The sequence below is a fragment of the Chrysemys picta genome, chromosome 20 (assembly GCF_011386835.1).
Source record: "Chrysemys picta bellii isolate R12L10 chromosome 20, ASM1138683v2, whole genome shotgun sequence".
Taxonomy (NCBI): Eukaryota; Metazoa; Chordata; order Testudines; family Emydidae; genus Chrysemys; species Chrysemys picta.
In genome coordinates, this window is record NC_088810.1 from 8,724,963 (window position 1) to 8,842,835 (window position 117,873).

At 56.8% G+C, this 117,873-nt stretch overlaps 5 protein-coding genes and 1 long non-coding RNA gene across 6 annotated transcripts; 2 read left to right on the plus strand and 4 right to left on the minus strand.

Moving 5' to 3' along the window:
- Positions 1–5,887: 5,887 nt before the first annotated feature.
- Positions 5,888–14,304, minus strand: FXYD1 (FXYD domain containing ion transport regulator 1). The gene is made up of 9 exons (XM_065574540.1): positions 14,278–14,304; positions 13,695–13,716; positions 12,396–12,460; positions 10,447–10,479; positions 10,076–10,150; positions 9,508–9,544; positions 9,275–9,324; positions 7,374–7,412; positions 5,888–6,838 (listed from the first exon to the last, which is right to left on the minus strand). The coding sequence occupies exons 3-8, from the start codon at positions 12,451–12,453 to the stop codon at positions 7,390–7,392; spliced, it is 276 nt and encodes a 91-aa protein (XP_065430612.1). The 5' UTR covers positions 12,454–12,460; positions 13,695–13,716; positions 14,278–14,304; the 3' UTR covers positions 5,888–6,838; positions 7,374–7,389.
- A 9,590-nt stretch (positions 14,305–23,894) lies between these two features.
- On the plus strand, positions 23,895–33,455 carry LOC101939846 (leucine-rich glioma-inactivated protein 1). The gene is made up of 9 exons (XM_024109483.3): positions 23,895–24,749; positions 27,022–27,093; positions 27,726–27,797; positions 27,920–27,991; positions 28,591–28,662; positions 28,890–29,059; positions 29,574–29,738; positions 30,786–31,297; positions 31,853–33,455. The coding sequence occupies exons 1-9, from the start codon at positions 24,562–24,564 to the stop codon at positions 32,156–32,158; spliced, it is 1,629 nt and encodes a 542-aa protein (XP_023965251.2). The 5' UTR covers positions 23,895–24,561; the 3' UTR covers positions 32,159–33,455.
- Positions 33,456–36,246: 2,791 nt separating this feature from the next.
- FXYD3 (FXYD domain containing ion transport regulator 3) lies at positions 36,247–43,073 on the minus strand. The gene is made up of 8 exons (XM_005279498.4): positions 42,482–43,073; positions 38,535–38,602; positions 38,361–38,396; positions 38,009–38,032; positions 37,474–37,548; positions 37,021–37,057; positions 36,710–36,747; positions 36,247–36,421 (listed from the first exon to the last, which is right to left on the minus strand). The coding sequence occupies exons 2-8, from the start codon at positions 38,572–38,574 to the stop codon at positions 36,402–36,404; spliced, it is 270 nt and encodes an 89-aa protein (XP_005279555.2). The 5' UTR covers positions 38,575–38,602; positions 42,482–43,073; the 3' UTR covers positions 36,247–36,401.
- Positions 43,074–48,853: 5,780 nt separating this feature from the next.
- Positions 48,854–68,956, minus strand: LOC101950624 (alpha-tectorin-like). Its single transcript, XM_065573636.1, has 13 exons — positions 68,159–68,956; positions 65,593–66,157; positions 64,360–64,559; positions 62,703–63,095; positions 60,283–60,569; positions 59,132–59,397; positions 58,315–58,434; positions 57,409–57,593; positions 56,222–56,385; positions 54,693–54,941; positions 53,298–53,460; positions 52,584–52,683; positions 48,854–51,428 (listed from the first exon to the last, which is right to left on the minus strand). Exons 1-13 carry the CDS (start codon positions 68,954–68,956, stop codon positions 51,328–51,330), a joined length of 3,591 nt encoding a protein of 1,196 aa, XP_065429708.1. The 3' UTR covers positions 48,854–51,327.
- On the plus strand, positions 62,730–65,599 carry LOC135976676 (uncharacterized). Its single transcript, XR_010593983.1, has 3 exons — positions 62,730–62,856; positions 64,312–64,638; positions 65,247–65,599. It is a non-coding gene; the product is annotated as an uncharacterized LOC135976676 (long non-coding RNA).
- Positions 68,957–96,145, minus strand: LOC122174037 (IgGFc-binding protein-like). The gene is made up of 9 exons (XM_042853939.2): positions 95,587–96,145; positions 84,641–85,239; positions 81,221–81,785; positions 77,916–78,115; positions 76,955–77,347; positions 75,370–75,656; positions 72,350–72,615; positions 70,304–70,902; positions 68,957–69,529 (listed from the first exon to the last, which is right to left on the minus strand). Exons 1-9 carry the CDS (start codon positions 96,122–96,124, stop codon positions 68,957–68,959), a joined length of 4,020 nt encoding a protein of 1,339 aa, XP_042709873.2. The 5' UTR covers positions 96,125–96,145.
- Positions 96,146–117,873: the final 21,728 nt, after the last annotated feature.

Here is a 117,873-nt window from a genome sequence, read left to right on the forward strand (position 1 = left end):
CAGGGCCTGGGGCACATGGACCCCTCTGCTGGGTCAAGGACTAGCAACATGGGAGCTGAGACCTAACAAAGTTTGTGTGTGTGTGTGTGTGTGCCATGTGTCCTGCTGCCCCCTGCTGGAGGGGCTCAAACCTGCTTTGTGTCTGCTCATGCACCTCCCAGGGATCAGGGTCCCACCCCCACCACACACACACACAAGCACACACACACACACACACACACACAGCATCAGCTCAGCCACAGTCCGGGATCCCACCAAAACCCGAGCCAGTTATTGGGACAGGACCCGCCCCCAGCGCACGATTCTTGGGGCAGCTTCTCTAGCTGGCCCAGCCCCTGCCCCACGGCGCCTTGGAATGGCCTGTCCACGACCACAGACCATGCACCGGTAACCTGGAGCCAGGGAGGGGACAGGGGGGGGCTGCAGGTCAGGTCAGGAGTGAGGGGTACCAGCAGAGCTGGGGGGAGCCCAGGGCTGGGATGGCAGCAGGCTGCGGGTGAGGGGTACCGGCAGAACGGGGGGGGGGGGGAGACCAGGGCTGGGATGGCAGCAGGCTGCGGATGAGGGGTACCGGCAGAGCTGGGGGGAGCCCAGGGCTGGGATGGCAGCAGGCTGTGGGTGAGGGGTACCGGCAGAGCTGGGGGGCAGCAGGGCTGGGCTGGCAGCAGGCTGCGGGTGAGGGGGTACCGGCAGAGCTGGGGGGAGACCAAGGCTGGGATGGCAGCAGGCTGCAGGTGAGGGGTACCGGCAGAGATGGGGGGGAGCCCCAGGGCTGGGATGGCAGCAGGCTGCGGGTGAGGGGTACCGGCAGAACGGGGGGGGGGGGGGAGCCCAGGGCTGGGATGGCAGCAGGCTGTGGGTGAGGGGGTACCGGCAGAGCTGGGGGGAGCCCAGGGCTGGGATGGCAGCAGGCTGCGGGTGAGGGGTACCGGCAGAGCTGGGGGGAGCCCAGGGCTGGGATGGCAGCAGGCTGCGGGTGAGGGGTACTGGCAGAGCTGGGGGGCAGCAGGGCTGGGATGGCAGCAGGCTGCGGGTGAGGGGTACCGGCAGTGCTGGGGGGATCCCAGAGCTGGGCTGGCAGCAGGCTGCGGGTGAGGGGTACCGGCAGAGCTGGGGGGGAGCCCAGGGCTGGAATGGCAGCAGGCTGCGGGTGAGGGGTACCGGCAGACCTGGGGGGGGAGCCCAGGGCTGGGATGGCAGCAGGCTGCAGGTGAGGGGTACCGGCAGAGCTGGGGGGCAGCAGGGCTGGGATGGCAGCAGGCTGTAGGTGAGGGGGTACCGGCAGAGCTGGGGGGACCCCAGGGCTGGGATGGCAGCAGGCTGTGGGTGAGGGGTACCGGCAGAGCTGGGGGGATCCCAGGGCTGGGCTGGCAGCAGGCTGCGGGTGAGGGGTACCGGCAGAGCTGAGGGGAGCCCAGGGCTGGGATGGCAGCAGGCTGCGGGTGAGGGGTACCGGCAGAGCTGGGGGGAGCCCAGGGCTGGGATGGCAGCAGGCTGCGGGTGAGGGGTACCGGCAGAGCTGGGGGGACCCCAGGGCTGGGGCTGGCAGCAGGCTGTGGGTGAGGGGCACCGGCAGAGCTGGGGGGACCCCAGGGTTGGGATGGCAGCAGGCTGCGGGTGAGGGGTACCGGCAGAGCTGGGGGGGGCAGCAGGGCTGGGATGGCAGCAGGCTGCGGGTGAGGGGTACCGGCAGAGCTGGGGGGATCCCAGAGCTGGGCTGGCAGCAGGCTGCGGGTGAGGGGGTACCAGCAGAGCTGGGGGGCAGCAGGGCTGGGATGGCAGTAGGCTGCGGGTGAGGGGTACCGGCAGAGCTGGGGGGACCCCAGGGCTGGGATGGCAGCAGGCTTGCGGGTGAGGGGTACCGGCAGAGATGCGGGGGGAGACCAGGGCTGGGATGGCAGCAGGCTGCGGATGAGGGGTACCGGCAGAGCTGGGGGGAGCCCAGGGCTGGGATGGCAGCAGGCTGCAGGTGAGGGGTACCGGCAGAGCTGGGGGGGCAGCAGGGCTGGGATGGCAGCAGGCTGCGGGTGAGGGGTACCGGCAGAGCTGGGGGGAGCCCAGGGCTGGGATGGCAGCAGGCTGCGGGTGAGGGGTACAGGCAGAGCTGGGGGGGCAGCAGGGCTGGGATGGCAGCAGGCTGCGGGTGTGAGGGGTACCGGCAGAGCTGGGGGGAGCCCAGGGCTGGGCTGGCAGCAGGCTGTGGGTGAGGGGGTACCGGCAGAGCTGGGGGGGCAGCAGGGCTGGGATGGCAACAGGCTGCGGGTGAGAGGTACCGGCAGTGCTGTGGGGATCCCAGAGCTGGGCTGGCAGCAGGCTGCGGGTGAGGGGTACCGGCAGAGATGGGGGGACCCCAGGGCTGGAATGGCAGCAGGCTGCGGGTGAGGGGTACCGGCAGACCTGGGGGGGGAGCCCAGGGCTGGGATGGCAGCAGGCTGCGGGTGAGGGGTACCGGCAGAGCTGGGGGGCAGCAGGGCTGGGATGGCAGCAGGCTGTGGGTGAGGGGTACCGGCAGAGCTGGGGGGACCCCAGGGCTGGGATGGCAGCAGGCTGCGGGTGAGGGGTACCGGCAGACCTGGGGGATTCCCAGGGCTGGGCTGGCAGCAGGCTGCGGGTGAGGGGTACCGGCAGAGCTGGGGGGCAGCAGGGCTGGGATGGCAGCAGGCTGTGGGTGACGGGTACCGGCAGAGATGGGGGGACCCCAGGGCTGGGACGGCAGCAGGCTGCGGGTGAGGGGTACCGGCAGAGCTGGGGGGAGCCCAGGGCTGGGATGGCAGCAGGCTGCGGGTGAGGGGTACCGGCAGAGCTGGGGGGACCCCAGGGCTGGGCTGGCAGCAGGCTGCGGGTGAGGGGTACCGGCAGAGCTGGGGGGACCCCAGGGTTGGGATGGCAGCAGGCTGCGGGTGAGGGGTACCGGCAGAGCTGGGAGGCAGCAGGGCTGGGATGGCAGCAGGCTGCGGGTGAGGGGTACCGGCAGAGCTGGGGGGAGCCCAGGGCTGGGATGGCAGCAGGCTGCGGGTGAGGGGTACCGGCAGAGCTGGGGGGAGCCCAGGGCTGGGATGGCAGCAGGCTGCGGGTGAGGGGTACCGGCAGAGCTGGGGGGGCAGCAGGGCTGGGATGGCAGCAGGCTGCGGGTGAGGGGTACCGGCAGAGCTGGGGGGGCAGCAGGGCTGGGATGGCTGCAGGCTGCGGGTGAGGGGTACCGGCAGAGCTGGGGGGCAGCAGGGCTGGGCTGGCAGCAGGCTGCGGGTGAGGGGTACCGGCAGAGCTGGGGGGAGCCCAGGGTTGGGATGGCAGCAGGCTGCGGGTGAGGGGTACCGGCAGAGATGGGGGGAGCCCAGGGCTGGGATGGCAGCAGGCTGCGGGTGAGGGGTACCGGCAGAGATGGGGGGACCCCAGGGCTGGAATGGCAGCAGGCTGTGGGTGAGGGGTACCGGCAGACCTGGGAGGGGGACCCCAGGGCTGGGATGGCAGCAGGCTGCGGGTGAGGGGTACCGGCAGAGCTGGGGGGCAGCAGGGCTGGGATGGCAACAGGCTGCGGGTGAGGGGTACCGGCAGTGCTGGGGGGATCCCAGGGCTGGGCTGGCAGCAGGCTGCGGGTGAGGGGTACCGGCAGAGCTGGGGGGAGCCCAGGGGTGGGATGGCAGCAGGCTGCGGGTGAGGGGTACCGGCAGAGCTGGGGGGACCCCAGGGCTGGGATGGCAGCAGGCTGCGGGTGAGGGGTACCGGCAGAGCTGGGGGGCAGCAGGGCTGGGCTGGCAGCAGGCTGCGGGTGAGGGGTACCGGCAGAGCTGGGGGGACCCCAGGGCTGGGATGGCAGCAGGCTGCGGGTGAGGGGTACCGGCAGAGCTGGGGGGAGCCCAGGGCTGGGATGGCAGCAGGCTGCGGGTGAGGGGTACCGGCAGAGCTGGGGGGCAGCAGGGCTGGGCTGGCAGCAGGCTGCGGGTGAGGGGTACCGGCAGAGCTGGGGGGCAGCAGGGCTGGGCTGGCAGCAGGCTGCGGGTGAGGGGGTACCGGCAGTGCTGGGGGGAGCCCAGGGCTGGGCTGGCAGCAGGCTGCGGGTGAGGGGTACCGGCAGAGCTGGGGGGAGCCCAGGGCTGGGCTGGCAGCAGGCTGCGGGTGAGGGGTATCGGCAGAGCTGGGGGGAGCCCAGGGCTGGGATGGCAGCAGGCTGCGGGTGAGGGGTACCGGCAGAGCTGGGGGGATTCCAGGGCTGGGCTGGCAGCAGGCTGCGGGTGAGGGGTACCGGCAGAGCTGGGGGGATCCCAGGGCTGGGCTGGCAGCAGGCTGCGGGTGAGGGGTACCGGCAGAGATGGGGGGACCCCAGGGCTGGGATGGCAGCAGGCTGCGGGTGAGGGGTACCGGCAGAGCTGGGGGGCAGCAGGGCTGGGATGGCAACAGGCTGCGGGTGAGGGGTACCGGCAGTGCTGGGGGGATCCCAGGGCTGGGCTGGCAGCAGGCTGCGGGTGAGGGGTACCGGCAGAGCTGGGGGAGCCCAGGGTTGGGATGGCAGCAGGCTGCGGGTGAGGGGTACCGGCAGAGCTGGGGGGAGCCCAGGGCTGGGATGGCAGCAGGCTGCGGGTGAGGGGTACCGGCAGAGCTGGGGGGACCCCAGGGCTGGGCTGGCAGCAGGCTGCGGGTGAGGGGTACCGGCAGAGCTGGGGGGAGCCCAGGGCTGGGATGGCAGCAGGCTGCGGGTGAGGGGTACCGGCAGAGCTGGGGGGCAGCAGGGCTGGGCTGGCAGCAGGCTGCGGGTGAGGGGTACCGGCAGAGCTGGGGGGCAGCAGGGTTGGGCTGGCAGCAGGCTGCGGGTGAGGGGTACCGGCAGAGCTGGGGGGAGCCCAGGGCTGGGATGGCAGCAGGCTGCAGGTGAGGGGTACCGGCAGAGCTGGGGAGGGAGACCAGGGCTGGGCTGGCAGCAGGCTGCGGGTGAGGGGTACCGGCAGAGCTGGGGGGGGGGAGACCAAGGCTGGGATGGCAGCAGGCTGCGGGTGAGGGGTACCAGCAGAGCTGGGGGGAGCCCAGGGCTGGGATGGCAGCAGGCTGCGGGTGAGGGGTACCGGCAGAGATGGGGGGCAGCAGGGCTGGAATGGCAGCAGGCTGCGGGTGAGAGGTACCGGCAGAGCTGGGGGGAGCCCAGTGCTGGGATGGCCGCAGGCTGCGGGTGAGGGGTACCGGCAGAGCTGGGGGGCAGCAGGGCTGGGATGGCAGCAGGCTGCGGGTGAGGGGTACCGGCAGAGCTGGGGGGACCCCAGCGCTGGGATGGCAGCAGGCTGCGGGTGAGGGGTACCGGCAGAGCTGGGGGGGAGCCCAGGGCTGGGATGGCAGCAGGCTGTGGGTGAGGGGTACCGGCAGAGCTGGGGGGAGCCCAGGGCTGGGCTGGCAGCAGGCTGTGGGTGAGGGGTACCAGCAGAGCTGGGGGGAGCCCAGGGCTGGGATGGCAGCAGGCTGTGGGTGAGGGGACCGGCAGAGCTGGGGGGACCCCAGGGCTGGGATGGCAGCAGGCTGCGGGTGAGGGGACCGGCAGAGCTGGGGGGCAGCAGGGCTGGGCTGGCAGCAGGCTGCGGGTGAGGGGTACCGGCAGAGCTGGGGGGACCCCAGGGCTGGGATGGCAGCAGGCTGCGGGTGAGGGGACCGGCAGAGCTGGGGGGCAGCAGGGCTGGGCTGGCAGCAGGCTGCGGGTGAGGGGTACCGGCAGAGCTGGGGGGCAGCAGGGCTGGGCTGGCAGCAGGCTGCGGGTGAGGGGTACCGGCAGAGCTGGGGGGAGCCCAGGCCTGGGGAACAAGCTTGGCAGCAGGGGTGGGGGTGGTGAGTGCAGGCCAGGGGTGGGGAGGGGTTCAGTGCCTGACGCAGTGACTCCCGCCCCAGGCAGTAATTGCCAGGAGGCAGATGGGGGGCAGGTAGCGTTTATTGGGAAGCCGTCTCCGGCCAGCGACTACAGACAGCGCCCCCGGCTGGACACAGGGACACTTGCAGAGGCTGGGGGGGGTTCTGCTGACCCCTGCTGGAGGGGATCAGCCCTGACCCAGGGGTGGGAGCCAGCTGTTCCCACCACAGCCCCATGATGGACACTTCAACAGGGACCCCGACTGCCACCCCTAGGGCGACCAGACAGCAAATGTGAAAAATCGGGACGGGGCTGCGGGGTAATAGGAGCCTATATAAGAAAAAGACCCAAAAATCGGGACTGTCCCTATAAAATCGGGACATCTGGTCACCCTAGCCGCCCCCCACAGTCACCCCTCCCTGCACTCCTCACACACAGGGCTCTTGGCACCGCTGCCCAGAGCCCACAAAGGCAGCACCCCTAGAGTGTGTGGGGGGTCCCCCTGCTGCTGGGGACAGGCCTTGCTCTGTGTGTCCCTGCTGGAGGAGATCAGACCTGCCAAGTGTGTGTGTCTGTCCGTCCATCCCTGCCACCCCCTGCTGGAGGGGACAAGCCCTGCGCTCTGTGTGTGTGTGTGTGTGTGTGTGTGTGTCTCAGCGGCCCCCTGTTGGAGGGGATGAGACCTGCCGTGTGTGTTTGGGTGTATGTGTCCCTACTGCCCCCTGTTGGAGGGGATCAGACCTTCTGTGCGTGTGTGTATGTCCCTGTGTGTGTGTGTGTGTGTGTGTGTGTGTGTGTGTGTGTGTGTGTCCCCCTACTGCCCCCTGTTGGAGGAGATCAGACCTGTTGGGTGTGTGTGTCCCTACTGCCCCCTGCTGGCTGGATCAGATTCTGCAGGCTGCGATCAGAGCGTGGGGGCCTGGTCTAGGCTAAGTGCTACGGCTATGCAGCATGGGACGGGGGAAGAGGGGGTCACTCTTCATATCCAGGGAGGGGTCTGCGCCTTGGGGAGACCTGCACAGAGAGCAAACGGGAAGGGATTATGTATGGACAATGAGCAACACTGCCCCACCCAAGGGAGAATCCAGGAGTCCTGGCTCCCAGCCCCCCTGCTCTAACCCCCTCGACCTCACTCTCCCCCCAGAGCAGGGGATAGAACCCAGGTGTCCTGGCTCCCAACCTTGGTCTCTATGTAATGTGGATGACTGCCAGTGGGAATTCGGACCCACAGAACTCATAGGAGATGGCACCCCCTAGAGGGGAAAACCCCATGCCCCATTCCCCACCTCCCTAAGCCAGCCAGTCCCATCCCCCTCCCCCAGGGCCCGATGAGAGCCAGCGCCCAGTCTTTAATCTGGAGTGAAAGAGGTGCCGGGGCTCAAGCCATTTTTTAACACTCATAACTAATGCAGCCAGCCTGGAGGTGCCGGGGCTCTCAACGGCCCAGCCCGGAGGTGCCGGGGCTCAGCCCTGGCACAAATTGAGCACTGCTAGGGCTCCCTTGGGGGAAAGGGCCCCATGTCCCATCCATTCCCCCTGCCCCACTCACCAGCCTCTGGGCCCGCCTATCTCATCCGGGTGGACAAACCTGTAGAGAAGAGTCAAGGAGTCAGGTGCCTGGGGGGGATCTGGGGTCAGATCCTAGACAGACCAGCCCTGCTGGGGGGAAGATCCCAGCATCCTGGCCACCCCCTCCCCCAGTGGGTGTCACACAGGGGCGGCAGAGGTGAATTAAGATTTATTGGGGCCCTTGGCACAAAGAACTTTTGGGTCCCCCACACTGCCTCCCCATCACCCTGGGGCCCCACCCCCTGCTTCTCCTCTCCCCCACCCTTGCCCCTTCCCCCCCACCAGGCCAAGCCAGGCCAGAAGCTGGAGCCAGGCCCTGGTAAGAGCTGCCCAGGGCTGACCTTAGGGGAAATGGTGCCCCTGGCCCCTGTGGGCATGTTGCCCCCCACATTGCCCCTGGCCCCACAGGTTCCCCACCCCCCATCATCCCTGGCCCCCATGGTCTCCCCACTCCCCAGGGCCCCGCTGTCTCCCCCCAGAACAAAGTTAAGCACTGGCCTGGCACAACGGCTGCTGGCTCTATCCAAGGGTTCTCAAACTGGGGGTCGGGACCCCTCAGGGGGTCGCGAGGTCATTACATGGGGGGGTCGCGAGCTGTCAGCCTCCACCCCAAACCGAGCTTTGCCGCCAGCATTTAGAATGGTGTTCAATATATAAAAAAGTGTTTTTAATGTATAAGGGGGGGTCGCACTCAGAGGTTTGCTGTGTGACAGGGGTCACCAGTATGAACGTTTGAGAACCACTCTCTAAAGACAACACCGCCGCCAGCCGCGGAGAAGTAAGGATGGCTGGTATATGGTATATTGCCACCCTTACTTTGTGCTGCCCTGTGCCCCCCTGCGCCCCCAACCCCCGCCCTAGCCCTAGCCCTGTGCCCCCCGTGCCCCTAACCACTGCACTCCCCTCCTGCACCCCCAATCTCGGCCCTGTGCCCCCGCACCCCTGCCCTGTGCCCCCCCATGCCCTCACCTCTGCCCTGTGCCCCCAACCCCTGCACTCCCCTCCGCCCCCCGAACCCCTGCCCTGTGCCGCCCCCGTGTCCCCAACCCCCGCACTCCCTTCTGCGCCCACATGGGGAAACTGAGCTGGTTGCACCGAGCGTCTGGCACTGCTGCTCCCTCCCTCCTCCAACGTTGCTCCTCGGGGCCCCTAGAGGGCTGTGAAGGGGGGAACGGGAAGCAACATCAGGCTTCCCACAGCCAGGTCACTTTCCCCACCTGGGCTGCAGAGAGCAGCAGGTCCTGATGCCTCGCAGCACAGCCCAGGTGGGGAAAGTGACCTGGACACGGAGCGCTTGTGTTGCTCCTCCCCGCCCCAACCCCCTAGGGGGCCTGGAGGGCGGTTGTGGGGAGTGAGTGGTATCTGGGCATCACCACTCCCCTCCCACCCCAGAGCAGGGAGAAATCTGGGTGCCCGCCCCATCGCCTCTGCCAGCCAGCAGTATGCACCTCTGCACAGCTGCAGGGCACCCCCTGGGTGGCCCACCCCTAAGGCTGGCCCTGGAGCCGCCGAGGGAGCCCAAGCCACTGTGGGAAGCCCCAGACCCTCCACCTGCCCTGGGTGGTGCTCCCCAGGAGGGCAGGCCGGTGGCTGTTCTCGGGTCCCCCCACCCAGGGCAGGTGGAGGGTCCAGGACTCCCCACAAGCGACCCAGGGTCTCCGGGCAGCTCCAGTTTATGGCCTGGCCAGGGGGCGGGCCCCAGGCAGAAGAGGAGGAGCAGGGGGCAGGGCCACACTTCAGGCACTGGTGGGCCCCCCCTTCTACACAGGTTCCGGCGCTCCTGCAGGAGCCCCCAAATTGACCAGGGCCTCTGGGCACAGGCCCCGTGGGCCCATGTGTTAATCCGACACTGGGGGAGACTGCGGGGTGCCTGGTACTTACGGCGAATGGAGCTTCGGAGAGGCCCTTCCTCCTCGTCTGGCTCACCAGTCCTGGGGGGACAGCAGCATTACATGGGTCCCTGTGCTCTCAGCCCCCACAGCCCGTGCCTCTCACTCCCAACCCAGCAATGGGCTCCCCTCCCCCACCGCTCTGCCGGAGCCCCTCACTCTTGATCTGCAGCCCCCTGTTGTCCCTAGGGTACGTTGCTGGCCGGGGGGGGGGGCGTAATTTACCTTTGTTGCTGGTTAAATTTGCAACGGCAGCGTCGACCTAGAAAAGATAAAACAGTAAATACCCCCTGGCAGCGAGATGGCGGGGCAGGGGGCGGCGAGATGGGAGGCCAGGACTCCTGGGTTCTATCCCGGCTCCAGGAGGGGAGAGGGGTCTGGTGGGTTAGAGCAGGGGGCTGGGAGCCAGGACTCCTGGGTTCTATCCCGGCTCCAGGAGGGGAGAGGGGTCTGGTGGGTTGGGGCTGGGAGCCAGGACTCCTAGGTTCTATCCTGGCTCCAGAAGGGGAGTAGGGTCTGGCAGGTTGGAGGTGCTGAGTAGTAGTTAATGAAACGGGGCTGGGGGAACAGTGGGGGTTAGCCATCCCCCTCCCCCCCCGGCAGATACAGATACAGATGGAGCCAAAGCTCTGGATTTATGGGGCTGAAGGGACCTGGTGTCCAATCAGCCCCAGGGGCAGCACCTAGAGGAACCAGCCCCCCAAAACTCCCCCTCCTCTCTGGCTGAGCAACTGGCTGGCTCAGGGGGATGGGACATGGGGCCTTTTCCCTCCAGGGGGCGCTGGATACTCACTGAGGATGATGAGGATTCCCAGCAGAAAGAGGATGACGGCGAATATGAGGCCTCCAATTCTCAGGGATTGATAGTCTGGGGGGAGAGACGGGCTCAGGGGGAGAAGGGACCTGCCTCCCCCCAAAAGAGACACACTGATACACAACCACTGTACATGTGTGTGTCCCTGCCGCCCCCTGCTGGAGGGGCTGGGCCCTGCTCTGTGTGTGTCAGTGCAGACATGCACTGCTCCCTGCTGTCAGACCTGAGATGCTGCAGCTGGCCCCGAAGAGAGACCTAATCTCAGTGCACCAGACAGACGCCTCCCTCCCAGCAGGTGCCAGCACCTGGCCTAGCTCAGCAGCCGCCCGCCCTGGGACCCTCCAACTCACCGTAGATAAAGGGGTCGTGCTCCTTGGGAGGCTCTGAGAGAGAGAGAGAGAGAGAGAGACAGGCATTAAGGATCTCTCTGTCCTGGGATTCAGAGATGCTAGAGACACAGAGTGCACTCTAACCTCTCTGCCCCCCCTGCTCTAACCCCTATGGCCCCAATCCCCTCCTAGTGCCAAAGAAAGAACCCAGGAGTCCTGATCCCACACACCCCCTCCCAGAGCTGGGGACAGAACACAGGATTCCTGGCGCCCAGCAATCCCCTCCCCCTCCTCTAACCACTAGACCCCACTCCCAAGCCATGGACAGAGAGTCCTGCCCCTAGGGCTGGTCTAACGTGAACACTTCCCTGGGAGTAGCTACATTTCTGAGGGGTGTAAAAGACACCCCCCTCCCAAAAGCCGCAGTGAAGCCAACCCCAGCCTGGTGCAGCCAGCACTAGGCAGACGGGCCAACTCTTCCCTTGCCCCGCGACTGCTTGTTGGCGGGGTCCCCCCCATGCTGACCAGGGAGCCCCGTGGGCACCGCAGTGAGCATCTGCCCTGACACACTGAGCCTACTCCCCTCACCTCCTGGGGCCCTTCAGGGGGTGCTGGCTCCCATCCAGCCCCAGGGTGGGGGACTGGCTGGCCCAGGGAATGGGTGCCAGGGTCCCACAGGGTGTCTGGGGCAGAGCTGGGATTAGAACCCAGGGGTCCTGAATCCTAGTTCACTGCTGTAACCATTAGACCTCCCCAGGCCACACACATACAGCCCCCCACCACTGCTGGGATTAGATCTCCCCCTCCCCCTGCTGCCGGGATTCCTCCCCCCTTCCCCCCGCTGCCCTTCCCCCGCTGCTGGGATTCTTCCCCCCTCCCCCCTGCTTGCCCCTCCCCCGCTGCTGGGATTCCTCCCCCTTCCTCCCCCTACCTCCCCCCACCCCCGCTTGCCCCACTGTCCCCTCCCCCGCTGCAGGGATTCCTCCCCCCACACACTCCATTGCCACTCCCCCGCTGCTGGGATTCCTCCCCCCCCCCCCCCGCTTGCCCCACTGTCCCCTCCCCCGCTGCAGGGATTCCTCCCCCCCCCCCACACACACTCCATTGTCCCTTCCCTGCTTCTGGGACTTCCCCACTTCTTTGACTCCTCCCCTCCCCACGGGCCCTGCTGCCCCCTCCCCCACTGCTGGGATTTCCCCCCATGTCCCCTCCCGCACTGCTGGGATTCCTACCCCCCCTCCCCGCTCGCCCCACTGCCCCCTCCCACACTGCTGGGATTCCACACTTCCTCCCACCCCCGCGCTGCTGGCTCTCCCAGGCTGTGCTCCCCACACTGGCGGCTTCCCATGTCCCCCCCCACCCCCCGCTGAGTGGGTGGATGGAGCTTTTTGAATCTCTGTAATTTGGGCTCCCTCCAAGCTGCGAGCTGGTTGGTGCACAAAAGCCCCAGCCCCTCCCAGTGACCCAGAGCCTGGGAGAAGGGGGCGAGGCGGGCACAGCCTGTGGGGGGAGGGGGCAGCAGTGATGTCCGAGCACTGAGGGCCCAGGGAGCAGCTGGAGCCCAGCAGCGCTGGATGGGGCGGGGACGGGGGGGGGCCTGAACCAAACTGCAAATCCTGTGCATGAGGGAAACCACTGCAAGTCAGGGTGTGGCCACACCCCTGCACCTCGAGTTCCTGATCCACCGGGGCTGGAGCTATCCTGGGTGCTGTCCTCAAGGGGAGAGGGGTCTAGTGGTTAGAGCAGGGGGCTGGGAGCCAGGACTCCTGGGTTCTCTCCCATACGGTTGCCAACTCTGGTTGGATGAATTCCTGGAAGTTTCATCACATGACATTATCTTTAATGCCTGGCAACTCCAGAACAATCCTGGAGGGTTGGCAGCCTGATGTCCCCAATGACATGCCATTGGCCCTGGGGCTGGGGTCCGGGTTCTGGGAGCTCCGCTGCGTTCTCGTGCCCCCGGCACTCACCAGCGCTGGCTGCTCCCAGCAGGGCCCAGCAGAACAGCAGCAGGATCCGTGTCCCCATGGCTGTCCTGCTGAGACACCAAGGGACAGAGGGTCAGGAGAAGGGAGGGGAACACAGGAACAGGAACAGCCAGGGAGGGACGAGAGGGGAGGGTGAGGCCCTGGCAGGGCACAGGAGGGGGGAAGCAAAGGGAGGGACTGTGGATCATGGGGGCGGAGGGGGTACAGTGAGGCCATGGCGCGTGGGGAGGGACCCGGGTGGGGATTTACTGGGGGGCAGGGCCGGGATGGGAGGTACTGGGGGGTGGGGCTGTGGCAGGGGTGGGGGTGTATTGAGGGGCAGGGACAGAGTGGGGCCGGGCCAGGCCAGGCCAGGGTGGGAGGTAGTGGGGGTGCGGTTTTGGGGGGCAGGGCTGCGGTGGGGGGACACTGGGGGTGGGATGGGGCCATGGAAGGGGTGGGGAGGTACAGGGGGCAGGGGCTGGGGTGAGAGGTAGTGCGGGGGGAGAAACAGGGCTGGTGGGTGGGGCCGTGGCAGGGCCAGGGTGGGAGGTAGTGGGAGTGGGGTACTGGGGGGCAGGGCTGGGGTGGGGGACACAGGGGGTAGGGTGGGGCCATGAAAGGGGTGGGGGGAGAGGTACTGGGGGGGAGAAACAGGGCTGGTGGGTGAGGCAGTGGGGGGCAGGGTGGAGCTGTGGCAGGGATGGGGGGAGTCTGGAGGGATGGGATGGAAGGTACTGGGGGTGGGGCTATGGCAGGGGTACAATCCATGGCAGGGTTGGGGGCAGGGCCAGGGTCATTCACACCCAGCCCCGGCCTGGTGGGTCTGCTGGGGGCCAAAGGTCTGTTACCATAGAGATGTGGCCTTGTGCCCCCCCCCCCCAGCCTGCCAGGCAGTGTTTGCAGATGATAACCCTGCCCCCCACCCCAAGCCAGGAGACCCCAGGGTGGGAGGAGGGGGCAGGAGAGAGGACCCTGGCCCTAGCCTGAGTCCGACCAGCCTTGCCCGGGGTTCTGCTCCCTCTGCGCTTGGGGGGGTGGGGGTGGCTTCCCCTCATCTCCCCGCCCAGCACTACTCAGCCTGCAGCTACACATCTGTGCCCCCCCACTCCAACCATTGCACCCCACTCCCCTGCCAGAGCCGGGAGAGAACCCAGGAGTCCTGGCTCCCAGCCCCCTGCTCTAACCTGCCAGCAGTGACATATGGTGGGAAGGGGAGTGGGGATCTCTGTGGTCTCTACCACCGCCCCCCAGATAGAGGACCCCCTTCTGAGATATGGGGGAGGGGGTGTAATTACCCACCTCCCCTCTGTCCCTGCTTTGGCTGCAGTCAATAAAGGGTTAACTCAGGGGATTTGCAGTTGCCAGCCTAATCCCTGGCACTGGGCACCCGTAACCCCGAGTTACGCCTTGGCCCCCCCAATGCTGCACGCCACCCTCCTCCCCCCCGCCACTCCCCACAGAGCAGAGAACATTCCAGCCTGCATGCCCCACAGCCACTACATGTCAGCACCCCTGGGGCCTGCCTCTGCCTGGACCCCGCAGCACCCCCATTCTGCCGGCACCCCTCACTTCCGACCCGCAGCCCCTGTTACCCTAGCCCTGCCCCCCCCAAGCTTACTGGTGCCTCTCACTCCCAACCTGCACCCCCGTTATCCGAGCCCTCCTCCTGCAAGCTCTACCTGTGCCCCTCACTCCCAACACGCAGCCCCCTGCTACCCCAGCCCTGGGCTCCCCCAACCCCCAGCTCTGCCGGTGCCCCTCAGTCCCGACCCACAGCCCCTGCTAGCCCAGCCCTGGGTTCCCCCCACCCCCAGCTCTGCCGGTGCCCCTCAGTCCCGACCCACAGCCCCTGCCAGCCCAGCCCTGGGCTGCCCCCACCCACAGCTCTGCCGGTGCCCCTCAGTCCCGACCCACAGCGCCTGCTATCCCAGCCCTGGGCTGTCCTCACCCACAGCTCTGCGGTGCCCCTCAGTCCTGACCTACAGCCCCTGCTATCCCAGCCCTGGGGTCCGCCCAGCCCACAGCTCTGCCGGTGCCCCTCAGTCCCGACCCACAGCCCCTGCTAGCCCAGCCCTGGGCTGTCCTCACCCACAGCTCTGCCGGTGCCCCTCAGTCCCGACCCACAGCCCCTGCTATCCCAGCCCTGGGCTGCCCCCACCCACAGCTCTGCCGGTGCCCCTCAGTCCCGACCTACAGCCCCTGCTATCCCAGCCCTGGGCTGCCCCCACCCACAGCTCTGCCGGTGCCCCTCAGTCCCGACCCACAGCCCCTGCTATCCCAGCCCTGGGCTGTCCTCACCCACAGCTCTGCCGGTGCCCCTCAGTCCCGACCCACAGCCCCTGCAATCCCAGCCCTGGGGTCCGCCCAGCCCACAGCTCTGCCGGTGCCCCTCAGTCCCGACCCACAGCCCCTGCTATCCCAGCCCTGGGCTGCCCCCACCCACAGCTCTGCCGGTGCCCCTCAGTCCCGACCCACAGCTCCCTGCACCTACCCCTGCGCTCGGGCCTGGGCCTCTCGCTGGCGGCTGGGCAGGACAGGGCGTTATCGTGGGCCACGGGGACTGGCTCAGGGGCAGAGATTAAAGCAGCTAAATTCGGCTGGGTTGGCTGCCTGACAAGCCCCGGACAGGATGGGAGCTCTCGATAAGGGACCTGCGTGGTGTGACTAGCAGGGGAGGGCTGGGATCCAGGGAGCCTGGGTTCTCTCCCGGCTCTGGGAGCGAAGGGGGTTTAGTGGTTAAAGTAGGGCCCCCTACTCACCTTCTGTCTGTGCCCCCTCTCTGAGGAGAGCTGCCAGACACCCCCTGTAGCCCTGGCTGGGATTGGTGGGTCTCTGCGCTCCCCAGCAGCCTGTCTAAATATACCCAGGCCCCACGGTGCTGGAGTATAAATACCCCTGACTCAGCTGGCCTGGCATGCAGCACCCACGGCTCGGCTCACATCTCAGCTGAGCCCAGGCCGCTACCAGCCCCAGGGGGCACCCGGCCTGGGCTGAGACCCCGGCCCTAGAGTCCTGCCACATGTGACTGTCCCGAGGCAGGCCTGGGGCAGGGGTTCGGGGGCTGGTGGGACACCAGGGCGGCTGGATCTCACCTCCAACTCCCCCACCAGCTGTACGGCAGCTCTGTGCCAGGCTGGGACATGGGCCCCCGCACAGCTCAGGAGGGAAGGAGGGTCCCCCGACCCAGCATTGGGACCCCTGACCCTGGTGCCACATACCTGCCCCTTCTCATCCCTACCCCATTACTGCACCCACAACCCCCTTCACCCCATCCCTCTCCCTGAATCCTTCCCCCGCCACTGCCCCCTTGTCCACACAGATGTCACCAGGTGTTGGTTGCTACCTGGAAAGAAGCCCCAAGGGAGGCACTGGGGGAGTGGGGCCATGTCAGTGGGACAGGCCAGGCCATGGGGTCTCCCCACCAGTCTCTTGGCCCAAGGACATGGGGCCATTTGTCCCACCACTGGCCTGTGGAACTCACTGCCACTGGGCACCACAGGCCCGGTGGGGAGGGAGCTGGTGTCATGGCTGGACTTGGCCATGGGGAGACCCCAAGATCCAGGAGGGGGAGCTGCCTCCCACTGCAGGGGGGGATGGACCCTCCCACAGGCACAACTGCCTCTGGACCAGGCCTGTCAGATGAGCCCCTGCGGCAGAGTCAGGGGCCACCTGAGCACCCCAAACATTCCCCTGAGGTGCTGGTACATCCCTAACCTCTCCCCCTGCAAAATATCCCCTCCTCCCCGCCCCCCTCAGGCATCACACCAACCCTCCCCTGGGTTAGACATCCCCCCATTAGAACCTCCTGTGGTTAAACCCCCCCTCTCTGGGGGACAGAGCCTCCCGTTAGACCTCCCCAGGGTTAGACCCACCTCCCTGGGGGCAGATCCCCCAGGCAGTGCCCTCCCCCCGTTAGAACCCCCTGGTTAAAACCCCCTCTCTGGGGGGCAGTGCCCCCCTGTTAGACCTCCCCAGGGTTAGACCTCCCTCCCTGGGGGGAAGAGCCTCCCCATTAGACCTCCCTGTGATTAGACCCCTGTCCCTGGGGGGCAGAGCCCCCCAGTTAGACCCCTCCATGATTAGTCTTCCCTCCTTAGGGTCAGAGCCCACCTTTTAAGCCCCCTCCCTCTGAGGTTAAAACCCCTCCCTGGGGAGCAGAGACCCCCTGTTAGACCCCCCCATGGTTAGGTTCCCCTCTCTTGGGGACAGAGCCCCCCATTAGACCCCCCGTGGTTAGAGGCTCCACCCTGGGGGCAGAGCCCCCTGCTAGACACACCTCCTGGTTAAACCCGCTCCCCGGGGTTAGACCCCCCTGTTAGACCCCTCAGAAGTTAGACCCACCTCCCTGGGGGCAGATCCCCGAGGCAGTGCCCCCCCCCCGTTAGAACCCCCCTGGTTAAACCCCCCCTGCGGGGCAGTGCCCCCACCCCATTAGACCTCCCCGGGGTTAAACCCTAGACCCCTCTGGTTAGACCCCCATCCCTGGGGGGCAGAGCCCCCCCGGTTAGACCCCCCAGTGGTTAGACCCCCCCCTCCCTGGGGGGCACTGCCTCCCCGTTATACCCCCCATAGTTAGACCCCACTCCCTGGGGGCAGAGCCCCCTGCTAGACACACCTCCTGGTTAAACCCCCTCCCCGGGGTTAGACCCCCCCGTTAGACCCCTCCAGGGTTAGACCCACCTCCCTGGGAGCAGATCCCCGAGGCAGTGCCCCCCCCGTTAGAACCCCCCTGGTTAAACCCCCCCTGCGGGGCAGTGCCCCCACCCCATTAGACCTCCCCGGGGTTAAACCCTAGACCCCTCTGGTTAGATCCCCATCCCTGGGGGGCAGAGCCCCCCCGGTTAGACCCCCCCGTGGTTAGACCCCCCTCCCTGGGGGCGGTGCCTCCCCGTTAGACCCCCCCGTAGTTAGACCCCCCTCCCTGGGGGGCAGAGCCCCCTCTCCCGTTGCCCAGATCCCAGCCGATCCGCCCCTTTCCCCGCACGGGACTTTCCCCCTCCCCCTGCCGCGTCTCCCCCAAGCCCCCTGGCCGCCCCTTACCCCGCTCCCCTCGCAGCTGTCAGCCCGGCCGAACGCAGAGTGCGGGACCGGACAGCGGGGAGCGCCCGGCCCGGAGCGGGGCGGGGGTGGGGTGGGACTGAGGGAATGGGGGAGGGGACCAGGCAGTGGGTGGGGGCAGTGGGGGTGGGTCTGGAGGAAGGGGGCGGGGGGTGTCAATTCAGGCAGAATTTCGTAACTGTCCCCCATGGCGAGATCTGGGTGGGGTGGGACGAAGCAGCCCGTGGAGGGTGGGTGTGGTTCTGTCAGTGTGTTGGTGCCCCTGTGTCAGTGTGTCCATGTGGCTGTGTGGCGTGTGATGGTGTGTGGGTGGGGCTGTGTGGGACTTGATTTGGCTTGGTGTATTGGAGTATCCGTGGGGCTGTCAGGGTGACAGTGTCAGTGTGTTGGGGTACCAGTGTGGCTGTGTGTTGAGGTGACTGTGTTGGTGTGGCTATTGGGTGACTGTGTATGAGGGTATCAGTGTGGCTGTCGGGATGACAGTGTGTCAGGGTATCAGTTTGGCTGACAGGGTGTGACAGTTTGTCAGTGTGTCGGGGTATTGCTATGGCTGTTGGGGTATCAGTGTGGCTGTCAGGTGCCAGTGTGTGTTGGGATATTGGTGTGGCTGTCAGAATATCAGTGTGGCTGTCAGGGTGACAGCATGTCAGTGTGTAGGGATATTGGTGTGGCTGTTGGGGTGACATGTCATTGTGTCAGAGTATTGGTGTGGCTTTCAGGGTGACAGCATTTTAGTGGGTTGGGGTATTGGTGGTTGTAAGGGTGACAGCCTATCGGTGTGTTGGGGTATTGCTATGGCTGTCGGGGTATCAGTGTGGCTGTCAGGGTGAGAGTGTGTCTGTTTGTCGGGGTATCGGTGTGGTGGTTTGGGTGACAGTGTGTCAGGGTGTGACTGGGGTGGTGATGTGTCCCTGTGCACAGCCTGGCCAGGTGGATTCTGTTTCCTGGTTGCGGGCTGGCCAGGGAGGAGCTGGGGGTCATTAAACCGGGGCGGAGGGCTGGGGGCTGGGGCAGGCCCTGGGGGGGAGAAGGCACTGCTGCGGGACAGCTCCCTCCCTCTGAGTCCCACTGCTGCCCCCATGTGGAATTGAATGCAGGTGGCCACTGGCCAGGATCGTCCCTCCTATTCCATGAACCCCCCTCCAGGGCTGGGACAGATGCTGAATGCTGCCCCTTCATGGCCAGTAAAGATCCCAAGGCATGACGGCAGTTTGATAGGCCAAGCTGCAGTGTGAACCCCAGCGTCCAGGTCAGAGCCCAGTTCACTCTGCCTCTGTTCTAGCTCCTGGTTGACACAGCTTGGTTACAGAGTAGCAGCCGTGTTAGTCTGTATCCGCAAAAAGAAGAACAGGAGGACTTGTGGCACCTTAGAGACTAACAAATTTATTAGAGCATAAGCTTTCGTGGACTATAGCCCACTTCTTCGGATGCATATAGAATGGAACATATATTGAGGAGATATATATACACACATACAGAGAGCATAAACAGGTGGGAGTTGTCTTACCACCTCTGAGAGGCCAATTAATTAAGAGAAAAAAACTTTTGAAGTGATAATCAAGCTAGCCCAGCACAGACAGACAGTTAGATAACAAGTGTGAGAATACTTACAAGGGGAGATAGATTTCAATGTTTGTAATGGCCCAACCATTCCCAGTCCTTATTTAAACCGGAGTTGATTGTGTCTAGTTTGCATATCAATTCTAGCTCAGCAGTTTCTCGTTGGAGTCTGTTTTTGAAGTTTTTCTGTTGTAATATAGCCACCCGCAGGTCTGTCACTGAATGACCAGACAGGTTAAAGTGTTCTCCCACTGGTTTTTGAGTATTTTGATTCCTGATGTCAGATTTGTGTCCATTAATTCTTTTGCGTAGAGACTGTCCGGTTTGGCCAATGTACATGGCAGAGGGGCATTGCTGGCACATGATGGCATATATCACATTGGTAGATGTGCAGGTGAACGAGCCCCTGATGGTATGGCTGATGTGATTAGGTCCTATGATGATGTCACTGGAATAGATATGTGGACAGAGTTGACATCGGGGTTTGTTACAAGGATAGGTTCCTGGGTTAGTGGTTTTGTTCAGTGATGTGTGGTTGCTGGTGAGTATTTGCTTTAGGTTGGGGGGTTGTCTGTAAGCGAGGACAGGTCTGTCTCCCAAGATCTGTGAGAGTAAAGGATCATCTTTCAGGATAGGTTGTAGATCTCTGATGATGCGCTGGAGAGGTTTTAGTTGGGGGCTGAAGGTGACAGCTAGTGGTGTTCTGTTATTTTCTTTGTTGGGCCTGTCTTGTAGGAGGTGACTTCTGGGTACTCGTCTGGCTCTGTCAATCTGTTTTTTCACTTCAGCAGGTGGGTATTGTAGTTTTAAGAATGCTTGATAGAGATCTTGTAGGTGCTTGTCTCTATCCAAGGGATTGGAGCAAATGCGGTTATATCTTAGAGCTTGGCTGTAGACAATGGATCGTGTGGTGTGTCCTGGATGGAAGCTGGAGGCATGTAGGTAAGTGTAGCGGTCAGTAGGTTTCCGGTATAGGGTGGTATTTATGTGACCATTTATGGTCACATAAATACCACCCTATACCGGAAACCTACTGACCGCTACACTTACCTACATGCCTCCAGCTTCCATCCAGGACACACCACACGATCCATTGTCTACAGCCAAGCTCTAAGATATAACCGCATTTGCTCCAATCCCTTGGATAGAGACAAGCACCTACAAGATCTCTATCAAGCATTCTTAAAACTACAATACCCACCTGCTGAAGTGAAAAAACAGATTGACAGAGCCAGACGAGTACCCAGAAGTCACCTCCTACAAGACAGGCCCAACAAAGAAAATAACAGAACACCACTAGCTGTCACCTTCAGCCCCCAACTAAAACCTCTCCAGCGCATCATCAGAGATCTACAACCTATCCTGAAAGATGATCCTTTACTCTCACAGATCTTGGGAGACAGACCTGTCCTCGCTTACAGACAACCCCCCAACCTAAAGCAAATACTCACCAGCAACCACACATCACTGAACAAAACCACTAACCCAGGAACCTATCCTTGTAACAAACCCCGATGTCAACTCTGTCCACATATCTATTCCAGTGACATCATCATAGGACCTAATCACATCAGCCATACCATCAGGGGCTCGTTCACCTGCACATCTACCAATGTGATATATGCCATCATGTGCCAGCAATGCCCCTCTGCCATGTACATTGGCCAAACCGGACAGTCTCTACGCAAAAGAATTAATGGACACAAATCTGACATCAGGAATCAAAATACTCAAAAACCAGTGGGAGAACACTTTAACCTGTCTGGTCATTCAGTGACAGACCTGCGGGTGGCTATATTACAACAGAAAAACTTCAAAAACAGACTCCAACGAGAAACTGCTGAGCTAGAATTGATATGCAAACTAGACACAATCAACTCCGGTTTAAATAAGGACTGGGAATGGTTGGGCCATTACAAACATTGAAATCTATCTCCCCTTGTAAGTATTCTCACACTTGTTATCTAACTGTCTGTCTGTGCTGGGCTAGCTTGATTATCACTTCAAAAGTTTTTTTCTCTTAATTAATTGGCCTCTCAGAGGTGGTAAGACAACTCCCACCTGTTTATGCTCTCTGTATGTGTGTATATATATCTCCTCAATATATGTTCCATTCTATATGCATCCGAAGAAGTGGGCTATAGTCCACGAAAGCTTATGCTCTAATAAATTTGTTAGTCTCTAAGGTGCCACAAGTCCTCCTGTTCTTCTTTTTACAGCTTGGTTAGGACTTCCTGTCCTAAATGGCTGTTCCCCAGTGTCCCGACTCAGCGGTGGCTGCATCTCAGGGCGGATGAACCATCCCCATGCAGCGTTATGTGTGTCTTTTCCCCAGCTGCCCTGCTCCAGAGGTGGCTGCGTATGTGGAATCATAAATCCATTCAAAGCACAAAATCCAGCAGTTTCCAAGGAGGGGAGAGGTCGTGTTTCTGGGGCGGGGGGACAGACGATGTTATAATGTGAATGTCCTGGAGCTCTGGGATCCTGATCAGGAAGGAGAGGAGTCAGGTGGTCATTAAACCTAACAAGATTCCTGCTATTCCTACACACACACACACACACACACACACACACACACAGTCACTGGCTAGCTTAGCACAGCCAAGTTACATGTGAGCTCAGACTCTGGGAGGGACGTGGGGTCTAGTGGTTACAGCAGGGGGGGCTGGGAGTCAGGACTCTTGGTTACTGATCACAACCCCACTCAGGAAGAAAGCACAGGGTGCCACCTCCCCCATCCCCGCCCAGCAGGGCTTGTCCCCTCCAGCAGGGGGCAGCAGGGACACACACACACACACACACACACACACACTGTTCCAGCCTCACTCCAGCCTGCCCCGCCCATCCAGCTGTGGGTCCCATTGTCAGGGCCCATCCCCCCAACCATGCTCACACCTCCAATCCCCCTGCCCAGCTGCAGCCTCCTTCCCCCTCACCCCCCAGTGCCCCCGGCATCTCCCTGCAGGGAGTGTTTCCACCCCCCAGATCCCCCCCTCACACACACACACATCACAGGACAAAGGCCCCTGTGTGAGGGGAAATGCCAGCTCCGGGCTGGGATCCCACTCCCAGGGACTGGCGGGCAGCCAGACAGCTGGGCCCATTGTCCCCTGGCTCCCCCCAATCCACCCCTGGCGCTGAGCATCTGAGCAGGCATTTCTGGGTGAGGGGGCACAGCTGTAATACCAGGAAGATTAGGAACCAGCCTGGGAGGGGGAAGGCAGAGTTGGGGAAAGAACCCAGGAGTCCTGACTCCCAGCCCCACACCAAACACTAGACCCCACTCTCCTCCCAGAGCCAGGGATAGAACCTAGGAGTCCTGGCTCCCAGTGCCCCTCCCCTTTCTAACAACAAGCCCCAACTGCCCTCCCAGAGCTGGTGCCCCCTAGAGGGGAAAGGCCCATGTCCTATTCCCTGCCTGGAGCAGAGGATGGGATGTGGGCAGGGGACATTAACCAGCCATGAGCCCTGCCCTCTCTGGGCAGACAGACAATCCTGCAACCCCCAGGTTCCGCCATCTATGAGGCTTTCTTTGTGTCTGGTGCAACTCCAGGGATCAAAGCAGGGGAGGCTGGGAGTCAGGATTCCTGGGTTCTTTCCCCGGCTCTGGGAGGGGAGTGGGGTCCTATGGTCCCAAGGGTACAGGGTAACTCTGGTAACTGGTGGCAATGGCAGATCATTATTCTGCTTTGCAGCCAGCAGAGGGTTAACAGCAGGTGTAGGATGGGGCCATGCAGTCCCAGCCCTGACAGGGGCCTGGTCATCAAGCACATGGATGTTCACTCTGAACCCTACTGACACCACCTGTTAGCTCTTTGTAATGGCAGTGACCTGGGGTTGTGGGTGGAGCCTGTATCTGTGAGTGTAGCTTGATGGTGCTGGGTGGGGTATGTGGTTAGTTGGTGGGGGGGAGTGACTCTCTTTGAGGGGTACTGCAGGTCATGTTGCCTCACCAGCTAACTCCCCCCCACCCCCAAGGGCGGTGAGTTATATGGCCCCACGGTGCCTGGGCCCGGGGGCCTGGCTCCACCAATGTTTGGGGCCGGATCTCTCTCCCGGCCCTGCCTGCCACCCTGGGCGATTTTAAAAGGCCCGGGGGTCCCTGCTGCCACCACCAGCAGCGCAGCAGGGTTAAAGCGACTTCCTGCCCATCCTCGCTCCATGCGGTGCGCCACTCAGAGCCCGCCCCCCCCGCACTCCCTCCTACACCCCAACCCCTGGCCCATAGCCCGCACCCAAATTCCCTCCCAGAGCCCACACCCCCTCCTGCACCCCAAACCCCTGCCCTAGCCCAGAGCCTGCACCCAGCACCCAAACTCCCTCCCAGAGCCCACACCCCTCCTGCACCCCAACTCCCTCCCAGAGCCTTAGGCAGGTGTGTCTGTGTGTGGGGCGGGGGGGACGACGACAGGACTTTGACCCGTTCTGGACACCACCAAAAGTTATACAAATCTGCCCCCACCATCACCCCAGGGTGACCCCCACCTCCTCACTCCAGTCCCATGGCTTGTTTCCATGACACGCAGTACTTCACTTTTTGGCACAAACAGGGAATGGCCCAGTCGGCAGCTGCTGAGCCCTCCCATGGCCAGACTAGAACCCAGGAGTCCTGGTGCCCAGCCCTGATCTAACTCGCTAGACCCTCTCCCACTCCCAGAGCTGGGATAAAACCCAGGAGTCCTGGCTCTTAGCTTCCCCCCCTTCAGCCACTAGACCCCACTGCCCTCCCAGAGCTGAGATAGAACCCAGGAGTCCTAGTGCCCGGCCCCTCCTCCCAGCCCCTGGGCTGAGCTGCCCCCCGCCTTTTCTTTACTTATGGCCCCGCCCCGGTCAACACCCCCCTCCCCAGTGTTCCTCATCTCCGGCTAGCTATTGGCTGGTAGCACTGCCACTCACAGAGGAAGGGACGGCCACAGGAACAGCGGGACGGGGGAGCACGGACAGGCGGACTGACCCAGATCGCAGGGGGACAGCGGGACAGAACCAGGGACGGATGGAGAGATAGAGGGGTAGATACAGGGTTAGACAGAAAAATAAAAGGGCAGATACAGGGATAGCTAGAGGGGTAGATACAGGATAGATACAGGGGTAGATGGATAGATACAGGGGTGGATAGAGGGGTAGATACGGGGGTTGCTGGATAGATACAGGGGTAGATAGAGGGATAGATACAGGGGTAGATGGATAGATACAGGGGTGGATAGAGGGGTAGATACGGGGGTTGCTGGATAGATACAGGGGTAGATAGAGGGATAGATACAGGGGTAGATGGATAGATACAGGGGTGGATAGAGGGGTAGATACGGGGGTTGCTGGATAGATACAGGGGTAGATAGAGGGATAGATACAGGGGTAGATGGATAGATACAGGGGTGGATAGAGGGGTAGCTAGAGGGAGAGATACGGGGTGGATAGAGGGATAGATACAGGGGTGGCACAGAGCTGCATAGCAAGAATCAAGAATTCAGGGATAGGTAGAAGGATCCCAGTGTGGAGAGGGTCCCAGGGCTGTATAGGGGGGAGCAGCCCACGACCCCTGGGCCAGACAATGGGCTGGGGGGGACCATGGGCCTGTGCCCCCCTGTTTGTGCTGCTGCTGCTGGCAGCTGCGGGGGGTGAGCGGCACCGGGCCCCCAGGCGGAAATGCCCCATCGTCTGCAGCTGCACCCAGGACAATGCACTATGTGACAGGACAGACGGGGTCCCCCGAGGACTGCCCCCCGACATCACCTCCCTGTAAGATCCCCCAGTAGCCCTCTGCCACCCCTGCACCCTCCTCCTCACCGCCCTGCCCTGTCACACCATCCCTTGTTACTTGCAGCTGGGGTTGTGATTCGATTCTGGTTCTGATTCAATGGCGCTGGGTTTGTTGGTCATTGGTGCCAGTGCTGTTGCTGTGGCTAGTTCTGGTCTATTTACCTGCTTGGCAGCTGCTGAGGCTGGGGTGGGTGACTGCACTGTGTCGGGTGGGACACTGGTGTCAGCCCTGGTACGGGGCCTGGCGAGAAGCCGATTCTGCCATTGGTTCTGGTACTGGTTCAATGTCACTGCTGGTATTTCTGCCACTTGGATGTTGGTGCTGGTTCTGGTTTGACATTAATGCTGATTCTGGTATTGGTTCCGGTTCTCATAGTGATTCTGGTTTGACACTGGTGCTGGTTCTGTTATTGTTTCTCATTTGATATTGGTTTTGGTTCTAGTTCTGGTTCTGGGAGCAGTTCTGATTTGATGTTGGTGCTGATTCTGGTATTGGTTCTGGTTCTCATAGTGATTCTGGTTTGACACTGGTGCTGGTTCTGGTTCTGTTATTGATTCTCATTTGATATTGGTTCTGGTTCTGGGAGCAGTTCTGATTTGATGTCGGTGCTGGTTCAGGTATTGATTCTGGTTTGAGGTTGCTGGCTGTTCTGGTTAAGGTGTTGGGCCATTCACTAGCTCCACTACAACTCTGCACCTGGGGTGGGCATTTGGGCTGTGGCTGGTTTGGGTTGGATGGTGCTGGTGGCCTTGCTCATGATGTCCCCTTGGGAAGGCTCTGGTGCTGGTTCTGGCACTGGTACTGGTACTAGTCATGCTTTGATAGTGGTGCTGGCTCAGTGCCGGGAGGCTCCTGGTTCTGGCTTGTACAATTTACACCTTGTTTCTAGTCTGAAATTGTCTAAATTCGACTCCCAGCCCTTGGACCGTGTTAGATTTTCCTCGGCTGGACTGAGGAGCCCGTTACTAACTCTCTATTCTAGCCGGGGATCACGTCACCCCTGGACCTGCTCTGTGCTGAGCTACAGCGATGGAGCTCCTGGACTTTTCTGATCTTTTAATCATCCTCCTGGCTCTTCTCTGACCCCTCTGCAATTTATCAACCTCCTTCTTGAACTGGATACAGGAGTCCAGCCGTGTTCACACCAGGGTCCTCTCTGGCCCTACTCGAGATTCCTCTGTTTATGTGTCCCAGGAGCCCCAAGGCAATGGAGAAAGATAAATGATGCTCTTCAACATTATCACCAACAACGTGGAGGGAAACATAAAACCACCCCCGATTGATACTCATCAATCCCCGTCCTTCCGTCCAGTCGCTATATAGGTTATAGACCCGCCTTCACGGCCCCTCTAAAGCGGGTTGGTTTTGTCACCAGCGCAGCCTTCCTCCACCCCGTGACATGCCGGCACCTCAGGGTCTGTCCGGGGCTCTGAAATGAGTCCAATTATCAGCCACCTTTTTCTGATTAACGTCGTCCTCCCAGCTGGTTTTAGCTCGGGCCTCCAGGCTCCGCCTCTCAGTGGTGCTGTTGAACCTGGGTCTTGGCAGGAGGCTGGTGCTGGTTCTGGTTCTGTGTTGGCTCTGGATCAGCTTTGGATTTGCTGTTGGGACTGGTTTGAAGTCGGTTCTGGTCTCCTGTTAGTGCTGGTTCTGTTCCTGATGGCGGTGCTGGTTGTGGTCAAAAGTTGGTGCTGGTTCTGGACTGGTGGTGCTGGTGCTGGTCTGATGGTGCTGGTTCTGGACAGATGGTGCTGTTCTGATGGTGCTGGTGCTGGTCTGATGGTGCTGGTTCTGGACTGGTGGTGCTGGTTCTGGACTGGTGGTGCTGGTCTGATGGTGCTGGTGCTGGTCTGATGGTGCTGGTTCTGGACTGGTGGTGCTGGTGCTGGTCTGATGCTGGTGCTGGTCTGATGGAGCTGGTTCTGGACTGGTGGTGCTGGTCTGATGGAGCTGGTTCTGGACTGGTGGTGCTGGTCTGATCTTGGTGCTGGTGCTGGTCTGATGGAGCTAGTTTTGGACTGGTGGTGCTGGTCTGATGGTGCTGGTGCTGGTCTGATGGAGCTGGTTCTGGACTGGTGGTGCTGGTGCTGGTCTGATGCTGGTGCTGGTTCTGGACTTGGTTCCTCTCCTGGCTCTGGAGCTGCCCATGGTGCTGTGCTCTCTCTGTGGGAGTCCTGGTGATGGGCACAGCACCAGTGCTGGTGCCGGTTCTGACCCATAGGCCCCTCACGCCCCGTCTCCCCTCCCCAGGTCCCTGGTGCGATCCGGATTCACTGAGCTCCGAGAGGGAAGTTTCCTGCAGACGCCGTCCCTGCAGCTGCTGTAAGGAGACCAACACCCCCAACTCACTAGTGTGCAAGAGAGAGCCACATCTGTGCATGGCAGCCCATGGGTGCGGGGAGAGTATACGCATGAAAATGGGTGTGTGCTGGTCAGTGTGCACGGGGAGGTGAGTGTGCAAAGGGGTATGTGTCAGCCAGTGCACATTGGAAGGTGAGTGTGCACATGGATGTGCTCTAGCCAGTGCACATGGGAAGGTGAGTGTGCAAATGGCTGTGTGCTGCTCAGAGGGGGCAGTCTGGGGGTGGGGGGGGCAGGCACTCACCATTATCCCAGGAATGCTCACAGTCCCCAGCTGGCATTGGGACCTTGTTGGCCAGATGCCGCCCAGACACAGCGAGAGACGGGCCCTGCCCCACAGAGCTCACCATCTACAAAGACACAGGGGGCAAGGGGAAACTGAGGCACGGAGCAGGGAAATGACTTGCCCAAATTCACCCAGCAGGTCTGTGGTGGAGCGAGCAAGAGAACCCAGGAGTCCTGGCTCCCAGTTCCTGCCCGCTCTAAGGCTCCACTCCGCTTCTGGAGCCATGACAAGGCTGTCTGTGGGGTGGGACTGAGGGGGGTCAATAGTTTGGGCTCTCGGCGGGCGCTGACTCCCCCTCTCTCCCCAGCTTGTTCACGTCCAGCACCCTTGGGCTGATCAGGGACGATGCCTTCGTGGGACTCCTGCACCTGGAGTATCTGTGAGTGTGTGAGAGGTGGGGGTGCAAGAGGGAGTCTGCACAGGGGACTTTGTGGGGGGAGGGGAGCAGCGGGCACACAAGGGGTGACCCACTGACAGAGTCTCCCCTCCTGCCCCCTACAGGTTCATCGAGAACAACAAAGTCGGCTCCATTTCCAAGAACGCACTGCGGGGCCTCAAGGGACTTGTGCATCTGTGAGTGACCCCCCCCCATGGCCACTGGCCCCCCAGCATCAACAGACCACAGTGACCCCCCTAGTCTCTGGAAACCAATGGACCCTGGGGACCTCACCAGCCCCCCAGCACCGACAGACAACAGTGACCCCCCCAGCACCCCAACACCAGACCCCAGGGACCCCTGTGACTCTGACCCCCTCGGCCCCACAACACTCCCACCCCAACACTGACAGACCCCCCCCCAGGAACCCCCTGACATCCAGCCCTGATATCCCCCTGCGATCCCTGAAACCAGAGGTCACAATCCCTTGGCACTAACACCCCCCTCCGAGACCCCAACATCAGCCTGATGTGACCCCCCCAAGGGGACCCCTCCCCCTGACACTCCTGTCACCTCTAAAATGAGTCCCCCCAATGGGACAACCCCCAAGGGAACCCATCCCCACACTCCTCCCCCACCCATTGACAGCCCCCCTCCAGTGGAACCCCCCAGCCCTTCCCCACACACACTGGGACCCCCCCTGTCCCCATGGGATCCTGCCCCCTGCCCTGTGGCCAGATGGGAGCGAGCGCTCCCCAGGGGCCCTCCCCATCTCTGACATCTCCCCCCCCTCCAGGAGCCTGGCACACAACCAGCTGGAGACGCTGCCGCGCCACCTGTTCCGGGGCCTGGACGCCCTCACCCATGTGTGAGTGGGGGGGCAGAGGTGGGACTGGGGGTCAGGAGTGGGGGAGGTGATGGGGAGGAGGGGTGGGGGGTAGAGATGGGCAGAAACGAGGAGAAGGAAGAAATGAGGTGTGAGGAGGGGGCAACAGCAGGGGAGGGGCAGAGGAGGGCCTTGCTGTCTGGCTCCGGCCCCCCTGCCCCATGTGCCCCGGCCCCACACGGCCCCACGCGGGGCGATTCTCCCACCAGGGACCTGCGGGGGAACCCCTTCCACTGCGACTGCCGGATCAAGTGGCTGGTGGAGTGGCTGAGCAGCACCAATGCCAGCGCAGAGCTGGGCGAGTGCCAGGGCCCAGCCGAGCTCAACGGCACCCGGCTGAGCCAGCTGCAGTTCCAGGACTTTGACTGCATTACCACCGGTACGGGACCCCTGAGCCAGCCGCACCCAGCCCCGGGTAGCCAGCCCCGTGCGGTGTTATATGCGGCTATTCCCCAGCTGCCCCACCCCAGAAGTGGCTGCATCTCAGCGCCGGGTGAGCCGTCCCTGTGTGACATTATGTGCGGCTGTTCCCCAGCTGCCCTGCCCCAGAGGTGGCTGCATCTCAGCACCGGGTGAATCCATTGGAAGGGAAAATGCTTCTTAGCTCATGGCCCTCATTACATCTCAACCCAATTCCTGGTGAGACACAAACTGCTCCATACACAGCCCCCGGAGCTGGCTGTGTGAGAAGCCTCAGGACTCCTGGGTTCTATCCCCAGACCCAGGAAGGGAAGGAGGTCTAGTGGTTAGAACAGGCGGGGGGCTGGGAGCCAGGACTCCTGGGTTCTATTGTCTCAAGGCTGGCATAGGAAGCAGAGGTGAGGGCACAGCTGGGGATGAATCCAAGCACCCAGCTGTCTCCCAGCCCCGGTCTAACCTTCACCCCCCGCCAGCGCTGGCGCTGTTCCAGTCGCTGCCCTTCCAGGCGCTGTCGGTGGAGCCGTTCTGGTACCAGGGGGAGCAGCACGTGGCCATCACCCAGCCCTTCGCCGGGCGCTGCAGCCTGCTTGAGTGGGACCACCTGGACGGGGCCTTCCGGGCCTACGCCTCCATCAACGGTGAGCGAGGGCCCTGGCCTCCCTGCGTGCCCCCGGGGATACCCCAGAGCCCCCCTGTGCTCCGCCTCCCCCACCATGTGCTCCGCCCCCCCAGCGCCCCCTGCATCCCACCTGTGGGGATACCCTCACAGCCCCCCTGAGCCCTGCCCCCAGGGATACCCCCCTGTGCTCCACCTCCCACCATGCCCCCCAGCGCCCCCTGCACACCACCCACAGGGATATCCTCACAGCCCCCCTACTCTGCTCCCCACCATCCTCCTCACAGTGCCCCCTGCACCCCACCTGCGGGGATACTCTCACAGCCTCCGTGAGCCCTGCCCCCGGGGATACCCCAGAGCCCCCCTGTGCTCCTCCCCCCCCACCATGTGCTCTGCCCCCCCAGCACCTCACCTGCGGGGATACCCTCAAAGCCCCCTGAGCCCTACCCCCAGGAATACCCGAGCCCCCCTACTCTGCTCCCCACCATCCCCCTCACAGTGCCCCCTGCACCCCACCTACGGGGATATCCTCACAGCCCCCCTGAGCCCTGCCCCCGGTGATACCCGCACAGCCCCCTGCTCTGCCCCCCACCATGCCCCCACAGTGCCTCCTGCACCCCACCCACGGGGATACCTCCAGTGCCCCCCTGTGACCACACTGACACCTCCATCAGCGGTGATTGACAGATGTCCCCCCCCTACACACTGCCAGATACCCTGCCCCCGACAGCCCAGAGACCAGACACCCTGGAGACCACATCCCCAGACAACCCCCTCCCCCCACCGAGATCACCCACCCCAGGCACCCCTATCTTCAGACCAGCCCCTAGCTGCCCCTTTTCTCCCCGCTGGGCAGATCCCCTGACACTCCTTAACCCATCTCCCCACCCCAGGGACAGCCTCCCCCCAAAAACCCTCCCCCTGTGCAGCCTCCCTGAACCCCTCTCCTTCCCTACACCTTTCTTTCTAACCTCTGACCCCCTTGGGAAGCCCTCTGATCCCTGCCCCCTTGGGCAGCCCCCCAATCCCTGCCCCCCTTGGGCAGCCCCCCTCACCCCTGCCCCCACAGGCTCGTCGCCTGTGGCCTGCAAGCCGCTGGTGGTGGAGGGGCGGCTGCTGGTGGTGCTGGCGCAGCTGGCCGGGGGTTCCCATGTGTGGCGCCGGGAGGAGGCCTCGGGGCGCTTCGTGCGGCTGCAGGAGCTGGGCCCGCAGCGCATCCGCAAGCCCAACGCCCTGGCCAGCTTCCGGGTGGACGGCGACTGGTTCCTGGCCGTGGCCGACAGCTCCAAGGCGGGCGCCACCACACTCTTCCGCTGGGGCGGGCGCGGCTTCTACGCTCACCAGGCCCTGCACGCCTGGCACCGCGACACCCACGTGGAGTTCCTGGAGCTCGCCGGCCGGCCCAGCCTCATCCTGGCCAGCAGCTCCCAGCGCCCTGTTGTCTACCAGTGGAGCCGGCCCGGCCGTGCCTTCCTACGCCACACAGATATCCCTGACATGGACGACGTCTACGCCGTTAAGCACTTCCGCCTGCGCGGGGACGTCTACGTCTGTCTGACCCGCTTCATTGGTGACTCCAAGGTCAGCACCCGGTGTGCCCCAGCGTGCCCTGCGCCCAGCATGTACCTCCTGTTCCCAGCCTGCCCTACGCCCAGCGTGCCCCCAGTGCCAGCATGCCCTACACCCAGCATGCACCCCGTTCCCAGCATGCCCCCAAAATGCCCCTAGTGTACCCTGCTAACAGTGCTCCCAGAATGCCCTGTTCCCAGCACGCTCCAAGTGGTCCAAGCATGCTCTGCTCCCACAATGCTCTCTGTCTCTGCTCAGTTGCTCCCAGCATACTCTTGACTTTGCCTCTGCCCCCAATATGCTCCCATCATGCGCTGCTCCCACTCAGCCACCCCCATCATGCTCTTCTCTTGGCATGCTCTCTGTTCCCCATGATGTCCCCTGCCTCCAGTCCGGCATTACCCATAGAATCTCAGGGTTGGAAGGGACCTCAGGAGGTATCTAGTCCAACCCTCTGCTCAACCCCAACTAAATCATCCCAGCCAGGCTTCTCATCCACTGTAATCCCCAGCTTCTCTGCCCTGCTGGCAGTTCTGGCATAACCCACAATCCTCTCTGCCTCCTCAGGTGATGCGCTGGGAGGGCTCCATGTTCCGGGACGTCCAGCACATGCCATCACGCGGCTCCATGGTCTTCCAGCCACTGGGCATTGGGAGCCACCGCTATGCAGTGCTGGGCAACGACTACTCCTTCAGCCAGGTGTACCGCTACGATGCCCGCTCGGGCCTCTTCGTCCGCTTCCAGGAGCTGAACACCAAGGCGCCCCGCTCTTTTGCCCACCTGGCCGTCCACCAGCGAGACTTTGTCTTCGCTGCCAGCTTCAAGGGAGACACGCAGATCTACCGGCACATCACCATCGACCTGAGTGCCTGAGCCCCGCGCCGGGGCAGAGGGGGGCGCAGAATGGGACGCAGACAATGCGGGGTGCAGCACCAGCCACCGGGGGCGCAGAACGGGACACAGACAATGTGGGGTGCAGCACCAGCCACCGGGGGTGCAGAACGGGACGCAGACAATGTGGGGTGCAGCACCAGCCACCGGGGGCGCAGAATGGGACGCAGACAATGTGGGGTGCAGCACCAGCCACCGGGGGCGCAGAACGGGATGCAGACAATGTGGGGTGCAGCACCAGCCACCGGGGGTGCAGAATGGGACGCAAACAATGCGGGGTGCAGCACCGGCCACCGGGGGCGCAGAACAGGACGCAGACAATGCAGGGTGCAGCACCAGGCAGGGCCACTGGGGGGGGGGGCACAGAGTGGGACACAGACATTGGGGGTGCAGTACCGGGCATGGCCATTGGGGGGGGCACAGAATGGAACACAGACAATGGGGGGTGCAGCTCCGGGCACGGCCACCGGGGGGGGGGCACAGAATGGGACGCAGACAATGGCGGGGGCAGCTCCGGGCACGGCCACCGGGGCGGGGCACAGAATGGGACGCAGACAATAGGGGTGCAGTACCGGCCAGAGCCACTGGGGGCACAGACCAGGACGCAGATAGTGGGGGGGTGCAACACCAGGCCACAGCCACCGGGGCGCAGAACTGGCTTCAGACAAAGGGGCTGCAGCACCAGCCAGGGTCACTAGGGGTGCAGAACAGGACGCAGACAATGGGGGTGCAGCACCAGCCATGGCCACCAGGGATGCCGACAGTGGGGGTGCAGAACAGGATGCAGACAAGGGGGAAGGGAGCAGGAGGGCGCTATGCCAGCAATGCCCACCGGGGGGGGGGGGGACAGCACCAGGGACCGACTTTTCAATCCTATTTTGATGCCAACCCCACCACCACCTTTTAAAATCGTTTCTGGCGTTGGTTAAGAGCCATTTTCCCCTGCTACATTTTTAAAAATGGATTTAAGAGACTTGTTTTTTCCCCACCCCTTGACAAAGGGTTCTGGTTAAGAGCCAGAGGCCTGTGGCTTTTTCAGCATTGGAGTTTCCGCTTCAATTGTGTCTTTTTCAAATTTTTATTCATTTACAATCCTCCTTAACTAAAAAAAAATTCAATTTTCAGTCAGGTCCTGCTTTTAAACCCATGAGTCATTCACAGAGTCGTTAAAGAAAAAACATTTGCTGCCTTTTTTATTCATTTCACGTTTTTTATTTCATTTCATTTTTAGCCTTTAAACCTTTGTTCCCATCGCCCATAAATTAAATGTTTGGGTTCAGTTACCGAGTCATTTGGTCTCATTTTTAAAATTCAAGTTAGTTTTATTTACTCTTTTGACCCCCCCCCGATAATGCCCTGTTGCTTTGATTCTGTCACTTTTCTCTGTACCAACATTTGCTAAGTTTCATTCCACTGTTTCTTTCCTTTTTAAAAAACAGTAAATGGAAAATTCAGGCACTCCCGCCCCACTTGCCCTTTGTTTTAGTTCCCGTTTAAGGGGGTCAGTTCAAACGGGGGCCTAGCCTGGCCCGTCATTCACACGGAGGTTTGGTTTTGTTTGCCTTTTTCCCCATTAAGTTGGAATTTTATTTACTTTTTTTTCAAATTAATTTGTCCTCGGTTTTTAATTTTGTTTTTAAAATAAAACTGTGATCAAGGCCCCCCCCAAGGTGGCGCATGGACTGGATTCTTAGCTGCTGGCCCCGGGGGCTGAACCAGGGCAACAGGATGCCAGGCTAGATAGGCCCATGGGGCAGATGGGAGGGGACAAGCTGCCGGGCTGCGGAGGCTGCTCCGGAGGAAGGGAGGCTACGGGACTAGCTAGGCCCACTCTGGGGTAACTCAAGACTTGACAGTCCAACAGGCCTCAACCTCAATGGGCTGGTGAATTTTAACCCTTGCCTCCCCTGCTGGTCAATAACCAGCAGTTTCAGTGACAGGCACCCCATCCCCCCTACCTGGGGCAGTAGGGACCTCGGGGGTGCCTGCGGAGCTAGTGCCCATGGTGGGATGGGGGGGGGCACACAGGTTGGAGGCAGCTGCTGAAAAATCAGCATTCCTCTGTCCCCCTCCCCCAGACCCGCCCAATACCCCCTGCCCCATTACCCCAGCCAGAGCTCTGTAAATAACACCGTATATTGTCCCTGTGCTGCTGTGATTGAGGGGGGGGGGGCAGGGGGGGTAGAGTAAAGACAAGAAAAGGGGAGACAGCCAGGCCTCCTAGGTTCTACCTCCAGCTCAGGGACGGGGTGGGGTCTAGAGGTTAGAGCAAGGCAGGGCTGGGAGCCAGGACTTCTGGGATCTATCCCTGGCAGGGGAACAGCATCTAGTGGTTAGAGCAGGGGGGAGCCAGGACTCCTGGGCCTAAGGGATTTAGCTATTACAATGCTGAGTACGGCAGCACCGACCTTGCCAGGGCCCCCTGCCCCCACTGCCTGTGACCGCACGTTTGGCACCTCAGGCACTGGCTGAGGCCCGCAAGAGCCAGCAGGCTGAGTGGAGAGGAGCCTAAAGTAGCCAATAGGAAGTGCTGAGGAGAGGGGTGCGGCTGGCAGGGAGAGCAGTGCCCAGGGGCTGTTGGCTGATGCCATCTGGCTGAGTCCCCTGTGCCCCTTCCTAGGGCAGCCCTTAGTCCCGCCCCCTTTGTTCGCCAGCACTGCTCCCCTTGCTGAGAGGTGGGGGACAAAATCACTTTCCCCTGTGTGTGTGGGGTGCTTGATGGCACCCTCAGACTCCCATGGGCCTTCTGACTCTGCCCTTGAGGGGCCTGGTTTCAGCCAGTCCCCTTCAGGTCCCTGCCCCCCAGCTTTGGGGGACAGACCGCAGGTTCCTGGCTTCTGGCACAGCGTTAACCGTTTCGCACCACTGAGGTAACAATGCAAAGTAGAGAGAGAGAGAAAAACTGGCACACAGGCTCCCTACAGTTCCAGAACATTCCCCTTGGCCCAGCGGCTCTGCCAGCAGTCCCCCTACCAGGCCAGGGCCTGTCTTACCCCCCGCCCCCCACCTTCAGCCCTGTGGCTCCAGCAGGCAGCTAGGCCAGGGTAGAGCAGGTTCCCTGCGGCCTGCAGCCAGGGAGAAAGGATGTGCAGAGATGTTGCCCAGCTACCCGCTGGGTACCCATCCGTGGGCAGGTGCCGTGACCATCTGGGGCAGCTGTAAGGGAAGCTATGATGGCAGGGCAAGGGCAGTTTAACCCAGGCAGCCCCAGAGACAAGGCAGCCACCGTTTAGCCCGGGCTGCTGTGTGGCATAGGGAGCTAGGCTCCCAAGAGCGCTGGTGGCCAGCCCCTGGCGCCCCATCTAGTGGGACCTAGGCGAGCTTGCCAGGGCTGCGAGAAAAGGATGCTAGAGGGCACTAAGGAGAGCCTCCAAGAGCTGGAAACCCCTCTCCCAACCCCGTCTTCCCCTGCGGCACGGGGGGATTGGACCCAGGCTCCCCAGGGCCAGTGGAGTGCCCCGCCCACAGGGTTACATGGAGGGCAGGAGGGCTGGCTGCTTGGCTCGGGGAGCGCTTGCTGGAGCAGTGCTGCCTGTGCGAGCAGCAGGCAAGGGCCCACCTTGAGGCAGGAGTTGGCACAGATCAGCTGAGTGGGGGGCAGGATGCCCGTGGTTCATCCCATGCCCAGCCCCCAAACCAGGGGCCCCTTGGGCCTTGCTTGGCCAGTGGTTAGGTGCTCGCTGAGTGCAGGGCCTGGCCCCCAGGCTTCTGGCCAGCCCAGCCAGGGCTTCACCAAGAGTTCGGCCAACTCATCGTGTTTTCATGGGACACTGCAGGTTCCTCGCACTCTGCTGAAACCAGGACATTTCCAGGGGTTCTCCTGCTGGTTATCTGCTCCTCAGCCACTGTGGCCTTCCCTACACCAGAGCCAGCGCCCCCTAGAGGGGGAGAGGCCACTTAGCTCCCATCCAGGCCCAGGGCAGGGAGGTAGACGGCACCCCCTAGAGGGGAAAGGCCCCTTGTCCCATTCCCTGCTCGCCCTCAAGTCAATCAGTCCTGTCCCGCCCGGCCAGGGCCAGATGGGAGCTGGCGCCCCCTAGAGGGGAAAGGCACCCATGACTCACTCAGAGTTTCAAGGTCAGGAGGCTTTTATTCCACAGAGTGGAAAGTTCAGTTAAAAAAACTTCTCCCCCTCCTGCTTCCCCAGATCGGGGGATGGGGGGATGGGACGTCCCAGCAAGGAGCCAACGCCCTGGGCGAGACCTGGCACTGGGACCATCGTGGTTCAGCAGTTACTGGCGGTGCCTGCGGTGAGATAAGAGGGGAAGGGAACAGACCCGCTTACAGAGAAGCCATGGGAGCCATCTGTGGAGCTGGAGGGGTGGGGAGGAAACAACGCACTAGCCCCACATAGGGTCCCCTCCCCTCTGCAGCGCTGAGAGGTCTCTCCCACCAGCAGCCACTAGGGGGCGACACAGGGAAGGGAGAAGGGCCCCACAAGGATCAGGGTGACAAGTTTAGAGACCCCCTCCCCTCCCCGCAGACTCCAAAGCATCCCCCCAGTCCGACCAGGAAAGGGGTTGGGGAACTTACCGGGGGTGACGAGGTGAAGGGGCTCATTCGGCCGCCGGCTGAGGAGGGAGAGGGAGGGTTATGAGCATGGGGAACGTGACCCCCCCCCTTCCAACACCACGACCTCCCACCACGCCAGCCTTACGCCTCCATTCCCCCTCCAGCATGACCCTCCCCCCCCCACACACACCCCATGCCCCCTCCTCACTGCCCCACCCCCACTGTTTCCCCAATTCACACCACATGCCCCCAGCATCCACAACATGACCCCCCCACCTCTTCCAAAGTGTAGCATGACCCCTCCCTTGCACTCCCTAGACCCCACCCCCTACCTGGCTTTGCGGTTAAATTTGCATTTGCATTTTCCACCTGGGTGGGGGGGGGGAAATAAATAAATAAAAAAAGGGGGGGGGGATTAGACAAACTTGGGGGAAGAGCAGCAATCCCCCCCACCCAGAAGCTGCCAGCCCCCCCATGGGATCAGGGCCTGGGAACAGTCCCCCCTTCCCCATCACTGCCCCCCCCCCACAGCTAGTGACAGATGCTCAGTGCAGACACCCCCAATCTCTTCAGGTGCCAGGACATCCCCACCCCACCTCCACCCTTCAGCTGCCGAGACACCTCCAGGGCACAGGGACACCCCCCTCCCCCTCACCTCACGGACACCGGCACACCCTCCCAGTTCTGAGGCCCCTACCTTCCTAGGGCCCTGGGACACCCCCATCCAACCCTCACCTGCTGGGTGCTGAGACCCCCTCCCCAGTTCCTGGCCCCACCCCACTCACTGAGCAGCACAATGATCCCCAGGGCACAGAGAATGCCAGCGGCGATCAGCCCTCCGAGTCGCAGGCGGTGCCAGTCTGGGGGGGGGGGGGAGGGAGAAGAGGAGCCGTAAGAGCCTGGCCTAAGGGGACCTCTAAAGCAGCTCCCTCTGCTGCAGAGGGGCTATGCCCCCACCCCCATGCTCCCAGATTCACCCCCCGACCCCCCACCCAACACCACATCCCCCAAATCCCCCCCACCCAATACCATGTCCCCTGAATCCCTCCCATCCCAGACTCCCCCATCCTCCCACACCCAGAACCCCCAGCCAGATCCCCAAATCCCTCTACCCCCATCCTCCTCCCACAGCCCAATCCATCCTCCCTCCCTCCCCCCTTGGTCCAGTGCGGGTTCTCCACAGCCCAGCCTAGGCTCCCCATGAGAGGGCAGGAGACTGGCTTGGCCAGTCCAGCCCCTCCCTGTCTGTGCCAGGCTCTGCCAGCAGGGTCCTGGCCCGGGGAGATGCCAGCGGAGGGAGATGGCAGGAGTGGCACTTACCATAATAGAAGGGGCTTGCTGGATCTGGCGTGGGGCAGAAAAGAAAGAGTTAGGGTCGTGAGGCCAGGACTCCTGTGTTCTACCCCCAGCTCTGGCAGGGGAGTGGGGTCTCCAGTGGGTTAGAGCAGGAGTGGGGGCTGGGTGTCAGGACTCCTGGGTTCCTTGGACCACTCCAGGCCGATATCCTTCCCCCAGCTGCTCCATTCCCCCTAGGCCTCTACTCTTCCCACCCCAACAGAGGCGTGACAGCCAGGCTGAAGTGCCCCCCCGCGAGTCCCCTCTGCTCCCTCCCGCCTCCCAGGGCAGCTCGGGACCATGCTGGCAGCAGTAGAGCGGAGGAGGGTGAACTCACCCATGGGGTGTTCAGCTTTCAGGACAGGAAACGCCGCTGAAAGAGAAAATAGCATTGGACTCCCAGCAGGGGGTGCTGTGGGGGGGCAGGGCAGGAGAGCTGGCAGAGGGGGCAGCTCCTGACTACTCCAGCCCCAGCCTCTTCCAGCAGGGGGCACTGTGGGGAGCGTCTCACCTGCCAAGAGCAGCAGGAGGCCGGTGGTGATTGGCTGCATCCTGGAACCGAAACTGGGTGGTGGGTCCCTACACGGAGAGACAGGGCAGTGAGAGCTGAGAAGTGGCCAGCACCAGAACTCCTGGGTCCCCCCTAGACCTCACTCCTGCCTGGGCCCCCATGTCACATTTCCCACCCCCCGCCAACCAGCAGCCAGCCCCCACCCTGGGGCCAGATCAGAACCAGTGCCCCCAAGAGGTAAAAGGCCCCATTCCCCCCTGCCCCCCCCAGCCAGCCCCCGCCCTGGGGCCGGATCAGAGCTGGTGCCCCCTAGGCAGATTTTGCTGTCAGTTGAGGGCGCTCGCTCTCTCCCCCGTCAGCTCTGGCTGTTCCCAGCTGGGGCCGTGGGTTTGTAACCTGCCGAGGTCAGTCAGCCAAGCGCACAGGGGCTCTGCCTGGGACCCCCCTGTGTAGCTGGGATACCCAGAGAACGGCCTGGAGATGGGGTATCCTAGCAACCAGTGACCAGGTGGCGCAGCCCAGTCAGCTGGTTCCGGCCCATGGGAGGACAATGGGCTGCGGAGAGAGGACCCCGGTGACCTGACCAGCTGGTTCCAGCCAGAGGGGAACAAAGGACAGAAGAGAGAGGGACCCAGTGACCTGTTCACCTGGGACGGAGGACAAAGGACAGGGGAGGAGCTGTTGGGGGAGAGGATATCGGATGCCCAGCTGGGAAGCAGGGGGCGCTGGGCTGGAGAGGGGGAGCAGGCAGAGCCCACCTGGATGCAGGGGAGACTGGGATGTGCTGTGCTGAGGGAGGCCAGGCCGGAGGCCCAGAGAACTGCCTGTGCTGGGTTCAGACACTCAATAAACCCTCCTGTGTTACCCTGGCTGAGTCACTGCAGGCTAGAGACCGGGGTTGCTTTGCTCCCTCTGGGCGTGGAGGCCCCGGGGGCCCAGAGCAAGTGGACTTCCTGAGGGGCCAATGCAACTGGCCAGAGACTGTCCACAAAGCCTGTGGGGAGGTGAGGAGCGTAGCCAGGGCTGGATCAGGACTCCTGGGTTCTGTCCCTGGCTCTGAGAGGGGAGTGGGGTCCAGTGGTTAGAGTGGAGGGTGGGAGGGGAGCTAGGACACCTGGGTTCCAGCCTGGCTGTGCCACTGTCTTGCTGCATGTCCCTGGTCAGCATCCTCCCCTTCTGCTCTGGGTGGCCCTTGGGCTGATGTCCCCAGTGCTCAGATGGGGGGGGGGGGGGGGCGCCAAGCCTGAGCAGGGCCAGGGCACACATGCCCCCATCATAGCAGGGCAGGAGGTCCAAGGGGGTGGCAGCCCCAACCCTGGCTGCTTAGTGCCTGCACCACATGGTGGAAAATAGGCTAATACTGGCAATGGGACAGGGAGCTCCTCCTCCAGCTCAGCATACCCCTCCCCCAAACCAGACACCCAGGGCCCCTTAGCCCTGCTGCCCCAGAGACTAGGCCGCCCACCCAGCCCCCTCCAGGCCAAGAGAGATGCTTGGCTGAGGGATGTCCTTAACCTACCCCCTTCTCTCAAGGATGTCATAGCAGCTGGCAGAGCTGGAATGTCCTTAAGTCCACCCCCCCACATCCTTAACCTCACCCCCTCTCCTAGGGGTGCTACACCTGCTGGCAGAGCTGCAGCCAGGCTCGGGTCCGTACCATTGGGATAGGGTGCAGAGGGAAGGACCGGGGGTCACCCCAACAGAGGACACAGTCCAACACCCCTGAACTGGGCCGGGATTGAGCCCTGCCCCACCAGCGTTGCATGGCCAGGGTTTGGCTCTGCCCCCGGATGGAGGGTGCCGCCCCCCCCCCCCCCCAAGGGCAGGGCTGGGACAGCTGGAGCCATTAAACTGCCCTGGTCAAGTCACCCCAGTAGGACGTCCCAGGGACTCAAGCCCCAGCTGCCCAGCCTGGGTGTCAGGATGGCCCCCAGCCACCACCTAGCGCGTCTCATCAGTAGGGCTCTGAGCAGGCCGATATCACGATCTCCCAGTAGAACTGGGGAAACTGAGGCACAGAGAAGGGCCAGGACTCACTCCAAGCTACCCACGAGGCAGCCCTGTCTCCAAGCGAGGGAGAACCCGCCCCGCCCCTGGGGCCGTTGTGCCAAAGGTGAATTCCTCTCCCGGATCCTCTGGCTAATCTGGATTTGTCTGGTTTCATCCACCAGCTGTCAGCTCCCGCTCAGCCTCTGTCTGCTGGGCAAGGGGGCCTGCTGCGCTCAGCTATCTCCTACCCTCCCTCCCAGAGCCAGGGATAGAACCCAGGAGTCCTGGCTCCCAGCCCCCCCCAATCACTCAGCCCCACTGCCCTCCCAGAGCCAGGGATAGAACCCAGGAGTCCTGGCTCCCAGCCCCCCCACAACCACTCACTCCCACTCCCCTCCCCACCCCAAGCCAGGGATAGAACCCAGGAGTCCTGGCTCCCAGCACCTCCCTCTTCTAACCAGTTGACCCCACTCACTTCTGGCTCCCAGCCCCCTCTCCCCCCACCACATGCCCACTAAACCCTCCCCCCAGAACGCTCCCAGCTGGGGCTGTGGGAGGGAGCCCAGGCCTGTGCTGGCAGGATTCCCCGGGGCGGATTCCAGGGTTCAGGCGCCTCCCCAGCCTGGGGCCTCAGCAGAGCTGGCGGAGCCCGCTGCACAGGGAGCCAGGCCAGGGTGCGGCCCATAGAAACCGACCTCCCAGGGTCCCCTCTTTCTGCCCTGCCCCAGAGATGCCTGGGGCAGCAAAGGGTCCCGCCCACCACAGCTCTGCCCTGAGGAGGGGAGGGGAGGAGGCTGGCTGGGTGCCAGGACGCCTGGGTTCTCTCCCCATTGCTGGCAAGAGCTGGGAGGCTGAGGGCTAATCGTGTTCCTAGGTGAGCCCCTAGAGCACCGACCGGTTACCCCCAGCTGCGGGGGGGGTATTACTCCAGTAACAATCCCAGTGAACCAGGCCTGGCTGGGGTCATTTTCATGCTGCGGTGCGACCCCCTCAGCCGGTACCAGGCATTGTTACCCCAGTGCCAGGCGCCTGCCCACTGGGACCCCAGAGCTGCCCAGAACAGCCACTGACTTGGGGGAGGGGCAGCCCCAGCCCCCAGGATCTTCTGAGGACATAATGGGAAATACTGCACCCTCTCTGGCCCCCACCAGGCACTACACAGACCCCTCCCCCCCAGATCAGGGCCCCCCTTCCCGCCAGGCCCCGCACAGACCCCTCCCCCTCCACACAGATCAGGGCCCCCCTCCAGGCCCCACATAGACCCCTCCCCCTCCCCCCAGATCAGGGCCCCCTCCTCCCCGCCAGGCCCCGCACAGACCCCTCCCCCTCCGCCCAGATCAGGGCCCCCCTCCTCCCCGCCAGGCCCCGCACAGACCCCTCCCCCTCCGCCCAGATCAGGGCCCCCCTCCTCCCCACCAGGCCCCACACAGACCCCTCCCGCTCCACCCACTTCAGGCCTCCCCTCCAGGCCCCGCACAGATCCCTCCCCCTCCCCCCATTTCAGGCCTCCCCTCCTCCCCGCCAGACCCCGCACAGACCCCTCCCCCCATTTCAGGCCTCCCCTCCCACCAGGCACAGCACAGACCCCTCCTCCCAGATCAGGGCCCCCCTCCCTGCCAGACACCATACAGACCCATCCCCCCAGGCACCACACAGACTTCCTCCCCCAGATCAGCAGCCCTCCTGTAGCATTGTCACTTGCTAGAGGGCAGATTATCCTCCCCACTTGACAGATGGGGAAACTGAGGCACAGAGCAAGGCCAGCCTGGGGTGCCAGCAGCCAAGCCAGGAATAGAAGCCAGGCATTCAGGCACTCAGCACATTCACCCTAACGCCCACTCCCACGGCAGCCTGTCCCACACCCAGACAATCTGCCCCCGGCAGCACAGCTACAGGTGGCAACTCCACACCAGGGCCAGGATCCCCCAGCCCAGTGAGGGCAGCACCAGGCGACTTACCCAGGGCAGAACAGCTAGGCACAGGCAGCACAGTTCAGCCCTCCCCTGGCTCAGCTGGTTAAGTAGGGCAGGGCCCAGACCACACCCAGGCAGGTGGGGACAGGTCTGGCTGCCTGGGCTGGGGGCGGGAGGAAGGGTTGAGCCTAGATTCTCAGCCTCAGCCAGCAAGGAGCCAATCTGGGCACCGCAGCAGGGATCGGGCAGCTCCTCGGGGGCTAGGCACCAGGGAGACGAGTGTGGAGGTCTCTGCGTGGTCCCCTCTCGTGTGTCAGTGCTGCAAAGCGTCAGAGTGGGAGCCAGGACTCCTGGGTTCTCTCCCCAGCTCTGTGAGGGGAGTGGGGTCTGGTGGGTTAGAGCAGGGGCAGCTGGGACTCCTGGGTTCTTGCCCTGGCTCTGTGAGGGGAGTGGGGTCGGGGGGCCCTGAGTTCCTGGCTGGTTGTGGGTAACAGAATTGCAGGATTATGCAGCGTGCTAGAAGTCAACATTCAATGAGGGATTCCTGGGCGAGCAATGGCTGCAGGTTGGGAGTGAGGAGCGCTGGCAGGGCAGGGCAGGGCAGGGCTGGGCTGGCAGGGGCTGAGGGGTGGGAGTGAGGGACACCAGCAGGGCTGGGCCGGTGGGCTGCTGGTCGGGAGTGAGGGACACCAGCAGGGCTGGGCTGGCAGAGGCTGTGGAGTGGGAGCGAGGGGGGCCGGCAGGTCTGGGCTGGTGGGGCTGCAAGGTGGGAGTGAGGGACACCAGCAGGGCTGGGCTGACAGGGGCTGTGGGGCGGGAGCGAGGGGGGCCGGCAGGGCTGGGCCGGTGGAGCTGTGGGGCAGGAGTGAGGGGGGCCGGCAGGGCTGGGCCGGCAGGGGCTGCAGGGTAGGAGTGAGGGGGGCTGGCGGGACTGGGCCGGTGGGGCGGGAGTGAGGGGGGCCAGCAGAGGCTCCAGGATGGGAGTGAGGGGGGCCGGCGGGGGCTGCGGGTCAGGAGTGAGGGGCACCAGCAGGGAGCCCAAGGCTGGGAGCAGGTCCCACTTGTCTGTATGTTCAGGACATTCCCTCCCAGCTCCGTATTTGCCGTTCCCGGACGCTGACGTTGCCCAGCAGCGAAAGCCCTGGCACAGCCTGGCCCCCGGAGATAAAGGGGGGGAGCGGTGCTGCAGCTGATGCTGGGAAAGGTTAAAGAGCTGGTGATGGGCACCTCCAGCCCTGCCATGGGGGCGCCAGCAGCAGGACTGGGGACCTCCATTCACTTTAACAGCGGGACCTGGTGTGGGCAGGATGGATCATCAGCTGGGAGCCAAGTATCAGGGGGTAGCCGTGTTAGTCTGTATCTACAAAAACAACAAGGAGTCTGGTGGCACCTTAAAGACTAACAGATTTATTTGGGCATAAGCTTTCGTGAGTAAAAACCTCACTTCTTCGGATGCAGACTCCTGGGTTCTCTCCCCAGCTCAGAGTGGGGAGTCAGGGTCTAGGCATAGGTGCTGGAACTTGGGGTGCAGGGGATGCTCCAGCACCCCTGGCTTGAAGTGGTTTCCATGTTATTCAGGGTTTACAGTTTGGTTCAATGGCTCTCAGCTCCCCCACTATACACATTGTTCCAGCGCCCTGGGGCCTAGTAGTTAGAGCAGGGACAGCTGGAGTCCTGGCTCTAAACACTAGAGCCCAACTCCCCTTCCACAGCTGGCAGGAGAACCCAGGCTCAGCAGGGGCGCTGTGCTGCAGGGAGCGGGGTGGGGGCTCAGCAGGGGGCACTGTGCTGCAGGGAGTGGGGCGGGGGCTCAGCAGGGGCGCTGTGCTGCAGGGAGCGGGGTGGGGGCTCAGCAGGGGGCACTGTGCTGCAGGGAGTGGGGCAGGGGGTTAGCAGGGGCCGCTGTGCTGCGGGGAGTGGAGCAGCGGGTTAGCAGGGGGCGCTGTGCTGCAGGGAGCGGGGTGGAGGGCTCAGCAGGGGGCGCTGTGCTGCGGGGAGTGGGGCAGGGGGTTAGCAGGGGGCGCTGTGCTGCGGGGAGTGGGGCAGGGGGCGCTGGGCTGCCGGGCGTGGGGCAGGGGGTCAGCAGGGGGGGCTGGGCTGAGGGGAGTGGGGCAGGGGTTAACAGGGGGCGCTGAGCTGCGGGGAGTGGGGCAGGGGGTCAGCAGGGGGCACTGGGCTGTGGGGAGCAGGGTGGGGGCTCAGCAGGGGGCGCTGTGCTGTGGGGAGCGGGGCGGGCGCTCAGCAGAGGACACTGGGCTGCGGGGAGCGGGGCGGGGGCTCAGCAGAGGACACTGGGCTGCGGGGAGCGGGGCAGGGGGTCAGCAGGGGGCACTGGGCTGCGGGGAGCAGGGTGGGGGCTCAGCAGGGGGCGCTGTGCTGTGGGGAGCGGGGCGGGCGCTCAGCAGAGGACACTGGGCTGCGGGGAGCGGGGCGGGGGCTCAGCAGAGGACACTGGGCTGCGGGGAGCGGGGCAGGGTGTTAGCAGAGGACACTGGGCTGCGGGGAGCGGGGCAGGGGGTTAGCAGAGGACACTGGGCTGCGGGGAGTGGGCCGGGGGCTCAGCAGAGGACACTGGGCTGCGGGGAGTGGGGCAGGGAGTTAACAGAGGACACTGGGCTGCGGGAGTGGGGCAGGGGGTTAGCAGAGGACACTGGGCTGCGGGGAGTGGGGCAGGGAGTTAACAGAGGACACTGGGCTGTGGGGAGTGGGGCGGGGGCTCAGCAGAGGACACTGGGCTGCGGGGAGCAGGGTGGGGGCTCAGCAGGGGGCGCTGTGCTGTGGGGAGAGGGGCGGGCGCTCAGCAGAGGACACTGGGCTGCAGGGAGCGGGGCGGGGGCTCAGCAGAGGACACTGGGCTGCGGGGAGTGGAGCGGGGGCTCAGCAGAGGACACTGGGCTGCGGGGAGCGGGGCAGGGAGTTAGCAGAGGACACTGGGCTGTGGGGAGTGGGGCGGGGGCTCGGCAGAGGACACTGGGCTGCGGGGAGTGGGGCAGGGGGTTAGCAGAGGACACTGGGCTGCGGGGAGTGGGGCAGGGGGTTAGCACAGGACACTGGGCTGTGGGGAGTGGGGCAGGGGGTTAGTAGAGGACACTGGGCTGTGGGGAGTGGGGCAGGGAGTTAGCAGAGGACACTGGGCTGCGGGGAGTGGGGCAGGGAGTTAACAGAGGACACTGGGCTGCGGGGAGTGGGGCAGGGGGTCAGCAGAGGACACTGGGCTGCGGGGAGTGGGGCGGGGGCTCAGCAGAGGACACTGGGCTGCGGGGAGCGGGGCAGGGTGTTAGCAGAGGACACTGGGCTGCGGGGAGTGGGGCAGGGGGTCAGCAGAGGACACTGGGCTGCGGGGAGCGGGGCGGGGGCTCAGCAGAGGACACTGGGCTGTGGGGAGTGGGGCAGGGGGTTAGCAGAGGACACTGGGCTGCGGGGAGCGGGGCGGGGAGTTAGCAGAGGACACTGGGCTGCGGGGAGTGGGGCAGGGGGTCAGCAGAGGACACTGGGCTGCGGGGAGTGGGGCGGGGGCTCAGCAGAGGACACTGGGCTGCGGGGAGTGGGGCAGGGGGTCAGCAGAGGACACTGGGCTGCGGGGAGTGGGGCGGGGGCTCAGCAGAGGACACTGGGCTGCGGGGAGTGGGGCAGGGGGTTAGCAGAGGACACTGGGCTGCGGGGAGTGGGGCAGGGGGTTAGCAGAGGACACTGGGCTGCGGGGAGCGGGGCAGGGTGTTAGCAGAGGACACTGGGCTGCGGGGAGTGGGGCAGGGGGTTCAGTAAGGGGCGCTGTGCTGTGGGGACACTGAAGACGGATTGCCCCAGGCAGTGTATCTGTGTCACGTCTAAACTGCAGCTTGTGCAAATCCCCATCAGCTGCAGCTGGATTCCTCACTTCCTGGCCTGAACTTTTGCGGCATTATGTGCAGCTGTTTCCCAGCTGCTCCACCAGAGGTTGCTGCATCCCAGCGCCGGGCACGCCATCCCTGCCCATGCAGCCATTCAATGGAAGCCGCTGGCCAGTCTTTGCCCCTCCTCAGTGGCTCTTGGCTGCCTGCTTGAGGCCCCTTTGCTGCAGGGGGAGTGGGGCTGGTGCCAGTCCCTTGGGGAAGCACAATGGGACTCGCGTGATGCCCGGGCAGGAATCTGGGGCCCAGTGCCAGCCCTGGCTGCCCTGCCTGGCTCTGCACTGTGGGAACAGCTCAACATTTAGAGGCAGAGCCCGGAACAGGTCCTGCCCTGACAGCTCCCACGCAGCCCCCTGCAGGGAGATCAGAGGAGACCCCCCCCGCCCAGGCGCTGCCACCCCCTGCTGGTGGGGGCAGGAGCTGTGCTGGGCCTTCGGCCTCCCCCACACTTAGGGCCTGGATGCCCCAAAATTGACTTTCACCCCTCAGTTGCTTCCTTTCACCAACTTACTGTAAAACCAGGAGCAGCACAGAGCCTCAGACCCCCTTTGGCCATCTGCCTGTCCGGCTGCACTCCTCTGAGGCACGGGGCACAGCTTGGGGGAGGGGGGAAGCCCAGGGCTGGGGGCTGCAGGTCAGCAGTGGGGGCACCAGGCAGAGCTGGGGGGAGGGGGGCAGGGCAGAGCTGGCCTAGCAGGGGGCTGTGGGTCAGCAGTGGGGGCACCAGGCAGAGCTGCGGGGGGCAGGGCTGGGCTAGCAGGGGGCTGCAGGTCAGCAGTGGGGGCACCAGGCAGAGCTGGGGGTGGGCAGGGCAGGGCTGGGCTAGCAGGGGGCTGTGGGTCAGCAGTGGGGGCACCAGGCAGAGTGGGGGGGGGGCAGGGCAGGGCTAGCAGGGGGCTGCGGGTCAGCAGTGGGGGCACCAGGCAGAGTGGGGGTGGGCAGGGCAGGGCAGGGCTGGGCTAGCAGAGGGGCTGCGGGTTGGCAGAGCCCTGCGCGGATATGAAAATATGTATCCGCACCCGATCTGCAAAAATTGTCTGCAGATATCAGCATCTGGGGGGCTGGGCTAGGGGGGAAGGGGGCAGGGGCCCTGCAGGGTGGCTGGGCTGGGGGGCAGTGGGGAATCCTGGCGCTCATGGCTGCTGCCCTGTCCCCATCCCGGGCACAGGCTGGTTTCCGCTGACCCCAGCCCCGTGGGGCTCCCCCGGCCCAGCCGCGCACAGAGGCCCATTGTCCAGCGCTGGCGGCCGCACAAGGCTCCATTGAAAGCCAGGCTGGCGTGGGGGGAGGGGAGGCTCCGGCCCAGCCTTTGTTCTGCCTCCACAGGAAATTCTGGGAGCCGATGATAAAACCTGGCAACAATGTGGGGCCCCTCCCTGCCCCGGGACCCGCCTGCCCCACACAGAGCCACCAGCCCCGAGGAGAACAGGCCAGGGCGGGGCCTGGCGGGCTCGGGGGTGGGGCACGGGGCCTTTCCCCTCTAGGGGGTGCCGGATCTGATCCAGCTCCTGGCTGGGCCCATGATTTTGCTCTGAGCTCAGTGGGTCCCATGTTAACAGTGACTGGGCTGGTTCATGGGGGGCGGCTCCCCCTTCCCCTCCCCCCCCCAGCGGGGGCCCTCCAGGGCAGAGCCGGGGCAGATTGTGTGGGAGGAGCTCACCCACTTCTTGGGCTCTGCTCTCTGAACCCCAGCACCTCCCTGGCAACAGGACATGGCAGCCACTTAGGTGTCTAGAGGGTGGACAACACATTGAGGGGAGTGGGCTCTAGTGGTTAGAGTGAGGGGGGGGTCAGGACTCCTGGGTTCTGTCCTTTCAGTTCTGTGTGACCTGGGTCAGAACCCTCCTGTCTCATGCCTCAGTTCCCCCAGTTCTTTGGGGTCCCGTGACTCCCCCCGTCTCTTGGTCACGCTGGGGGCACGCTGTGCTGGCTGCTCTGAGCACAGGACGTGGTTGTGCGGCTTCCCGGCCTAGTTCTCCCCGCCCCCATGCAGAGGGGAGGCGCCCAGCCCTGAGCCTGGAGTGCCGCCATTCAGGTCCTCCCCCCCGCCCCCGCCCCGTGGACCCAGCTGGGAGGCCAGGGCACCCGGAGTTCAATGGCCGGGTACTGCGCTGCCCCCGCCCTTTGCCCCCCCGTGCCCGCTCTGCCATGTGGGTACTGCACAGGAAAGCGGGGGGAGCTGGTGGGGGTTGGGAGCCAGCAGGGCCGGCGTTTCCATTTAGGCGACCTAGGCGGTTGCTTAGGGCGCCAGGATTTGGGGGGGAGGGGGTGGCATTTTGCCGCTGTCGGTGGCAATTCGGCGGCGGGGGGTCCTTCCGCGCTCTGGGTCTTCGGCGGCAATTCTGTGGCGGGTCCTTCACTTTGCTCTGGGACCTGCCGCCGAAGTGCCCCGAAGACCGGGAGCGCGGAAGGACCCCCGCCTAGGGCGCCAAAAGACCTGGCGCCGCTCCTGGGAGCCAGGATTCCTGGGTTCTAGCCCCGGCTGAGAGAGGAGAGTCGGGGGAGGGGTGTCTAGTCTAGTGGCTTAGAGATGGGGAGGGATAGCTTAGTGGTTTGAGCATTGGCCTGCTAAACCCAGGGTTGTGAGCTCAATCCTTGAGGGGGCCACTTAGGGATCTGGGGCAAAAATCTGTCTGCGGATTGGTCCCCCTTTGAGCAGGGGGATGGACTAGATGACCTCCTCAGGTCTCTTCCAACCCTGATCTTCTATGATTCTTCCCACCACAGACATTGACCCAATGCCATATTGGGCAAATCTTAGCCCCTTTGTGCCTCAGTTTCCCTCGGTGGGGTGAAAAGAACAGGAGTACTTGTGGCACCTTAGAGACTAACAAATTTATTAGAGCATAAGCTTTCGTGGACTACAGCCCACTTCTTCGGATGCATAGTTGTGGGGTGAGTGATTCCCCCTCCTAGCTGACTTGAATTAGCATCTATCAAATGTATTCAGCTCCTACCCTGTCCTGGGGCATGGGCCGGGCACTGGGTGTGGGTATGGGGGAAGCCCATGGCTGGGAGAGCAGGATTTGTGGGGCATTGATAGAGCTGGTGGGTGAGGGTGGGCTGCGGGTTGGGAGTGTGGAGCACCAGCACAGCTGTGCTTTCCCAGCACTCTCCCATAGTTTCCAGCTGGCCAGGTTGCTGTGTGGGGGCGGGGAAGGTGGAGCCGGATCCGTGGGGAGGAGCTGGGAGCTTGGCCAGGGCTCCGCTCCCCTGGTGGGCGGGGCCCACACGCTGTCTTGGGGTCTGGGCATCAAGCCCTTTCCGGAGGGCACTGGGACAGCAGAGGTGCAGGTGCCACCAGAGCCTGGACCTGGGGTCTGCACCAGAAAGTCGACTCCCCCCCATCCCGGGGAACAAACAACCTGGCTACCCCCACCCTGCTCAGCTCCCACAGCCGCTGCAGGGCGGGGGATTCCCTGGTCCTGATGCAGCCCCCGCCCCCCCCCGCTCTTGCTCAAGGCCCCAGCACAAGCTGTGTCCCTCTTTGCCTGTCCCCGGCCTGAACTCTGGGCTGGGCTCTGGGCCCAGCTCACACATACAGGCCTTGGACCGAATGACCCCCCCATCCCCCACCCTGGTGTATTTCCCAGCTCGAGCAGGGGGCCAGGCCTGCTGCCGTGTTCCTGGGGCTGGGGGCTCCTGAACACATGGGTTGTTGATGCAGGCGGCTCGACACAGATCCTGCACGCACCAGTGTGTTGTAGGGTCATTTGGGTGCATGGGGGTATGGGCACTGGCTTGTTATTGTAGGGCCAGTCACACATGGTGAGGCTGCACTTGGTCATTGTAGGGCTGTGCATGCGGGTTTGTTATTGTAGGGTTGCTGGCAGGTGGTCTGCTATTATATGGTTGCCAAAGTGGGTCGATTTGTTAGTGGGGGACTGCTGAGGCAGGTGAGTTTGTTATTGTAGGGCTGCTGGGAGGCAGGTTTGTTGTTGCTGGGGGAGGGGTTTGTTATTGTAGGGTGCTGGCAGGGGGTGGATTTGTGGCTGGGGACAGGTTTGTTATTGTAGGGTGCCGTCAGAGGGCAGGTTTGTTGTTTCTGGGTAATGGGTTTATTATTGTAGGGCTGCTGGGAGGCGGGTTTGTTGTTGTATGGCTATTGGCAGGCAGATTTGTTGTTGCTGGGGGACGGGTTTGTTACTGTAGAGCAGCTGGCAGGTGGGTTTGTTGTGGAGCGCCTGGTGGCTAAGCACTGAGGCCAGGGCACACAGTGCAGGGACGTTCAGTCGTGGAGCCCCTGACCACCCCTGCTCACAAGGGTGATGGTGCGTGACTGACAGGCCGAGCCCTGCTCCCAGGGCAGGCGAGGGGGCCCACGGCCAGTCCCAGGCCGGGATTAATTCAGCAGCAGCAGAGCGCCCCCCCCCCCGCCCATAAAAATGGGTCAGTTCCATCATTCTCATTTTACAGAGGAGCAGTGTGGCACCGAGGGGAAAGGACATGACCAAGGTCACAGCCAGAGCTGGGATCAGAACCCAGGAATCCTAGGTCCTAGCGCCCCCCTGCTCTGACCGTCAGACCCGCTCCCCTCCCAGAGCTGGAAATCGAACCCAGGAGTCCTGGCTCCCAGCCCCCCAGGCCAGACCCCTGCCCTGTTGTGGCGACGGCAGGCTTCAGTCACAGCCCAGGGATTCTCCGCACTCACTTTATTTGCCTGGTGCCGTAGCGGGAGCGGGAAGGTTGGGGGCAGTGGGATTCCCTTGGTTCTCCCAGGCTCCCCCTTCACCTGCTAGGAGTTTATGCCCCGCCCACTAGGGGTGTGGCCTCGCTGTGTCCCCGGGAGGGTGCTGGGGGGCAGGGGAGCAGCAGAGGAGGGGGAATCCACAATCGCAGGCTCCGGCCACCCAGCTCAGCCCCTCTTCCCAGAGCGCTGACTGGCTGATTGCCTCCCTGGCCACCCCCCTCCCCAGTGCTCGCTGAGGCCTTGTACCCAGCAGCCTGTTCTGCAGCAGGTGGGGTGCGGGATCCCCAAGGAAGCCCCTGCCCAGGCCTGGCTCAGGGGGCTCCGGCAAGGAGCAGGCAGGAGGTGCTAAGCAGCAGCAGCAGCAGTGGGGAGCAGGTGGGTGAGCGAGGGCTCCCGCTGGCCAGCTGCAGACCTGCAGAGAGAGAGGCAGAGATGTCATTTCACCTCAGCAGGTGGAGGCGCTGTGAGGGGCAGAGTTCCCCCAGGGCTGGGGTCCCAGCAAGGGCCTTGCCCACTGGGGCGGAGGCATGGATCAGAGAGAGGGGAAAAAGCCAGGCCCATAAGGCGCTCGGCCCGAGGGTAGGGAGGTAACGAGACCCACCGTGGCTGGTACACCTCATTCCCGACCCACAGCCCCTGCTACCCAGCCCTGGGTTCCCCACAACCGCTCGGCTTGTGCCCCTCTCTCCCGACCCACAGCCCCGAGGTTTCCCCCAGCAACTCGGACGGTGCCCCTCACTCCCAACCCACAGCCCCCTGCTAGCCCAGCCCTGGGTTCCCCACAACCGCTCGGCTTGTGCCCCTCTCTCCCGACCCACAGCCCCGAGGTTTCCCCCAGCAGCTCGGATGGTGCCCCTCACTCCCGACCTGCAGCCCCCTGCTAGCCCAGCCCTGGGTTCCCCACAACAGCTTGGCCGGTGCCCCTCACTCCCGACCCACAGCCCCTGCTACCCAGCCCTGGGTTCCCCACAACCGCTCGGCTTGTGCCCCTCTCTCCCAACCCGCAGTCCCGAGGTTTCCCTTAGCAGCTCGGACGGTGCCCCTCACTCCCGACCCACGGCCCTTGCTATCCCAGCCCTAGGGTTCCCCATAACAACTTGGCTCGTGCCCCTCCCTTCTGACCTACAGCCCCCTGCTATCCCAGCCCCAGACTGCCCCCCTCCCCCCCACAGCTCCGCTGGTGCTCCTCAATCCCCAGACTGATCACTCCCATCATTCCGTGTCTGGGGTCCCCCCAGCGCGGCCAGTGCCATTCAGCAAGGCTCTGTGGTGCCAGCACTTGGGTCTCTCCGGACCAGAGACCAGCCAATTGGCCGGTCCGACACATGGACAAATGGGGGCTCCTGGCCCTGGGGCAGACCCCAAGGCTCCTGCTCTGATCGGGGCCGAAAAGCTGGCACAGCGATGCCCAAAGCGTGTGTCCCCTGCCCTCTACTGGTGCTTCCTGGGACTGCAGGTAAACTCACTGAGCAGCTGGCCTTTGCCCACTTAGCTGGATGCTACCAGCCCCAGGGAGACCCTGAGCGTCCCACCCAGATGGCATCCAGCAGCACCAGCTGCAAATCACCTTGGTCGGCAGCTTCGTCGTACTTCAGGAAAGGGCCAGCAGACACGACCCCCGACGGAGGCTTCCTGCCCTGCACAGCAGGGCCCGGCCTGGCGCAGTGCTGCAGGGGGAGGACAGAGCCTTGTCAGCGCTCAGCACTAGGGGGCACTCTGGAGTCATCCAGCACGGAGGTAGCAAGAGGCTGCTTGGCACAGCGTATGATCCGCCCAGTGGCTCAGACAGCACTGCAAAGCACATTGCAGCCTGTTTTTGTGGGAATGCAGCCACCTCTGGGGAGGGGCAGCTAGGTCACAGCCACATGGCAACGCTGCTGGGGACAGTTTGCCCGGCACTGAAATGCAGCCAGCCCTGGGGTGGCACAGCTGAAGCACAGTGCATGCTAGTGCTGCACAGGGATGGCTCCCAAGGCACGGGGATGCACTGCAGGCCCCATGCTACCAGACAAGGAGGACCTGGCAGGAGCTGCTCCCCCCTACACTGAGGGGGTTTCCACTGTCACACTCAGCCCCACAGCTGGACAGGGCCCTGGCCTGGGTCCGTCCCTTGGTGCTTCATGTAGGCCTGGCTGAGAGCACGGCCTCTTGCCCATCCAGGAAGGGAGGCTGCTGCCAGTCAACCCCTGAGCGCCACTGGGGAGGTTTCCCAAGGAGTCTCAGAGCAGATCCCCTCCCTGGTGTGGAGGGGGAGGGTCCCAACTCCCACGTGCTCACTCACCATGGTGCACATGGCCGCGTGGGGGCTGCAGAGCCGGACGCGACAATGCAGATACACCAGCTCCAAGTCTGGGATGAACAGGAAGACATTGAAGGAGAAGCGGCTGATGGAGGAGACGCCGTCCTCGTCGATCGTCACTGTGCCATCTCGCACGCTGGGGCACCTGGGTGAGGGACAGGGCACAGGGGGTCAGCCAGACATGGCACTAAGCATCAGGTTAGCCACTTAGCCAGCTCTACCTGGCTACTGCAGCTGCCTCCCTGTCCAGCATCGTGTTAGGACCCAGGAGTCTGGACTTCCAGCCCCCCCACCCTAACCCACCATGCCCCACTCCCCACCCAGAGCCAGGGATAGAACCCAGGCGTCCGGTCTCCCAGCTCCCCCACCCTAACCCACCATGCCCCACTCCCCACCCAGAGCCAGGGATAGAACCCAGGCGTCCGGTCTCCCAGCTCCCCCACCCTAACCCACCATGCCCCACTCCCCACCCAGAGCCAGGGATAGAACCCAGGCGTCCGGTCTCCCAGCTCCCCCACCCTAACCCACCATGCCCCACTCCCCACCCAGAGCCAGGGATAGAACCCAGGCGTCTGGTCTCCCAGCTCCCCCACCCTAACCCACCATGCCCCACTCTCCACCCAGAGCCAGGGATAGAACCCAGGTGTCCGGTCTCCCAGCTCCCCCACCCTAACCCACCATGCCCCACTCCCCACCCAGAGCCAGGGATAGAACCCAGGTGTCCGGTCTCCCAGCTCCCCCACCCTAACCCACCATGCCCCACTCCCCACCCAGAGCCAGGGATAGAACCCAGGCGTCCGGTCTCCCAGCTCCCCCACCCTAACCCACCATGCCCCACTCCCCACCCAGAGCCAGGGATAGAACCCAGGCGTCCGGTCTCCCAGCTCCCCCACCCTAACCCACCATGCCCCACTCTCCACCCAGAGCCAGGGATAGAACCCAGGTGTCCGGTCTCCCAGCTCCCCCACCCTAACCCACCATGCCCCACTCCCCACCCAGAGCCAGGGATAGAACCCAGGGGTCCGGTCTCCCAGCTCCCCCACCCTAACCCACCATGCCCCACTCCCCACCCAGAGCCAGGGATAGAACCCAGGCGTCCGGTCTCCCAGCTCCCCCACCCTAACCCACCATGCCCCACTCCCCACCCAGAGCCAGGGATAGAACCCAGGCGTCCGGTCTCCCAGCTCCCCCACCCTAACCCACCATGCCCCACTCCCCACCCAGAGCCAGGGATAGAACCCAGGCGTCCGGTCTCCCAGCTCCCCCACCCTAACCCACCATGCCCCACTCCCCACCCAGAGCCAGGGATAGAACCCAGGCATCCGGTCTCCCAGCTCCCCCACCCTATGATGTGAAGCGGAAGGACCAGCTGCTCACTGGTTGGTGATGAGATCCCATCGGATGCTGGAGGAGGGGTCTCGGTCCGGAGTCGCCCAGCATGATGACAAGGTCAGCACGAAGTGGCTGGGGTCCAACCCTGAAACCCTGATGCCCACGTAGACCCTGTGGTTGACAGTGAGTGGGATGGGGCTCTGGGTGAAGGGTTTGCTGTATCGAGGGTCTTGGTACAGGACCATGGTTGTCAGGTAGCTGCCTTGGCCGGAGGGGAGGGTTGTGTTAACAACACTGTGGAAGAAGGTGAGAACAGAAGAGAGACACAACACTCGATGGAGGCTAGAGCAGAAAAGTCGCGTGTCTGCAGCAGGGGGTGGGGCATTAGGGACACCAGTGGGCAAAGGCGACTTTAAGGGGTTGTGGAAACTGATGAAGTTACAGGAGCCGCAAGGAACGGGTGGCAGGAACCAGCATGGTGCAAAGGGGCAGGGGAACAAGGAGTCACTGGAACCAGCATGGTTCAAGGGTACATGGGAATCAGCCGGGTGCTAGGGGAGGTGGGAACCAGAGGTCACAGGGACCAGTGCGGAGCAAGGGGATGTGGGAACGAGGGGGCATGTGAACCAGAGTGGTTCAAGGGGACGTGGGACCAAGAGTCATAGAAATGGCACAGTGCAAGGCAGGTGCACCCAGAGGTCACAGGAATGGTGCGCTGCAAGACAGGTGGATTCAGGAGTCGTGGGAACTGGCGCAGCACAAGGGGGTCATGGAACCAGTGTGACGCAAGGCGGGCGGGACCCAGGGGGTTGCAGGAAGTGGCACATGGGGGTGGGACCCAGGGGTCATGGGAACCAGTGCAGCACAAGGGGGGCAGGACCCAGAGGTCATGGGAACCAGCACAGCACAAGGGGGGGCGGGACCCAGGGGTCAGGGGAACCAGTGTGATGCAAGGGGGGCGGGACCCAGGGGTCACGGGAATTGGCACAAGGGGGCGGGACCCAGGGGTCGTGGGAACCGGTGCAGCGCAAGGGGGCAGGACCCAGGGGTCGTGGGAAGTGGCACAAGGGGGCAGGACCCAGGGGTCGTGGGGAGTGGCACAAGGGGGCGGGACCCAGGGGTCGTGAGAACCGACGCAGCGCAAGGGGGCGGGACCCAGGGGTCGTGGGTACCGGCACAGCGCAAGGGAGTGAGACCCAGGGGTTGTGGGAAGTGGCACAAGGGGGCGGGACCCAGGGGTCATGAGATCCATCGCAGCGCAAGGGGGCGGGACCCAGGGGTCGTGAGAACCGGCGCAGCACAAGGGGGCGGGATCCAGGGGTCGTGGGTACCGGCACAGCGCAAGGGAGTGGGACCCAGGGGTCGTGGGAAGTGGCACAAGGGGGCGGGACCCAGAGGTCGCAGGAAGTGGTGCTGTGCAAGGAATCCTGCAAAGTGGAAGCAGCCCTGCGGGCAGGGAGATGGGGCACTGAGGGCCAGGTGCTCTGGGAGCTTTGGGGTCCCAAAGACAGAGGGCTGCAGGGGGCTCCAGAAATCAGCAGCAGCAGGTGGCACTGAGGAGGGGCCCTACTCACTCCTGTATGGGCTGGATGACCATTGGGACGGACAGGTTGATGCTCAGTGGCTGGGCGCAGGAGAAGTGCAAGAAGAGGAGCCTGTCCCGGCTGATGACCCCTCCATAGGTGTTGCCCACCCGGCCCTGCACCTGGTTGGAGTAAGTGGCGTGGGTGGCGTTGACCTGTGGGGGGCACAGAAGCAGCAGCGGTGGTGAGAGCCGAGTCTCTCCCTGCCTAGGATCCACATCACTGCCGTCGGGGCAGAGCTCCCCTTCCCGCCATGGCCCTGGCCCACTCCTCTTTCGCACAGAACACACGTCTCTTGTCACCGCCCTTCTCGCTCAGACCCGCCTGGTGAGAGACCATTGGCCTGCAGGGGGGTGCGTGCCGGAGCAGGGGGGGCAGCATGTTGACTCGTGTTTGAAGAGGTGCACGGGTGCGCATGTGGCCGTGTGATGGTAGAGTTGCAAGGGTGTGCACGTGGCCATGCGCTGGTAGAGGTGTGTGGGTGTGCACATGGCTGTGTGATGGTAGAGTTGCAAGGGTGCGCATGTGGCTGTGCGCTGGTAGAGGTGTGTGGGTGCGCACATGGCTGTGCGCTGGTAGGGGTGCGCTGGTAGGGGTGCATGGGTGCGCACATGGCCGTGCGCTGGTAGGGGTGCGTGGGTGCGCACGTGGCTGTGCGCTGGTAGGGGTGTGCGGGTGCGCACGTGGCTGTGCGCTGGTAGAGGTGCGTGGGTGCGCACGTGGCTGTGCGCTGGTAGGGGTGCGCGGGTGCGCACGTGGCCGTGCGCTGGTAGGGGTGCGCGGGTGCGCACGTGGCCGTGCGCTGGTAGGGGTGCGCGGGTGCGCACGTGGCCGTGTGCTGGTAGGGGTGTGCGGGTGCGCACGTGGCCGTGCGCTGGTAGGGGCGCACTGGTAGGGGTGCGTGGGTGCGCACGTGGCTGTGCGCTGGTAGGGGTGTGCGGGTGCGCACGTGGCTGTGCGCTGGTAGGGGTGTGCGGGTGCGCACGTGGCTGTGCGCTGGTAGGGGTGCGTGGGTGCGTACGTAGCCATGGGCTGGTAGAGGTGCATGGGTGCACATGTGGCTGTGCGCTGGTAGGGGTGTGTGGGTGCGCACGTGGCCGTGCGCTGGTAGAGGTATGTTGGGCATGGATATGGCCACGTTGGCTGCGACCAATCGCCAGGTGCAGTCTCCTCCTCACCTTCACCGTGGTCCCGCAGCTCTGTCGTGTGCTGTCGAAGTAGAAGATGAGTCTCCCCCTGAGGAGGCTGCCGGTGCAGCTGGGGTCGGCCAGGTGCAAGGCCTCTGCGGGGAAGCCGTCGGTGAAGAGCAGGCAGCGGGACAGGGACACTGAGCTGTTACCGCCACTGCAGGTCAGCTGATAGTCTGGAAGGGAAGTGAGACCTGGTAGAGGGCAGAGTCCGTCGCATGGGGCCTCTCCTGGTTCCTGGCGTGCCAAGCAGAGCCCACCGGCGCTGTGGAGCTGCAAGCCCATGGGACACTGGGCTCCTTTGCCCACTCCATGGGCCTGGTAACCCTTCCTTCAACGAGAGCTCTGAGAACTCGCCCACTGTCGGCCGAGAGGCCACGCACGTGCTAGGCACTGCAGCCAGACCCCTGATGGCCGGGGTTGGGAGCCAGCTGCCTTGGCGGCAGAGAGGGAGCAGGCAGATGACAGGGGCTTGGAGAGGGAGACAGCTGGCTCCCCGTCTGAATCTGGAGGTCCCGTCTCCTCCCCTCCTCCGAGCAGCCTAGCTTTTTACCCACGTTTCCGTCTGGCACGATAAAGACTCAGGACATTTAGAAGACACATGGGGAGCTGGTGCCTGAGCCAGAATTAGAGCCCAGAGTCGTCTTTGTTGCCAACTCTTTCCCCAGCATAACCCTGTGCCAAGCTCCTTGCCTCTAATCACTGCCCCTCGCACTGTGTGATGACGAGAGACATAAGCTTGGGAAATCTGCTGCCCCCCGTTCCCGGAGCCAAGGCATTCGCGGCAGACATAGCCCGGCAGAGGCCGTTTGGCATGGAAAGCACGGAAAGATTCCCGTGCCTTGAGTGCCGGAGGAAACCAGGAGTGAGAGGAAGGGATCAGAAATGGCTCTTTACCATAGTCAGCCACTTGGATGGGCTCAGAAGCCCTGTAGCAGTAACAGCCCCATCTCCCTGCCTGCTCGCCGCACCACTCGTCCTCCCCGCAGGCCAGACCGACACACGGGTCACGCACGGCTGCAGAGTGAATCAGAGTTTAGTAGCAGCAAGGAGGAGCCTGCTCCAGCCCACCTGTTGATTGTACCTGGGGCTGTTCTCTGATCTACCCAATCCCCTGTATTTCTAAGGGCAACTTGTACATTTCTCGAGCCTTTCCAGTTCAATGCACCACAAAGCACTTGGCAAATCACAGCGTTCCCTCACCTCACACCGGAATACAGCCGCCTCTGGGCTGGGCGCAGGCAGCAGATTAATAGCTCAGTGGGGCTGAAAGGTGGCTGCTTCTGGGGTGGGCCCCAACAGCGGGCTAGCAGTCACAGAGCAACGCTGCTCTGCCGGTGCCGCAATGCAACCAGTTCAGGAGTGGGACCCAGCGGCTGTTTTAGCAGCCACACAAATACCATACAGGGATTGTTCACACAGTGCTAAAATGCAGCCACCCCTGGGGTGAGGTGCAGCCTACAGGAACACTGCACAGTGTGTTGTGGCAGGAAGTGGAGGAGAATCCTCGTTTGAGAACGGAGGAGGAAGAATGTAAATACCCAAATGGGGATGTGACTAGGACACCGGATGCCCCCCAAAGGGTTTTAATGACTACGGGGGATCAGGTCATTGGCTTTATGGCTCCTCCAAGATTTCAGGCTCAATCTCAACACTCCCAAATTCCCCAACCCAGTGCTCTGTCCCTGGGCCTGCAGGTGGAACTGGTGCTCACGGCACTGCGCAGATGATCTCCAGGCGCCAACGCGTATCCCCTCAAGGCTGCACAGCTCTTCGTAGGAGGCGATGGCCATGCACAGCATCCCATTGGCCGTCCCGTAGTGGCACATGTCGTACAGGCAGGAGGAGTAAAATGGGGCAGGGTCCACATGCCAGTGGCACTCGGCAAATGGTCCCGATTGGCTAGTCAGGGTCCCGCAGAGCTCTTCAAACTCCAGGGGGTCGCTGCAGGGCTCGGGGGAGTCGATGTCATCCAAACACCTGGAACAAAGGGAAGTTAGCAGTACCCGGGGCAGGGCAAAGGGAGTGGCTCTCTCTAGTATCACCTAGGGAGTGTCTGACCCTCTCCCCACTCCCACCAGGGACCCTTCTGAGCTCTGTATTAAGCTTTGCCTCCCAGCAACATGCACTGTGCCAGCCTACAGCACATCTCCCAGGGCCGCTCCAGCTTGTGATTTCTCATGCACACAAATAAATGAGGCCCAGCGTGCTTCGGGGGAAGGGGAGGGGATGGGACTTGGGTGAGAGGTAGGGGAGTGGAAAGAGGAGCCTGTCACAACATGCGTGCACACACACAGACACACACAGACGCAGGCGAATGCACACGCACACAGACGCGTGTGCAGACGCACATAGACACAGGCGAATGCGCACACACAGACGCATGTGCAGACATGCACACAGACAGGCGAATGCACACACATACAGACGCGCATACAGAGACACGCACGCACACAGTCACACGCACACACACAGACACGCGTGCACAGGTCCTGTCCTCAACCTACAGTGAAGTGAACAGGAAATAATTAGTTCTTAAAAAGTAATGGAATAAGAGTTTGTCACCTTCTCTCTCTACCCCCACCTGCTCCATTCATCTGATCACCCAGCTCTCCCCCCTCCCTCCACTCCATTCATCTGCCGGTACCACAAGGAACAGGCCTGAGACCCAAACAAGTCACCAAGCAGCTGTCTCATCACTGCCAATTCCCAGAGCCTCATTTGTGAGCTCTGCCTCCCAGCCCAGTCCAGCAGCTTCCACTCCTACAATGACCTATCCCAACGCGAAAGCCTCGGTTAATTTCTCCGGTAAACAGCTACCAAACACCCCCAGGGATCCCGCTGGTCCACCAGGATCCCACAGACCTGGCCGGGCTGGGCTCAGCCTTCCAGGCGTTCCCAAACTCTGCGTCACTCCGGGCTCTCTCCCCGCTGGGCAGGACTTTATCGTCCCTGCGGATGCCATTGAAGTTCCCGCACATCCCGCACAGCCGCCCCCGATACTCCGGGCCCACGCGGACGAACAACGTGTGGCGCCCGTTGAACTGGATCTCCACGTTGGCTGGGGTCTGGATGGTCAGCAGGTTTCTGATCCTGGACACGCTGCCCAGAGGGCCCAGGGCGTGCGGCAGGCTCACCCTCGCCCCGTTAACCTGAAAGAGCAGAGGACGCAGGGCAGTGAGCGCCGCTCAGACACCACCCGCCAGGCGCGATTCCCCTGGGGGGAGGCCAAAGCCTCGCCCTCCGCAATCATGGAGCCCCAGGCCTGGAACAGCTCTGGGGGCACCAGGCCACCAGGGCTGAGCTGAAGCGGGGCGGGGGCTGGGAAGCAGAGATGTTCAGCAGGTTCTAGGTTGAGGCCCCGAAAACTGATTTCCCTCCTCATTTATATTGCAGGGGCGCGTGTGAGCCCAGTCACAGGCCAGGACCCCACTGCGCTCAGAGCAGCACAACCGAACAGCCCCTGCTCAAGAGCCGTCTCTTCCCAGCAGAGCTAAGCATGGCCTAGCGCCCGCCTGGAGTCCCGGTCTCACACACCCTGCACACGAGGCTGGCGGGGCTTTGACCTCATGTTGGCTGGCCTGAGAGGGGGCAGAGGCCAAACCCTGAGCGAGCACAATTCATCACAGCTCCCCTGAAATCTGGATGCCGACTAGTGTCACTTCAGTGCCTTCCCAACACCCCCCCAGCCCTGCCCAGGAAGGACAGACGCTCTCTCGCCGTGCACTGGGAACGAATTAATGGAGCGGCTCAGTTTACTGCAGCACTAAGGGCCATGACACATGCCCAGAAGTCTTAGCGCCACAGACCAGGGGCGCTGGAATGGGGGGGGTGGTTCAGGGGGCAGCGTTCACTAGCAGGGTCTGGGTGCTGGGGTCAGAGGGGTGGGGGGCTGGGATCCCCTGGGGAGCAGCGTTCACTAGCAGGGGCTGTGCTGGGGTCGGAGGGGTGGGGGGCTGGGATCCCCTGGGGAGCAGCATTCACTAGCAGGGGCTGTGCTGGGGTCAGAGGGGTGGGGGGCTGGGATCCCCTGGGGAGCAGCGTTCACTAGCAGGGTCTGTGCTGGGGTCGGAGGGGTGGGGGGCTGGGATCCCCTGGGGAGCAGCGTTCACTAGCAGGGTCTGTGCTGGGGTCGGAGGGGTGGGGGGCTGGGATCCCCTGGGGAGCAGCGTTCACTAGCAGGGTCTGTGCTGGGGTCGGAGGGGTGGGGGGCTGGGATCCCCTGGGGAGCAGCGTTCACTAGCAGGGGCTGTGCTGGGGTCGGAGGGGTGGGGGGCTGGGATCCCCTGGGGAGCAGCGTTCACTAGCAGGGTCTGTGCTGGGGTCGGAGGGGTGGGGGGCTGGGATCCCCTGGGGAGCAGCGTTCACTAGCAGGGTCTGGGTGCTGGGGTCAGAGGGGTGGGGGGCTGGGATCCCCTAGGGAGCAGCGTTCACTAGCAGGGGCTGTGCTGGGGTCGGAGGGGTGGGGGGCTGGGATCCCCTGGGGAGCAGCGTTCACTAGCAGGGGCTGTGCTGGGATCGGAGGGGTGGGGGGCTGGGATCCCCTGGGGAGCAGCGTTCACTAGCAGGGGCTGTGCTGGGGTCGGAGGGGTGGGGGGGCTGGGATCCCCTGGGGAGCAGCGTTCACTAGCAGGGGCTGTGCTGGGGTCGGAGGGGTGGGGGGCTGGGATCCCCTGGGGAGCAGCGTTCACTAGCAGGGTCTGTGCTGGGGTCGGAGGGGTGGGGGGGCTGGGATCCCCTGTGGAGCAGCGTTCACTAGCAGGGGCTGTGCTGGGGTCGGAGGGGTGGGGGGCTGGGATCCCCTAGGGAGCAGCGTTCACTAGCAGGGGCTGTGCTGGGGTCGGAGGGGTGAGGGGCTGGGATCCCCTGGGGAGCAGCGTTCACTAGCAGGGTCTGGGTGCTGGGGTCAGAGGGGTGGGGGGCTGGGATCCCCTGGGGAGCAGCGTTCACTAGCAGGGGCTGTGCTGGGGTCGGAGGGGTGGGGGGGCTGGGATCCCCTAGGGAACAGCGTTCACTAGCAGGGTCTGGGTGCTGGGGTCAGAGGGGTGGGGGGCTGGGATCCCCTGGGGAGCAGCGTTCACTAGCAGGGGCTGTGCTGGGGTCGGAGGGGTGGGGGGCTGGGATCCCCTGGGGAGCAGCGTTCACTAGCAGGGGCTGTGCTGGGGTCAGAGGTGTGGGGGGCTGGGATCCCCTGGGGAGCAGCGTTCACTAGCAGGGGCTGTGCTGGGCTCGGACAGGGAGGGCTTCCTGGGGCTGGAGCTCCTTTCAAATGTCTCCACGCTCACCTCAGCAGCCTTGCTGTCCCCTAGGACAACGTGCACATTCTGATCCCCTCTCTCGAGCCAGACGTCCACCCGGGACACGAAAGAGACTCGGCGATTCCTGCGGTGCCTGTTTTCGGCCACCACCCGGAAGGAGAAGTCGAGGGAGGAGTTGCAGGTGTGTGAGATCTCGTAGGCGCACGTGCCCTGGAAATGGGCCACAGCCCCATCGAAGGTGAAGTAGTGAGGGTCCCCTGTCACCGTGCACGTGCTCAGCTGGCTCTGGCAGCCCAACTTCCCGTCCTTCACAGCACACTGCTGGCCGGGGTTACAGCTGGCGGGGACGCAATGAAAATTGAAATGGCCGTCACAGCTGCACCTTTCCTGGCAACCAGAGAGCCAGACCCGGTCCCCAACCTGCAGGGGTAACAGACAGAAACCAGTCAGGAGAGCGTAGCTGTAGAAGGAAGCATGGGGTGGAAAGAAGGGAAATAGCCCAAATCGTAAATGAGAGATTAAGTCCCAGTCCAAGAAGGTGCTGCAGGTGACAGGTGACTCGCCCCTTAAGGGATGGGGCTAGCCAGCCCTAGCGACAGAACGAGCCCCACCGGGGGTGAATCAGGTTATTCCCTAGAAAGGTCAGCCGTGGCTGTGAGAGAGTCTGCAGAGAGTGAGGAAAAGCACCTACCAGGAAGACCCTGAGACCAGGGGAGTCTGGGAGAGACCCTGACCAAGCAGGGGAGAGGCTGCAAAGGCCCCACGCAGGAAGCCCTTGGGGGAGGAGGAGAAACCCTGCATTGTGGATTCTATTTGGGATTTTGAGTTTTATTTGTGGTTCTTTTACATTAATAAACCTAGTCCCCAAGGAGGGGAATTTTTGACCAAGCAAAAACCTGAAGGGAAGTTTTATTGGAACAAGAGGGGAAACTGAGGCAGGCTGCCTGTAGCATGACCCTAGACCACAAGGGGGTGCATGAGAGTTGGCTGGCCCAGGGACATGGGTAGATTAGCACATCCACATGGAATCCCATTGCTCTACAAGGGTGCACTTAGGCCATGCAGATGTAGGATCTATCCCCTGGTTAACAGCTCTGGTGATGTGACCGAAGCAGCCACAGAGGTGAGTGAAGTAACAGAGAGTTTATCCAGGTTTCTCTGTGGCTTTCCCTGTCAATTGGACACCTCCCACGGGGCTCAGTAGCAGAGCTGGTCGGAAAACAGGATTTCCGTTCCATGCGAACGGCTAACATTTGGAACTTAGTTTTCATTCCAAACTGAACTAAATGCTGAAGTTTCCTGCAAAATGAAGATTCCAGAAAAATGGATTTGGAGTCATCATAATGTTTTGTTTAGGTCATGTCAAACTGTTTTGTTTCACTAAGCTAAAAACATTTTGTTTAGATCATGTAAAACATCATAATATATTTACCCCAATATTTATAGCACATTCAATATTAGAAACGTGAAGACATGCAAGGAAATAGTTTAATGTATGTCAAAATGAAATGAACCAAACGATGACCTAACCAACGCAGTTTTGTTGAAATCGACACGTTCCGACAAAACATTTTGATTTTGACAAAAAAAAGGTGAAAATTGCATTTTCTGATGGAAAAAACTGTTTTGCCAAAAGGTCTCCTCAGTACACTGGAGCCAGGAAAGCGCCCGCCAGGAAACTTACCGGGTAGTGCAGCCCGTTGCGCACGCAGCCGCACTGCTTCTCTGGAACGCAGCTGGCCCCGCTGCGCAGGTACCCGTCGTAGCAGAAACAGCCTTCGGCACACAGACGGCTGCAGTGAGCCTGGATCAAGCGGCGTGCACAGGAATCCCGGCAGGGGGGCTCGCAGAGCTTGTAGTGACTGTTTGCTGGGCATCCTGGGGCTGGCAAAGAGGAAGGAGCAGGAAGAGAAAAGATCCGGTGTTAATCCCGGGGAGAGGCGCTTGGAGTTTCCAGAACAAGGTATGAAAAGGCACCAGCTGGGGAGCCCAGAATTCACAGCAGGGGATAGAGGGCCTTGGCAGTCCTGCCCAGTTCAGGATGTTTCCAGGAGCTGAAGTGAGCAAAGCCACTAGGACAGGGTGGGAGAACTTTGCCAGACACCTACCAGCTTGTAGGTACAAAGGAAGCATCCCATTCTCCCCCCACCCACCACTGCAAGGCGCCAGGGCAACACCCTAGTAGGAAACCATCCCCCACCTGCTGGGAAAGGGAGCTGGGATTCCTACCAGGGGGCTGTCTGTGGGCTCCATCTTTTTGTAGCAACTGCTGCCATTGGCATCTGATAAATGTGAAGCCTCCCTTGCAGACTGCTGGAAAGGAGAAGGGGAGCACGCTCTCGCTCCCTCTCTTTAATAATAAAAACTAATATGGAGCTATACCTATCTCATAGAGTTGGAAGGGACCCTGAAAGGTCATCGAATGCAGCCCCCTGCCTTCACTAGCAGGATTAAGTACTGATTTTTTGCCCCAGATCCCTAGGTGGCCCCCTTAGGGATTGAACTCACAACCCTGGGTTTAGTAAGCCAATGCTCCAACCACTGAGCTATCCCCACCCTTTTCTTTCACAGCTTCCTCAACTCAGGTCTCCTTCACAAGGGGCGCTCCTGCCTCTCCTCCTCCTCTGGCAAATAGCTTTGGTGCCATTTTTCTCAGGCAGCAGGTGAGTGAAACTGACCCAAGTTGGGTCGTTCTGTTAACGGATGTTCAAGCTAAGCCAGGATGTGAAGCTGGTGACCACTGGGCATTCACTGCCGTGCTCAGATGTTTGAGGAACAAGCACTCAACCTGTATGTTCTTAGGAGCCAATGGCTCCTGACACGTGACATCACCGGCCATTGTTTGTGGCAACATCTCAAGTCACAAATGAGACACTTTCCATTTAAAAAGCAAAACACAAACATGGTCTCTGCTTACCACAGAAGGACTCGTTCCTCCAAGGTGAGATGGAGACATTCGCTCTCTGGCAGGCGGCTGCGTATGTCTGAATGGACTGGCATAGGACACTGCTCTCCCCTCCTGACACACACAGGTCAAAGATGCAATCAGACAGATAGTGGCCTGGGTCAATCTGGGAGTGGCAAGCGGAAAACGGCCCATCAGGGTCCTGGATCACCCAGCACCGGGACTTGGACTGCACCAGACTTTCCTCCTCTTCACACCCAGGGCAGGAATCAGAGCAGCCGTCGTCACAGCCAGGGACATCCTCCGACTTCCAGTCTGCAGCGAAGTGGAAGGCGTCCTTCCCTAGGGAGCCGTTACGCGTCACAAAATCATCCTCAGCCGCTCCATTGAAGTTCCCGCACAGCCCACAGGTCTGGCCTCGGTACTCAGGTGGGAGGCTGACGAAGAGGCTGTGGGCCAGGTCGTAGCTCACACTCAGCCCAAAGGGAGTCTGCAGCACCGTGTACAGCCCATGCTGATAAATGGCAACTCCTAGTGTTTTAACATTCACCGGGAGGGTCACAGTCACTCCAGCGATCTGATTGGGGGAAAACAGCACCAAAGAGATTAATCCAGGGGGTGGATCACACTGTAAAACAACAGGGCAGTGGCAGGCAGAGTTGGTGATAGGTGAGGAGTTTAGGGGAAATCCCACTGTAATCTGATCAGCAGAGAGCTATTAAACCCATCTTCTCCCTGTAGCTGCATAGGACAATTTGCTGTAAGAAACAACCCCGGAGCATTTGAAGGGGTGTGTGGGCAGGGAGGGCGTAGGTAGGAGAATTAAGCTTGGACGTCTTTTTGTTTTGTGTTTGTGTAGCACCGAGCACAACATGACGAGGGCTCCTAGGCCCAAAGCAAGACGAATAATGAAGACATCTTTCCCCCTCCCTCTTTAATTTCTATTGCATAAAACCAATGAGGGTGGGGAAGGATACACAGCAAGGCACTGACATGTCAGGAAGTGCTAATCTTCAGAGTGTATGCGCAATCCAAACTACACTCCCCCGGGCATGTGCCTGTTCGTACAGCCTTTAATCACTACTTCTCATCATTCAATTTCCGAACCTCCACATGTGGCCATCCTCTCCCGCAGCGTACTGACCTTTGTATGCCAGATGGGGTCCATGACAGTCATTCCTACACCAGGTGTGCAGTCAGGGCCGGTTCTGGCTTTTTTGCCGCCCTAGGCAGAAAAGCAACCCGCTGCCCCCCCCCCCCCCAACGCGGCAGGGGAGGGCGGAGAGCCCGGCTGGGGCTCTCCGCTCTCCCCGGCGGCCAGAGTGCCGGGAGCAGGGCGGAGAGCCCCCGGCGGCCAGAACACTGGGGGGGAGGGCGGCGAGCCCACTGTGGCTCTCCGCTCTCCCCGACCGGCCGGCGCGCCGGGGGGAGGGCGGTGAGCCCGGCCAGGGCCCCGCTCTCCCCGACCGGCCGGAGCGCTGGGGGGAGGGTGGCGAGCCCAGCCGGGGCCCGCTCTCCCCGACCGGCCGGAGCGCCGGGGGGGAGGGCGGCGAGCCCAGTCACGGCCCCGCTCTCGGGCCGGTGCGCCCCGCCGCGCCGCCCCCCTCCAGGCTCTGCCCCAAGCACATGCTTGGTGGGCTGGTGCCTGGAGCCGGCCCTGTGTGCAGTGAGTCAAACTGAGCACTGGCCTCTTTCCTTTCCCCCCTCAGCCCGGCTTTCCGAGGTTTCTTGAAGAAGACCTAGTACAATCCAGTCCATGTGCACCCTAGCAGGTGGCACTGTCGTTTGCACCTTGGCAAGTGTGCAGTGGTTTAGACTGCACTCCTCTGAATGCTATACAGATAAGATCCAGGCACAGCACAACTTTCCTTCATTTGGGGCATTGATAAAGGAGCAAAAACCATCCCGCAGGTACTGCATGTGGGTGAGGTGCGATTTTCAGACAGCTAAAGAGCTAATTTCATCCGTACTCTCAAAGACAATTCTCCTTAATGGTGACTAGTGCCCAGGTCAATTTCACTGTTCTCTCCCCAGCTGCTTTGACACTAGACATGCTCAAATCAGCTCTGAAATAACTGTTTGTAATAGGAAAATTCTTGGGGGGGGGTTCATTTTTCTTGTTTGAATAAATAGCTAAACTTTTTCAGATCAAATGTTACACCAGCAGTTTCCTCCGGCAGAGACAGGCATGGAATATCTCAGCCTGAGGCTATGTCTATACAACCACTTATGTCGGAAAAACTTGTCTCACTCAGGGGTGTGAAAAAACCTCCTCCCAGACTGACATAAGTTACACTGACATAAGCACTGGTGAGGACAGAGCTATGTCGGTGGGAGAGCTTCTCATGCCGACACAGCTACTGCCGCTGGTTGGGGCAGTTTAATTATTTCGATGGGAGAGAGCTTTCCTGTCAGCACAGAGCAGCTGCATCGGTACCGCTGTGTCGCGGTAAGCTCGCAGGTGTAGACATGGCATGAATTGTGACAGTTTCAGGAAGTTCTGAGTGATGGTGCTGGTTAAATCTCCACAGATGGTGATACAGTGCCTTCCCCGAGAGCGCTAGCCCCATGGAATTACCTTGACTGTCCCGTGCTGCCCTCTCTGCAGATGGATCTCAGTCCTGTTCACAAGGACAAACACCTCCGAGGTCACAGCCACAGGAACACGGGGCAGGTTTCCATTCTTCACTTCCACTCTGAAGAAGGGTAAGGACTGGGATGCCCCACACACTTCAGCAAAGACATATCTGCAGGTGCCCTGGAAATCGTATCGTTTCCCATCAAACGTAGTGTAATGGGGCAGCCCAGAAGCCCAGCAGATGCCGTTGGTTCGTTCGTGGCATCCATAAACCCCCTTTCGAGTGCCACAGAATTCCCCCGGGGCACAGGCAGAGCGGGAGCACTGGACAGCGTGGGAGGAGCCGTCACATCTGCACAATCTCTGGCAATTTTCTCCTTCCCAGAAGCTTTCCCCTGCCAGGTGGTATCTGCCATTGTGGGTGCAGCCGCACTGCTCCCGAGGCACACAGTCGGTGCCACTCAGCACAAAGCCAGGGTCACACTGGCACCCTTCTTCACACACAGTCCGGCAGCGGGAGGGCACAGCTGGGTGGGCACAAGAGGCCGGGCAGGAAGGTCCACAGAGCTCATAGTGGCTGTTGGGGGGGCAGGTTAACTCTGAAAGAAAGAAAGGAGTGTTTAGAAATACGGGAGAAACACTGCAGGGAATCTTCCTAGGCAGGAATAAAAATGGAGGAAAGATAAGACCAGAGAGTGGCCGGACCACTAAGGCCCAGCCCAGTGCTTGAGTGGGTACATAAAGGAGAAAGATATGGGGGGTAAAACTAACAAAGATTTTCCTAGTATTTGGAATCATCTACTTACCGCATGCAGCCCGCTGTCTCCATGGCTCAATGGCAATGCCACGACTTTGGCACCGCTGGGCATAACTGCGAAGCACTTGACACAGGGTCTTGCGGCTGCCCCGAGTCACACACACATCCCTCACGCAGCTCTCCAAGTGGATCTGAGCAGCAACCGCCTGGTTACACTCTTTAAAAGGCCCAGTAGTATCTGTGATGACCCCGCAGTAGCGCTGAGATCTGTACTGGGCTAGTTCCACTTTATTACATTGGGCTGGGAGCCCAACAGCCGTGCAGTGAAAAGGGGAGTCAGCATCCTTCCAGCTGTTGCCAAATTTGACGGCATCAGGAACCACAGAACCGTTTGGGGTCCGGAAATCATCGCTCTGGTTCCCATTGAAATCCCCACCGAGTCCACACAGTGACCCAAAGTAGATCTCAGAAACAGAAACCGACACAGAGTGGGACCAGTCGTAGGACACAGAGAGGCCAAAGTCAGTCTGGAGCACAGCAGACGAGCCGCTGAAATAGGCGTAGAGTTTGCCTGATGCAAGGACCATGGGCAGATTGACCAGGGATCCGTTCACCTAGGGGAAAGCGAGACATGGGCCATTCGCTGTCATGCCAAACCCCACTGTGCATTTCTGGCTCACAGCTATTTCCCAGCTGGGCTGCGGTCTGAGCCCTTGGATTGGGACATGGGGTTTGGCTGCACTGTTTGCCTGGCTCAGCTTGGCATTCAGACCTTCAGAATGTCTCTGACTGTAGGCTGGGGAATTACCTGAAAAAGCACAGAGCTGCCTGCAACTGACAGGGAAGCTCTGGTTCTCTCTAGGCAGCCGCCCCAGGTCCCCGAGGGGTCGATTTAGAGGCCCTGGTGATGGCAGTGCAAGGTTTCCTATTTTGCTAGGCATCCTTAGTCACTGCACACATTGTGACACATCACATCTGGGTCCGTGTCCCTGCACACCTGGGGATCAGTGAGAATTGATGCCTCACTGGGCCTTTACCTTTCAAGCTGTCCATGAACTGCCTGCCGGTCTCTCCCGTGGCAATGAGGCCCGACGTTCATGGCAGCGTGCGAGATGTGGCGGGGTGCAGCGTGGATGCAGAGTTCACCTGCGCGGCCCCTTATGGCTTTGATCAAAGTTGCTGCCCTACTAACGGCTTTGGGACACTGACCCCGCTTCACTTGGACAGCATCTCAAAGTCACAGTGGGAGGTAAGACACCTCAACATCCTGCTTTCCGCCCGAACACATCTAAGGGGACAGTGCGCGGGTCTTCTCCCCCCACAAGACAATCCAGGGCTTTTGCTTTCTCACCTGATCATTTCCGGGCTGAGCTGTGAAATGCTCTTACCTGCACCTGGCCGTACTGTCCCCCTGCTATAGCAATCCGCTCCCTGTAGACGTCGAGCTCCACCAGGCGCGTCCAGGACACTGCAATGGAGCTTTTCGGCTCGTTCGCCACTTTGAGGGTGAAGTCGGGGAGGCTCCCCGGGAGGCCACAGTACTTGCTCAGGGTGTACTTGCAGGCTCCTTGATAATCAAACATGACTCCGTCAAACGTGGTGTAGTGGGGGTGGCCAAACACCCATAAGGTGCCAAACTTCACAGGGTAACAGCCTCGGACGCCATCCACAACTTTACATATCTCCAGAGCCCCACAGGCATGATCCTGGCACTGCATGGGCTGGGCAGGCTGTCGGCAGCTGCACTTCCTGCTGCAGGTGTCTGTCAGGATCACCTCCTCTCCCAGCTGGTGATACTGACCATTCAACGTGCAGCCGCACCGGCTCACAGGCACACAGCGTCCAGCGTCCAGCACATACCCTTCCCTACAGAAGCATCCCGCCACGCAGGGCTCGGTGCAGAGCAGGGGTGCACTAAGGTTGGCACAAGAGGCAGGGCAGGCAGGGCCACAGAAGTCATAATAATTATTGGCTTGGCAGGTGGTGTCTAGGATAGAGGAAAAAGAGTCACCAGAGGACAATGCAGAAGACGCAGAAGTCCCATTTGCTAGGGTTAATCCCTAGTGCACAGGGTTTGGTAACTTCCACCCCTATATTGGCAACCGCCTTCTAGATGTAAAAACCGCTGTGACACAGGAACACGAGATGGGCGCTCAGGCGGCTGCAGGGTTTGCATCTCCACCTTCCGACTACGAAGACGGAGTAATTGGCGTAGGAGACACAGAATGCTGATGCTTTAAGGGGGAGGCAGCCACCACCTTGCCCCTGTCCTCTCCGGGTGAAACTGGCCCCTGTGCGGGGGTCACCCAAGCACTTAAATCAGTCGTGCCCAAACTGCAGGGTGCGCCCTGCTAGGGGCGTGCGGAGCAACATCGGGGGGGCACTGGCCAGCCCCCACGGAGGAGCGGGGAGAGAGTGCCACCAGCACACTCTGCCACCAGCTCGGCTGGGGCCTCGACCCGAGCTGCCAACCACAGCTGCAGCCATGGCTCTGTTCTTGGCTGTGGCTCGGTCACCAGCTCCTGGCCCCTGCCCCTCCGGCCGCAGCCTCTGGCCTGGCCGCAACTCTGCTCACGAGCTGTGAGAGTGCAGACACATTCCGGTACTGGTAACGGGGGCCGCAAGAGGAAAAGTTTGGGTACCACTGACTTAAATCCTATTTTGAAGGTGTCAGTGGGACACAAGTCGGGTCTAGGCCTTGGGCTGGGGGTGAATGTCTCCAGAGAGTGCAGGGAAGGAGCGAGCCAACTCCGCTGCCTGTGCCCTGTGCCCAGTAGAGGACCCTTCTACTGGGCTGGAGCCTCTCCCTTCTATACCACTGAGATTCATAGATTCATAGACTCTAGGACTGGGAGGGACCTCGAGAGGTCATCGAGTCCAGTCCCCTGCCCTCATGGCAGGACCAAATACTGGGCCCGTGCACACCACGTCTCCTGTTCACTTGCAGCAAGTCCCCCACTGCCCTGCTGTGTTATGCAGGCCTCTGCCTTACCCAGGCATAACAGCTACCTCTACAACCCCAGATTAATGGCTGCTACCCCAGGCCACTGGCTCACAGGGCCATTCTTTAGCTCACCCCATATAAAAACTCTGATTCGGGACTGGGAAGGTCTTTTCCCCACGCTCTTATCTGCAGAACTGTGGGATTAGTACATTTGCGTTGCACACGGGCTGCGTGGAGCTTCTCTTTGTGCTGCTCCATGCTGTGCGGTTTGGGTTCCTGCAGCCCCATAATGTTGGGGTGTGAAGACAGACTCCATCCTGGCATTCAAATTAGCAGCCCCGTAACCTCAGGCAGAGGCACGGGGGACCAATTATACTTCACCCTGCATTGCATGGATAGAATAAGTAGCTTATTCTAGATCTTGTCTGTTCCAGGCTGTTCGGAAGAGTGTAACTAATGCTGAATACAAGCAAAGCCCCTTATTGCTTACCACATCCAGTCACTTCTCCCCAGTGACCGGTCTTCACGCCGTGAATAGCACACATCTCTTCATAGGAGTCGACGGCTGCGCACAGCATGCAATTGCCCCATCCATACTGGCAGAGGTCGTAGACACAGGCCTCGTAGTAAGGGGCTGGGCTCTCGTGCCAGTGACACTCAGCAAACGGGCCGGTGCGGTTCGTTAGGATCCCACACGCTTGCTCAACCTCGTACAATTCTGGACAGGGCTCAGTGAAGCCAGTGTCATTCTTACACCTGGAAGTGTCACATCAATAATAGTTACACGGCAGTTTATCAAGAGGCATTTTGCAAAAGAGTCAGGACATGCACAGAGGCAAATTTCTGACCATTGTCTTTGTCTTACTGCATCAGTTCCTCTCTCTGTGGCTCCCACCTGTGATGTGGGGGAGCAGATTCGGTTTGGGGGGGAAGGAAAAGGAGAACTGTGCCACAAGCTAAATATGAGTCAACAGTGTGATGTTGTTGCAAAAAAAGCAATCATTCTGGGATGCATTAACAGGTGTGTTGTGAGCAAGACATGAGAAGTCATTCTTCTGCTCTACTCTGTGCTGGTTAGGCCTCAATTGGAGTATTGTGTCCAGTTCTGGGCACCGCATTTCAAGAAAGATGTGGAGAAATTGGAGAGGGTCCAGAGAAGAGCAACAAGAATGATTAAACGTCTAGAGAACATGACCTATGAAGGAAGGCTGAAAGAACTGGGTTTATTTAGTTTGGAAAAGAGAAGACTGAGAGGGGACATGATAGCAGTTTTCAGGTATCTAAAAGGGTGTCATAAGGAGGAGGGAGAAAACTTGTTCACCTTAACCTCTAAGGATAGAACAAGAAGCAATGGGCTTAAATTGCAGCAAGGGAGATTTAGGTTGGACATTAGGAAAAAGTTCCTAACTGTCAGGGTGGTTAAACACTGGAATAAATTGCATAGGGAGGTTGTAGAATCTCCATCTCTGGAGATATTTAAGAGTAGGTTAGATAAATGTCTATCAGGGATGGTCTAGACAGTATTTGGTCCTGCCATGAGGGCAGGGGACTGGACTCGATGACCTCTCGAGGTCCCTTCCAGTCCTAGAATCTATGAATCTATGGGAGTTTCCCTAATACAAACTGTTCCTGATCCACGGACCTGCTCTTTTCAACCAGCTGACAGGGCTCATTTCTGAATTGCACTCTTAAAGGGAAACTGGGGTTCCTGCCACAAAGTGCAATTCCCCTGCAGGGGGAATTGGTGGGAGCCTGTGATCTCTTGCATCAGAGGGCAACAAAAATGCTTAGGGGGCTGGAGCACATTATTTATGAGGAGAGTCTGAGGAAATTGGGCTTATTTAGTCTGCAGAAGAGAAGAATGAGGGGGGATTTGATAGTAGCTTTCAACTACCTGAAGGGGGTTCCAAAGAGGATGGAGCTCAGCTGTTCTCAGTGGTGGCAGATGACAGAACAAGGAGCAATGGTCTCAAGTTGCAGTGGGGGAGGTTTAGGTTGGATATTAGGAAAAACTATTTCACTAGGAGGGTGGTGAAGCACTGGAATGGGTTACCTAGGGAGGTGGTGGAATCTCCATCCCTAGATGTTTTTAAGGTCAGGCTTGACAAAGCCCTGGCTGGGATGATTTAGTTGGTGTTGGTCCTGCTTTGAGCAGGGGGTTGGATTAGATGACCTCCTGAGGTCTCTTCCAACCCTGAGATTCTATGATTCTATAATAAATCCATCCATGGCTAATTTGTCCACATCCTTTCTGTAGTGGAGGGCCCAAAACTGGATGTAATACTCCAGATGTGGCCTTGCCTGTGCCAAACAGAGGGGAATAATCACTTCCCAGGATCTGCTGGCAATGTTCCTACTAATGCAGCCCAATATGCCGTTGGCCTTCTTGGCAACGAGGGCACACTGCTGACTCACAGCCAGCTTCTCATCCACTGTAATCCCCAGGTCCTTTTCTGCAGAACTGCTGCTTAGCCAGTCGGTCCCCAGCCTGTAGCAGTGCCTGGGATTCTTCCTTCCTAAGTGGAGGACTCTGCACTTGTCCTTGTTGAACCTCATCAGATTTATTTTGGTCCAATCCTCCAATTTGTTTAGGTTAATCTGGACCCTATCCCTACCCTCCAGCGTATCTACCTCTTCCCCATTTTAGTGTCATCCACAAACTTGCTGAGGGTGCAATCCATCCCAACATCCAGATCATTAATGAAGATGTTGAACAAAACCGGCCCCAGGACCGACCCTTGGGACACTCTGCTTGTTACCGGCTGCCAACTAGACATTGAGCCGTTGATCACTACCTGTTGAGCCCGACGATCTAGCCAGCTTTCTATTCACCTTATTGTCCATTCATCCAATTCATACTTCTTTAATTTGCCGACTTATCCTCCAGGAACTTATCTAATTAATTTTTCAATCCAGTTATACTTCTGGCCTTCACAACAAACCCTGCGTGTTGTGTGAAAAAGTACCTCCTTTTTTTTTTTTTTTTTTTAAACCTGACACATTAATTTCATCAGGTGAGCCCTAGTTCTTGTGTTATGTGAAGGGATAAATAACAGGTCCCTATTCATTTTCTCCATACCATTCATGATTTTCATATTCCCCTTTAGCCGTCTCTTTTCTAAGTGGAACAATCCCTGGTTTTAAGCTCCCCTCATATGGAAACAGCCCTAATCTTTTTCATTGCCCTTCTCTGGACCTTTTCCAGGGTAACATTTAACCATCTCAGCTTCAATAGGGACCCTTTAAACCTTTGTCAGGTAAAGATATTTTCTCCCTGAGTAAAGAACAATGAGTAGAGTATAAACAAACAGAGATCAATAATTTATTGACAAAGGCATGTGTTCTATGGTTACCAGATGGGAATGGAAGGGGAGATGCTGCCATGACAATATACTGAACAGAGAAAGAGGCGATAATCTAGAGCAACAAAGTGTAGGGAGAAGAACAGATGTGGCCATGGAAACAGGCAGTCACCACCAAAGAGGGAAGATCAACAGATAACAAACACACCTTGGTGGGCTGATGTCAGAGGTCCAGGCATTCCCAAACTCTGCGTCGTTCGAAGCTCTCTCCCCATTGGGCAGGATTATATCATCCCTGCGATCCCCATTGAAGTTCCCACACATCCCGCACAGCTGCTCCCGATACTCCGGGCCCACACGGACAAACAAGGCATGGCGGCCATTAAACTGGATCTCCACGTTGGCGCCTGCTTTCAGAGTCACCATGTTCTTCACCCTGGTGATGTTGGCCACGGGTCCCAGCTGGGCCGGTAAAGGGGTCTTTGTCCCATCAACCTGAAACAGGACGGGAGATGGGCTGAGACTGGGGTGTGTCCTCCTGACTAGGTAACAGAACTATTCCCAAGGAATTACAGAGGGGATTTTCCATGCAGCACGATAAAGAATATTTCCAGCCATAAAACCACATGGAAGTTGCTGTACAGTGGCCGCCATGGTATCTGAGGCGCTAGATCTATAAAATATCGATCTCAAAACGACACAGGAAGAGGCAAGCAGCAGACAAAGTCCGTGTGCTGTAACTTGTTACAAGGACTGGAAAGGGGCTATGCCAGTACGGGGCCTGACCAAGCAGTGGCTGGTGACTCTCAGAGGCACAACTGATCTACTGCCGGGAGCAAAGGGGGAAGCAATCCGCTGTCAGTCTATACCCGTCATCTCTCTGTACAGTTTAGCTCTTCTGGCCAGTGCGCTGGGAGCGATTTCAAGGCTACACCCATTCCTCACCCCTGCCTGCCTGTACGTGCTGGGATGGGGTAGCATCTCCAGAGCCTGCTCTCCCCAGCCATGCTGTGACCTCCCCACCTCCGATGCAGACAGTCTGCACCGGGAAGCACAGGGCTGCCTCATGCCTTTGTAAATCACCAAGGTTAAATGACCTCTCCCCAGGGAGGAGGCGCTGAGTCCAGGCACAAAGCTGACAAAAAGCAGAAGCTGAAGGCCAATAACTCCAGAGGGGGCAGGTGGTTATCCAAGGTGAGTCCCAGCGCACAGCTAGAGGGAGAGGCGCTCTCAGGACAATCCCAACCGAAGCCCTGCTTCCCCTTGGATGTCTCCCATTATTTGCCTTGTGGTAGGGTAAGAATTGAATGGGCTGGCTGCTAGGAGGCCAGGGTTCAAGTCCTGGGTCTGCCACAGATAGTGTGTGACCTTGGGCAAGTCCCTTAAGACCAGATTTTCAAAAGGTATGTCAGCCCCTAAAGAAGCAGATAGACACTAATGGGGTTTTCAAAAGTGCCTTGGTGCTCTGAAAAACCCACTGGACAGCTATTAGCAGCTTTAACCACCTCAATACCTTAGTCTCTCTAGTGCTGATACTCAAAGGTACATAGGTACCTAACTCCTACAGAAATCATAGAAGATCTTGAAATCTGCACCTCAGTTTCCCCATCTGTGAAATGGGGATAATAGCACTTCCATGCCTCAAAGGAGGGTTGTGAGGTTAAATGATTTCAAGAACAGGAGGTGCTTGGATCCTATGGCGATGGGAGCCAGATAAACACCTATGAGAGATGGATAGTTGTGGCTGTTTCTCCTTTGTCCTTTCTGCTAATGGGTTAAAGAGCTCAACTCACCAGAACGTCTTTGCCTCGCTCCAGAACGACATGGGAATTAAAATGGCCAGTTCTGAGCCAAAGTTCCACTCGGTAAATGAAGGAGACCCGGGGATTCCGGAAATTCCTGTTTGCGGCCACCACCCGGAAGGAGAAGTCGAGGGAGGAGTTGCAGGTGTGTGAGATCTCGTAGGCGCACGTGCCCTGGAAATGGGCCACAGCCCCATCGAAGGTGAAGTAGTGAGGGTCCCCTGTCACCGTGCAGGTGGTCAGTTGGCTCTGGCAGCCCAACTTCCCGTCCTTCACAGCACACTGCTGGCCGGGGTTACAGCTGGCGGGGACACACCAGAAAGTACCAGAGGAGTCACAGCTGCACCTTTGGGTGCAATCAGCGAGCCAGAGAAAATCTCCAACCTGGGACGGAGGGGGAGAGAGAGAGAGAGAGAGAGAGAGGGAATGGTCATCATCAGCAAAATGTCACAAAAACAAACCACTCGAGCAAATGGGATAGAGACACACAGAAGGAAATGCGAGATTTATCAGGGCTCATTAGCTCTGGGACATGCCCTGAGTCCAGAAAACATGATTAGGCAGGAGAGCACTTATGCAAACGGAATTGTCTGCTTATTTCTTTGTGTTCCCTGGTCTGTCACTACTTGTTGACTCTTGCGTTATATATAAGGTGTAAGCTGTTTTGGCCAGGGACCATCTCTTTGTTCTGTGCCTATTTTAAAGGTGCCCTATTGTGTGACTAGGCTCCGGGTGCTAGCAGAATACAAAGAATAACAACAATAATAAAAAGAAAGCGAGAGGGAGGGAAAGAAAGCAGAAGCTTGACTCCTCAGGTGGAAACACACACTGCAGGGCACGAGAGTTAGATACGAAGGAGACTCTTTGCTTCTTGAGTGGGAAAAATGAGTCTATACTTGCCCATCCAGCCATGTTTCCTCAGCATTGTCCAGAGAGTGAAGTTGCAACTCACCCCGTGGTAGCGTCCGTCGTGCTCACAGCCGCAGTGCTCTGGCAGGACGCACTGATCCCCGCTCCACAGGTACCCGTCATTACAGAAACACCCTTCAGAGCACAGGGAGCTGCACAGATGCGGAGGCCAGGAGCTGGCACACAGGTCCTGGCAGGGACGCTCACACAGCTTGTAGTGGCTATTCACTGGGCACCCAGGGTCTGTGAAAGAGGAGGGAGTTCTAGTATCAATAAAATGGAAACACACAGGGGGATTGAAATTGCCCTTGACCCCTGAGCAGCAGGCCCATGGCACCCATCTTGAAAGCTTATGCTCAAATAAATGTGTTAGTCTCTAAGGTGCCACAAGGACTCCTGTTCTTTTTGCGGATACAGACTGACACGGCTGCTACTCTGAAACCCATCTTGGATGTTTAACTCAGCCTCGGTTTAAAATGCTTAGCTCTTAGTTAGAAGGTTGGAGGATTGGACAGGGCATTCTGCAGAGATCAGCAGGCCCGAGACACCAGAGGGAAAAGACTGAGACCCTCTCGTACCCGTGTCCTACAGGCCCAGTTAATCGGCCACATTAGATACACTTGCATGATCCGGTAACGGGGTTGACAAACCCCCTATAGAGCATGGGCACAACGGAGAGGAGAATCTTCCCTGCTTACAGGGAAGCAGGCTGATCACACCCTCTGCAGCTGCCAGTACTGCCAGTCATGGACACGGGCACCCAGAGCTGGGACCAAGCGAGAAAACAAGCCCAGCTCTAAAGCAGGGGAACAGAGAGAGAAGAGGAGGCAGAACGGCCTGGGATAGCAGAGGGCAATGGCCCCAAGCCAGGCTGCCTCTGAGAAACCAGCAGGGAGACAAAAGGAGACTCCAAGCCCTGGGCTGATAAGTTACATTGAGTGTGAGGGTTTATCATAGAATCTCAGGGTTGGAAGGGACCTCAGGAGGTCATCTAGTCCAACTCCCTGCTCAAAGCAGGACCAATCCCCAACTAAAGCATCCCAGCCAGGGCTTTGTCAAGCCTGACCTTAAAAACCTCTAAGGAAGGAGATTCCACCACCTCCCTAGGGAACCCATTCCAGTGCTTCACCACCCTCCTAGTGAAAAAGTTTTTCCTAATATCCAACCTAAACCTCCCCCACTGCAACTTGAGACCATTGCTCCTTGTTCTGTCATCTGGTACCACTGAGAACAGTCTAGATCCATCCTCTTTGGAACCCCCTTTCAGGTAGTTAAAAGCAGCTATCAAATCCCCCCTCATTCTTCTCTTCTGCAGACTAAACAATCCCAGTTCCCTCAGCCTCTCCTCATAAGTCATGTGCTCCAGCCCCCTAATCATTTTTCTTGCCCTCCGCTGGACTCTTTCCAATTTTTCCACATCCTTCTTGTAGTGTGGGGCCCCAAACTGGACACAGTACTCCAGATGAGGCCTCACCAATGTCGAATAGAGGGGAATGATCACGTCCCTCGATCTGCTGGCAATGCCCCTACTTATATAGCCCAAAATGCCGTTAGCCTTCTTGGCAACAAGGGCACACTGTTGACTCATATCCAGCTTCTCGTCCACTGTAACCTCTAGGTCCTTTTCTGCAGAACTGCTACCTAGCCATTCGGTCCCTAGTCTGTAACAGTGCATGGGATTCTTCCGTCCTAAGTGCAGGACTCTGCACTTGTCCTTGTTGAACCTCATCAGGTTTCTTTTAGCCCAATCCTCTAATTTGTCTAGGTCCCTCTGTATCCTATCCCTACCCTCCAGCGTATCTACCACTCCTCCCAGTTTAGTGTCAAGAAGCACCAATGCACCTGGCTGGCTTTGAACCAAATACCTTCCGCATGCTAGATAAACATAACAACACTATACCACAGAAACCACCTACAGTGGTCTAATTGCAGATGAATTGAAGCGGACCACTTAGGAGAAAGCTGGGATCCCTAGAGAGACTGCACCAACAGCAGGCGGCAGATCCCTACTCTATCCACTAGAGCAGGGGTAGGCAACCTTTCAGAAGTGGGGTGCCGAGTCTTATTTAGTCACTCTGATTTGAGGTTTCGTGTGCCAGTCGTACATTTTAACGTTTTTGGAAGGTCTCTTTCTATAAGTCTATAATATATAACTAAACTATTGTTGTATGTAAAGTAAATCAAGGTTTTTTAAATGTTTAAGAAGCTTCCTTTAAAATTAAATTAAAATGCAGAGCCCCCCGGACCGATGGCCAGGACCCGGACAGTGTGAGTGCCACTGAAAATCAGTGCGCGTGCCGCCTTCGGCACGTATGCCATAAGTTGCCTACTCCTGTACTAGAGGAAGCATAACAAACACCCAATCTCTTGCCAATTGAAGCACTGGGAAAGATCCCAACTATGGCGATCAAGTTGACAAACAAGCTTTTAAAGCAGTGAGCGACAGGAGGGTCACGAGCCCCAACAACACGATGGAAGTCTGAGCTCCGTCTGTCTCCATTTGTTCCACAGACTGGGCTTTTCAGGCTGTCTCTCTGAGGAGCGTTACTTATCCAGAGAACTGGAAGAAAAATGGGGTTTCATTCTGTGGAAAAATCCAATTCTTTTTGGCAGGAATTCAAAAATATTTCAGTGCCTCATGGGAATTGTACTTCGGGTACCTCCTGCTCCCATTCTCCTCTATTGGTCGGGCTCACTGGTCAGACTACATCACCCATGATGCAATCTCTTCCCTTTCTGGGGGCAGGGGAGGAATAGTGCATTATGGATTGCCTGGAAATGGTACATGAGGAGAGAGGGGGCCCAGGAGAGAGGGGGTCCAGCAGCGTTTCTAAATGGACATATTCTGTTTAATTAAAATGAAAAATTCTTCTGTGCAAACCAAACACTTTTCATGAAAAATTTCATTTGGTGACAACCCCATTTTCCATCTCTAACCAGTTTTGATGGAACATTTTCCATCAGCCCCGATTCTTAGCTTATGTGAACAATTGGTTTATAAATTAAGATTCCGGTTCTCCTGACCTGATGCCAGAGGATCAGCACGCCCACTGTGAATAATGAGGAGAACCGGGCACTGATGGGTCTGCAGCCCTTCTACAGTGCTCAGGATGTCCTTGTGCTGGGTAGATCTGGAAAACCTACCACAGAAGACAGAGAGGATGGTTTCTCGAGGGGTCTGGGATCCCTTTGGCAGATGATTTTGAGGGCCTAGGTTTCAGCCAAAGATGAGCAGCTTTTGCCAGTGTTGGTGGACTATCATTTTACCTCAGAGTATCACGTAAGGAAAGCCAGACCAGCACCGCGGTGCACACAGTCCAATAGCACAGTTACACAGTGCTGCCTTACCACAGAAAGACTCATTCCTCCAAGGTGAGATGGAGACATTCGCTCGCTGGCAGGCGGCTGCATATGTCTGAATGGACTCGCAGAGGGCACTGCTCTCCCCTCCTGACACACACAGGTCAAAGATGCAATCAGACAGATAGTGGCCTGGGTCAATCTGGGAGTGGCAAGCGGAGAACGGCCCATCAGGGTCCTGGATCACCCAGCACCGGGACTTGGACTGCACCAGACTTTCCTCCTCTTCACACAAAGGGCAGGAATCAGGGCAGCCATTGTCACAGCCAGGGACATCCTCCGACTTCCCAGCCAAAGCCAAGTGGAAGGCGTCCTTCCCCTGGGAGACGTTCTGCATCACAAAATCATCCTCAGCCGCTCCATTGAGGTTCACACACAGCCCACAGGTGTGGCCTCGGTACTCAGGGGGGAGGTTGACAAAGAGGCTGTGGGCCAGGTCGTAGCTCACGCTCAGCCCAGAGTCGGCTTGCACAATGGTATGAAACCCATCCCGATAAACGACGATTCCTCTTCTCTGGAGACGCACCGGGAGAGTCAGAGTCACCCCATCAATCTGAGTGAGGGAAAATAGCACCAAAGAGATCAATGCAGGAATTTATGCAGTCATAGATAGGGACCATTCTGGTCATTTACTCTGAGGCCCTTGCATGACCCCGGCCAGAAAACTTCACTCAGGAATTCCTGCACTGGAGGGAATAATTCTTCTCTACTACATGAATGAGACCAGCGAGCCCAATACCCAATGTGATTAATGTGGGAATTTTTGGTAATATGTTTATGATCCATATCTGTATCTCAAGTATCAGAGGGGTAGCCGTGTTAGTCTGAATCTGTAAAAAGCAACAGGGGGTCCTGTGGCACCTTTGAGACTAACAGAAGTACTGGGAGCATAAGCTTTCGTGGGTAAGAACCTCACTTCTTCAGATGCAAGTAATGGAAATCTCCAGAGGCAGGTATATATCAGTGTGGAGTTAACGAGGTTAGTTCAATCAGGGAGGGTGAGGTGCTCTGCTAGCAGTTGAGGTGTGAACACCAAGGGAGGAGAAACTGTTTCTGTAGTTGGATAGCCATTCACAATGTCCATTCCACACTGATATATACCTGCCTCTGGAGATTTCCATTACTTGCATCTGAAGAAGTGAGGTTCTTACCCACGAAAGCTTATGCTCCCAGTACTTCTGTTAGTCTCAAAGGTGCCACAGGACCCTCGGTTGCTTTATATCTGTATCTCAGTTTACACACTGCCTGTATTCGTGTATAGGAGTTAAATTGCTTTCCATGGAAGAGGGGGCGGGATGGGCTATTTGGGTCAGGCTGCCTGAGTTGGATCCAGATGTGCTATCAAGAACTGAATGGGGTCAGCAGGTATGAATAGAGGGCCCTGCATTGACAATGGAAGAGCCAAGGACCAGGACATTAACACCTAACAACTGAGGGCCCAGAGCAAGTTAATTCCCCAACTCTCAGCAGGGGAGAGGACTAAAAGTCCCAGCAGGAGAACAGCACACCCAAAGGAGGCTCCCAATGGGACAAGGAAACAGAGATGGAGACAGACTGGAGGAGTCTCTGGGAAGCAGGACAGATGGACTCTGACTGAAGGTTTGCTTCTCCATGCTGACCTAATGCCTCTCTGATGCTATAGTCCTGATGACTAGTAAATGTTGCCTGGCTTTGAAAAGGCTTCCCTGCAGCAATGCAGATATTTTTCTGGTTGCATTGCTCTCTGAGGAGGAGTCTGGTCTCAGGAAGCCACGCAGCTGTTTCTTGTGAAAAAGCTAAACCCACAGCCCTGGGAAAGCTAAGGGTGCTTTCCAAAGAAGCTATACAGGCCGGGGCGATCACACAGACCCTGAGAATCCATGACACCTTGTGGTTGAACTACAGCACGTCTTGTAAAAAGACGTCAATCTCAATTTGAATATTCCACGTGAGGATGAGTGAACCACTTCTCTGGGAAAACGACTTGGTTCATTACTCGCTGTGAAAACGTTTCCTCTTGTCTGCAATTTGAATTATTCTAACTCCCAACTTTCAGCCACTGTTATTCCTTTCTCTGCTAGCTGAAGAGCCTCTAAAATCAGTTCTCTTCTACCTACTTACAGGCCTGATCAAGACTGTGCTTAACTGGTGTGAGCACTGGCCTGCTAAACCCAGAGTTGTGAGTTCAATCCTTGTGGGGGCCATTTAGGGATCTGGGGCAAAAAAATCTGTCTGGGGATTGGCCCTGCTTTGAGCAGGGGGTTAGACTAGGTGACCTCCTGAGGTCCCTTCCAACCCTGATATTCTATGATTCTTTCCTTTGATAAGCTGAATAGGTTGAGATTACCTTGCATCCAGCACCAACATGCACACAAACAATAACTAGTGTGCACATGAGATCTGAGCTAAACCTAAACCTGTCCTGGGTATTATGGCTTAGTCACAAAGTGCTGAACAGACTGCTGTAGGGGAAATAATGGCACTGTTCCCTCTAATTTTTTACGTGCATGTGCGGAATTAATTTTATGTGCACCAATATGGAGGTGATGTGGGGCCGAGGGGTTTGGAGTGTGGGAGGGGGCTCAGGTGGGGCAGAGGGTTGGGGTGCAGGGCGGTAAGGGCTCTCGCTGGGGGTGCAAGCTCTGGAGTGGGGCCAGGGATAAGGGGTTTGGGATGCAGGAGGGGGCTCAGGGATGGGGCAGAGGGTTGGGATGCAGGGCAGTAGAGGGCTCTGGCTGGGGGTGCGGGCTCTGGGGTGGGGCCAGGGCTGAGGAGTTTGGGGTGCAGACTGTCCTGGGGCTGTGGTGAGGAGAGAGGACTCCTCCAAGCCCTCCCTCGCTGCAGCAGCTTGAGGCCAGGACAGGGGAGGGGCTCCTATCCCCTGCCGGGCAGCTCCGGCTGGGCTGGAGCAAGGGAGGGACGCCTCTCTCCAGCCACGGAAGGTCTGGCTGGGCCGGGCTGGGTGAAGGGTGGCTTTCCCTGGTTATGGCAGCTCCAGTTGGGCTGAGCTGGGGTAGGGGAACCTCTCCCCGCTTGCGCAGTCCTTGACAGCCTTCGCAGCTTAGAGCAGTGGTTCCCAAACTGGGGTTCGCCAGAAAAATTTCCTTAATGGCGGCCAGAGGACCCCGGGCACAGGAGGCAGCAGGTGTGACCCAGTTGCAGAGCAGACAGCCTGAGCCCTGTGGAGCACTGAGTGGGCAGCCGAGCCCCAATCAGCACGGGGCCAGCAGCCCAAGCCCCGCAAGGCCAGCAGCCCGACCCCCAGCAGTCAGCAGGGGCCAGCAGCCCGAGCCCTGCGGAGTGTGGAGCCGGCAGCCCAGTATTCAGGAAAGTGGGCAAAAACCAATCACTACTGGGAAATGACTTTCCCCCGTATTTCATTTCTTTGATTAAGTGCTTTCCCCGAGAGCGCTAGCCCCATGGAATTACCTTGACTGTCCCGTGCTGCCCTCTCTGCAGATGGATCTCAGTCCTGTTCACAAGGACAAACACCTCCGAGGTCACAGCCACAGGAACACGGGGCAGGTTTCCGTTCTTCACTTCCACTCTGAAGAAGGGTAAGGACTGGGATGCCCCACACAGTTCAGCAAAGACATATCTGCAGGTGCCCTGGGAATTGTATCGCTTCCCATCAAACGTAGTGTAATGGGGCAGCCCAGAAGCCCAGCAGATGCCGTTGGTTCGTTCGTGGCACCCAAAAACCCCCTTTCGAGTGCCACAGAATTCCCCCGGGGCACAGGCAGAGCGGGAGCACTGGACAGCGTGGGAGGAGCCGTCACATCTGCACAATCTCTGGCAATTTTCTCCTTCCCAGAAGCTTTCCCCTGCCAGGTGGTATCTGCCATTGTGGGTGCAGCCGCACTGCTCCCGAGGCACACAGTCGGTGCCACTCAGCACAAAGCCAGGGTCACACTGGCACCCTTCTTCACACGCAGTCCGGCAGCGGGAGGGCACAGCTGGGTGGGCACAAGAGGCCGGGCAGGAAGGTCCACAGAGCTCATAGTGGCTGTTGGCGGGGCAGGTTAACTCTGAAAGGGACATGAAGAACAGTGTTAAATACAGAAGGAACGCTCCAGGGAATCCTCCCAGACAGAAAATCCAGGACAAAGAATGAAAATGGAGATCACAGGAAAAACTTAATATACAGAGAGCAGGACAAATCCTTCATTTCCTAAGAAATAATTTTCATGCTAAAAATCTAGGGTTTCTCCTTACAAGCAACACTCTTCTCTTAGGACTGAGTTCCAGGCACAGCTAACAGCCTAGCCAATAAATATCAGTATGTCACTACAACATCAGCAGTGGCTTCTACTCTGGGCCGGAAAGATACCCATCCAAGTCCCTCCCCTCCCCTGGATTCATACATAACGATGACCCTGCAGACAGTCCTAGGGAGGGATGTGCACCCATTAAGGTGACAGACTGGCCTTAGTACCTGTCTGGTGATTATTCAGAGAGCACTAGAAGGTCCTAAGAGTGAGAGAGAAACAAACATCCTAGCTGTGATTAGGTTGCTCAGTGAAATCTGGATCTGGTTCGTTATCTATTTTTAGTGCTCTCTATTTGCATGTGGAATCCTGTTGGGCTGGTATTTGTGTGACACTTTGTGAGACCAGGAATGGAAGGTCGAAGAGAAAGATAGACCCCGAGATCCTGCTTCAGAGAGCTGGTAACTGTAGTTTATGTATTTTCAAAGTATATTTTAACGTGTACACACCGTACAGTTAATGTAATTCTTCTCCCTCTGTCCTTTTAACTAGCTGGTCACAATCACCCTTATGCTTATTTGAAACGTTTAGCTTCTTCTCAAAGCTAAAGACAATGAGAATCTATTGCCCATCACAACTGGTGGGACATTTTGTCTGGGGATATTAACTAAGCTAAAGTTAAAATACACAGTTCCCAGGAAAGGAAAGCCTGATAAGAAAGGAGATGCCTGATAAGGAATCTTCCAACTGTTGTTAACATCTCATACCAAAGTCTCCCATAGTTTACATAGGGGAGGTCTACACTTAAAAAGCCGCTGTCTGTAGCGCTTTAATGAAGAGAATCCTATGCTGATGGTAGAGATCTCTCCCGCTGGCATAGCGAATCCACCTCCCCGAGAGGCGGTAGCTACATCAACAGACATAGCACTGTCTACACCTGGGGTTAGGTTGGTATAACTGCGCCGCTCAGGGGGGTGGATTTGCCCTGAGTGGTGTCATTATACTGATGTGAATCTATAGTGTAGATCAGACCATACTGTCAACCTCCACCTCTCTTAGCTCTGGTCTACAGTACAAATTTATTCGGGTATAACTACGTCGCTCGGGGGTGTGGAAAATCCATACCCGAGAGACACCGTTATAGTGACTGAACTCCTGCTGTAGACAGGGCTAAGCCAATGGGAGACGCTCTCCAGCTGGTGTAGGTAGCATCTTCATTAGGCGCTACAATGCTGCTGCAGCACTGTAAGTGTAGACAAGCCCTTAGTCTAAGGCTATGTCTACACTACGCAGCTTTTCGTGACACAACTGTACCGCTACAGCCGTGCCACTAAAAGGTGCGCAGTGTAGCTGCTCTTTGTTGGTGGGAGAAAGCTCTCCCGCTGACAAAAAATTCCACCCCCAGCGAGAGGCTGTAGCTTTGTCAGCAGGAGAGCTCTCCCGCCAATAAAGCGCTGTTCACGCCGGTGCTTTTCGTCAGTAAACATTTTGTCGTTTGCATGTGGTGTTTTTTTTGCCGCACCCCTGAATGGACGAAAATCCAGTGTAGACAAAGCCCCAAGAGAACCCCTGCCAGGCCAGAGATAAGAATAACTTTCCTTTTTCCTGTGCAGAGGACCCTGTTGGCTCAAATATGTTAACATCCGAAGAAGTGGGCTGTAGTCCACGAAAGCTTATGCTCTAATAAATTTGTTAGTCTCTAAGGTGCCACAAGTACTGCTGGTCTATTTAAGAACCAGAGATAAGTGTAGAAAATGTAAGTTAGAAATAGCTTGCTGTGAGACTCAGGAAACTGAAGGTCAAATGGAGCAAACTGTTACCCCAAGAAATCCAAACCATCTGGCCTCCACCCCAAATCGTACATTTGTCTGCCTTGGGAATCAGATTTGCAACTCTTCTCATGAATAATCGGCCTTGTTCTTCCAGTGTAATGTCTCCTATCCTATGATAAGCCTGGAAGATGGGATGTGAAAAGTATTAGATATAGTGCAAGAATGTATGGAGCATGTCCGCTAGATTTAGAAGACAAGGAATTTTGTTTGCTTTCTATATAAATTATTGTTGCCCCGTAGAAGCGATAGGAATTGTATGGCACTAGAAGGAAAACAAGAATGTTGAATGATACAAGCACCAAGCCAGGGTATAACGCTGGAATATTAAGAGAAATGTGTGAGGGCTTGTCTACACTAGAAGCGCTACAACAGCGCAGCTGCCCCACGTCTGGCTGAGACGCTCTATGCCAATGGGAGAGAGCTCTCCCGTCAGCATAATAAAATCACCTCCGCAAGACGCAACAGCTGTGTCAGTGGGAGAAACTCTCCTGCCAACCTCGTGCTGTCCACACCAGCACTTATGTCAGTGTTGGTTTATTCACACCCCTGAGGGACAGAAGTCATGCCGATAGAAGCCGTAGTATACACATTGCCTTAAAAACGGGGGATGCCAATTTACCGTTGGGGCAGATGCTAAGGGCAGGTCCACACTACAGAATTACTTCGGTGCAGCTGTGCTGATGCAGCTTTTCAAGTGTAGACGTACGGTAAAATATAATCCAGGAAATGACTGAAATGCTCCAACTAAGGACGCATCGAAGAAATGTGCTATATATCACCCCCATCTACTGGACACTGACGGAAATAGCAGAGAAACCAGGAGCTGCTAATGGCCAATTAGAAACAGAGTAGCCACCCTCCAGCTAACCTCAAACCAGAGTATATACACCTCAGGCCACTGCACACCGTCTGTGACCCCAGAGATTGCTGAACCCGCGTGGACAACCTCTCCCCTTGTCCAGGTCAGGTCACAAGGCCCAGAAGAGCTGACGGAACCCTCCAAATAAACTACTGAATCCAGAAGTGCAACTGATGCAAGGACCAGCCGTGTGGCCAGGAGTCTCCCTTATTGCATGGTTAAGGGGATAAAAAGAAGCAGTGAGATTTCATGTCAAAGATTAGATTGCGCCTTCTATTCGCTAATATAGAAAAGAGACAACAAGAAGGGGTTCTTTAAAATGTCAGACAAAAAAGAAGGATCAAGGATGGTGTGCTTAATGGAGAAGGTGAGCTGGTAACAGCAGATGAGAGGAAGGCAGTGCTGCTCAATGCTTATGTTGCTTCAGTCTTTGCACAAAATATAACATGTGACTGGACAACTAGCAAAGTTACCACAGCCAGTAAGGGGAAGGGATGCAGATCAGAATAAGTAAAGAACGTGTCAGATCTTCTGACCAATTTGAATGAATTCAAATTAGTGGGGACAGATGCTATTCGCACGAGGGTGGTGAAGGAATTAGCTGAAGAAATCTCCTAGCCACTGGCAATAATATTTGCAGACTCATGGATGACAGGAGAGGTCCCGGGACACTGGAGAAGGGCTAATGCAGTGCCCATCTTTAAAAAAGGGAAAAAGGAGAAGCCAGGTGTAACAAAGTGGGGTTTTATTCATCTGGCTATGTTGCATGTGAGTCTTAGGGTACGTCTATACTTACCTCTAGGTCCGGCGGTAAGCAATCGATCTTCTGGGATCGATTTATCTTTAGACGCGATAAATCGATCCCGGAAGTGCTCATCGTCGATGCCGGTACTCCTGCTCAGCGAGAGGAGTACGCAGAGTCAACGGGGGAGCCTGCCTGCCGCGTGTGGACCCGCGAACTAAGATAGTTTGACTTCAGCTACGTGAATAACGTAGCTGAAGTTGCGTATCTTAGTTCGAAGTGGGGGGTTAGTGTGGACCAGCCCTTAATGTCTATACTAACACTATGTGTACCTCCGTTTCTCTGTGTACTACACCAATATTTCGGTGGTGGGAATTGGGTGTGTGATTTTTGCTGAGGCCCCCGGGGCTGGTGAGGTTGCCCAGTGGTCTGGGTCTGCAGGTATGCTATGGCCGTGCCCTTCGTAACCTGAGACCCAGAAGGGGGGTGCGACCAGGTGACACCTTTTGCGGTGGAAGCAGGACAGAGAGGAGGAGGAGGAGGAGCAACAGGGGTGTCTGAGGTCGGGTTGCTGGAAGCTGGCAGTCTGTTTGGGGGACTGGAAGAGGGGGAGTCCAAGCCGTCTGGCCCAGGACTTCCCAAAATGGACTTGGCTGAAAGTCACTTATTTCTGTGATAGCAAGCTCTGTTCTACGCTGTGTTCCTGTCAATTAATAAACCTTGTTTTACCGGCTGGCTGATGACTGCAGGAGTTGGGGTGCAGAGCCCTCTGACTTCCCCAGGAGCCCCGCCTGGGCAGACTTGCTGCGGGAATCACACTGGGAGGCAGGGGATGCTGAATGCTCCGAGGTCAGACCCAGGAAGGTGGAAGCTGTGTAAGCTTCTTGCCCTGGAGACAGAATGCTCCGAGAGAGGAGGCTCCCCCAGAGTCCTGACTGGCTTCGTATAGAGTAGTTCCAGAGCATCGCCCGGTGACACCGTGACATCAGGGAACTATAGACCAGTCACCCTGACCTCAATACCCAGGAAGATACTAGAGCAATGTAGGAAACATTCTATTTGCGAATACCTGGGGGATGAAGGGGTGATCACTAGCAGCCAGCATGGATTTATCAAGAACAAATCATGCCAAACCAGCTTGATTTCCTTTTTTGACAGGGTAACTGGTTTGATGGCTAGGGGGAATGCGGCGGACATAATATACCCTGGACTTCAGTGAGGCTTTTGACACAGTCCCACATGGCATTCTGATAGGTAAGCTGGAGAAATGAGGGCTTGGTGGAACTACCATTACATGGATACATAACTGGTTAAGCAACCACAAACAAAGAGTAACTATTAATGGAATGATGTCGGATTGGAGGGAGGTCTCAAGTGGGGTCCCACAGGGATCTGTTCTGGATCCGGTGTTGTTTAACATAAACGTTTAAATTAATTAATGAAGATATTCTATCTTCTAGAACTGGAAGAGACCTTGAAAAGTCATTGAGTCCAGCCCCCTGCCTTCACTAGCAGGACCAAGTACTGATTTTTGCCCCAGATCCCTAAGTGGCCCCCTCAAGGATTGAACTCACAACCCTGGGTTTAACAGGCCCATGCTCAAACCACTGAGCTATCCCTCCCCTATCTTTATTAATGACTTAGATGTAGTACTAGAGAGCAGACTGATCCAATTTGCAGATGACAGAAATCTAGAGGGCGTTGTCAACACTATGGAGGGATAGAGCTAAAATTCAGAGGGATCTCGATAAATTGGAGAACTGGGCTCTAGACAACAAAATGAAATTCTACAAAGACAAATGTCAGGTGCTATAATGCACAAATACGGACTGGGGGATAACTGGCTTGGCAGCAAAAAGAACAGGAGCACTTGTGGCACCTTAGAGACTAACAAATTTATTAGAGCATAAGCTTTCGTGGGCTACAGCCCACTTCTTCGGATGCACTGCTGAGAAGGATCTGGGAGTTGTGGTGGATCACAACCTCAACATGAGTCAGTAATGCCACGTGGTTGCAAAAGAAGCAAATGCAATGTTAGGTTGCATTACCAGAGGCCTAGCATGCAAGTCACGGGAGGTGATAGTACCTCTCTGCTCAGTGCTGGCTAGGCCTCAGCTGGAGTACTGTGTCGAATTTTGGACACTGATGTATAGAAAGGATCAGAGGTGAAAGTGGGCTCCGGGGCCCCCAAACCAGTAAGTCTTTTATCTTACTTTCACCCCTGGACAGGACATAGAGAAACTGGAAAGGGTCCAGAGGTGAGTGATAAAGATGATCAAAGGGATGCAAGTCTCAGGAGCAAAGGCTGAAGGAACTGGGTATGTTTAGTTTGGAAACGAGGCGATTAGAGGGGACATGATAGCGGTCTTTAAATACTCAAAAGGCTGCTATAAAAAGGATGGAGAAAAGTTGTGCTTTTTTGCCACAGAGGGCAGGGCAACAGGCAATGGATTCAAACTACAGCATAGAGATTTACATTAAGGAAAACCTTCCTACTTGGAAGAACAGTAGGACAATGGAATGGCCTTGGGAGGTTGGGGAACCTCATTCACTGGAGGTTTTCAAAAGGAGGTTGGAGCCATCTGTCTTGGATGGTTGAGACATAACTAATCCTGCATTTTGACAGAGCGTTAGACTAGATGACCTTTGTGGTCCCATCTAACCTGGTGGTTCTATAATTCTATGAATAAATGAGGGTTAGCTTATTGAGTGTATGTTCTTCAGTGAGACAGCACTGACTAATGCTATTTGTCTACCTCGGGAATCAGCGTTACAACTCTCCTCATGAATAATCTGTTTTATTCTTCCAGTGTAATGTCTCCTATCCTACAATAAGTTTGAAAGATGTGGTGTGAAAAGTATTAGGTATAGTCCAAGAACATATGAAGCATGTCCGCTAGATTTAGAAGACATTAAGGGATTTTGTTTGGGTTTTTTTGTAAATTATTACACTGTAGAAGTGATAGGAATTGTATAGCAGTAGAAGGAAAAAAAGAATGTTGAATGATATTAGCATCTAACCAGGGTATAACTCTGGAATGTTAAGAGAAATGTCTTTAAAAGGGGTGATCCCAATTCATAGTTGGGGCAAATACTAAAATACAGTCCATGAAATGACTCAAATGCTCCAACTAAAGGAAGCATTGACGAAATAGGTTATACACCACCGCCCTCTACTGGACTCCGATGGAAGTAGCAGAGAAACTGGGAGCTGAAAGCTGAGAGCAATTATGGCCAATAGAATCCGCAGGGTGGCAATTAACTTCAATTAACAGAGCATACAACCCTGAGGCCACTGCTCCACCCCCCACTCCACCCTGAGGAACCAACCCCACACCACCCCTTCCCCCAAAGTCCCACCTGTTAGGATATAGATATTCAGGCCTGTCTGTAAAGGCCTATACTTTAAGAATTTACATGTATTCTTATCACTTAGCTAGTTATAGAGGTATAAAAGAAAGAATTAAAATCACTGTCTGTCTGTGAAAGGGCCTTCTCGTACTGTGACATTCTGAGGCTCTGATCTTAGGCTAAGTAAGGCCTTCGGCTAAGCAGCAGAGGCAGCCATAAACTGGGAAGTGAACGGTCACATCCTCACCTTCCAAACTAGTCTCATGGAAACAAGGTGCTATTGGGCTGTTAGAATACAATCCTGTCCTGATATTCCTGTCACCTCCAGAGAAAGGGAAGAGCCTAGCCCTAGAAGATGTAAAAGGAAACTTAGTTTAATAGCATCCTGTCTGGCAAGAACTCACTTATCAATAGACACAGCTGGAACACCCTTAAGTCTGTATAGGTGTATTTGTGAAATCCTCGCTTCTGTATTGTTTTGTATGTTTATTTGCATGATCTCTGTCTGGCTCTGTGATTGTTTCTGTCTGCTGTATAATTAATTTTGTTGGGTGTAAACCAATTAAGGTGGTGGGATATAATTGGTTAAATAACCGTGTTACAATGTGTCGGAATTGGTTAGTTAAATTTCAGTAAAATGATTGGTTAAGGTATAGCTAAGCAGAACTCAAGTTTGACTGCAGACTATATAGTAAATCAGGAAGTGCGGGGGGAATGGGAACAGGAACTGGGGGTGGGGGAACTGGAATCATGTTTTGCTAAGCGGGGGGGAAATGGGAACAGGGAATGGAAACAGGTAGACAGGCAAGGCTCTGTGGTGTCAGAGGTGGGAAGGGGGACACTGAGGAAGGAAACTGGAATCATGCTTGCTGGAAGTTCACCCCAATAAACATTGAATTGTTTGCGGCTTTGGACTTCGGGTATTGTTGCTCTCTGTTCATGCGAGAAGGACCAGGGAAGTCAGAGGGTGAAGGAATAAGCCCCCTAACATCACCTTCGCTCCGCATCTTCCTGCCCCGGCTCCGACCCCTCCCCCGAGGCCTTGCCCTTGTTCTGCCTCTTCCCACCCCAACTCCACCTTCTCCTGTAGACCCCCGCCTGCCCGTCGCTCGCTGCTCTCCACCCTCCCACCCAGCCGCAAATCAGCTGTTTGGTGGTGTCACAGAATAGATATTTGGTGGCGCCCCTGATTAGCTCATCCTTTCCACCCCTGATTAGCTCATCAGGGGCGCCGCCAAACAGCTGATCGGCGGCAGCGCTGACCAACCGCGGTGGCTGGTGGGTGCTGAGCACCTATTATTTTTTTCCCCATGAGTGCTTCAGCCCCACAACACCCATGAAGTCGGCACCTTTGACCCCAGAGCTTGCTGAACCCCTGTGGACAACATCTCCTCTTGTCCAGGTTGGGTCGGAAGGCCAAGAAGAGCAGCTGAATCCAGAAGTGCAGCTATGCAGCCATGTGGAAAGGAGTCTCTCTTATTCCAGGGTTAAGAGGACAAGAAGAAGCCGTGAGATTTCATTTCAAAGATTAGAAGGAGAAATCCGTTCTTTAATAGAAATGAGTGAAGTCTAGAATGAGTTGAGACTTCAGTGAGACATCAAGGAACCCTCTTTTGGATTTTAACCGACTAATGCTATATGCCAGCTCTCCTTGATAAGTCCAAGCAAACTGGCTTAAAGATATTTAAAACAATAACTTTAAGAAATTACTTTTGATACTTTAAAGTTGTCCTTTTCACCCCAAACCATTCAAATAGCAGGGACCACACTCCTGAAAGTGCCTTTAAGACGTGTATCCTTGCTCCTTGGAGAGGCACTAGAAGTGTAATAAATGTATTAAAAGTACTAAACAATTGATGATCATAAGTACATTTAATAAGAAACCTTGGTGATTTGGCCTCAACCATAGTCTATGACAGTGGTTCTCAAACTTTTGTACTGGTGATCCCTTTCACATAGCAAGCCTCTGAATGCAACCCCCTTTATAAATTAAAAACACTTTTTTATATATTGAACACCATTATAAATGCTGGAGGCAAAGCGGGGTTTGGGGTGGAGGCTGACAGCTCATGACCCCCCAGTAATAACTTCGTTACCCCCTGAGGGGTCCCGACCCCCAGTTTGAGAACCTTGGTCTATGACAATTGCTTGTAAGGCTGAAGTGGTGGTTTCAGAACATTGGTTGTGTCTACCCTTGATCGGTGAACTGCTGACTGCATCCTGAGGTGGTTCTGGGTGAATCAGTCACTTGTTGATTGGTTAAGAATAACCTGAGCATCGTGACCTGAGAAATACTGTTCAAGGTACAAGCTGGTAAGAAAGGAACCGAGTGTAAACGCTAGTAGACTAATGCTCTCTGGACTCAATAAAAAGGGGTTACCCTAATTCATTTCCAATTCCAATTCTGATTACAACACTTATCCAATTGGCAAATCTAGTTTGTTTCATTTCAGCTTTAAATTCTCACTGGCACCAAAGCAGCTTCATAACACTAACCCCCTTTCACTCTTACAAAGAGATCGGTTGCAGAAACAGAAAGCGGCGTCTCCATAGGGGGCACATGACTCTCGCGTTTGGGGAGGCTGGCTACGAGTGTTGGAAGAACCATAGAAGTGGGAGGGGCAACCACCGCCCGGACCATGTCCCCACCCCGCCTGTGCCCCAAGGCTTCCCCCACCCGCTCCGCTTCGCCCCCTCCCCCGAGGCCCCCCCACTCACTCCACTTTGCGCCCTTCCCCAAGGCCGCCCCACCCGCTCTGCTTCACCCCTTCCGCCAAGGCCCCCCTCACCTGCTCCACTTTGCCCCTCCCCCGAGGCTCCCCTGTCTGCTGCTTGCTCCTCTGCACCCACGAGACCCTCCCCATCCACCTGCTGCTCATTCCTTTCTGCCCCCTCCTGCCGTCAGGGTGAGAGATGGGGGGGGAGGAGAGGAATGAGCGGCAGATGGGAGGGGTTCGGGGGAAGAGGTGCAGCGAGGGCGGGAAGAAGTAGAGCGGGGGCGGGGAAAAGAGGCCAAGCAGGGGCAGGGTTTTGCGATGGAGCATGGGTCGGGCCATAGTCCAGGTGCCAGTAGACCCCAACTTCTTGGCAGCCTCTGGCAGCGGCACTCCAAATGCGGTGGGTCTAAGCGTCCCCAAACGGGGCAAGAAATGCCAGATGTGGTGCACCTCCCTTTGGAGGTTAGCCTCCCCAATCCTCTTATACTCGCTACTCATGGGCATGGGCCCATGTTCCTGTGATTCAATGGGGCCGGAGCCAAATCTGTTTGAAATCAGTGGAAAAACTCCCTTGATTTCAGTGGACTGTGGATCAGACCAAGGAAACAAAGAAGATCTGGGGAGTCTGAGGTAACACTCTCCATATATTAGGACTCGTCTGCTTACCGCACGCAGCCCGCTGTCTCCATGGCTCAATGGCAATGCCACGACTTTGGCACCGCTGGGCATAACTGCGAAGCACTTGACACAGGGTCTCGCGGCTGCCCCGAGTCACACACACATCCCTCACGCAGTTCTCCAAGTGGATCTGAGCAGCAGCCGCCTGGTTACACGCTTTAAAAGGCCCAGCAGTGTCTGCAATGACCCCGCAGTAGCGCTGAGATCTGTACTGGGCTAGTTCCACTTCATTACATTGGGCTGGGAGCCCAACAGCCGTGCAGTGAAAAGGGGAGTCAGCATCCTTCCAGCTGTTGCCAAAGGGGACAGCATCAGGAACCACAGAACCGTTTGGGGTCCGGAAATCATCGCTCTGGTTCCCATTGAAATCCCCACCGAGTCCACACAGTGACCCAAAATAGATCTCAGAAACAGAAACCGACACAGAGTGGGACCAGTCGTAGGACACAGAGAGGCCAAAATCCGTCTGGAGCACAGCAGACGAGCCGCTGAAATAGGCGTAGAGTTTGCCTGATGCAAGGACCATGGGCAGATTGACCAGGGATCCGTTCACCTAGGGAGAAAGCGAGACAAGTGTGTGCGTTAATCCCCTCGCCCCAAGCCTGGTGCATTCATTGTCATGCCTACAGGCAGCCCGCATTTCGAGCGATTTCACATCACTTTTATTGTCTGTATCCTAGAATCGTTCTGTACGTTTGGGGTATTTGTTTTTCTGCCCTGCTCTATATTCCATCCCCTTTGCAAACCAGAACTATGGCCAGCTTGGCAGTTTGTTCCTCCAGGTCATTAGTAAATGAGGTTCCGAAGACAACCTGACAAAATTTAGAGCAAGACTGAACCACTGGCTTACCTTGGTAGCAGGTTCTTGACACCTACTTACATGGAAGAGGAGCATATTTAAGGCTTCTCCCAGTCATGATTTTCCTGGACCTACATTTCCTCCCCTAACTCTGTTCAGCACAGATGAGATCAATTTCTTCAAATCTGTGAAATGCTCTTACCTGCACTTGACCATACTGTCCCGCCACTATAGTGATATGCTCTCCATAGACATCTAGCTCCACCAGGCGCGTCCAGGACACCGCGATGGATCCTTTGTGCTCATTCTTCACGTTGACAGCGAAGTCTGGGAGGTTCCCAGGGGGGCCACAGTACTTGCTCAGGGTGTACTTGCAGGCTCCTTGATAATCAAACGTGACTCCATCAAACGTGGTGTGGTGGGAGTAGCCGAACACCCAGCAAGTGCCGAACGTCACAGGGTAACAGCCTCGGACGCCATCCACAACGCTGCATGTCTCCAGAGCCCCACAGGCATGATCCTGGCACTGCATGGGCTGGGCAGGCTGTCGGCAACCGCATTTCCTGCTGCAGGTGTCTGTCAGGATCACCTCCTCTCCCAGCTGGTGATACTGACCATTCAACGTGCAGCCGCACCGGCTCACAGGCACACAGCGTCCAGCGTCCAGCACATACCCTTCCCTACAGAAGCATCCCGCCACGCAGGGCTTTTTGCAGAGCAGGGGTGCACTAAGGTTGGCACAAGTGGCAGGGCAGGCAGGGCCACAGAAATCAAAATAATTCTTGGCTAGGCAAGTGAAACCTAGAAGAATCAAGAGAGACCTGCACATGAATTCCTTGCCAGCACTTCACAAAGAGCCCCGGGCTGATGTACAAGCCCTAACTATCTTTTCCCCATTTTTCATCTGAAAGTGTTGTTCATCTTCACTTGATTCCCAGCCAGGGCTAAAACCAGAGCAAGAGAAACCGTCCGCACTTGTGAATTCACTACAAACAGAATCTGCCCTCTGGGGAGTATTACTCTTCATATATATTTGAATGACTATCAGGCAAGAAAACAGAGAGAAGTGGCATGGATGGAATACCTAGAGTGGAAAAGGGACAGTTCTGATCCCAGCTTTTGCACCCACTTCCTAGTCCCATGAAAAGTAAACCTTTGGATTTGGTATCAGACAAGAAAGTGTATCTGCCTGTGGGAATGACTGGCATTGTTCCTTCCCTCCTCTTTACGTTGGAATGGGGGAAGCTGTGACAATTGTGTTGCACGTGCACATTGTGGAAATGCTGCTTGTGTTTTGCACTGCTGGTGTGTCAGGGCCCTGACTTTAGAGAACACTATCAATTTCACCCAGTAAATAGGTATTGTAGAGCTGGGATAACATAGACCGGGAATAGCCATTTTAAATAAAAGCCAAGACCCTTATCGCTTACTGCATCCCATCCGTGGTCTCCAGTTTGCCATTTTCACACCGACAATGGTGCACATCTCATCGTAAGATTCGATAGCTGTGCACAGCATGCGATTGCCCAGGCCATACTGACAAAGGTCGTAGACACAGGACTCGTAGTAAGGGGCTGGGCTCTCGTGCCAGTGACATTCAGAGAAAGGTCCCGAGCGGTTCGTTAGGATCCCACACAGCTGCTGGAACATGTGTAATTTTGGACAAGGCACAAGGTTGCCGGTGTCATTCGTACACCTGGAAGAGACATGTGAATAATGGTTACTAGGTTTTTCCTCTCATCTCGCTAAAGAGTCAGGATGCACCCGGGCGCACAGGCCAGTCCCTGATATAGAAGGTTGATGCATTCCGCATTCACATTTTTAGTGAGTGCTTCATTCATTTGATTTTTGCTGTTCATCAGAAACTGACATTGTGAATAGTAGAGTCCAGTGTGAAATTCACCTGCAGGGCAAGCGCCTCAGATTTTGCCAGATGCTGCAGGGGACCCTGGGAAGTCTGAACTCTAATCCTCTGCCTCTTGAAGCAAAGGGAACCTAACATAACCAAGGGCCTGACCCTGCACCACTGAATTCCTGGGAGCTCTGCCCATTGACATGGAACCAAAGGAATCTTCTTCCACTTTCATTGGAGGATAGGTCCATCAATGGCCATTAGCCAAGATGGCTAAGCCTCTGAGTGCCAGATGCTGGGAGTGGACGACAGGGGATGGATCACTCAATGGTTGCCTCTTCTGCTCATTCCCTCAGAAGCATCTGGCATTGAACTGTTGGAAAATAGGACGCTGGGCTACATGGACCATTAGTCTGACCCAGTGTGGCTGTTCTTACAAGCAACCGGCTCATGAACTCCACAGCTGTGGTTCTCAACCTTTTTGGGCTCCAGACTCATGTGTAAATGTTGATGGCCTATCACAACCCAGTAAACAGGCTGTGGAGGGGGAGCTGGGTTCTTCCCCTGCAGGGATGTGGGGGGCGGCCCTGTGGGGGTTGCATAGCCCCTCCCCCCACACTGACCCTGCAGCACCGACTCCTCCAGTCCACTGGGGCTGTCTGAGCTGGACTCTCTGCTCCGGGCTTTGTGACTTCTGGGGTTTCGCCACCACTCAGGTTTGGCCCAGCCGCCACTCTGTCATGTCATGTCATGTCTCAAACAGTGGTGCAGTGCCCCCACACACCAGGTCGGGGCACGACTCCGACAAATGTGACCCAGCCAGCCCCTCATCAGTGCAGCCTGGCAAACCTTACCAGAGCTGTGACCCCTAGGCTGTAGTGCACAGAGCATGGAGCTGAGCTCAGGCAGCTCCAATGGGCCAGAGCCACCACACAAGCCTTTCAAATATTCTGGTGCCTGGGTTTTGGGTCATGATCCAGTGCAATGGGGCCCACACTCTCCTTGTGCTCTACAAACAACAGGAGGGAAATATGGAAACTGTGTTCCCAGAAGCCCAAGGGAACAGGCCACTTGTAGGCTGGAGACTCCAGCCAGTAGGAGAAGTAGCACCAGAAGCATCCAAAGCAGGGACATCTGGTCATGTGGACACACAGAACTGTCTAGAGCTTTGCCTCCACATTTTGTGCTCTATGCTGATGGGCTGTTTGGTCCAACCCTCCCGTGCCCTCAAGGTCTCTTCACCTCAGCTTCACTCCACACCTGCCCCTCCTACTTCTCCTCCCCTGCCTTGTCCCTCTCACTCTCTTCCTTTCATTTTTAGCTAATCCCCTCTTAACTAAACCCACCTCCATACCCCCAAGAATATCATGAAACTAACAGGCTGTTTGCTAACATCACATTTTCCCCTCTGCTTCTGTGTCCGACCCCTTTCCTCTGCCCAGTGTCTATCTTGTCTAGTTAGACCAGTGGTCCCCAAACTGTGGGTCACACCTACTAGGGGGGCGCGGAGGAATGTTCAGGGGGGTGCAGCGGGACCCAGTCCAGCCCTCATGGGGGGAAGGGAGGGAGCACCACCCAGCCCCGCTCTGCCCCTAGCTCTGGTCCAGCCCCGTCCCCAGCTCCTAGCCCCGAATACCAAATCTCAGCGTGCTGAGCTATTCTTAGATTTTCCAACCCCTCCAGGAACCCTTCAGGTCTCTGCCAGGATGCTGGTATTTTCCCTTTCTGTAGAAAAAGTGGCTAGGGGATAAACAAACATACCCGGGAGGGCTGGTGTCAGAAATCCAGGCGTTCCCGAACTGTGTGTTGTTCCCGGCTCTCTCTCCGCTGGGCAGGACCTTATCATCCATGGGATTGCCATTGAAATTCCCACACATCCCACATAGCTGCTTCCGATACTCCGGGCCCACACGGACAAACAAGCTACTGGCACCATTAAACTGGATCTCCAGGCTGCCCTTTGCTCTCACTGTTAGCTGGTTCTTCAGTCTCAGGACTTTGGCAACAGTGCCCAGATGTGCTGGTAAGCGAGTCCGTAGCCCATTAACCTGAGACATAAAGGCAAAATTCGTTTCCTACCCAGTCAGGCATTTTGCTTCTCTAAGCCGGTACCTGCTGCTGCATCAGCTAAGCACTGAGGGGTTTGTGAGTCTTCGTCCAACACGTGGAGATAGTGTATGAAATTGTGTTTGACAGATCTCTGTGCTGGCCCTGAACTCCAAGCCCATTCAGAGCCCCGTAACAATGACACCACTAGGAAATACAGAGTAACTGGATCCTGGGTGGCACTGTATTTGTGCCTCAAAATGGCCCATCAGTCAGTGCAGACGGTCTCAAGAGAATCACCCCAGTGCAGGGGGATTTTACAGTAGTGAAGGATCATTACACCAGCCCCTACCCCACCTTCCCTGGGCCTCGCTCTGACCTCAGGTGGACTGATTTTACATCAGTGTCATTGCATTGACTGTAACAGGGTTACTGAGGACAGGATCAGGCCCTTTGTTCCTTTTTATAACCGAGATGATTGTGACACTACGCTCCATATTCTTCATAGAAATATTGTTATAATATGATTATAGCAGATCTAAGATGTATTTTATGCAAGATGGGTCTTGTGAGATATCATTGGAAAGGTTCTGAGTTACTGAATATGATTGGCCTACTTGTATGCATGTATAATTTTTGTATCTAAAGTTAGGAGGCTGGACTATATGGGGGAGGGATAGCTCAGTGGTTTCAGCATTGGTCTGCTAAACCCAGGCTTGTGAGTTCAGTCCTTGAGGGGGCCACTTAGGGATCTGGGGCAAAATCGCTACTTGGTCCTACTAGTGAAGGCAGGGGGCTGAAATCAATGACCTTTTGGGGTCCCTTCCAGTTCTAGGAGATATATATAGAGATATACCTATCTGTTCTACAAAAATGTTTGCACCTGGGGAATGCCCACCAGACCAAATGCAATCTGGCTAGCTGGAAACAAGTCAATAGACCACTAGGGAGAACAACAGGTCTTTGAAGATGCTAATCTCTCACTTTCCTGAGATGTTACAAACAGCCTTTGACTCATGACTGCTTTGACACTGCAGGGTCATGTGATCATGTCACCAGGTACTGGACTCCATGATAGAATACCAGGATATTTCCACTGAGGGGGGTGGGAATCACACTGAAAGACAAAGGAGTCCCACCCTATGTACATCCCATTTAAGGCAGGGGAGTGAGATCATCAGCTTTCGTTCTTCACTGAATCCTGCCCAGGATGACTGCTGTGAACATCAAAGAAACAAAGATGGGGGGAAGGATTGAGCGGTGTCTGGCCTGTGAAAGAAATACCCAGAGTTTTAAGCTGCAAGCAAGAGCAGCAGCTTGCTTGCAAGAACCTCTGCAATCTGTCTAAAACAACAACATCTAGGGTGAGAAACTACAACTTGTAACCAGTTTTTTTAGTATCTTAAGCTTATATTGTGTTTGTTTTACTTGCTTGGTGATCTGTTTTGATCTGTTTGCTATCCCTTAGAATCACTTAAAATCTATATTTTGTAGTTAATAAACTTGTTTTTGTTTTCTCGAAAACCAGTTTGTGGAATTCATGACTGGGGTGTGTGCGGGGGGAAAGCTGTGCAGAGCTTCCTCCACATTGCGGGAGGGAACAAATGTCATGAGCTTACGCCGCACAGTTCTCTCTGCAGCGCAAGGCGATATAACTTTGGGTTCACACTCCAGAGGAGGTGTGCACTGGAGTGCTGGGCCGCTTCTGAGCTGACACTTCCCAGGCAGAGCTGGTTTCAGTGTCTGGGCCTTTCTGCAGCTGGGCGTGTCCCTACCTGTGTGTGGGCTGGAGGAGGCTTGAGGGCCTGGCTCGGCAGGACAGTGTAAGGAAACCCAGGCTGGCAAAACAGGCGAGCTCAGTGGTACCCCAGTATATCAGGTGGCACCCCGGAGTGGGGGAGGGGGCGGTAACCCATCACAAGGATGATCAAGATTTTGAAGTCACCAATCATTTAGACTTCCTCCATTTTGGGATACTGAATGTGACACCTCACAAGGCCTGACCTTAAGAAAATGCTGAGCACCTCCCCTTGGATAATGAGGCTCCTTCTGATGCCTCAGGTGAAATACCCAAACATTGCTCCACCGCCAGTCACTACACTCTTGAAAATATTGATGGGACCAGAAGTAAAATCCCACACAACAAGAAACAGTTATTGCCTGACTCCTGAAACAACTGGAAACAGAAATCTAGAAGAAAAGTCTCTCTCTGTATTTGAGACACAGAAGAATCCTTCTGCCTCTAAAACACCTATGGTGAAACCACTAGACACAATATTTATTATTATTAATTATTATTATTATACAGGTCAACTCACATGGACAGCTTTGCCTCTCTCTAGGACAATATGAGCATTAAAATTGCCAGTGCTGAGCCAAATTTCCACTCGGTAAACGAAAGACACCCGGGGATTCCGGAAATGCCTGTTTGCTGTCACCACGCGGAAAGACAAGTCCAAGGAGGAGTTGCAGGTGTGGGAGATCTCATAGTCACATATGCCTTGGAAATGTGCCACAGCCCCATCAAATGTAAAGTAGTGAGGATCCCCTGTTACAACACACGTCGTCAAGAGACTCTGGCATCCCAGCTTGCTGTTCTTCACAGCACACTGCTGGCCTGGGTAGCATTTAGCTCGGAAGCAACGGAAATGGTCTCGGGAGTCACAGCTACATCTCTGGGTACAACCAGAGAACCAGACGTGGTCTCCAATCTGGGATAGAGAGAGAGAGAAGAAATAAATTATCCTCATCATCAGCATCATCACCAACACAACCTCTTAACCAAACCCCAGAGGAAATCTCAGAACCAAGATAGACCAAAATGTACTAAAGCTCTTTGTTAATTATCTCTCTGCTTTGCTAGAAAGCAAGAGGACCTGACCAAACACAGAGAGAAAAGAAAGTGTTCAAAGTGACATGGACTAAGATTAGAATTGGATGGAAGTTTCCATTTGAAACATTTTTTTTTAAACGTAAAAGGACTTTTTCATAACAAAAAAAATTTCTGGAGGAATGTCCAATTTTGACAAAAAAATTCAGGTTTTGATGAGAAAAAAACAGTGAACATAATCTGGTTTCCAGCAACTGAAAAACAAATGATTTGGGCCAACAATTGAACCTATTTGGTTTTACATCAAAACTTTTCAATATTTAGCCAGAATTTGACTTTAAGCTGAAAACATCAAAACTGTTGAAGAAAAATGTTGATGCTCAAAACATTAATGTTTCACTGAAACTTTTCATTGGAAAACAGAACATTTCCCGATGAGCTGTATCTCAGATACTCCCCATGGAATGTGTGGGCTAGTGGAAAAGCAGGTTCTCTACTCTCGGAAAATAGATTTTCTGCCATATGTTCAAATGCACCCAAAATTCCCCCGTGTGGTCTAGTCAGAGTGTGAACTATCAACTCACCCCGTAGTAGCGTCCGTCGTGCTCACAGCCACAGTGCTCTGGCAAGACACACTCATCCCCGCTCCACAGGTACCCATCATTACAGAAACACCCTTCAGAGCATGTGTGCCCGCAGTACTTCTGAAGCCAGGATCCAGCACACATGTCCTGGTAGTGAGTCTCACAGAGCTCATAGTGACTGTGCGGGGGGCACGAAAGGGCTATAAAAGAGGGAATTGGAAGTTCCTGGGTCACTATCGGCACATCGCTGGAATTATCCAAACAAAACTCAGGATTGAAAATGCAGAGCTTTCACAGTAGCAAACCCATTGCTTTTCACTTGGCTACAGGCTCCTTACTTTTAAAACAGTGATTTTCAAGTGGGCTTCAAAGAGTTCAATTTCAGTGGCATTTGAACCCCAACTCTCTTAGTTCCTTCGAAATTCCCACTTTAAAAGAGGGTTTCAGAAGTTAGAAGGCTTCTCTGTGCAGTCTAAAGGGGAGAGCAGCCCCCACCCAATCGACAAAGAAACCCAGAACTGCAAGATAGGAAGAACCGAAATTGCCCAGGAAGGTAAGTCCGTGCTCTGTAGTCACAGGAAATTGATCCTGTCGTTCCGTGTACATGACTTTACTAGAAGCTCCTGGCGCAAGTCCAGAGGAAGAAGAAATATAAGAGATGAGCCCTCCCTACTACTGTGTCTGAGGGGGGATGATTGGCAAACAAGCCTGAATACAATGAAACATACCTACAGTATTTATTGTATAAGGGTGGGATCAAGAACTTCCTCTTCAGATACAGTCTGCAGCATTATGCACAAGAGGCTGAATGCCGGTTGCATGGGCAACCTTAGTACTGGCATTTCCCAACCCTGCACCGCTTGGCTTTGCAACCTGAATGTTGTTTGAATGTCATTCTTTGTGTGTGGTTTATATTAGGATGTTGTGTTTGAGTTTGATTTGTCTGTCTGAACTTGCAAAAATACATGTGTTTAGTTACATGGAAACTGTGGTCACTTACCACAGAAGGACTCGCTCCTCCAAGGTGAGATGGAGACATTCGCTCTCTGGCAGGCGGCTGCGTATGTCTGAATGGACTGGCATAGGACACTGCTCTCCCCTCCTGACACACACAGATCAAAGATGCAATCAGACAGATAGTGGCCTGGGTCAATCTGGGAGTGGCAAGCGGAGAATGGCCCATCAGGGTCCTGGATCACCCAGCACCGGGACTTGGACTGTACCAGACTTTCCTCCTCTTCACACCCAGGGCAGGAATCAGAGCAGCCGTCGTCACAGCCAGGGACATCCTCCGACTTCCAGTCTGCAGCGAAGTGGAAGGCGTCCTTCCCTAGGGAGCCGTTACGCGTCACAAAATCATCCTCAGCGGCCCCATTGAAGTTCCCGCACAGCCCACAGGTCTGGCCTCGGTACTCAGGGGGGAGGCCGACAAAGAGACTGTGGGCCAGGTCGTAGCTCACACTCAGCCCAAACTCTGTTTTCACTACTGTGTACAGTCCAGCCTGGTAAATGATGATTTCTCCTGCATTGACACTCACTGGGAGGGTCGCAGTGACCCCATCAATCTGATTGAGAGAAATAGCAGCAAAGAGATTATTCCTGGGAATGAATCCTGCAGACAGTTCAATGCCACAATCAGAAGAGGAAGGCCTACAGGTGGTTGAGGAAATGAGGGAAAACAATATAGTGTTTGGTCTGTTTGAATGGCTTGATACTAATCCTCTATATTTATTGTTCCAGAACAAGGCAGTGGAGGGTAGATGACAATAAATACTTCTGCACTGACTGGGATGGGGGGGGGAAGTAATTGAATAGATGAGCTAGCATTGTCTATCGCTAATTTATCTGCTTTCCCAGAGAGCAATAGACCCATGGAATTACCTTGACTGTCCCGTGCTGCCCTCTCTGCAGATGGATCTCAGTCCTGTTCACAAGGACAAACACCTCTGAGGTCACAGCCACAGGAACACGGGGCAGGTTTCCGTTCTTCACTTCCACTCTGAAGAAGGGTAAGGATTTGGATGCCCCACACAGTTCAGCAAAGACATATCTGCAGGTGCCCTGGAAATCGTATCGCTTCCCATCAAACGTAGTGTAATGGGGCAGCCCAGAAGCCCAGCAGATGCCGTTGGTTCGTTCGTGGCATCCATAAACCCCCTTTCGAGTGCCACAGAATTCCCCCGGGGCACAGGCAGAGCGGGAGCACTGGACAGCGTGGGAGGAGCCGTCACATCTGCACAATCTCTGGCAATTTTCTCCTTCCCAGAAGCTTTCCCCTGCCAGGTGGTATCTGCCATTGTGGGTGCAGCCGCACTGCTCCCGAGGCACACAGTCGGTGCCACTCAGCACAAAGCCAGGGTCACACTGGCACCCTTCTTCACACGCAGTCCGGCAGCGGGAGGGCACAGCTGGGTGGGCACAAGAGGCCGGGCAGGAAGGGCCACAGAGCTCATAGTGGCTGTTGGTGGGGCAGGTTAGCTCTGAAAGGGACATGAAGAACTGTGGTTAGAAATACAGAAGGAACGCTCCCGGGAATCCTCCCAGACAGGAAATATAATAAAAGAAATAAAAATGAAGTAGGAAAGAGCCATAAATGAATATTCCTTTCTAATGTGTATTTCTTGATAGATATTCAGGTTTTGTAGTCTGTTACAAAATCATGTTTTTTATAATTAATATACTTACTAAGTGATACAAGTGTGTTATTATACCTCTGTGGCTAGCACTGTTGGCTGGACCATAACTTTCACAGAAAGGCCAACACCATCACATTGGCAGAAAATCCCTGGGAATTTATAGAGAATGCTATTCTATTTAAGTTGTTGAAAATAAAGCCCCTTCCGCCTAAATCTGGTAGCTGTCCAGGAGACACTTACAAATCCCTTGGCATTTCTCAAAAAGAGTAGGGGATTAAAGCAGTGCCCTTGCTAAAACTGTCTCATTCAATAAAAAATATTTCTAATGTCTGAGGCTGTGTACATACCATTCCTGGGAGAACAATATCTGCTGCATTTCTCTATATAGTCAAGGCACAGTGAATATCTATCTCATTGCTTTCTGGGTGCTTGGGACACCATAATTAGAACTGAGGAAACCAAAAACTCTGCTCTACATCTGGAATGTCAACATACTCTATTGCAGCTAACCAGAAAAGAAGATTTTAATGGTCCATTATAGTCTAAGTGCTATCATTATTCACAGAAGGTATATAAAAAAAAAAAGACAGAGAAGTTCTTATTCTCTGGTGCTGTTTATCTTGTATGGTCATTTAAACCCATATGATTTGAGAGTTAAATGGCTTTAAAATGTTATCCCATCACAAAAAGAGTGTTGACTACCCAACGTGCACAAAGGCTGCACAAGGTGCAAATCAGTGGAGAATCTACTCAATGTTCCCATGCCCAGTGGTTGAGTGATTTAAAAAAAAATGTGGGAATTTGTGGGTTACCATTCATGAAAGCTCTCCTGAAATCAGTGGCTTACCACACCCAGCCAGTTGTCTCCATGGTTGTATAGTGATGCCATGACTTTGGCAATGCACAGCATAACTCCGAAGCGTATCGCAGAGTGTTTTGTGGCTGCCTTTGGTGGCACAGAGATCATGCACACAGCTCTCCATGAACATCTGAGCATTAGTAAGGTTGCTACAACGTTTGAAAGGTCCTTCCATGTCTGTTATGATCCCACAGTAGCTCTGAATTCTGTACTTGTTTTTAGCTCCTTTGTTGCATACAGTTTGTGGACCAACAGCTGTGCAATGGAAAGGGGAATCGACATCCTTCCAGCTATTCACAAAAGAGACAAGGTCCGGAGCTACAGATCCATTGGGCATCCTGAAATCATCACTTGGGTTCCCATTGAAGTCTCCTCCGAGCCCGCAGACCAGCCCAGAGTAAATCTCTGGTATAGTAATCGTCACATAGTGGAACCAGTCATAAGATACAGAGAGGCCAAATTCTGTCTGGATGATGACAGATGAGCCGCTGTAATAGGCATAGAGTTTACCTGATGCTAGGACAAGGGGCAGATTGACCAGGGATCCATTCACCTAAGGGGAAGAATTCAGCATGACCAGGAAAGGTCCTGAAGAATCGGCCTCATGTTTGCAAATAATAATCTCCTTCCTTAGCCCATTAAAGCTGATGCTAGATCATCCTTTGCTTCAAAATGTGTTGGTGTACGCCAGTGTGATGTACGCACAACTCTCTGCCTGTTCATACGGTGTTCTACCAACCCCTCACTTCTTTGCTTCTGCAGTCTCCTCCCATCCCCTCTCACCTTTTCAAAACAGGGTCTCTGCCCACCCTGAATACCAATCCCTGCACATTGGTACCACATGCCAGGGTGCACCACTCATTGCAGTGGTTTGATTTTAGGCTGCTGGAGAGACATGAGCAACCCCTTTGCAATTCACTTTCTTTGTACAGGGGAGAACGTTCAGGGCTTCTCTGTTCTGTGGCGTGATTTTCAGGGATTCCAGCTGCCATGAAAGCTGACAGCCGCTGCAAGTGCTCCGTCCCTCTGAAAATCCACCCGTTGGTTCCTAATGTCAGCGGATTGCTTCAGTGCTGGTAGAGGGGCAGGGGAAAGCACTGGGGGGATACACTGACTTGGGGAAGAGTGTCCAGCTGATGAGGTGAAACTTAGGCAGAGGACCTGCCTTCAAACCCCTGTCCCCATCCTGGCCTCCTTACTCCCTGACTAGCTTGCCCGCCCTGTCAATCAGACTGACCTGGAGCACTGGCCTCTCCCTATTCTTTTAGTGCTGGGAGCTAGCCAACCAAAACACCCCCTTACCAAAACACTGAATGTTAGTAAGGGGACAACAGCAAGAGAAGTTGGAAAAAAATTAAATTAAAGCTCTCACCTGCACTTGGCCGTGCTGTCCCACTGCAACAGCAATATGCTCCCTGTAGACATCCAGCTCCACCAGGCATGTCCAGGACGCCGTGATGGAGCCCCTGTGCTCATTTTCCACTTTGACAGTGAAGTCAGGGAGATTCCCAGGGGGGCCACAGTACTTGCTCAGGGTGTATTTGCAGGTACCTTTAGAGTCAAAAGCAAGTCCATCGAAAATGTGATAGTGGGGGTGGCCAAACACCCATAAGGTACCATATTTCACAGGGTAACAGCCTCGGATGCCATCCGCAATGCTGCATGTCTCCAGAGCCCCACAGGCATGATCCTGGCACTGCATGGGCTGGGCAGGCTGCCGGCAGCTGCATTTCCTGCTGCAGGTGTCTGTCAGGATCACCTCCTCTCCTAGCTGGTGATACTGACCATTCAACGTGCAGCCGCACTGGCTCACAGGCACACAACGTTCAGCGTCCAGAACATAGCCTTCCCTACAGAAGCATCCCGCCACGCAGGGCTTGGTGCATTGGATGGATGAATTAAGGCTGATGCAAGAGGCAGGGCAGGGAGGGCCACAGAAGTCAAAATAGGTGTTGGCTGGGCAGTTGACACCTAGGGAAGAAAAGGGATGAAGAGTCACCTGTACATACAGGTGCTGAGAGTGTTTTACAAACAAGTTACGAATTTCCCACAAACACTAAGATTCTTTTCACTATTGAGTATCCAAGAGGAGCTTCTTTGATGATTTCTTCAATGGCGTAACTTCTCAATCCACCTTGAGGGCTCTATGAATTGAGAGGAAAACAAAAGACCCCCTGTTGCTTACCACAGCGCAGCCCTTGCCTCCACTTTGCTACTTTCACACCGTGAAAGGCACATATCTCGTCGTAGGATTCGACAGCTGCACACAGCATGTGATTGCCCAGGCCATACTGGCAGAGATCGTAGACACAGGATTCATAGTAAGGGACTGGGCTTTCATACCAGTGACACTCAGAAAAAGGCCCGGAGCGGTTCGTTAGGATCCCACACAGCTGCTGGAACTCAGTCAATTTTGTACATGCCTCTGTGTTGCCAGTGTCATTTTTACACCTGAAAGTGTAATGCAAATACCAGTTATAGGGTTATTTCTTTTACCAGAGGCATCTTTTTATAGAGTCAGAACATCTGTCTATGTACAGACCAATTTCTGACATGGCTCAAGGCTTATTACAGAAATTCTTCCTTGCCCACTCTCATAGAATCATAGAATATCAGGGTTGGAAGAGATCTCAGGAGGTCATCTAGTCCAACCCCCTGCTCAAAGCAGGACCAACCCCAACTAAATCATCCCAGCCAGGGCTTTGTCAAGCCGGGCCTTAAAAACATCTAAGGAAGGAGATTCCACCACCTCCCTAAGTAACCCATTCCAGTGCTTCACCACCTTCCTAGTGAAATTGCTTTTCCTAATATCCAACCTAGACCTCCCCCACTGCAACTTGAGACCATTACTCCTTGTTCTGTCATCTGGTACCACTGAGAACAGCCTAGATCCATCCTCTTTGCAACCCCCTTTCAGGTAGTTGAAGGCTGCTATCAAATTCGTGCTTTACTGGGAGAGGTCTCTCCCAGCGCTGGAGCTGCGACTACAGAGCTATGGCTAGTGAAGACATCCCCTTAGAGTCACTGCTTCCCAGGTCAGAGTCCCTCCCTCTGTAAGTATGGCTGACATTCATTGTTCCTAGATGCATAATTGTACATTTGGCCACATTAAACGGCATCCTCTTGGCTTGCATCCAACTTACCAAGTGATCCAGATCTAGGGTGACCAGATGTCCCGATTTTATAGGGACAGTCCTGATTTTTGGGTCTTTTTCTTATATAGGCTCCTATTACCCCCCACCCCCTGTCCTGATTTTTCACATTTGCTGTCTGGTCAATCTATCCAGATCATTCTGTACAGTGCTTAATTTGTAATGAAAGAGGTGCTGCGGCTCAGCCCTGGAACAAATTAAGCCCTGATTCCGTATCATTGACCTGCTCTCTTCATTATTTACCACTCCCCCCACTGGAAACACAGACAATTCCACGTTTACAGTTACATTTTGAGACCAGTCACTTAGCCCCTTTTTAACCCATTAATGTGTGCCGGAGTCATTTTGTATCATTCTCGGTTTTTATTCTAAATCTTGTGTGGTACTAAGTCAAATGCCTTACAGAAGGCAAAGTAAATTAAATCAACGCTATTATCTTTATCAACCAAAGTTGTACTCTCATCAAAATAATATATCACGTTGGTTTAAATTAAAACATAAAAAATAAATTAATGGAGATATCCTATCTCCTAAAACTGGAAGGGACCTTGAAAGGTCACTGAGTCCAGCCCCCTGCCTTCACTAGCAGGACCAAGTACTGATTTTGCCCCAGATCCCTAAGTGGTCCCCTCAAGGATTGAACTCACAACCCTGGGTTTAGCAAGCCAATGCTCAAACCACTGAGCTAACCCTCCCCCCAAATCTGGTTTGACAGATCTATTTCCCATAAAACAGTGTTGATTCCCATTACTTATATTACCGTCCTTTAAACCTTTATTTTAGTCATGTTCTAGCCATTCCCTTATTATGTCCAGAATCAATGTCAAGGTGACAGGCCTACAATTACCTGGGCTATTCTGTTTATTCTTTTTAAATATAGGCACAACACTAGCTTTCTTCCAGAGAAAGAGAAGATATTTTAGGGGATGTCTAACATGGCAAAAAAACAAACAAACAAAAAAACCACACAGTCAGAACCCAGGTCAACTAGCTCAAGCCCATGGGGCTTGCACTGTGGGGCTAAGAATAGCAATGTAGACATTTTTCCTGCTTGGGCTGGAGTCTGGGCTCTGAAACCCTCCCCTCTGGATTCTGAGGCTCACTGCCATGGGGTTTCTTTTGCAGTGTAGACAAACTCCTAGAGCAACAGAGTGTAGGGAGAAGGACAGATGTGGTCATGGAAACAGGCATTCGCAGACAAAGAAGGGAAGATCAATAGATAACAAACACACCTTGAGGGGCTGATGTCAGAGGTCCAGGTATTCCCAAACTCTGCGTCATCCTGGGCTTTCTCCCCACTGGGCATGACTTTATCATCCCTGCGATCCCCATTGAAGTTCCCGCACATCCCGCACAGCTGCTCCCGATACTCCGGGCCCACACGGACAAACAAAGCATGGCGGCCATTAAACTGGATCTCCACGTTGGCCTTTGCTTTTAGAGTCACCGTGTTCTTCACCCTTGTGATGTTGGCCACAGGTCCCAGCTGAGCTGGTAAAGGAATCTTCACACTATCAACCTGTAACAAACAGTTGCCTGCGACTAAGGAGAACTATCCTGATTGTATAATACCTCTGTTCACAAGGGATTACAAAGGGAATCTCCTTCCACAGCAGCATGGCACCAAGATACCAGCCATGTAAGCGCATCCTGTGATTCACAGAGATGTTATACAGGGAGCGGCTTGGCAGCTCAGTTACACAATACCTCACTACACTCAACAGAGCAGGAGCTGAGTGCAGCTATCATGCCCAGCGGAGCAGGACTCACAGGAGAGGAGTCTCAGCAAGTTTATATGGAGCAGGGATCACAAAAGCACAACTCCAGCTCAGAAGCAGTAGGAGCTCACAGGAAAGTCACTATTGAGGTTCTCTGTAACATAAAAGAATAGCAATCCCCCCTCTGGTTAGCTATGGAATTCACCTAGTCACCTTGCCAGTATTAGATTCTCCTTCCAGTTGTGTCTGTTTCTTCGCTGCCCTTTTTTGATAATGGATCAAAGTGCTCAACTCACCAGAACGTCTTTGCCTCGCTCCAGAACGACATGGGAATTAAAATGGCCAGTTCTGAGCCAAAGTTCCACTCGGTAAATGAAGGAGACCCGGGGATTCCGGAAATTCCTGTTTGCGGCCACCACCCGGAAGGAGAAGTCGAGGGAGGAGTTGCAGGTGTGTGAGATCTCGTAGGCGCACGTGCCCTGGAAATGGGCCACAGCCCCATCGAAGGTGAAGTAGTGAGGGTCCCCTGTCACCGTGCAGGTGGTCAGCTGGCTCTGGCAGCCCAACTTCCCGTCCTTCACAGCACACTGCTGGCCGGGGTTACAGCTGGCGGGGACACACCAGAAAGTACCAGAGGAGTCACAGCTGCACCTTTGGGTGCAATCAGCGAGCCAGAGAAAGTCCCCAAGCTACGATAAAGAGAAAGATTGAAAGAGAAGGGGAGAAAAAAATCAAAACATCATCAAAATATTGTAACAAACACATTAAGGAAATCTGAGAAATGAGACACAAACAGGAAACAAGCCCCAATTCTCATCAAGAGTCATTTTATACGTGATTCTGACCAACAGGAAGGAATTGGTAGCGAATCTGAAGGTGGGGCAATTTTGGCAAAAGTGATGATTCTGAGGAAAGGAAGACGAGTACAGCAGAATAAGGACAATGAGCTTAAAAAAGAGAGAGAGAGCTGGCAGGTTGTCAAGGGGACAATATTAAACACATAATTGCAAATGATCCTGATTCGAAGGAAAGATAGGAAGAATACTAAGAGGCTAATATGGCTTCATTGGGAGCTCTTTGGTAAAATGGACTAATTGCTAAGGAGGAGTACAAATGAATAGCACAAGCATAGGGACAAAATCAGAAAGGCTAAGCCCTGGACTACACTACAGAGTTAGGTCAACACAAGGCAGCTTACATCAACCTAACTCTACGTGTCTACGCTAAAATTTCACTCCCGCCGATGTAACTTGTCTGCTGCTCCGACTTCATAACTCCAATTCCATGAGAGGCATAGAGCCAATGTCGATGTAGTTGGTTGACATAGTGTCAGTGTAGACACTGCACTGCTTACATTGACTGTTGCTGGCTTTCATAGAATCACAGAATCACAGAATCTCAGGGTTGGAAGGGACCTCAGGAGGTCATCTAGTCCAACCCCCTGCTCAAAGCAGGAACAACCTCAACTAAATCATCCCAACCATCAGACGCCATCCCACAGTGCCCCATACTGGCAGGTCAATCGGTGCAAGTGCTCCTGGTGCGGGCACACACTGCTGACAGAAGGAGCATAGTGTAGACATGCACAAGTGATACAATTACTGCGACAGCTGTATGCTGACGTACGTTAGGTTGACATAATTTTGTAGTATAGACATTCCATATGGCACAAAATGAGTTACACCTAGCAAGGGACATAAAAGGCAATAGAAAGAGGTTCCTGAAATACATTAGAAGTAAGAGAAAGATGAAGGAAAGCTTAGGTCCTCTACTTAGTAGGGAAGGAGAGCTAAAAACTCATGACATCAAGAAGGCTGAGGTGTTTAATGCCTATTTTGCTTCAGTCTTCACTAAAAAGTTAATAGTGACTCAACACAACTAATATTAACAAGAGGGAAGGAACACAAGCCAAAATAGGGAAAGAAAAGTTTAAAGCATAGTTAACTAAGTTAGATGTATTCAAATTGGTAAGGCCTGATTAAATTCATCCTAGGGTACTTAAGGAACCAGTGGAAGCAATCTTGGAACCTTTAGCAATTATCTTCAAGAACTCCTAGAGGACGAGTGAGATCCCAGAGGACTGGAGAAGGGCAAACATAGAACCTATCTTTAAAAAAGGGAACAAAAAGAACCTAGGGAAGTATAGACCAGTCAGCCTAATTTCAATATCTGGAAAGATTCTGGAAAAAATATTAAACAACCAATTTTTAAGTACCTAGAGTATAATGGGGTTATAAGGAATAGCTAGCATGGATTTGAAAAGAACAAATCATGCCAAACCAACCTAATTTCCTTCTTTGACAGGGTTACTGGCCTAGTAAACCTGGATGGGGGGGAAGCAGTAGATGGAATAGATCTTGATTTCAGTCAGGCTTTTGACACAGTCCCACATGACATTCTCATAAGCAAACTAGGGAAATGTGATCTAGATGAAATTACTATTAGGTGGGTGCACAACTCGTTGGTACACCGTACTCAAAGAGCAGTTATCAATGGTTCACTGTCGAACTGGGAGGGGGTACCTAGTGGGGTCCCGGAGGGGAAGCAAAGCATGCTTATAAAATATGCAGATGACACCAAGCTGGGAGGGGTTGCAAACACTTTGGACAACAGGATTAGAATAGAAAATGACCATGACAAATTGGAGAATTGGTCTGAATTCAACAGGATGAAATTCTATAAAGACAAGTGCAAAGTTCTTTGCTTAGGAAGGAAAAATCAGATTCACAATTACAAAATGGGGAATAACTGGTTAGGAGGTAGTACTGCTGAAAAGGATTTTAGGGTTATCGTGGATTACAAATTGAATATGAGTCAACAATGTGATGCAATTACGAAAAAGCTAATATAATTGTGGGGTTTATTAACAGGAGGGTCGTATGAAAGTCACAGGAGGTAACTGTCCCACTCTATTCTGCACCGGGTAGAGTACTATGTGCAGTTATGGGCACCACACTTTAGGAAAGATGTGGACAAATTGGAGAGAGTTGAAAGGAAAGCAACAAAAATTACAAAAGGTTTAGAAAACCTGACCTATGAGGAAAGGTGAAAAAACTGGCTATGTTTAATCTTGAGAAGAGAAATCTGAGTGGGGACCTGATAAGCCTTTAAATATGTTAAAGGTTGTTATAGAGAGGACAGTGATAATTGTTCTCCATATGCCCTGAAGGTAGGTAATGGGCTCAAAACGGAAGCAAGGGAGATGAAGATATTACAAAACACTATCTATAAAGGTAGTTAAGCACAGGAACAGGCTTCCAAAGGAGGCTGTGGAAGCCCCGTCATTGGAGGTGTTTAAGAATAAGTTGGATAAACACCTGTCAGAGCTGGTCTAGGCTTACTTGGTCCTGCCTCAGCCAAGGGCTGGACTTGATGATCTCTCGAGTTCCCTTGCAGCTGTATATTTCTATGATCTGTCACAGCCTCTAGCAGGTGCCAGCTCCAATCTGGTCTTCTCCCTGCTCACAGCTCCCTCACTCACCCTGAATTCTCCAGCGACCAGTCCTGAATACTGGAGACAAATTAACTTATTCTCCAGCCATTAAACTCCTCCATCCCCAATCTCCTCTAGAAACACCTGCAACCCTGCCTCCTCCCTGCACACACTCCTTGACCTACAATCCATCCAGGATTGCTTTTAAGGGTGGGAGGCTGCCGCACCATACCTGGCCTCCTGGGGCCCTGGCTGCAACAAATGGCACAGTTCACACCTCTTGGAGTGACAGTTTTGGGGCTGCCTATTGTAAAGGTGGGGGGAAAAACCACCCCATTGTCAGCATGGTTTTATTGCAGGGATTCATCAAGTAGCACAATTTCTCCTGCAAGTTAAGAACATCAGATCATAAGAACTGCCACACAGTCTCAGACCAACGGTCCATCTAGCCCAGTATCCGGTCTCTGACAGTGCCCAATACCAGAGATTCAGGTGGAGAGTAAAGAACATGGTAGTTGAGCTCTGAAACAGGCTTCCAATGGAGGTTCTGGAATCCCCATCACTGGAGGTTTTTAAGAACAGGTTGGACAAACACCTGTCAGGGATTGTCCAAGGTCTACTTGGTCCTTCCTCAGCGCAGGGGGCTGGCCCTGATGACGTCTAACGGACCATTCCAGCACTACATATCTATGATAAATATTCTGATCTCCTTGAAAGGAAGCGAAGATTAGATTAGATTAGATAGTCCTTGACTAAAGCAAATCAGATTCTCTCTCATACAGTCTTTTCACTGTCCTGAGTTGTCAGGTCTGAGAGAGAAGTGGAAACTCACCCCATAGTAGTGTCCGTCATGCTCACAGCCACAATGCCCTGGCAGGACGCACAGATCCCCACTCCGCAGGTACCCGTCATTACAGAAACACCCTTCAGAGCACAGGGAGCTGCAGTGATTTTCAAGAAAGGAGCCTGCACACAGGTCCCGACAGGGATGCTCACAAAGCTTGTAGTGACTATTTGCTGGGCAGCGAGGGTCTGTGAAGAGCATTGGAAGAGGAAAATTGTTCAGAGATTTGGACGGGTATGAAACTTTGGCATGACTGTATCTTACACTCCCACTGTTACTAGTCAGGGCTTTGGGCCCAATGACTCAAATTCTTCTTCAAAATAATAACGAAGGACAAGAAAACCTAACATAGAAGGCTATGGGTCCTTTACTTTGATGGCTCTGAATTCACCCTGGAAAGAGAGTGACACCCTAGAACTGGCTGATCTTCTCCTCCTGTAGAATATAACTCAGACCTTGTCTTTGACATGTCTACAATCCCTTTGGCAGATTGTTATCCAGTCCCTAGTTAACAATGGAATTTGAATTCCTGCTGCAAATATTCATGTAATTTGATATAGAGCATCACGTAAGGAAAGCCAGACCAGCACCGCGGTGCACACAGTCCAATAGCACAGTTACACAGTGCTGCCTTACCACAGAAAGACTCATTCCTCCAAGGTGAGATGGTGACATTCGCTCGCTGGCAGGCAGCTGCGTATGTCTGAATGGACTCGCACAGGGCACTGCTCTCCCCTCCTGACACACACAGGTCAAAGATGCAATCAGACAGATAGTGGCCTGGGTCAATCTGAGAGTGGCAAGCGGAGAACGGCCCATCAGGGTCCTGGATCACCCAGCACCGGGACTTGGACTGCACCAGACTTTCCTCCTCTTCACACAAAGGGCAGGAATCAGGGCAGCCATTGTCACAGCCAGGGACATCCTCCGACTTCCCAGCCAAAGCCAAGTGGAAGGCGTCCTTCCCCTGGGAGACGTTCTGCATCACAAAATCATCCTCAGCCGCTCCATTGAGGTTCACGCACAGCCCACAGGTGTGGCCTCGGTACTCAGGGGGGAGGTTGACAAAGAGGCTGTGGGCCAGGTCGTAGCTCACACTCAGCCCAGAGTCGGCTTGCACAACGGTATGAAACCCATCCCGATAAACGACGATTCCTCTTCTCTGGAGACGCACCGGGAGAGTCAGAGTGACCCCATCAATCTGAGTGAGGGAAAATAGCACCAAAGAGATCAATGCAGGAATTTATGCAGTCATAGATAGGGACCATTCTGGTCATTTACTCTGAGGCCCTTGCATGACCCCGGCCAGAAAACTTCACTCAGGAATTCCTGCACTGGAGGGAAAAATTCTTCTCTACTACATGAATGAGACCTGCGAGCCCAATATCTTGTGGTTGAATTACAGCATGTCCTTTAGAAAGATACGACTCTCCATAGGAACACTCCAAGTGAGAATAAATCAACCACTTCTTTTGGGAAGTTGTTCCCATAGATAATTACTCTCACTGTGACAATGCTTCCT

Coding starts and splice junctions, on each gene's coding strand:
- LOC122174037 (XM_042853939.2), bottom strand. CDS start 96,124: ATGGTCCTTGCATCAGGCAAACTCTACGCCTATTTCAGCGGCTCGTCT. Junction 78,116..81,220: donor GAGGAATGAGTCTTTCTGTG/GTAAGGCAGCAC, acceptor CCTCTTTCACAG/ACCCTGGGTGCCCAGTGAAT. Junction 77,348..77,915: donor ACGACGGACGCTACCACGGG/GTGAGTTGCAAC, acceptor CCTCCGTCCCAG/GTTGGAGATTTTCTCTGGCT.
- LOC101939846 (XM_024109483.3), top strand. CDS start 24,562: ATGGGCTGGGGGGGACCATGGGCCTGTGCCCCCCTGTTTGTGCTGCTG. Junction 27,094..27,725: donor ACGCCGTCCCTGCAGCTGCT/GTAAGGAGACCA, acceptor CTCTCTCCCCAG/CTTGTTCACGTCCAGCACCC. Junction 31,298..31,852: donor GCTTCATTGGTGACTCCAAG/GTCAGCACCCGG, acceptor CTGCCTCCTCAG/GTGATGCGCTGGGAGGGCTC.
- LOC101950624 (XM_065573636.1), bottom strand. CDS start 68,956: ATGATTCCAAATACTAGGAAAATCTTTGTTAGTTTTACCCCCCATATC. Junction 58,435..59,131: donor GAGATCATCTGCGCAGTGCC/GTGAGCACCAGT, acceptor TTCACTCTGCAG/CCGTGCGTGACCCGTGTGTC. Junction 54,942..56,221: donor GTCATCCAGCCCATACAGGA/GTGAGTAGGGCC, acceptor CTTCTTCCACAG/TGTTGTTAACACAACCCTCC.
- FXYD1 (XM_065574540.1), bottom strand. CDS start 12,453: ATGGGGACACGGATCCTGCTGCTGTTCTGCTGGGCCCTGCTGGGAGCA. Junction 10,480..12,395: donor GCTGGGAGCAGCCAGCGCTG/GTGAGTGCCGGG, acceptor TCTCTCTCTCAG/AGCCTCCCAAGGAGCACGAC. Junction 10,151..10,446: donor GCACGACCCCTTTATCTACG/GTGAGTTGGAGG, acceptor CTCTCCCCCCAG/ACTATCAATCCCTGAGAATT.
- FXYD3 (XM_005279498.4), bottom strand. CDS start 38,574: ATGCAGCCAATCACCACCGGCCTCCTGCTGCTCTTGGCAG. Junction 38,033..38,360: donor GAAAGCTGAACACCCCATGG/GTGAGTTCACCC, acceptor GCCCCACGCCAG/ATCCAGCAAGCCCCTTCTAT. Junction 37,058..37,473: donor GGGGATCATTGTGCTGCTCA/GTGAGTGGGGTG, acceptor CCCCCCACCCAG/GTGGAAAATGCAAATGCAAA.